The sequence below is a fragment of the Octopus sinensis genome, linkage group LG2 (assembly GCF_006345805.1).
Source record: "Octopus sinensis linkage group LG2, ASM634580v1, whole genome shotgun sequence".
NCBI classification, from domain to species: domain Eukaryota; kingdom Metazoa; phylum Mollusca; class Cephalopoda; order Octopoda; family Octopodidae; genus Octopus; species Octopus sinensis.
This window is the reverse complement of record NC_042998.1, coordinates 183,192,529-183,336,707: the sequence shown is the minus strand read 5'-3', so window position 1 is coordinate 183,336,707 and position 144,179 is coordinate 183,192,529. Positions and strand designations below refer to the sequence as shown.

The following is a 144,179-nucleotide window of genomic DNA, read 5'->3' as shown; positions in this document are numbered from 1 at the left end:
TCTCCATAATCACATGCTGAACTATATGTATATATATATATATATATATATATATATATATCATCATCATCATCATCATCGTTTAACGTCCGCTTTCCATGCTAGCATGGGTTGGACGGTTCAACTGGGGTCTGGGAAGCCCGAAGGCTGCACCAGGCCAGTCAGATCTGGCAGTGTTTCTACAGCTGGATGCCCTTCCTAACGCCAACCACTCCGAGAGTGTAGTGGGTGATTTTATGTGCCACCGACACAGGTGCCAGACGAGGCTGGCGAACGGCCACGCTCGGATGGTGTTTTTTATGTGCCACCGACACAGGTGCAAACTTCTCAATAGCTGGTCACTCTGTTAGGTCTATTTGGAGTAGACCCTCTTTCTTTCTCATTCAGCAACCTTATAGTTATTTCCAGGACCTTTTTTCTCAGTTTTAATGAAGGCAAGTTCGTTGCTATTAATCCACACGTATTTTCCTCCCAAAATGTCTTTACATTGATTTACTGCCTTACAATCTGAAACACCTCATACTTCTCATCCTTTCATTGTAAAATACTGGCAAACATCTTGCTACATGTTGTGGATCTTTTCGGTTTGAACGGCAGTTTTTTCTAGCGGCGTCATATGAAATTGTCACCCATAATTATGACCCTAGTCTCGATCTATTGCATTTCAATCTGTTTTAGGGTTAGGGTTAGGGGTGGGGGAAAGGGTATCTTTTTTTCTTCACAAATGTAAATAAACCCAACCTGTTTCTTAAACGAGGGACATATTCATACGGCACAGGATGTTTTCACCTCAATAGACGTCATTGATTGGTTGGAATTGCAGAAAAAAACAACAAATATCTTACAAACTATAGAATTTTCTCAATAAAGCCAAGAGAAAAAGATATTTTATAAACACATTCTACCAGTATACGAAGTTTAAAAGTGTTTAGTTACCTAGAAATTATTTTAAAAAATTGCCGGTGAAACCGAAAAGATCCCATGTTGCTTCTAAACCTTCTACCTGATATCGTACCTTGCTTCTCATTGCCTATCGATCTTCCCAAGCCTACCATTTAGCTTTTATGGTTCTATCTAGTGTACCAGCGATATGTCATTTTCTGCCTGGTTGGAGCAGTGTTCCCATCCACTGATTTTGTTTATGGTTTGCATCAGGTGTCACATAGAAACTCTTGGTTATCTTCTATCCTTCACCACCTCACCATACGCAGCTATTTTCGTTCACCATGCAACTATTTCGTCACCGAATATCTACGGAGATGGAAAAGGGGAAAAGTCTTTTAGGGACTTAAAGAAAGATTGTATTCAATGTAATTTTCAGAAATTCAGAGAAGTTCGTGGTTTTCGGGGATAAATAATAAAGTCAAGGAAAAGTCACTGGAGAATCTCAATGTATTGATTTAATTATTTTATAACCTTGTTTTATGCCAGAAACTAAAGAAAACGTAATTATTTTTCCCTGCAACGATGTAATGTTTTCAATGAGTACAAATCATATAGTGTCCGTTGATAAGCTATCTCAGATATTTACTTACTGTAACTATTATTTCTAGTGTTTAAATGAAATATGACACGTTTTCCAAAATTATGACTTCTGTGACTCTATTTCCGTCTACACATAGACACGTGTATGTCTCATATATATATATATATATATATATATATATTTACATACAAAATTAGTGTCATTAGTGGTCATTCCTCTAAATTATATGTATATATAAAATTTAGAGGAATGACCACTAATGACACTAATTTTGTATGTAAATTTTTTAATCTTCGGATTTAAAAAAAAATATGCTATATATATATATATATATATAATTAAATAAGGGTACAAATTGATATTAATCAATTAAAGCCAGTGGCCTAGAAAATAGTAAAGAGTGAAAAAACTACAGAATATATATATATAAATATATGAAATACACACAAATATATATATTTATATATATATTCATATACACACACACAGATATATATATATATATATATATATATATATATATATATATATATATATATATACAGAGAAAGAGAGAGATGTGTATATGTTTTGTTACTCTTCTATGACACAAAAAAAAAGAAAAAGAAAAAAGAAACAAAAAAAATATATTCCCTGGTACTCATTTAACCCATTTACATAGTGATTTGTTTGTTTGCTCGCTCGTTAAGCTTGTTTCGTTTCCAGTACAAGGGCACAGCTGATGAATTGTATACTACACAAGATTCACTGGGTCATCTGATACATAAAATGTTGCAGTTAGTTCGCCAAGTTATCTCACAACCCGTTCAGCATCAGCTTTGCATAGTCCTAACAGCTGACTAACTTGCTAGGGCGAGCTGAATATTTCGAAGTTGCGTTACGTCAAATAAAAGTGATCCGACAAGTTTCTTTTTCTTTTCTTTTCTCTTATTCACTTTTTATTCTTTTTTATCTTACACACAATTTATTTGTTTTACCTATTTTCACCATTCTTTTTACTTATTCTGTTATGTTGTTATTATACTCCTTTAGAACTCAAGGTGGTTCTTCTTTGCAAACTATAATGGCACTGTTAAACTGGATCTCATAGCAAAGGAATTCATATCCATTTCTGTCAGTCTAAAAGAAGGGGCGGAGATGAAACACATACACACGCACGCACACATATACACAAACATAGACACATGCTCTCTCTCTCTCTCTCTCTCTCTCTCTCTCTCTCTCTCTCACACATGCACACATACACACACGCACGCACGCAAGCACACACATACATACATATACACGCATACAAGCAGTCAGTGTTGAGTAAATTAACGAAAGTAGAAAAGAAAATATTACAAACCAAACAAATAGATACAGATTGAATATTGATTGGATCTTTTTTTTTTTTTTTACATAGGTGCAACATCTGAGATTTAAAAGAAAAAGGTATTGACTTTCATACTTTCCGAAAGATTCAATTACGTAACTCTGCTGTGACTGCCGTAATTTCAGGAAAGATATAAGAAGTAATTTATTTGAGATTCGACTTATGAAAAAAAAATTTTTTTAAATCGAATATATATATAAAATCGAGCACACACACACACACATAATACATACATACACACAATACATATATACATACATGCATACGTACGTACTTACGTGCATGCATGCATACATACATACATACATACACATACACACATGCATACATACATGCATACATACATACATACATACACATACACACATACATAATGCATACATACATACATACACACACACATACATACATACATACATGCATACATACATACATACGTACGTACGTGCGTGCGTGCGTGCGTGCGTGCGTGCGTGCGTGCATGCATGCATGCATGCATGCATACATACATACATACATACATACATACATACATACATACATACATACATACATACATACATACATACATACATACATACATACATACATACATACATACATACATACATACATACATACATACATACATACATACATACATGCATGCATACATACATATCATCATAAAAATAAAATATGACTAGGGCTAAGTCTTGAAGTAAAAATAGATAGTAAATAAGTAAATAAAAGTTGCACGAAAAGAAACTGTGAAGCTACGTTTCCGAGTTGGATTTTGAGTATTAACTTACAAAGGGCCTCGCTCGAAACGGTAGTTTATCTTTCCTCACAACTCACCAACTTTTTTTTTTCTTTTACCGACTTGTTGGCGTCATCTTATTTGTTGGTTTTATTTTTGCACCTGATAAAAATACTAAGTTGTGTCTGTCAGGATTTATCTTTAGAAACAAGTGATTATGCTAGTCTTAGTTCTTATTGTTGGAGAATTGCCTACAACGTGAAATACTTAAATACCTCTATCTCGGCCCTTCTTTATCTAAATTAGCAGCAGAAAAGTGACTTTCTAAACTTACCCATGTAATTCTTACATAAGTTTAAGGCATCAAGATTTATCAGTGACAAAAAAATAATATTTATAGTTATGTCTTTCCCTAGAGCGTTTTATGCGTGAATTAAAAATATCCTTAACTGGGGATCGAACTCAAAAGATTTTAATATTAAATAAACCGTATGACGGCTAATATTGGGAATATACTTTGTTACTTTTGTCTAATATCGGGTAATGTTACATAAATACAATATTTATGATTGAACCGTTTTCCAATAATGAAATGAATACATCAAAACTAATTTCTCTTTCGTTTATATGCTATCAATAACAATAATAGTATTTAACTATCAAGTAATTACAGATGTGTATTTTTCTAGTTCGTAATCAAGGAAAGTAAATCCAGTAAGAGCAGAGTTATTTCCCTTTAGAGGAAGGACATACAAAAAGATATAGAAATACACTGCCAATTAATAGACTCGCAAGTAAAATCGTGTAGCTTATGATCTTCATAGGTTTTTTTCTTTTACTTGTTTCAATCATTGGACTGCAGCCATGATGGAGACTGTCTTGAAGGATTTAGTTGTATAAATCAACCCCACAGTACTTATTCAATTGGCTTCTTTTGTTGAATTATTAATTTATGGGGACATAAACAAACCAATACCAGTTGTCAAGAGGTAGTGGAAGACACACACACACATACAGTCTCTGTCTACCAAATTTATTTATAAGGCTGTGGTTGGCCTGGAGTTATAGTAGAGGACACTTGCCCAAGGTACCATGCAAGTGGTTGGGAAGCAGGTTTCTCGACTGCATAACCACACCTACACACTGCCACAGCTGCATGTAGCCACACTTGCACTTATACAATTTCCTACAATACCTTTCCATGATACCTATTTATAGTTACATGGACTACACCATTAGAAGTTAAATATCTTTATTAGAATGCAGTGACACGATAGTCATGTTAAAACCAAATTTACACTCAATCACATAAGAATAGTTAACGTCACTTGGCTGCTTCACTCTTTCTACTTTGGTTTCTCACTATACACAGCTGAAATCTTAAAGATATAGTTTTTCTTGGATGACATTATCCAAAGTGCCCATTTTTGAGATGGTAGGGTGTGGTCTGATGGAGATTTGGTTGCTATTTCTTGCAGTTCAAGTGACAACATAGAGGCTCCCTCAATAGTAGGCGAAACTGATATCAGTGATATTCTGGCATTGGTTCAGTGAATTGTATGCCTCAACAACTGAATTAAGTCAAAAGTCTAGTGAAGGTCAATTAGTATTTACATTGTATTGCCATTGGTTTATATTTGAGAAAAAAATTAAAGGAGAAATTGAGTTCAAGAAGGATACTGTCCTGTAGAGAAAGAATTAGGAAAAATGTTTAGTTTAGGAGACATTGGGAAACAGATAAGTTTGATGTTTAAACAGAAGAATCACTGACAGAACAGGCTGAGAGAAATAATGTGTAGAAGCTAAAGGCAATTTTTCAAGAAATTTATCATCTTCCTTGGCAATAGAATCAGTATTGTTTATAGGTCAAGTGGTAGAAAATCCTTGACCTTTTTTCTCAGCCATTGGGTTGCAGTTGCTAGTTCAAATTCTCCATAAAACCTATTTCAGCATACATTATACACATATGGTTTCATTGGTTGGCTGCCATCCAAATTTCAGAAATTATTTTAACAATTAAAGACAAAGTTTCAGGATTGTCTTAACACTTAAAATATGTAGATTCATGTCAAGTATGTTGGTTTGTATAATGAATAAAAGTCTTCTTAGCTAGATCTTAAATATTTATTGCAGGTTGAGTTAGGAGTTGAAAGTACAACTTACAACATGTACTGTAAGCTACTGTAGACCTCTATAAAGTTACTCTAACCTACCTTTTCTTTATCTTTACATAAAATATCAAATTTAGTGATGTCTTCTTTAACAATTCTTTCATTTGCTTCTATGTTGTCCTTAAATTTAAGAACTGTAGTAGACTTTAAAAGACTGCAAAGCATGGGTAATTTGTTGACCATATCTGATGACATGTTCTCTGAAAAAATAAACAACAACACAAAATACAACAAATAAACATTGATATAATACAAGAATTAAAAATAAGCTTAATAAAATTTTAAATAGATAATTTTAAATTATTAAAAAAAATATTTCATTTTCTTGATATTTTTTTCTTTTAAACATTTATAATACTATTTACTTTAGAATTAACATTAGAAATAAAAGTACAAAAGAATAATGAAATGAGTGAATTACAGGATGTTAAGCGACAGGTATAACAGTAAAATTACCTAGTAGTAAGTTATTGTTTACTTTGTTGGTATTGCTGCAGTCATGAGTGCACACGTACTACTTTAGGAAGGTCAGTAGACAATAGAATGGTACGATAACACACTGCTTAGTTGCATGTAGGAAACTGGGAAGTAACTGCAGTATTATTAATTAAATGCTCCTTAGTTCGGATTAGCAGTTAAACAATAATTTTTTTTTACAAATAACAAAACAAAAACAAATAAACAAAAAAAAAACAAAGCAAAATACTTAATGTATAATTAACTGTGATAAGTTAAAGTCAGCAATATCTAAACAATTTAATTAATGGGATTCACAAAAAAAAATACACAGGTGTAACACAAACCAATGAGGAAGCCTCTATGTGGTCACTCAACCTAATAGAAAGAGCAGCTTAATCTCTCTCTTATCATATTTGAATATCTTTAAAAAAAGAGAAGGAAAGCACAATGGATACTCTAGTTCTAGCTATAGTATGCTTAAAATTAACAATAGATGGGATGGCTATGTTTGGAATGTCTTTGATCAGAGCTGACTTTGACCTAAACAGCAATAACTGGTGTAACATAGATTATATGCATGCTGTGTTCTTATCATTTCATTGCAAGTAATAGTTAAAGTTTATTAATTGTTTTTGATGTGGTATTAGATAACCCTTGGAACCTCTGTTTGTGCTGACTCATGGCAAAAGAGGTTGAGCCAACTGAGCAAAGTAGTGAGTAGGTGCTTTTAGCCATTGTTTTAATTTCATTGGGGAGTAAATTGTCCTGGGATTTCAAACTGAAATCATATATCTCATGTTTGAAGTGGGTAAGAAGTTTATTTAGAAGGGTTTAGCTGCTGTATGGAGCAGATCAAGTAACAAAGTAGAAGTGTTTTATTGCTGTCTCATGTTATCTAAGTGAATCAAGTTATATCATTATCTACAATGTGGAATATAAGAAAGAATTTTCAAGATCAATTGTTTCTATTGGCAACCAAATAATTTTCTTTATGAAGGATAATTTCATTCAAGGCAGATTGCCTGAAATTTGAGGACAGGGAACATTCAATTACATTGAGGTCACTTCTTGACTTTTATTTATTTGACAAACCATGGAAGAATGAAAGCAAAGTCGATCTTAGCAGGATATGAATTTGGAAGTAAATAGACATAACAAAATACTGCTTGGCATCTTGTCTGATGTTCCAGTGATTCTGCAATCCACTGTTCTAGGACAGATAGATAATATACGTACCAAAATGTATGACAGGCAAATCAAATGACTAAGTATTGTTTCAGTTAACTTTGATGATCTATTAACGATAAAGTGGGTGTTGTGGGCAAGGGAGAAAACTGTGCAAATGTAAATATTTAAATTAGATTGATTAATGCTATGGATGAAGGCATTGCATCTACTCTTTTACTTGTTTCAGTCATTTGACTACGGCCATGCTGGAGCACCACCTTTAATCGAGCAACTCAACCCCGGAACTTATTCTTTGTAAGCCCAGTACTTATTCTATCGGTCTCTTTTGCCGATCCGCTAAGTGACGGTTGACATAAACACACCAGCATCGATTGTCAAGCAATGCTAGGGGAACAAACACAGATACACAAACATACACGCACACACATACATATATATATATATACGACGGGATTCTTTCAGTTTCCGTCTACCAAATCCACTCACAAGGCTTTGGTCGGCCCGAGGCTATAGTAGAAGACACTTTGCCCAAGGTGCCACGCAGTAGGACTGAACCCGGAACCATATGGTTGATAAGCATGCTACTTTCCACACAGCCACTCCTGCGTCTGGTCATATTCAATGCCACTCCAAACCATCAATGTTATCAATCTACCTCTCTCCCAGTATGATGTCTATAATGAAAGATTGCATCAGATTGGCCTATATTCAATATCTGCTACACCCATCAGTGCAGTTATCTATCCCCTTCGTGTTACTCACTAGTGACATCCATCATGCTCTTTCTCTCTTAGCATTTACCATCCCTATTACAATCACCAACTCTCTTTTACTATCATCTTTGTTGCTTTCAATCACTCTCTGTTTCTCTCATTCACTTTACTCTCTCCTGCATCAGTCATTGTTGACACACAACACTCTCTTTCACTTTCAGTTCTCTTTCTTCCATTATCTTGTCTCCCTAACTCTCATTGTTCATACTCTACTTCTATTCAATCTCCTTACCAACAACCCCCATATAGCATATCACTGTCTCTCTTCCACGAATACCATCCATACTATTCTCTTACTACTCTGTTTCTCCTATCACGCTTTTTTGTTTTACCTTCTCTATTTTTAATCTATAAATTGCTCTGTCCTCTCTTCACCCTTTCAGTTATATCTGACTTAAGAGAACAAAGCCAACCAAGTAGTGAGGGTTGTTTAGTCTTGTGGTTGCAAGGCAACTACTCTAGTGTTAGCACCTTGATAAAATGTATCTGGAACATTCAGTAAAGTGGTTAGCAAATGAGTAGAAATAATGCAGAGTCAAGAGGAGTTTTTAGTTTTGTCAAGAACTTAACTTCTCTGGTGCTGGTGCCTTGATAAAAGATACTCCATAAAGTGGCTGGTAATAGGAAGGGCATCTTGCCATAAAAATCTCATTATAATTTAAATGTATGAGCAAGGTCTGGTTTACAGTCCATCTAAGACAGTGCTTCTCAAACTTTTTTTAACTATTGTCTGTTTTTTTCACTAACACTTTTTGGTGATCTTATGGTACAAGTACCATAACTGCCAATTATAAACCCACATGGGTTTGTTTACATTTCTAAAGAAAAAAGAAACCCTTTTCTCCCACCCCTAACTCTAACCCTAACCTAACCCTAACACAAATCCTAACCCTAACCCTAACCCCCCATATGTAAAACAAACACACCTGACAGTTATGGTACTTGTACTGTAAGATCGCCCACGTTTTCAGCATGCTCTTGCTGCAATTCAGTGACCTGCATCGTTAATGCACATACATGTAATATCTGGTTAAAGTAATTTAATTCAGAGAACTAATTTGAGGCAATGATTACTTGCCACAGCACCACTCTACTATAAATGAATATTTGAAGTACAACTGTTTGATTTAAGTTACTGATCCAACCTTTAATATGACTTTGGTTAAACTCAGGTAATGAATTCTTAGTGCTTCATATATACTCCAATAACTAGCAATTGGAATTTATCATTATATTCAATTTATAGTGTGTTTTATATATATTCACATACACATGTATATTGATTTTTCAGTCTGTGTGCAAGTTTACACATGCCAACTTATATCAGTAGGTAGATTATGAGATTAAGAGATGATACTTACAGCTAGAATTGAGAATGTCCAAGCATGTCATCATCATCATCATCGTTTAATGTCCGCTTTCCATGCTAGCATGGGTTGGACGATTTTGACTGAGGGCTGGCGAACCAGATGGCTGCACCAGGCTCCAATCTTGATCTGGCAGAATTTCTACAGCTGGATGCCATTCTTAACGCCAACCATTTCGAGAGTGTAGTGGGTGCGTTTTACGTGCCACCAGCACGGGGGCCAGTCTGGCGGTACTGGCAATGACCTCGCTCGAAACATTTTATACATGTCACCGGCACAGGTGCCAGTAAGGCGACATGTAGATGTGCATATATACATACACATACAAGTCAGAATTCTACCTAATGTTACAGATGTAGTGGTCATCTTCATCACATGTATGAACATATCCACAAATTTCGAAATTACCTTTTGAATTATACTTTAGTCAATTGTTTATAATTTACATTCACTGTGGTCATCATCATCATCTTTTTAGCATCTGTTTTCCATGCTGGCATGGGTTAGACGGTTTGACTGCAACTGGTAAGCTGGAAAGCTGTACCAAGTTCCAGACTGATTTGGCATGGTTTCTGCAGCTGGAGGCCCTTCATAATGCCAACCACTCCATGAGTGTAACGAGTGCCTTTTATGTACCACCAGCACAGGTGTGTTTATGTGCCACTGGCATGGGTGCCAGTAACTTGACACCAGCATCTGCCACATCTATGATTTCATTGGGCTTGATGAATCTTCTCAAGTACAGCATATCACCAAAGGTCTCAGTCACTTGTCATCGCCTCCATGAGGCCCAATGTGGTATATATATATATATATATATATATAAATATATATATATGTATATATATATATCATCATCATCATCATCATCGTTTAACGTCCGCTTTCCATGCTAGCATGGGTTGGACGATTTTGACTGAGGGCTGACAAACAAATGGCTGCACCAGGCTCCAATCTTGATCTGGCAGAGTTTCTACAGCTGGATGCCCTTCCTAATGCCAACCACTCCGAGAGTGTAGTGGGAGCTTTGTACGTGCCACCGGTTCGGGGGACAGTCAGGCAGCACTGGCAATGACCTCGCTTGAATCTTTTTACACATGCCACCAGCACAGGTGCCAGTGAAGCAACGTTGGTAACGATCACGCTCGAATGGTGCCCTTTTACGTGTCACGGGTACAGAAGCCAGTTGGCTGCTATATATAATTTTTTTCTTTATTTACTTATTCACATTTTTCAAGAAACAAACTCAAAAATAACTGTATAGATGCATCTGTTACACTGACCATCCTTTTTATTTGCAGTACCAATATAAAATCTGCTCCCCTGCCCTACTTTAAGAACCATTGACCTCAGATGGCAGTAACTCCAAATAAGATATGATTTGGACTATGGCGATTTGTCCAAAACATGCCAGCATGAAAAGTTCATTAAGTAATGTTGATGATGAGAAGGAGGATGAGGATGAGGAGGAGGAGGAGGAAGATGACGATGATGATGATGATGATGAGATGATGATGATGATGATGATGAGGAGGAGGAGGAGGAGGAGGAGGGTAGCGACTGTTATTTAAGAAGGTAAAACAAAAAAATGAATATATATTATTATTCACTTATTTGTTATTCAGAAATACTTGGCCTATAAGAAAATAGCATCTCATAATTTGGGAATGATTTCACTAAAAACGACTCAGAGCAATTATGTTACATTTGAACCCAGAAGTGTAGGACATGCCAATCCAAAACAGATATCTGGAGGTGAAATAAACAGCTGACTTGCAAAAATCTGCATGATATTCTATGTTAGTTTTGACAAGAAAAGGTAACAAATGGCCATGACACGTTTCAAAAGTTTATCTCCAGAACAAAATCTGACAACAACTACAAATATCTATGTGTGTGTGGGTGTGAGAGAGAAGGAGAGAGAGAGAGAAGGGTTTTGATGATGTATTAATAAATGCTGAATGCACCAAATGTGTCGAGTGAGTACAATGTAGAATGAGCAATTACCACTATATGTCAATGTATTATCTTCCAATAAATGATAATTTTCTTTCAAATCACAGGATCCATGGAGCTGGTGCATATCATCATCATCATCATTTAAAGCCTATGTTCTATGCAGATATAGATTCGACAGATTGACAGGATCTAATGGATGCAAGGTCTGCATCATGCTCCAGGGTCTGCTTTGGCATGGTTTCTTTGGCTACCCTTCTTAACGTCAACAACTTTACAGTGGTTACTGGTGCTTTTTTTTTTATGCCACCGGCACTAGTGAGGTCACCATGTAGCTTACAAGACTACAAATCTGCCTCACTGGTCCCTGTGGCTGTGGTACGTAAAAAGTACTATCTAAACGTGATCGATGCCCGCTTGACTGGCTTTTGTGCTGGTGGCATGTAAAAAGCACCCACTACACTCTCTGAGTGGTTGGCATTAGGAAGGGCATCCAGCTTTAGGAACATTGGCAGCTCAGATTGGAGCCTGGCTCTCCAGACCTCAGTCAAACCGTCCAACCGATGTCAGCATGGAAAACGGACGTTAAACGATGATGATAATATATGTATGTTTGTGTTTGTTCCCCATCCACTACTTTTGGTTCGTTTACATTCCTGTAATTTAGTCATCTGGCAAAAGGAAGCGATGGAATAAGTATAGGGGTCAATTTGTTCTACTAAAGCCTTCAAGACAATACTCCAGCATGGCTGCAGTCGAGTGACTGAAATAAGTAAAAGGTAAAGGATAAATTTTTATTTTATAGAACCTGAAAGTAAGTTTTCAACAGTATTCGACTTTAATTAAAAATTAACTAAAAATAACCTATTATAAGTTGCCTCCCTTGATTAGTTTAGGCGAGTGGGAAACTGCACGTCTTCAAAAATTTCATACACGGTGTATATATTTCTTGTTGATAAAGATTATTTATCCGTATTTATATATATTACGGAAGAACATTAAAGCAAAAAGATACAGCAAGCCAGCGAGAGAACCTTTCTGTAAGAGTTTAATTTTCGTGTCACGTACGAAACTTTTAAAATCAGTGTTGAGGTTATCAACAAGCTCAGTAAGGAAGTTGTAGGCGAATATCCATTAATACATAACCACTGCTTTCTTTCTTATATTTTATTCCTGAGATTATTCTAAAGGAATTTTGGACTAAATATCAATAAGAGCTACCATATAGCAACAATTCTCAACGCAGAATTAAAGATAATAATAATATAATAATGAAATTATTGTATACAGTGCTCAGGTGCACCACAAGAAATTTGAAACTGAGGATCAATATTGTTCAATACTAAAAGCATTGAATAGTTAGGTGTAAGAGAGAGTGTGTGTGTGAGGGACATCAAACAGTTTCAAGCAAGAGACTTTACAAGGTATAGACGGGGAAATTACCATCGTTATATATATATATAAAAAAAAGAAATCTGTATCTCTTTCCCTGAACCTCGAGGCAACATATGTCAAAACCATCAAAGTTACTATAAATACTGAGTCACACAATTAATACTAGGCCACATAACAATCAAAGATGCTTGTGTGACCTAGGATTTATGACATTGCAAAAACTACAACCACATTTATGACATAGCAAAAACTACAACCACATTTATGATATAGCAAAAACTACAAACCCAAAGACTAGCCTTTCTCTGCAGGGTCAGAATTTATTTCAGCTCTAAACAGTTGTAGACTCCCAATAAAACTCAAGAGAAATCCACTATGGGATACTGTTCTTGGGTGTGGGACAATGCTACTACTATACACACAAACATTCCTTATCACATCCAAAAGAAAGCCACCCTGCTGATTGATAAGGAGATACAGAGTCACTTACCAATACACTTTAATCTCTTATAGCACAGCTCTCTCACTCTACCTTTTCTGTCACTACCACAATGGCCTTTGGTCCTCTGAGGTAACTGTGTGCATTCCACCTCCATCCAAGCCCTGCCAAAACCCTCATCTCTCTTCCACTTATCACCCATACTGTATTTCATCAGACCCAGCACTAACTAATATATCCAGTCGTTTATCCTTGGAGTGTCTTCTCTCCAGAATTCCTCATTCACATGTTGTTTTTTTTTTTCCTGTAGTTGTCCATTTGCAATTATTCAAGATGAACATCACCCTCATCATTATCATCAGTCTTGAGCCTCTGAAGATTATAGGTGCAGCCCCTTTCTCCTGACTGAAGAACTAATACAAAATAATTTGATGTTATGTGAAACACAGTGAAATTTTTGACAAACTGACAGAAACTCTGACATCTGGCAGCTGACTTGGCAGACACCCATAAAATTATTAACCATCTTACTAACAATAACTCTGAGCACCTTTTCAAACTCCACCTGTCTAACACCCATGGACATGTTTACAAAGTCAGAAAACAGCACAATTCCCATGACTTTCGGAAACATTTTTTCACGCTAAGAGTTGCTGAAGCATGAAACAAACTGCCGGCAACAGCTGTTAGTTGTCGGAGCACTGCATCCTTCAAAACTTCCATGCTTCCTGAAATTCGTCAACACTACACCTGACTTTCTCCCCTCCATACACACGCAAGCATGTATCTGTTCACTTTCCAAACATTTGTACATTACTGCATATCTTTTATACGCACTTTTGACAAGTCGTGGTGCACCTGAGCACTGTATACAATAATTTCATTATTATTATTATTAAAGTATCCTTAGCATAGCTAAGACTGTACCTCAAGGACTGTCCTTTCTCTTCAAGGTTAGAAAATATTTTAGTTTCCAACAATTGCTAACAATCTAAAAATATTGAGTGAATCTCATCTTGGATGGCACTACAAATGTAGCTTGTCTATCTGTGCGGGATAAGACTAGATGTAGACCAGTGGTTCCCAACTTGTGGTCTGTGGACCACTGGTGGTCCACAAAGGTAGTACTGGGTGTCCATGAACATATTAAGCCGACAGACCTTTCAATATCCTGGGGTCCATGGAGAAAACTCATTTAAATAAAAGGAGTCCTTGGTAGAGAAAAGGCTGGGAACCACTTTGTAGACAGTTGACAATTGCAAAATATTCAGTTTCCTCACTTGTGACATTAGTATGAGTGTGAGAGCCAAAAGGAGTTGAGTACTGAAGTCACTGGGAATGGTGACTTCAGAAAAGGATGAAACTAGCTGCCATTAATGTAGGAAATAATATAGTCAAAACATTGTTACTGGTTGGAGGAGTCAGGAAGAGAGAGAAGTTCGAGTCAACTGGAATTCTTTGTTACTGATATCCAAGTGAGAGAGGTGCATGGTGGGGAGAGCAGACTCTACATATATGTAGATATCACTTTTCAAAGTGTAGTTTGAGTAAAGAGTGTAATAATAATAATAATAATAATAATAATAATAATAATAATAATAATAATGATAATAATAATAATAATGATAATAATAATAATAATAATAATAAAAATAATAATGATAATAATGAAATTATTGTATACAATGCTCAGGTGCACCACAACAATATGGACAACAAGGATGGCCTATGAATAGTTGAGAGATTTGTGTCTCAGTGAAGCATAGGCTTGGCATGTTAGTAAGAAGAGATGTATGGGGTCTAGGCTGGAACAAATTCTACGGTTGTTAAAGAAGAGGAAGAAACTTGACCAGTGGGTTTAGTTCTGATACTTGGTATTTTGGAGAAGTGTGAGACCATAAAATCATAAAACATTGAGAGACCATAAAACCTTTCTGCTGGGAACTGGATTTGAATTATTTCAACAGAGTGAACTCTGCTAAAGGTACCATTGGACAAGGAGGTGGTGCTGAAGTAGGCAGTGCCTTGTGCCTACCACCCAGAGGGAGAAAAAGGAATAAGGAGGGGACATTTATATAATTTACAACAGAACTACAAGAGAAGAATGATGACCTAAAAACTAAGCGGCAAATGTATGAATGGTTTGTCTCTCAGTTGCTTTACTTCATTTATCTAGATAGTAGTTCATTGGTAGAGTGTACTGAGGGCAGAGATAATAAAACACGAGGAGGAAGAGGAAGAGGAGAAGGAGGAATGATATGTAAGTGTAAAACTGCCATGAGTTTTCAATGAAATTAATCTAGATAGGCACATACAAAATAGTATCACAGGTCCAAGAATGTGTTTTGCAGGTAAGATGAAGCATGATTAAAGGATAGGAAATATTACTGTATTGTAGACTTACTCTCAATTTTGCATTGAGAAAATGACATTTAACCCTTTTGTTACTGTATTTATTTTGAGATGCTCTGTGTTGCTTTCAATTACTTTAAATATAACAAAGAATTTAGTGAAATAACTTAGTTATCATTCAGCTAGTGTTAGAAACATAAATTGTGACTAAGGTTTGGTGGAAGATTTTAATTCAAAACTCATGAAAACAAGACATTTGTACCCAGAGCCAGAGCCGGTTTCAACCAAGTTGGTAACAAAAGAGCTGAGACAACGTTGGTGTTGTTGCTGTTGAATACATAAATATACATAATTGTAAATTTGTAATTGCAAATTATAAATATGCAATATATAATTATAATTTTAAACCTATAATCTATACATGATTGTGTACAAATGTATATTTATACATAAGCTGTATATTACCAAGTGTACACTTACACATAAGCTGTATATCACTAATTGCATAAACTGTAAATTGACAATTGTAGAGATGTAATAATAATAATAATAATAATAATGAAATTATTGTATACAGTGCTCAGGTGCACCACAACTTGTCAAAAGTGCGTATAAAGCATATGCAGTAATATACAAATGTCTGGAAAGTGAACAGTGTATGAGTCAGATACATGCTTGCGTGTGTAGTTACTGGAGTCACCCATTTGTAGTAAGTGTTTGATGCTTATTTCAAAAAGAATAAAATTGCAAACATCTATCAAGTAAAGGTTAATTTTATTGGTAAGTAAAGTCATATATACGTTTCAAATATAATATTCCATGTGGACAAAATAATAAATTTTACCAGTCTTTATTTTTTCTCAAGATAGAGTTACCTTTTCATTATATAAAAAAGCAAGATCATTTGTCCTTAATTAATTAGAGTCCAAAATGTTGTGCATACAAGTAAAAGTATTTATTATTTCAGTCAATATATAGAAAGTGATTTCATCAATTTCTATAATACTAAGAGAACAATTTAGGCTTTTTAAGTTCAATTCTTTCTAGAAGCAGGTGAATGATGTAAATGAAGAATTTTTACATCTCTATAAGTGATATGAATTTTGTAGTGGGTGTAAAAATTAATCAAACATTTCCTACGAATGCAAAGATAGATGGGTAGATAGATAGATATTGATTTTATAATGGCTACACCATGTCCCTGTATATTGTTGAGAGAGCATTAAAAGAGGGTTGGCATTATGAAGGGCAATTTTTCTGAGGTTGTAATCCTCACCACACACACACATGCATAGATATCTGTCTATATATATTTGTATATTGATGTTTGATTTTGTATGGAGTTATATATAAAAACAACATGACATTAAATTGAAGGGTCACTTAATACTTTTTAATTGAGAACATATGTTTTCAGGAATTTTTTCGAGAAAAAATTTTAAAATGACTTTAGTCTTGGCTTAGTAGCTATCATTACATATTCAACTAATATTGTTATTAGTATTAGTTGGACAAAATGCTTAACAGTATTTCACCTGTCTTTACATTCTGAGTTCAAATTCTGCCAAGATTGACTTTGCTTTTCATCCTTTCAAGTTCAATGAAATAAGTACCAGCTGAGCACCGGAGTCAATGTAATTGACTAGTCCCCCACCACTGCCAAATTTTAGGCTTTGTGCCTATAGTAGAAAGTATAATGATAAGTAATAATAATAATAATAAAGAAATCATTAAAAAAAAAATTTTTTTAATTATTATTATTAAGGGGAATGTTCATAACTTTTGCAAACTACTTTTAATTAGTGAGGTTGATGTGGTTGGTATCCAGCTTAAACTTCTGTAAATTATATCAGATTGGAAAGAAAATGTGGGCAGGGAGTTCAAATAGGTAGTAGTTGTAGTATTAGTAGTGGTGGTGGTGGTGGTAGTAGAGTAGTAGTAGTAGTAGTAGTAGTATTAGTAGTAGTAGTAGTAGTATTAGTAGTAGTAGTAGTAGTAGTAGTAGTAGTAGTAGTAAGTGTAGTAGTACCTTAACCCCAAGTTAACCTAATTGAACACCTGTAATTATAGGTATCATTACAGGTGTTCCAGCCTTGTCCAATTTCATCTTTTTTTTTTCTGAAGTTGCATCTAAGATTACCTTATCCAAAGTGTCATTTTCTAACACACTGGAGGTGTGATATGAGAAAGAATTTGCTGCTATTTCTAGCATGCTAAGCAGCTACACAGAGGTTTTCTCTTTGGCTCAAGCGAACCAGTAGTTGCAGCATGTTAGCAAGTGTAACATTGCCAATCAGCTGACTGGCCTTTTATTTTGGTTACTAAGGTGATAGTGTGTAGCAGCAAAACCATATCAAGTATGTCAGCAGTACTCTGATATGGCCTTTAAGAGCCAAAGTATTTTCTATTTCTGAAAAAAAAGGAATTCATCTATGGGGATGCAGTTTTGGGCAATGCTGTATGTGTGAAGTATCTACTATTAGATATGGATATGAAGTCTAGCACGATAATAACATTGAGGGTTTTAGCTCTACAGTGCTTATGAAGTGTTGTGACAGCAAAATCTATATATATAAAGCTGAAGTTGTCTGTATATGGCAGGTTTGGTAGCCTTCAACTAACACTATCTCCTCCGAGACCCTGCGGTGCAAGTGTGCAAGTTGACCAAAATTGAAAGTATGATAGAAGGCTTGCTCTTCCTTCTGTAGAAGAAAAAATTAAAATCGGATCATGTTAACACCAAAAATTATTTAGATCAAAAAGGTGCTTTTTTTTCTATGAAAATCCCTATTTTTTAATGATTTTTTGACTGCTGTGTCACCATTTTTTTGGTGTATTTCAACCAGAAAAATGTTCACTTAAAGTGAATAACAAGCTACATAATGCAAAAATTTTTACTTTTCAAAAATTCCAATTCTAAAGAGTCGAAACAAACCCGAGCAATGCTGGGCGATACTGCTAGTATATGCTAAAATTTTAAATTGTAAATTCACCACCACCATAAAAACACATGTAATTTTAGTGGGTAACTGAAGAGTAAAACTAGCTAGAGAATTTGAAAAATTACCATCAGCTTGCCTTTGAAATGTTTAAGAAAAAATGAGAATTTGTGATTGGTTGTTTTCTCTTTTACTCACAATGTCTGGAGGAAGACTCATTAACTCCCAAGACTAGTAATATTAATGTCATTAATGTTTTGTATTAACTGTTGCAAGGTGACACCTACAGGAAACACATGAGAAGGAAGGGAATTCTAGAAGACTAACATTGTAGAGAGGAAGGATTGTGAGCAGAGGTTAATGAAGGACCAAGATGAGTGATGAAAAGAGGAGAGGCAAGTGAACTGGGAGTAACAAGAGTGGCGGTAACTAGAGTCACTAGCTTTGAAGAGCAGAGGCCATTGTAGTAGCTCTAGAGAAAAGAGAGGAAAGGCATATTTATCAATGTCTGTGAGTGACATAAAGTCACTCAGTCAAGTACCTTTCTGTAGATGTGGTCTTGGAGGTCTCTGTGCTACAACAGCACCAATGCCATTCCAGATATATGTACAATACTTTATTATGGGCCTCAATGACACTTCATAAAGTGTCAGTAATTTTGGGAGTCTGAAATATTTTCAGCCCCTGAAGAGAAGGGCCAGTCATTGAGATGTAGTCGTATGTTAAGTAGGTAAGTTAAAGAAAAGAAAGCAGCTGAGAAAGTTTGTATGCAGGAGAGTGAAATGAGCTACTGTTTGGGATACTCTAAACAGACTGAATTTCCCTAGAAATCTTTTGGTAGTTCTACATATTCTGATCCACTGACCTACAACAAATATAACAATGGTGATAATAATGATGATAATAATTTCTTTTTTCTTACCTGCTTTTAGAATCTGCTTCTGTGGGAAGTAAAAGCCATTGTATTGTTAGAACATACATTAATGACTGAGTTATATAAAAGGTTGAGGAAGATGTGAATCTATAGTGTGAAGTCTGTTTAAGTTATAAGCAAATTCCAGAAAATTCGGGTGTCAGAAGTTAGACTTTTTGTTGACGCAATATCAATATTTTCTAATGACTATTGACCGAGTGACTAAAATACAAAGGTTCCTATTGAATGCTTCATGATCAAACTGTAAATAATTAAGTGTTTCTGTATTTCTGATTTGTAACATGTAAACTATCTGAAAGTCTGGAATATTGATATAATAGTATCAGTTTCTGTACATTATTTGTATAACCAATAATCTAGGAAAAGAATTTTAACTCATGAATTTGTAACACTGAATGCTTGTGCCTTAATTTAAACTTAATGAAAAAATCACAAAAATACAATGTAAAAAAGATCCTCCTAAATTGTTATTGACATTTATTTGCAAAATATACAGGGTAAGTTTTCAAGTTATAGTTAAGTGCTGTAAAAGTCAATAAAAAATAATAACCTGCAAGAAATTTAAAAAAAAACCTACCATAACCATTGTTGGGCTAATAAGGGAACTTTTATATGGTTACCTGGCCTGCAAGGAAAACTATCCAACTCTTCTGCAAATCACATCCAATTGGCTTAAAGATGAAGACATTGCATATGATTCTGGTTGATTTGTGTCTGAATGGAATAATCGTAACTGAAACTCTGCCAGATCAGATTGGAGCCTGGTGCAGCCATCTGGTTCATCAGTCCTCAGTCAAACCGTCCAATCCATGCCAGCATGGAAAGCAGATGTTAAACGATGATGATGATGATGATGAAATGCTTTTGATCATAGATCTTCTAAGTCGAGGCTGACCTAAAGCTAAAAAACAACTGTTTTGCTGTTTTGTTATTTTTTTTTTACAATATTACCATGAGATAGATAAAGCATTTCACTCATTGCTTTAATCTTTTATACTCTCATCTGTGAGGCCGAGCATCTAGAGATCTGACCTCACCATGACATTCTTAGTATTCCATAATCACAAGTGCCTTTCACCTTTTCACCAAGCATTCATTGTCCATTTGCATATGCTCAGTGTAATTGACTCTTTAGCATACATTGGCCGATATTTTTAATAGCTGCTCACTTACTTCTCTTGTACTTTGCTATTCATAAAAGTTAACATTCAACATCCAGTGGGTGTATAATGTATCCTTGCTTCATTTCTCTCTTTCATATTCAAAGACCATTTTATTAACTTTTTTTTTTCTGCAATCCTTTGACAACCAGGCTATATGAACTGGACCATTAAGATATTAAGTTACCAACGACTGCATTATAGCCTTAATATAATGAATGGAAGGGGAAACAATAGTCTCTGAAAACATTTATCTGTACATGAAATTCATTACTGAAATTGCTTCTAATCCTTACTTACATCACATAGTACTATTGTTTTCCCAAGGTTAGTTTTCTTCATACTCACTAGACTACAAGACATGGGACTCTGTGAAGAATCCTATCCAAATTATCAAGTGTAGAGTTTTTGAAAACTTATATTTTCTCACTGAAATATGGCATCTGAAGTTGCATATCCATGCAAAAAACTAAACTGAATCATACGCAAGTTAACCATATCCTGTAAATCATTGCTAAAACTAAGATATTTTCAATGATCTGATTCTTCAAAGAAAAATTACCAAAAGATTGGAAATAATTTAGGTTAATTTTTGTAGCTATTCTATTTCCATTTAAACCTATTTCCCTTTACACTGTTAATGCTTTTGATAAAGGCATGAGCATCATACAATATCATTCCACCCCTCCATAAATTTGTAACTGTATATAAAGGAAAAAAGAATATTTTGTATTAATAAGGTTTATGATATAAAGTTGGTTCTTGGAGAGACATTGTACTTTTTTTTGTTTTTAATTACTGAGAAAGACATTTGCACTATACAATCTCATTTTTCCATTCTTGAAAATTCAAACCTTCATGCTTGTTTGTAAGAATTTGATACACACTCTCTCTCTCTGTAAGTTTTCAGTTCTCCCAAATGAAAGAAGCATGTATTGTAAAAACTGAATTCTCTTATTTACTAATAAATGAGTGTGAATACACTTAACAATGGTAGAATATTTCAATGATAGTAATCTAAGAAAACTAGTGCTTATGTTGTTGAACTTTCTCAATATAGCAAGCTTATATTCAGCAAACTCACTTGTGGTTTAAAAATAGAGACAATTTGTACGTTATATTTTTAAGACAAGGAACCCAGAAAAAAAAAAAAAAAATGAGAAGGCAAAAACTAGAATGTTAGATGATTTCAAAAGTGAGAGGGTGGGCAGTTATGAGGTAGTCAGTGAAACATTTGATAGTAGTTCACAAGCTCAATAGGCCAGCTATAATCTAATTTTGACTACTTGTTCCACTAATTTTATCATTTCCAGAGAGATGAAAGACTAAACTGATTTTGATAGATTTTGAACTTTGAACTATTGAATGAAAACTTCATAAGTCATTTAATTGCAGTCCCCCAAGAAGTCTAAAATGTCTATTATTAAACTGTTAAGCATTGGTATAAACCATTTATACACTCAGAGATAGAATAAATTGCATTATCTACCTCTTGTTATTTTTTTCTATCAACCACTATTACCAGAAAATCTCAAACCATGGTTTTGATAGATTTTGAACTTTGAACTATTAAGTTTATAAGCATTAAGCTATTGAGAAATACTTCTGTTGGTGTACTTTTAAATCTTTCAAGATTTTTTTACCTTAAAAAAAAAAAAAAAGAGAATGGGCTCAACTTTGCAAACTAATGAAAGCTTTCCTGTTCTGGTATTTCTGCTGTCTAAAGGGATAAAGTGGCATCGACTTTTGATACTCAATTGCAGCTGATAGGATTGAGTTATTGAAAGGACATGCACAACAGTATAAGTGACAGAAAATAACTATTGGCTTTTCTGCTAGTAATATTCTAATGTTTTAGTCAGCTGTGACTCAGATAATTATAAAAAACAGGGAAGAAAATCAACAAATGGTATAATTATATTACACAGGTATACCAAATAGATGTGTAATATTATCATATATGCTACACAGGAACATTTACAGTAACACAAACCCTTGCAAAAAATTGTGAACCTGAAGAAAACTTGTTTTTTGACATAAACTGGCAAATAAACAAAATATTTAATAGCTGAGCAAGAAGGAATATGATATGCTCATTTAACCCCACAGAGCTCTTGGAGACTGTTGAGACTGATATGGTTATGTTCAATTTGAATATCTGTGCATACCAGGGGGGAAGGAATGAGAGGCAGTTAGTTTGGGGGTCTGGGAAAGTAATACACAATAGGAATGAGAGGAAGGGACATGTATGTCGAGTGGGCCAGGCTAGAGATGGTATGTAACTAGCTCAGAATTGAATTATAATATAGTATAATGAAATTATTATATACAGTGCTCAGGTGCACCACAACTTGTCAGAAAGTGCATATAAAGTATATGCAGTAATGTACAAATGTCTGGAAAGTGAACAGTGTATGAGTCAGATACATGCTTGCGTGTGTATGGAGGGGAGAAAATCAGGTGTAGTGTTGGCGAATCTCAGGAAGCATGGAAGTTTTGAAGGATGCAGTGCTCCAACAACTAACAACTGTTGCCGGCAGTTTGTTTCATGCTTCAGCAACTCTTAGCATGAAAAAATTGTTTCCGAAAGTCATGGGAGCTGTGCTGTTTTCTGACTTTGTAAACATGTCCACGAGTGTTAGACAGGTGGAGTTTGAAAAGGTGCTCAGAGTTATTGTTAGTAAGATGGTTAATAATTTTATGGGTGTCTGCCAAGTCAGCTGCCAGATGTCGGAGTTTCAATGTGTCCATGCCCAGGGAAGTAAGGCGTTAAGAATAAGGCAAATGCCTGATGGAGGGTATTCTCTTGGTTGCACGTCGCTGAACGGCTTCCAGATGATTAATATCCTGGGCAAGATAGGGGTTCCTAAACTGTTACAGATAAATTCTTATGAATTATCCTCACTTTTTGTCTTAGATAAACAGTTCTTTTGTTTCTTTTCCATCTTAGCTTAGCTTAGGTCTGCTGTAGGCCCTAGGACTTATTAGCCTGGAATTTAACCTGGTTTTTAAGATTACAACACTCTCCACTGAACAGGATGTCAGTCTGCTGCAGGGCTAATTTCCCAGTTATTGCTGGATTGGAGCAACATGGAATGAAGTGTTTTGCTCAAGAACACAATGCCTTGCCCACACACATTCTTGTCTTTGTCATCCACTTGTCTCTATTTATTTCAGATTTTGGCACAAGGCCAGCAGTTTTTGGGGAGGGGCCAAGTTGATTAAATTGACCCGTGTTCAACTGGTACTCATTTTATTGACTCTGAAAGAATGAAAGTCAGAGTCAATTTTGGTGGAATTTGAACTCAGGACATAAAGATGGATGAAATGCCACTAAGCATCTTGCCTGGCATGCTAATGATTCTGCCAGCTCACTGCTTTACTTGTCCCTATTTACTGCCATCCTAAAAGGTTTCATGTGGTAAGTAAATTTTGAGGGTTATTACCTCAAGATGTGTCATTCTAAAAAAACAACATTATAGAGAAGCAGAGGGTCGGCGGGCGCTTTCTGTCTTCTCCCATCCGTATCATCCTGTACTATTATCATTCGCCTCATCAATATCTTGTCCAGCCCGCAAAGCTACCCGTCTTTGTACTACCTCTATGGCAAATTTGATAAATAAAGTAAATTTTGAGTTAGTATCAGACTTAAGTCTCTCTCAACCTCTATTTCCTAAACTGTAATACTTCCTCCATCTCAACCATCAACACTGTATTCCATGCAACACAGCGCAAAGAATATAACTCTTCTTATCTAAACTTAAACAACACTCTTATAAGTAAACCATTCTTTTTATTTCCTAAAAATCTTTACCATTAAATTCAAATTCCAATATAGTAGAGGTGTAAACAGTTCTTTTGTTTCTTTTCCATCTTAGCTTAGCTTAGGTCTGCTGTAGGCCCTAGGACTCATTAAGCTGGAATTTAACCTGGTTTTTAAGATTACAACACTCTCCACTGAACAGGATGTCCGTCTGCTGCAGGGCTAATTTCTCAGCTATTGCTGGATTGGAGCAACATGGAATGAAGTGTTTTGCTCAAGAACACAATGCACTGCCCACACACATTCTTTTCTTTGTCATCCACAATATAGTAGAGGTGTCAACAGACTTGCTTAATTTAAGAGCAATATATAAGTCATCAGGTGTTTGAGGGATGCAAAGTATGAAAATTTCATATGCTCATCATCTCTCTATATATAAACGGCAAAATGTGTGTGTGTGTGTGTCCTTTATACAAATCCACAATTTTTCAGTTAGAGGGATCGCACTTTCTATGGTCATTGAAAACCGTCCAAGGGTGGTCATGCACATCTTTACATTTCCCCAGTCACCCCACAAAGCCATTAAAAAATCGATAGAAGTGACTTTTTTGTGAATTTTCTATCCAAAACCCAAACAAAATGCCTGAAACTTGATATGCCAATTGAATGTCAGCTAGCTGTATGTGATTGGTAGGAGATTTGGACAGTACTCGCGTGTATGTGTGCACGCACACAGCTGTATATGCATGCGCTAGCACTATGACCCGGCGTTGCTGGGTCATAGTGCTAGTTGTTCCTAAAATATTTTGTAAAACGTGCAAATGCATTTCATAGAGCTGTATATAAATATTATTGTCCATTTAACCCTTTAGCATTCAAATCAATTTGTCACAATGTTTATTCATTCACATTGTTTTTAATTAATCATGCATTATCTTGTGGTGATTTCGATAATGTGATTGATTACATTTTTAATGTCATTGCAGGGCAGGTATGAAAGGTTAGATCTGGCCATCTTGAACAGGTAGAATATTTTGGCTGGACATGATTGGTTTAAATATACAAATGGAAGAAAAACTACTCAGTACATGTAGCAGAGTATATTTATTTGGTCAAATCTGATGAATTTCCATCATTGCAACCCATAGTTTCTCAGCATGTGTAAACTTTCATCATCATCATCATCATCATCGTTTAGCATCCGTTTTCCATGCTAGCATGGGTTGGACGGGTCAACTGGGGTCTGTGAAGCTGGAAGGCTTCGTCAGGCCCAGTCAGATCTGGCAGTGTTTCTACGGCTGGATGCCCTTCCTAACGCCAACCACTCCGCGAGTGTAGTGGGTGTTTTTTACGTGCCACCTGCACAGGTGCCAGACAGAGCTGGCGAACGGCCACGAACGGATGGTGCTTTTACGTGTCACCGGCACGGGGCCAGGCGATGCTGGCAACGGACACGAACGGATGGTGCTTTTACGTGCCACCGACACGGGGCCAAACAGAGCTGGCAACCAGCCACGAACGGACGGTGCTTTTACGTCATGTAACAAAAATGATGAATGTAAATAAAAACCAATTAATAATGCATTTGCATTAATATTTGTTTATGTGAGTCGATTATTTTCAATATCTTTCATTTGTTTCAGTCACTGGACAGCAGCCATGCCGGAGCACCACCTTGAAGCTTTTGTCCAATATATTTCTTACTTTTTTAATGCATAGAGGGGACAAACAAGGACAGACCAAGGGATTAAGTCGATTACATCAACCCCAGTGCATAACTGGTGCTTAATTTATTGACCCCAAAAGGATGAAAGGCAAAGTCGACCTCGGCGGAATTTGAACTCAAGAACGTAAAGAATTGAAATACTGCTAAGCATTTCGCCCTTCATGCTAACGATTCTGCCAGCTCGCTACCTCGTTCAATATATTTCTGTGGACTGTACATTAAGCATCAAAGATGCTGGAACAGAGAAAGATACATTGTTCTCCTAATATTAGTTTGCTTTAACATCAACAAGCCACAACTACCACTATCACCATCACTACCACTAATACCTTCACCAGTAACTGATATCAATTAGGCCTTAATTTTTTTTATGTATTCTGATTAAATAGGTGCAGGTGTTGCTGTGTGGCAATAGCCTAGCTTCCCAACCACATGGTTCTGGGTTTAGTCATACTGCGTATTCTACCATAGTCTCAGGCCAACCGAAGCCTTGTGAGTGGATTTTGTAGATAGAAACTGAAAGAAGTTCATTACACAACACACACACATGTATCTATGTGTGTGTGTCTTTGTTTGCCTTCCACGACCACTTGACAACCAGTATCAGTGTGTTTAAATCCCTGTAACTTAATAGTTACAAAAGAAACCTATAGAATAAATACTAGGCTTTAAAAAAATAAGTCCTGGGGTAGGGTGGGGGGTCGATTTGTCTGACTAAAACCCTTCAAGGCAGTGCCCCAGCATGGTCACAGTCAAATGACTGAAACAAGTAATAGGTAAAAGAAAAAAAAAGATAAACAGAAATGTTATACTAAGTTATATGGAGCAAAATTCTAATTAAGCATTTTTATGTTACAGCTTTTAATGAAGATCAACAGTATTCTTATCAGTAGTTGCATAGTGAAAGCATCAGTGATATGTAGTCAGCAATAAGGTGAATAGTCCAAATGTAATAGATGCAATTACAAAATCTAGGACAAAATTTGTTACAGTTGAACAGACCTCATTGTAATAAATTAGCATTATTTATGTTAGTCTTGTCTTTCATAAAAGTGCAGAAACCTATGTTATACATTGGACATTAGACTTTGTATTAATCTGCAGCTGTCATTATATTTGTTACACTTGATAAGCTGGGTTTTCTGGTTTTCTTGCCAATGTTTGGTACATTTTATTTACAAAATTTCAACATAGGAAATTAACAATTTTCTTCAGATACTTTTTTTTGTTAAATTTCTGTTCTATTCCTTACATTTGGAATAATGTTCATCATCATCATCATCATCGTTTAACGTCCGCTTTCCATGCTAGCATGGGTTGGACAATTTTGACTGAGGGCTGGCGAACCAGATGGCTGCACCAGGCTTCAGTCTTGATCTGGCAGAGTTTCTACAGCTAGATGCCCTTCCTAATGCCAACCACTCCGAGAGTGTAGTGGGTGCTTTTACGTACCACCAGCACGTAAATGTTATGATTTAGAATTTTCTGACAGCATATCTGTGTGTGACTATTTGTTGATAAGCAAAAAAATCTTTTATCCAATGCTGTTCTCATCATTCACAGTTTTTTCCATTCTGTTTTGGGTAACCAGCTTGATGGGCAAATGTAATAAACTGTTTATTGCCATTTTTCTGTTGTTTCTTGCCAGCATTGATCATTTCCATATGCTTCTAAGTGGTACTATAGAGAATTTTGAGGACCTCATTGTATCTCCATGTGCAGCCTCTCTGGGTGTACATTCTTGGGTCATCAGTCAGAGAATACTTTTTGAAGAGCTTCTTTCCAACTCTTGTTATACCCACTTTTTGCCTAAGGTATGCACTACATATATATGATAGGGTACTGAAAAGTTCTTAGCTTTAACAGTATCACAAAAGGCCTGGTTGAAGGTCAACCCTCCAAGTTCTTTCACTAAACTTAGAAAAGCTGAAAGACCCCTGCAATAAGCGTGCGAATCTAAGAGGGGAATATGTTTAATAAAATCATAATTAACTGATTTTCCTGTATTATCTTTTACCCAAAGTCAGGAACTTTTCAGCACCACTTGGTAAGTGAAGGCATGGCCAGGAGGTTAAAAAGTTCATTTTTGAATCACATGGCTTAGGGTTCATTCTGAATGTAGCACATGCAGTTGGAATGAACTGTTATACAGTTGTCGTACTATAGCTGTGGGATGACCAATGCCTTATGGAGGAAACTGGTAGACAAAAATCACCATCATCATTTAATGTTCATGTTGGCATGGGTTGGATAGTTTGACAAGATCATCATCATCATCGTTTAACGTCCGTTTCCATGCTAGCATGGGATGGACGGTTCAACTGGGGTCTGGGAAGCTAGAAGGCTGCGCCAGGCCCAGTCTGATCTGGCAGTGTTTCTACGGTTGGATGCCCTTCCTAACGCCAACCACTCTGTGAGTGTAGTGGGTGCTTTTTACGTGCCACCGGCACAGGTGCCAGATGAGGCTGGCAAACAGCCACGATCGGATGGTACATTTTACATGCCACCGGCACGGAGGCAAGTTGGGGCGGCACTGGTAACGGCCACGTTCGGATGGTTCTCTTACGTGCCATCGGCACTGGTATCACAGCTACAATTCCCATTGATGTTGATCGATGTGTGTGTGTTTGTCTTCCTCTTGTTTTGATATTTGCATATTGATAGATAACAAAGTTACCATTCATGCACATGGTATCATTTGTTTAGTCTTCCAGTAAAATGTGTCTGACCCTTTGAGCTGTTCATTGTTCAAAGGACTAGTGGAATTCCCCCCACTTTTTGCCCTTTCATGAACTCTCTACTCATGCACCTTGAGCAATCCTCTATCATTCCATTTATATTCACATCCTTCTACTTCGAGTGTATGCCCTGGCACATCGTCACCATCTCTCTCCCTCTAACTGAGACAACCATGTATTTCCTCTACAGCAAGACACATGTTTCTGTCCCTATATCTTAATTTAACCCTCATTACCTGGCACAAAGCCACCTCCTTCAACACCACTTCTCATCTTACTTTGCCGGCGCTGGTGGCACAAAAAAGATAGATTAGGCGTAACTTCGGTATAAGTACAGGCGTAAGTATCGGAAGTACCGGATACATTTCAAGAAAGTGTTTTTTTTAATTTTTATATATGAGGGGGTTAGGGTTAGGGGTGGGAGAAAAGGGTTTCTGTTTCTTTACATCTTCAGAAATGTAAACAAAGTCACGTGTGTACTTATACCGAAGGATCGCCTTTACTTAAACCAAAGCAAAGCAAACAGTTGAGAATTTTCTAACGATATTTAAAAAAAAAAAAAATCAACGGAAATTAGCTAATACAATTTTGTTACCGGGATGTTTGGTAAAATAATTTCAAAACCTAATGTTTCCAAATCAAAACAATAATCTTAGGTGGCGGGAATGTTCCTAAGCGGCTTCTGATAATGATATGTAAACTTTGTTAATCCATAGTTTCGTATACAACATGTTGAAATCAGGGATATGTTTACCTGGTGAGTAACCGATTATTTTTTAATTAGAAACCTGTTATATGAAGCTTTGTTGTATCTACAATATATTATTTTACCATCTATATTAAAATACTACTTGTATTTAAAGTACAATTTAAATTTCATTTTAATGCTTCTTAAACATTTTAAATATAAATAGCAATGCCTAGATTCCCTCATCATGTTTCAAACCCAAACCTTGTATTTCTTTATTAATATTTTCAGATCTTTACTATAACTTATTAATATATGATATTCTCTAATTTAAATTTAGGTACTTGTATCACAGAGAAGTACCATTTAGGTACTTGTATCGTTAAATTTACTTTTTTTTAATGTCAAAATTTCAACTTCATTTATTCTTATTGTATAAATAGAACGTGTTTTTCATGAAATTGAATAGTTCTGTACAGCATGTCTTGGTTATCTAAATTGAATGTAACTGCAGCACTCATATATCTGAACGTCAATGTCGAAACAACTTTTTGAAGACAGCATTATTTCTTAACTTAGAAAAAGGAGTGAAAAAGGGACTGAAGTCAAATGACTTTACACTTTTGCCGGTTTTAGTGTAATTTTATTCCAATTATGAAATTTTCTGAAAACGCGTTTTGAGAGAGGTAAATGTGAAATGAATAAGAGTCGTAAACAAAACATTTGTTGTGCAAGGAGAGGATAGAGAGAGAAGAGCAAGTGATAAACAGGAGTAGATATTGAAAGATTTATGGATAATGTGATCATTTTAATACTCTGTGGTCAATGATCAATTCTGTGGTTCAGGGCAAGTAACTGGACGAAGCGTTGTATTGGCGACGTAACATTAAAAATAAAAAAAAAGGGCATAATACTTCATATTTACGATATTACCTGGAAACGAAATAAAAAAGAATAGAGCAACGGGTGTAAAACAAAAATGTGTAGGAAACGAATATGAAAACAAAAACGCATGGAAAGCAACGCGAGTGGGGAAGAGGACTTCGGAAAATTCTCAAGATCCGAGTTTAACTTTTAGGAAAATAGGTTTTTTTTTTTTTTGATGAAATTTTATATAAACACCTTTCAGACTGCATAGATTACGATTATAAAGAAATTTGGGTTAATGTTTACATCTTGAACCGGAAATAAAAATCCAAAAATATACTGGAATGGGTGTAAAACAATGTGTAGGAAACGAATATGAAAAAACATGCGCGCAAAGCAACGGGAGGATGGGGAGAGGACTTCGGAAAATTCACAAGATCCGAGTTTTTCTCTCAACTTTTAGGAAAATGGGTTTTTCAATGAAATTTTATAGAAATACCTTTGAAACGACATACATTACGACTATAAAGAATTGAGACGTGCAGTCTTGATGAAGCTGGTTGCAGTGAGCTCCTGGAGTCTATCCACCTTTGACATGCCGACCTGCCAGGCGTTGCCCCCTGCTGGAGTCAATCCTTGGTGACTTGAGATAGCCCTCCTCTGCTTGCTCCGCCGTTGGGGTCTTGATGTTGGTGTTTGGTCGTGTTTAGTCTGGGACCTCATCCTCGACCATGTCACTATGGGTGGCCCTACCAGGAGTCTAAGACTCCAGACGGTATTGCTCTCAGAATCATTGGATCACACAAACTCTTCCACTACGACAAGGGACGACCACCGGAAGAGGTTCAACCTGAAGCCCACAGGTGTATGTTCTCTCTCTCTGCCTTTCTTCTGTTATTATAACGGCCTCAACTGGCTGGACACTTACCACCTCCATTCAGGTGCTTGTTTGCTCTTTTTGTTTTGATCTTCTCAAGGCCCTGCACTAATCATTATTCTCAGTTTGTCCTTCCTAGCAAGTTGGTCCTCTGAAATTCCCTCCCTGCAGGTATTGACTTGCAATGGTTCAAGAACATCAAACAAAATCCCAGGTATCCTGGAGATATGGTTCAACACAGATTTTTAAAAAATATATTATTTACTGTCTGATTCAGTTTCCAAGTCTGTGCCCTTACTCAAATTTCATATCATTGTATAACATCTGTTTTCCATGCTGGTATGGATGGTTTAACAGGATCTAACAAGCACAGAGCTGCATTGGGCTCCAATGCTTGCTTTGGCATGGTTTCTATGGTTTCTGATTGCCTTTCCTGGCTGATAGAATAGAATCCACCTGTTCTATAAATTATCCTGGGGCCTAGCTGTGTTGGGTAACATTCCTCTAGTAGTGTCAGCTCAATCTTGAACATGCAGCTAATTACGTGGTTGGGAACTCAGATAATACCCCACTGAGTCGAGTGCAATGAATCCTTCAATGAGAGATGTCCAATCTTAGGTTTCTAGTAGATTGATCTCTTCCATCAATAATGGGTCTTTTGGAACTGATGGGTATCACATGTTAACTTCCTAAATAAGTTCAAATTTCGTTGGTGCCTCTTGGCTCAGTGAGATATCGATGAAGTAGGTCCTTTCACTATATGGCACCTGGCTGCAGCATTGATCACAATAAAACAAGAAAACCTCTTGTACCCAAATGCAGATCTTTTACTATCAGCATACATGACTGTAGCAGCCCCTGGCCAGTTCTTGTCAAGTCATCCAACCCATGCCAGCATGGAAAATGGATGTAAAATGATGATGATTATGATTGTTATTCGTACACTTGCTAATAGTCTGTCTTTTGCATGGAATGAGAAATGATTTGTTGCCAAGAAGTAATAATTCCTTTCTTTAAAAATCTAGCTTAACCCTTTAGTATTCACATTATTCTGTCAAAAGTAATGCTTATTTATTCACATTATTTTAAATTAATCATGCATTATCTTGTAGCTATGAGATTTTGATGAGGTAGCTGTTAATTTTTAAAACGATATTGTAGGGCTGGTGTGAGAGGCCAGATCCGGCCAATTTGAACATAAAACAAGGGAGAATATTTTGGCCAGATATGGCCGGTTTAAATGCTAAAGGGTTAATCTTTCTCTCTCTCTCTTTTATTATAGCAAATATACTATTGTACTAAGTAAACAAAACTCTTTCTTGTGGTATTAAAATTTTCTTGTGTATTTGAAATATGTAAAGATCCAGATGTTTATTGATTTTTAGGGCAAAAGCTTTGTCAGCTCACTGATGATAAATGTAGTGGAAATGGGACCTACATCCGAAATGGTTATATTTATTCAAGCCTAGCAGGTTTCCTTCATACAGAAACCACTGAAGATAAAGTAAGTTATACTTTAGTGATTAATCATTTTCTTTTTCTATTGCCAGTTCTGTGTTTTTCATAAGTGTTGTATTGCCTTGTATGTTGAAGGATGCAGAAAATATTGCAACAAATGTTTTACAGCTAACAATAAAATACTTGTAGCAACAGGATGAAGCTTTAATACATGTGTGTGTATATATATATATGTATGTATATATATTTTATTAATAATAAAAATTCCGGCATCACAGGGGTTCAAATTATTCTCAATGAGGAAATATATGTTATTTAGAGATAGTAGTCCCCATCATCACACCATATAAAAGAATTTTAATTTTTTACTTACTACTCATTTCTCTGCTACACGTATTTCTTGGGGTTCTTTTACGGTTCCTTAAGCACGCAGTATTTTACAGGAACCTTTCTTAAAATGTAACCCCAATAATCAGGCCTCTAAAATAACTTTATCATAGTTCGATACCAAATACTATATTTTAAGGAACCGTAAAAGAACCTCAAGAAACACATGTAGCAGAGAAATGAGTAGTAAGTATTAAATTAAAATTCTTTTATTTGGTGTGATGATGGGGACTACTATCCCTAAATAACATATATGTGTGTGTGTGTATATATATATATATATATAATATATATATATATATATATAATATATATATATATGTGTGTCTTCAAATCTTTTCTACCAAACACCATGTTTCATTATTAAGTATTTATCTGCTGTGTTTTATTTGTGCCTGGTAGGCACAATATAGAATAGAAAAGAGCTGTCAGCTCATGGGTGTGACTCCAACCAAGTCTCTATTACTTGTAGGATAATTGCGTTACTAATTGTATTACAGTATTTGTAGGTTCTATTTTCATATTAAGAAGCATGTTTGTCTCAAATTGGTATACATAATATCTGTTTTAGTTACATCAAGATCTTTGTAGTCAATTCATAATTTTCATGCTGTACTTTCCTAAAATTGATTACATCAAGTTATGTCCAGTTTGAAATCTTAAAAGCTAATACAGTGATAGCTGGACATTGCTACCAGATTATCAGTGCATTTAATACAAATGTTCTTAGATACCTGTTTTTGTTTTGTCAGAAACCTTCAGAAGCTTTATCTCCTTCATTTAATTTTCAATCAAATTAAGACAAAAATATATTACTTTTCAGTTCAGCAGTAAGCTTTATGCTGATCTAAATTAGGTAGATAGTTAATTACTTAACTATATAGCAGTGTGTGTGTGTGGGGGTCATGTATACATGTACTTTAGAATAGTAGTAAGCCTTCTTGCATACCAAATCTATGAAGAAGAATCAAATTTTCAAGCTAGTTCACATTATTTGGTGTTTATAGCTGTCATATCTTATTGTGGTTAATACTCCTTAACATTTTATACAAAGACAAAGCTTTCAGATGTAAACTTTGAATATACACAATATATTATTTTTTAAAATGCTGATTTTCCAAAAAATTTTTATTGTAGACATTGGTGGAAGTATGCACAACTAAAACAGAAAATATTGTGCCATCAGTTGATGCACTAGTTACAGCAAAGGTAAAACTGTCCTTAAACATTCTATTATCACCATCATCATTTAATGTTCTTCCATGCTAGTATGGGTTAGATAGTTTGAGGGGATCCAACAGGGGTTATGAAAGAAGAGGCAAGGGCAGGTATCTTGCTTCAGAAGAGATACATGGCAGCTAGCATTATATCTTAAATTTGTTTTGTTATTCCTAATTAAAAGTAAATGAGACACGATGCAAATCCAAAATAAAATCTGCCTTCTGTTGTTCTTCCTAAGTTTAAACTGTTCCTTGGAAAGAAAATTTCAAAGTAGCAACAATGAAACTTTAAATTTTAATAAATATTGAATATCTTTTTCTTTCTTTTGTACACGTAGATGGACACATATTTATTTCTATAAGCATAGATATGATTATATGATTAAGGCAGCAAGCTGGCAGAAACGTTAGTGTGCCGGGCGAAATGCTTTGCGGTATTTCGTCTGTCATTACGTTCTGAGTTCAAATTCTGCTGAGGTCGACTTTGCTTTTCATCCTTTCGGGGTCGATAAATAAGGTGGCAGTTTTGCACTGGGGTCAGTGTAATTGACTTAATCCCTTTGTCTGTCCTTGTTTGTCCCCTCTATGTTTAGCCCCTTGTGGGCAGTAAAGAAATATATAACCGTATATATGATTATTTTTTTTTTTTAATTTTAGATAACTAATGTGAACCCTCGATTTTGTAAGTGTTCTATAATGAATGTTGGAAAAATTAGATTACGTGAATCATTTAGAGGAATGATAAGGTAAGTTGATGATTCTGAAAGAAAATATATTTCTTTTTTTTTTTTATTTATTTCACTTGATTTAATACCTTAAATAGCACCAGTTCATATTTGTTTAATCATTTAACATCCATCCTCCATGCTGCTTGGGTTGGATACGATCTGACAACTCAGAGGAGACATTTGGCATGACATATGACATGAAGGTATATAGACAAATACTTGGAAGCAACTTGCAATCTGATCAAATCAGTAGAAAGAATATATCCTGCATTATTTGCACATTCATCAGGAAGTGCTAGATGTATGTGTTAAGTCTTATGTAGCACCCTGAGAATGTTGCATCAAGTTTATGTTTGTATATTTAAGTAACAATTGCAGCGAAGTTAGGAAGATGGATTCAGTTTGTGTATGACAGTCTTAATTCCTAGAAATTTATGATAGAACATTGGTAACCTAACATAACTTGTTCTTAAGTAAATATCTCTTAATTAGGTATGAATTTACTTGTCATGAAAATATTGTCCAGTTTCTGTTATGTAGAAAACAGGATTCCTACCCTTAATATTTAAATATTTTTATAGTATGACATACAAGATACTTAACTGCTTAGCCTTGATTGACAAAACCTACAATAAAAAAAAAAGATACAGTCCATTACACTAGAGAGAGAGAGAGAGAAGACACCCTTCGGTCATGAATGACCATGGCATTGCACCTACAAAGTTACCCACCGAGGCACAAGTCCGGGCAAAGTTGTTTGTGGAAGGCCAGCACTTGCCCATGTATATCAGCCTCCCCTCCCCACGCCACTGATGTTACCCAAGGGAAAGGCAAAGGCGGATACAGCTTGGCACCAATGACGCCGTAACTCATTTCTACAGCTGAGTGAACTGAGGCAGTGTGAAATAAAGTGTCTTGCTCAAGAACACAACACACAGCCCAATCCGAGAATTGAACTCACAACCTCATGATGCTGTCAAATGGTTAGTTCAAGGAAGAAATGGAGAGAGAGAGAGAGAGAGAGAGAGAAAGTGTGTGTGTGTTAGTGCTGAGAGGTTAGAGAAGAATATTGTGGATAGATATATTCATTGACAGATAGGAGACAGAAAGATGAATGGCTAGATATATTGATACATAGTTAAATCAAAGTGAAATAACCTTAGCAAGTAACTGTGGATGTTACTTATACCTTTTCATGTGTAGCAGCCCAAAGGCTGAGGCAAATCTGGAGCACTGCAATTATTTAGGTTTTTTTTTTTTAGTTATTTGGTTTTAAATGTTTGTATTGTTAGAATAAACAGATACATACATTGACAGAATTATAAGTAGAATATGATACATAGATAGATAGATAGGTAGGTAGGTAGATTGATTAATTGCCCCTTTCAATACTGCCTGTGTGAATTTTCACACATTGTCAAGAATCAAATGTTTCAGAAAAATACAATTTCATCATACAATTTTCAAAATAATTATGGAATTTCTACTGGTACTGTTAGAGCATTATTGTTATTGGTTCTTAAGTATTGAATAGCTTAAAATGATTCATACCTGGGATGTTTCTATTTGATATTTCATTAGTTTTTTGTCTAATTTTGACAGGAAAGAAGATGTGAAAGCTACTGAGAAAGACAAAGTAAGTGACTGAATTTCTCTTTGTTTCTTTTTTTGTGATGGTTTAAATTGTGTTTTTAGTAAATCAACTTTCTGTTTTGAGTTTATATCTGGTTATTGAATATATTTTTATAAAACATGATTATTTAAAGATCTATCTGTCCATCTATTTTCACTGCTCACTATTGTTAGGAGGATCATCTTCAGGTACCTCCTCCATAGAATCCTCTCAGAAATTACTGTCATTAAATTTCCAGGGCACCATTTGAGTGTGATCGTTACCAGTGTCGCCTTACTGGCACTTGTGCCCATGCTAGTAGGGTGCCAAAAGCACCATCCGAGCGTGATCGTTGCCTGAGCAGCCAACTGGCTTCCGTGCCGGTGGCACGTAAAAGGGCACCATTCGAGCGTGATCGTTACCAATGTCGCCTTACTGGCACCTGTGCCGGTGGCATGTGTGAAAAGATTTGAGCAAGGTCATTGCCAGTACCACCTGACCGGCCCCCGTGCCGGTGGCATGTAAAAAGCACCCACTATACTCTCGGAGTGGTTGGCATTAGAAAGGGCGTCCAGCTGTAGAAACTCTGCCAGATCAGATTGGAGCCTGGTGCAGCCATCTGGTTCGTCAGCCCTCAGTCAAAATCGTCCAACCCATGCTAGCATGGAAAACAGACGTTAAACGATGATGATGATGATGATTCTCAAGCATGACCCACTGAGACTACAGATATTATCCAACCGTCTTGCTTGTGATCTTCTGTTGGTCAACTCAACTCGAAGAATGTCTTGTGATTCTTTCTTGCGGTATTCTGACCATATTCGTAATACTGAAACTGTAACCTCTCAATGTGGAAAAGTAGTGGGTTGACTTGGAGATACTACCTGATCTCCGAACTACATACCCTGTCGATTAAAGTTATAGTAGAGATCTTTCAGGGGAACCCCATTTCAGCCTCTTAAAAATGTAACCTCTAAGTTTTAGGTTTAGTTTTGAATGTCATATAATCATTAATTAAAATCATGATACTACCACTGATATTTTAAAACTTATTCAAGTGAATTATTCTGACATATCCAATTTTCATTAGGGAGGTCGTTGATTAAGCTCCAAAATTGAAGAAAAACTTTTTATATGTTCCATTTCTAACATTTATATTCCTTTCTAGGTTGAAATGTATCAATGTTTCCGCCCTGGTGATATCATTGTAGCTAAAGTTGTATCCTTTTCTTTATAATACATAATATTTTAAATAATTTAACATACTCTGTCATTGGTTATCTTCTTTTGTTGTTCCCTGCTTATTACAATTTATCGAAGCTTTGTTTTTATAGCTGAATGTGCTCTTTGTCACAAACACTTACCTGTTTTCAATTAAGGTTTTTCATTCTACTTGTCTTTAAAAGTGCAGAGCTGCTGAAGGATTTATTGACAAATAAATGTCAACTATCACTGTCTATACCTCAGCAGTTTTCATGCAAAGCATAAAATGCATCTGGTTATGTGATGTGGGTGGATGGCAACAGCTTCATAAAGAAGTGGTGATCTCTCGAAGTTGATGGAACACATGGAAGAGGGAGACCCAGGAAGACATGGGATGAAGTACTGAAGGATCACCTCAGAATGCTGAACCTTTCAGATGAGACGACAAAGGACTGAGATACCTGGTGTCTTATCGTACTCAAGAAGGCCTGTACTTAACAGCAGAAGTGTTAAGGCTGCATCCCCTGGTGAAGAGGATTGGCCTGCAAGAGTCCTGTGCCGATGCCACATAAAAAGCAGTGGTTGGTGTTAGGAAGGGCATCCAGCCTTAGAAACCATTCCAAATCAGACTGGAGCCTGGTGCAGCTCTCTGTTCAAACTATCCAACGCATGCCAGCATGAAAAACAGATGTGTACGTGCAGGTATGGCTAAGAAACTTGCTTCACAACCATGTGGCCTTGGTTTCAGTTTCTCTACCGAGCTCTTTGTCCTATTATATCCTCAGTTCAGCTAAAGTTTTGTGAGTGGATTTGGTAGAGAGTAACTGAAAGAAAGCCATCATATATGTGTCCCTGTCTTGATATCTTGTGATGATTGTAAGCAAGCATCACTATCATACAAGTGATGTTGTTTGTTTCCAGTCTTCCATGAAAAATATGTCTGGTCATGAGGAAATACTATCTGTTTCTTTACTACTCACAAGGGGCTAAACACAGAGAGGACAAACAAGGACAGACAAACGAATTAAGTCGATTACATCGACCTCAGTTCGTAACTGGTACTTAATTTATTGACCCCGAAAGGATGAAAGGCAAAGTCGACCTCGGTGGAATTTGAACTTGGAACGTAACGGCAGACGAAATACGGCTATGCATTTCGCCTGGCGTGCTAATGATTCTGCCAGCTCACCGCCTTCATGAGGAAATACTATCTTGCTAGGAAACAGGTGAAGGTTGGCAGTAAAGAAACTTAACTTTCTTCCAGGTCTAGTCCACTTAATAGTAAGGAAGTACAGGTCACCACTATAATCAGTGATGAACTTTGTATTTGACATCATGAAATTGCAATACTGAGTCCATAAAAACCTTTTATAAGTCCAGAGGGTTACAGGAAACCACTTCAAGAGTCCTCTTAGAATCACCTTCTTGAAATTGTAAGTCTTTAGTGATGTCTTGTAATCATAACTTGATTTTGTGAATGAATATCTGTTAATGTATCCTTGACTTGATTATCTCTCACTGGGAGATGCACATTCATATCTGTTGACCACAGCTGAAAATGAACTAGGAGTAGTAGTCGCAACCAGTGAAGCAGGTATAGTGTTTAAATTAAATTTTTTTTTTTTTGTGTAACCACCCCAGTATAGTTTATTCAGTATTTTCTTTAAGTTGAACACTCTTGGCAGACAGCAAAGTTATTGACTAGACACTTTACACTAGTTTAGCTTACTATTTCCTAATACTATTGAAGCCCACGTTGCTTTCCTTTTATATTGCTGAAAGGAGATTGAAAAGTAATATACTTCTCTTGGCTATTCCACCAGAAGAATAATTTATTTCCTGTGAGAGTGGATGTGTTTAGACTTTATTATAGAATAAGATTTTTTGAATAGAAATAAATCACCAAAGAAAAGCCATTTCAATGACTGGGTCATCAACTCCAACCTCTGGCTCATAGATGTGTTGTGCTTCTCTTTGTCTATTCTGTAGCTACTGCAGTAGCCTCTGCTCTATGTTTCTGGTTGATTATGAGCTGCCTCTACTCTGGTTTCTTTGATTTGTTTCATTCATATTGATCTCCCTCTCCTTAACATGAAATACTGCAGTGCTTCAGAACTTTAGAATCTTTAAATTTCTTCCTTTATAACTTTCCACTTCATCCCAACTTATTTAAGAATATATTAAATCAGAAATAGAAAAAATATGAATAGTGATGGATAAAAGAAAAAGAAAACCCTCCTGCATTATGGATTGTCAGAATCATTTATCCTCTAGTTGTAAATATATGAATCATCTTAGGCCATTGTTTTTTTTTATTTTAGGTTATCCTATGGTACCCATCAGCTGGAAGGAAATGCAGTGCCCACATACCTTAATAAAAGAAAAACGTAAAGTAGCCAAAGTTCAGCCCCAATATATACAAAATCCTGAATAAATCATTAAACTTTATAAAAAATGTTGCTTTCAAATTGTTTATCGTGTTGATGTTTAGCTCATCATTGCTCCAACATCCTTTTGTTTATGTTAGATGTCATTGATAACTTTGGAAGAAGAAAAAAAAAAGAAAAGAAAGTTCACACATACAGAAAGCAGAAAAAATATTTTAATCAGCACAAAATATAAAATAATGGAAGTAATTAAAATCAATAACAAGTGGTCCCTTTTGGTGAAACTAAACAATGGATAATCACAGAATTTTTATGGCAAGATCTCATGCCTTCACTCTCCAAAACTAAGAAAAATTTCAAATTTCTCCACTAGATGTTAGCCAGTATTACTCACTTTTATGCTAACTAAATCACAAACATGAAATTTAACAAATAAGTCTTTTCAACAATCTGTTATCAAATGAAGGCACTTTCATTTTCTTACAAAACTTTTCACATCTTTCCTTTCTTGATCATTTGTCGTCTTCATACTTTTCATTTAACCTCAGCATCAGAACCAGGAACTGGGCATCTGGTTTTTGATTGTCTACGAGTTATTCGATGAGTTTCTTTATTTTTGTATTTATGTTCAAACTTTTGTTTTAGTTTTCTGTATTTTTCCTGACAACTCTTCAGGTGCATTGTAAAAAGACTATCATCGCCATAGGTAGCATCACAAATGTAACAGCGTTTCTGTTTCATGGTGAGGCTGCAAAGTAAAAAAAGATATTACAATAACCAAAATAGTCTACAACTATAAATCAGAGCAATACCAATATAAAAACAAAGCAAAGAAAATCAGAAATTAAATCTTACTTTGTGTCTATCAGTTCCGAGTTAGTTTTCCAATGTTCAACAGAAACTATAATTAAGAAAAAAAAAAATATATATACAATATACACACAGAAAAAGCATGCAGTTCCCCCTGAGGGTGTAGCTATTACAAGGGAGACAACCATTTCTTCATAACATTTGGCAGGATTAGAAATTTTAATTTAAAACTTGGGAATAAAGAAAAGATATATAGAATTCACATATCTAATTTTAATGTTTTTTATTATGGAGATCTTGAAATTTCTATTTAAAAAAATGGAACTAAGTGGATAACGTGTTTGCATCTTGAATGAAAAAATGTAATTTTAGCATTATAATATGCATAGTCTCTGAACACTTGAATTAATTTTTCCATTAGAAGAACGGGTTATAAAGAATTTGATGTGCAATTTGATTTATAATGATGATGAAATCCTTTCTCCATAAAAGAATCATGGAAGAAAGTTTAATATCAGTTTATATGAAATCTCATAAAATGTACAGTCAAATCAGTCAAAGGATTATAGAGGTGTGACAACTGAGGGGTTGTAAGGCAGAGATGTAGGTGAAGTGGAGGAGTGCTGATAAACCAAATACACGTCCTAGGCCACTCTGTGGCACCATTGTTAACTCTTTTGTTACTAACCTGGCTGAAACCGGCTCTGCCTCTGAGTGCAAATGTCTTGTTTTCATAAGTTATGAATTAAGATCTTCCACCATACCTTAGTCACAATTTATGTTCCTAACACTAGCTGAATGATGACTAAGTTATTTTACTAAATTCTTTGTTATATTTAAAGTAATTGAAAGAAACAAAGAGCATCTCAAAATAAATATAGTAACGAAAGGCTTAAGGAAGTGTTTCTTTACAGATAAGTGCAAACCATCACATTCGATGTCATGAGCAAAAAAGAAATTTTAATTGTTCTAAATTATTCCCATAATGAGAAAAAATAATGTCATTAGCGTTAATGACTACCATTCAAAAAAAGCATGGGAGAAAACTCTGATGTATGGTAGCTATGGTGACAAATCTGGAGTCAACAATCAGCAGTGAAGTGTTGGACTATTAAACAAATTGGTCAGAAGTTCAAATTTTCTGACAGGTATTGTGTTGTACACTTCGGTTGGTTCACCTATGCTTACTTGTGAAATATACTTAAAAAGAAAAGACATTCTAGTTACCTTTTGTACTGTAAGGGTTATTTGGAGATATTTCAGTAAAATCCTCTGCCAGTAATTCAGGAGTAACACTTTAAAATATAAACAAATTCATTTATTGAGTTACATTTACAAAACAGAAAGTCTGTCCCAATGAACTTATACTCTTTACTCCCTCTCTTTCACTCGTTTCAGTCATTTGACTGTGGTCATGCTGGAGCAGTCTTTTAGTCGAGCAAATCAACCTCAGGACTTATTCTTTGTAAGCCCAGTACTTATTCTATCGGTCTCTTTAGCCGAACTGCTAAGTTACGGGGATGTAAACACACCAGCTTCGGTTGTCAAGCGATGTTGGGGGGATAAACACACACACATATATATATATATATATATAAATGACAGGCTTCTTTCAGTTTCCATCTACCACATCCACTCACAAGGCTTTGGTTGGCCCAAGGTGCCACACAGTGGGACTGAACCTGGAACCATGAGGTTCATAAGCAAGCTACTTACCACACAGCCACTCCTGCGCAGTAGTTAGTGTTAACTTATAGAAAGCAAAAATAACGTATTTACTGACAGTAGAACTCTATACTTTTAATGAAGTCAAATTTATGTCGTTAAGGTGAAACTTGAAATCTCAGTCAATTTAAATATGTGTGTGTGTGTGTATTTATAAATTTTGGCCTAGCCTACATATTTGAAGAAGAAAAAAAACACTGTTACTTACCTGTCAGGTGTATCAGGCTGATTAGTTTTGTGAGTGTTTTCAGAATTGAAAGGAAGATCCAAAACAGGTTGGACTATCTTCAAGCTATTACCATTTCCCTGACTTAGTTGATCTCTATCTAAAGCTGACACTGGAAATGTATTTATTTCACTTCTACTTTCATTCAATATTTTGCTAGCAAATGGCAGATTTTCTGATTGCTTAATATCCGAGACTAATGTATTTGAAGTTAAATTATCTACAACCCTTTCATAATTTGTGGCATGATTTGATATGATAGCAGCAGAATTTTCATTAATTTCAAATAATTTGCTATTTGCATCACAGCCTAACATGTCAGTACTTGGTTTGTTTTCTGAGAGAAGTTGAGGAACTGAAGCTGAAAAAGAAATGAAAAGAAAATAGTTTTGTCACATTTTAGCAATTAGTGACATTTCTAATAACAGAACAAAAAAAAAAAAAAACAAATAATATAAATCAAAATCATTTCGATAACTGGCATCTGTGCTAGCGGGGTACAAAGAGCACCATACGAGTGTGATTGTTGACAGAGTGGCTATTCAAGTATGATTGTTACCAGCGTCGCCTTACTGGCACTTATGCCTGTGCTAGTAGGGTGCCAAGAACACCATCCGAACGTGATCGTTGCCAGAGCAGCCAACTGGCTTCCGTACGCGTGGCACGTAAAAGGGCACCATTCGAGCGTGATTGATACCAACGTCGCTTTACTGGCATGTGTAAAAAGATTTGAGCGAAGTCATTGCCAGTACCGCCTGACTGGCCCCCGTGCAGGTGGCACGTAAAAAGCACCCACTACACTCTCGTAGTGGTTGGCATTAGGAAGGGCATCCAGCTGTAGAAACTCTGCCAGATCAAGACTAGAGCCTGGTGCAGCCATCTGGTTGCCAGCCCTCAGTCAAAATCGTCCAACCCATGCTAGCATGGAAAGCGGACGTTAAATGATGATGATGCTGAAAACATTTTCATAAATATAAATTATGAAAAACATCATACTGGTATTTGAAGAAAGGTCTTGAAAACTTTGTTTGCTTTAAAAGTGTTGCTATACAGGTGTTACTGATAAAGAGTTGAATTTATAGAATACACCTTGAAGCTGTGTCTTTTAGGTGTAATAAAAGCAGCAAAGATTAATAGCTTTTAAATTTTAAGGTAAGTGTGCACAGGATCAGCAAATTTTCACTGTAGCTTATTAACAATTAAAACAACTAAGGTTGTGTGTATGTTTTTTCTTCAAATTATTATTAATAATATTTATAAAGAAATTTTTGTAAAGTCAATTCAATGAAAGAATTTCTGTTATAAGGTGAATACAAAAATGATATTTTAATGATGAAATTATCTTTACTTGTACGAAGTTCTCGCCTTGTAAACATTCCACAATTTGCAGCATGATTCTCAATCACTTTTGGTCTGAACCAATCACAACACAGAGGACACTGGACGGTAGGTTTCTAACAGAAGAAAAAATACCAACATCATTTTTCTAAAAGTTTAGACATCTGACACAAAGTAAAGTGTATAGACTACTTGTATGTTTAGGTCAGTTTTCCTGGTGCAAATGATTCTAATAATTCTAAAGTTTGGGGACAATTATCATGCTACTCCAACAAAAACAGAAACCAATTTATTTCCTAAAAAAAAAAAAAGACATCTCTTCAGTAGAAAATTAGATTTCAAGATGATGTATTGCTAATGCACAGTTTGCAGCCTTAAGTCAGTGATTAACATCTATTTCTTAATATTCCAGTTGCAAACTATTATAAAATAGATAAGTAGCCTAAACAACAAACATGTAAATAAAAATAATCACCAAGGCAACAGTTTTTGTTATTGACTAGCTCTTGTTCAAGTACTTACATAATAAAAGGTGTCCTAATGAAAGTATTAGAAAAATGCACAAATCTTGCACATGTTAGTCACTATCAACAATAGCTTATAATGCGAAAATGCTCCTTTAATAACATAACTGATTACTCTCCTCTTAAAGATCAGTTATAAAGGAAAACTATCATGCTTAAAATGAAATGAAATAATAACTTCTAATTTAGGCACAAGACCAACAATTTTGAAGGGAAAGGAGTTGCTCAATATCATCGATTCTAGTACTTCACTGGTACTTTATTTTTATCAACCTCAGAAAGACAAAGGCAAAGTTGCCTCAGCAGAATTTAAACAACACAATTTTCAAAGAATGTCAGTGTATTAAGCCATGTGGAAAAGGAGAATTTTAACATTTTCAAGATAGATAAGAGAGAAAGTGTGAAAAAATTGTGTTGCATCAACATGACTTATCATGCCACTTAAAATCAAGGATTGATTTAAAAAAAAAAATTTCACATGGCTTAAAGGGAAAGTTAGCACCAGTGACTTTAGAGCTTCCAAGATTGGTGAAGGAAGGAGGATATCATTCTTAGACCAGAGACCTGGACCAAATGCTTCAACAGGGCAAAGACCCCACTTGGTCATGAATGACAATGGGATTGCACCTAGAAAGTTCCCCTCCGAGGCACAAGGTTGTTTATGGAAGACCAGCAGTCGCCCATGCGTACCAGCCTCCCCTTTCCATGCCACCGATGTTATCCAAAGGAAAGGCAAAGGCTGATACAGCTTGGCACCAGTGACGTCGCAACTCATGCCTTAAAAACTTCAAATAGCAAACACCTTATATCTTTTACTTGTTTCAGTCATTGGAGGGTGGTCATGCTGGGGCCCCATCATGACAAGTTTATTTGAACAAATTGACCCCAGTACTTATATTGTTTTAAAGCTGACACTTATTCCAACAGTTTCTTTTGCTGAATTGCTAAGGAACAGGGATGTAAACAAACCAACACCAGTTGTCGAGCAGTATGGGAACAAATACAATAACATACACATATGTGACAGGCCTCCACATAGTTTCTGTCAACCAAATTCATTCACAAAGCATTGTTTGGCCTGAAGCTATAATAGAAGGCGCCATACAGTAGGATTGAACCCAAAACTATGTAGTTGCAAAGTGAGATTCTTAACCACATAACTATGCCTGTTCATATAAAAAAGATGTTTTGCCCAAGATTTTTAAAATTCAAGAAATGCCAAAGACAAAATATTTACAACAATTTGAACAAGTTCTAAAATAAGATAATTTTTCAGATTATTAAATTTATCTTTAAAGATAAAAAGATTTTCAGTTTTTACATTAGTAATTTTTGTTTGTTTTTATGTGTGTCTTTCATCACTAGCATGGGTCAGACATATTTATAAAGCATTTTTTTTTTACAGTTGAACATCCTTCCTCACCTCTCTTTTGAGTGAAAGACCTCCTATTTCATACTTTTCAAAAGGCACAGGGAAAATGACAGTAACTTTACCACCTGAAGCCCAAATGTAAATAAACATACAAACACACATGTGCATGCATATATAGAGCTTCTTTCAGTTCCTGTTTACTGAATCCACACACAAGGATTTGGTCAACGAAGGGCTATAATAAAGGACAGCTGTTCAAGGTTCTGCACAGTGGAACTGAACCCAAAAACAAGAGGTTAGGAAACAAATTTCTTACCCACACAACAATGCCTGTCCTGAAATGCAGATGCATATATTAAAATATTTTTAGGCACAAGCATGGCTGTGTGGGTAAGAAGCTTGTTTCCAAACCACGTGTTTTCAGGTTCAGCCCCAACTTAGGCAACGTCTTCAACTATATGTACCCTAAGGCTAACCAAAGCCTTGTGAGTGGATTTAGTAGACAGAAAGAAGCCTGTGTTGTGTGTGTATATTGTACCCCACAGCAAAAGTGTTAAGACTGATCCTGCTGGTGGTGTCATGTAAATGCAGCATCAAGTAAAAGTGCCCATATGTAAAAAGCCCTTGTGCAGTACCACATAAAAGCCCTAGTGCAGTACCACATAAAAGCCCTTGTGCAGTACCACATAAAGTTCCCATGTAAAAGCACCCAGCACACTCTGTAAAGTGGTTGACATTAGGAAGGGCATCTAGCTGTAGAAACCAAGCCAAATCAGACTGGAGCCTGGTGCAGCTCCCCAGCTTGCCAGCTCTGGTCACACTGTCCATCCCATTCCAGCATGGGCAAATGGACTTTAAATGATGATACGCATGAACATGTGCATACCTTTGCCTAGATATCATGTGATAATGTTAAATGAGCAGCATTGCTGAAGCATGGAACAAACTGCCTGTGTCAGTTGTCGACTGCCATGGCACTGCATCCTTTAAGGCCCTCATGCTTTCTGAAATCCGCCGACACTACACCTGATTGTCCCCCTTTCATACTCATACACATATGTGTATGTCATGACTCATGCACTGTTCTTTTCCTGACGCTTGTACATTACCCTATGTACTATACATACACTTTAGATGAATTGTAGTGCACCTGAGCACTGTACACAATGTTTTATTATTATTATTTTAAGTGAGATTGTTCAATTCCAGTCTTTTGTGGAAAAGAAATGTCTAATTATGGGAAAATACTACCTTGGAAACAGGTAAGGGTTGGTAATGGGAAGGACATCTGGCCATAGAAATGCACCTCAATAAATTCTGTCTGACTCATGCAAGCATGGGAAAGTGGACATTAAAACAATGATGATGATGATGATTTTAACTCTAACGATGAAGTTAATTGTCTGAAAATTTATATGATCAAGAACAGCTCATTTCAGATATTTAGAAATTTAATTTTACTTTTGTTTACCTTTTGGGGAAGTTTCAGCTTTTTGTTGATTTTTAAGCTTCTATCTTGCATATTTCGTTTTCTCTTTTGAAGGTTCGTTAAAACTTCGTTATCTTTGTTGTTTTCATCAGTCACATGAGGGAGAACTTCATTATTGTTTTTTGTATCACATTTATCTGTTATTTCAGGTTCCTCAGAAGAATTTTTAAATTCTGTCTTTGACCTTTTCCTCGTTTTCTTAGAACCCAAATCTATATCACTGGTTTGTTCTTTAGCAGTTTGAGCCATGCTTGAATTATCTTTGTAACTAGGAAGAGTTTTTGATGGAAATGTTGGCGAGGCTGAAGGAATTACGTCATCTGAAACATCCTTTTCTACAGGTTTGCTTAATTTCTGACTTTCTTGCAATTCATGCTTAGAAGATTCTACTAATTCCACAGGTGATAATGTTGATGGCTCATCAGCAGAACTTTTCTTAACTGGTGACTTCTGTATTCCAGGAATAGGAAGTGATGTCTTAAACTCCATCTTCTCCATTGAAGGATTAATATCACTAATATTTTCAGAAAAATGGGGCAACGTCTCTTGACCTAACTTTGAATGCATGGGTTCAGTTTTCGGTGTATCTTTTAATAAGGGACATTTAACACCAGTCCAACAAGTTGGTGACGCTTCAGATACACCCTCATTGTTTTTAAATAATTTCCTGCGCTGTAGTAAATTAGGACGTACACCACTGTTGACATTCTCTTTGTTAACCTGTTTCTTATTACACAATCTTTTCACGGACAGCCTCGTACTTCTTTTAATTTCAATAGATTCTGATTTGTCATCAGCGATATTCTTATGCAGCTCCTTATTATGTGTTTCTGATAACTTTATTTTCAATTTGGGAAGTCTTAATACAGATTTATTTAAATCAGGACTTGAACATCTACTATGTTCCTCTGAAATATTTATATTTATTGGATTGGCTGCAACAGAAACATCATCTTTTTTCGATGGTACTTGTTCTTCAGACTTAATTTCTTCATCTCCAGATAGAGTATTTTCCTCAGAATCTAAAATATTCTTCCCAATACGCTGTTTACGATCAAGAGTAGAAAGACCATGCTTTCCAGTTAAGACGGGTTCACCCCATTTTATCTTATTTAAACATTTGGACTGTTTCTCCCTCAAGTTTGAATGAAATTTATTCCAAAAGGTAAGCAAGACCATAACATATTCAGAATTTGACATTGATTCAGAGGAAAAAATGTTAGCATACACATTCTGAAAAGAAAGGAGTCTTATTTTATCATTATTTGAAGAAGATTCAGCCATTAAGATCAAATTCTTACAGTTCTATCAAGATTAGTATAGATACAGTCACAGCTACAATGATATGAGAGAAGCTGTAAAAGCCACCACAGTACTACAAATATTGTTGCAATAATATTATAGGTCTTAACTGTAAAAGTACTAGATTCACACCTGTAACAAAATAATAGTTATATTTCTAATAACCCTGTAGATATAGCTGTAACAGAACCTCAGCACAGCTGTAACAGTATCACGGTAACAGGACCTAATATGCATGTTTAATGGCATTCACAACTGTAATAGTCACTCTGCTATAGCCTGTCATATTGAAAGAACACCTTTCAATGAAATAGTTTATGTTGCTCTAGCTCTTCATCATACATCTTTCTATCATAATGGGGAACAGTTCCATTAGATTACTGCTCACACATCTAAGTTGGTGCAATCAATGTACACATGTACATTACTCTTTACTCTTTTACTTGTTTCAGTCATTTGACTGCAGCCATGCTGGAGCACCACCTTTAGTCGAGCAAATCGACCCAGGGACTTATTCTTTGTAAGCCCAGTACTTATTCTATCGGTCTCTTTTTGCTGAACCACTAAGTGACGGGGACGTAAACACACCAGCATCGGTTGTCAAGCAATGCTAGGGGGACAAACACATACACATATATACGACAGGCTTCTTTCAGTTTCCATCTACCAAATCCACTCACAAGGCATTGGTCGGCCCGGGGCTATAGCAGAAGACACTTGCCCAAGATGCCACGCAGTGGGACTGAACCTCAAACCATGTGGTTGGTTAGCAAGCTACTTACCACACAGCCACTCCTGCGCCTATTATGGACAATTCTTTACTGCAGAAAAAGTAAAACGCACGAGAAACATTTCCATCTTCCAACCTTTTTGTGCACAGTCAAACTCTGACTTCCCTGTCTTTTCTATTTTCAGTACAATGGTCTGATTACACATAAACACACCACCATAATTGCTTTCCTTTCTCCTGTCACTCAACTGTGTCCTCCTTACTATTGCATCCACTGTAAGCCTCTGCCTTATATCTTTTCAAATTTATAAAATGAAACAATAATCATATTAACCTTACTTAGCTGTCGATCACACATTTAAAGAGGATCTGAAAAAAAAACCCTAGGACTAATAAGAGAGAAAAATGCTTTCTCAATTTAATGTTTCTCCATCGATCAACATCAATGGAAATTGTAGCTGTGATACCAATGCCAGTGGCATATAAGAGAACCATCCGAACGTAGCCGTTGCCAGCGCCGCCTCGACTGGCCTCTGTGCCAGAGGTACGTAAAAAGCACCATCTGATCGTGGCCGTTGCCAGCCTTGTCTGGCCTCCGTGCCGGTGGCACGTAAAAGGCACCATCTGATCGTGGCCGTTTGCCAGCCTCGTCTGGCACCTGTTCCGGTGGCACGTAAAAAGCACCCACTACACTTACGGAGTGGTTGGCGTTAGGAAGGGCATCCAGCTGTAGAAACACTGCCGGATCAGACTGGGCCTGGTGCAGCCTTCTAGCCGCCCAGACCCCCAGTTGAACCGTCCAACCCATGCCAGCATGGAAGGTGGATGATAAACGATGATGATGAAGATGATGTTGCACAAGTTTCAATATAATTTACAGCAAAGTCAAATGCACATGCTATAAGGGAAGTCAATTCCCAATAATACTCCATTCATATCTAGGAGACAAGTTTCATTACTGTCAACTTATTCTTAAAGACAATTCTTACAATTTGATTACATTCACTTCCATATTCCTTAAGTACAACAGTATACAGCTATTAATGTCAGTCTTTATCTCATTTACTATGTATCATTTGCATAGCATCATTATCATTTAACAACACCCACTACACGCTCGGAGTGGTTGGCATTAGGAAGGGCATCCAGCTGTAGAAACACTGCCAAATCAGACTAGAGCCTGGTGCAGCCTCCATGGCTTACCAGACCCTGGTTGAACCGCCCAACGCATGCTAGCATGAAAAACGGATGTTAAATGATGATGATGAACCTAACATGGGATTAATATATTTGTAAAGTACTTTATCTCTTTTCCTTGAAGACCAATGTTCTCAATTAGAGTATCATCACCTTCAACTTTTTATTTGGTCTTCCTTCTCCAAGTCAACACACAACACCTATTTTTAAACATCATTAATTTGTATTAAATGTCCATTCAAGTGCATCTGTGATTGTTCGTACATCAGCTAATATTCCTGATATTCAATTGCTTTAACAATCCATTATCCATACAATTTACTTAACACGTGTGAGTTGCTTACATGCCAGAAGCTGTGGTTTTTCATCTGGGGAAAAAACTGCTTTAAAGATATATAGTGTTAAAAAATACCCAACAAAATCAGCTTTAGAGCTAGATGAAAGAAATCGCCTCTGAAGTATATATATATATATATATATTTAACATGATACTGGCCGTAGGTGGTTGATGCCAGCACCACCATGACTGGCTTCCGTGCCTGTGGCACATAAAAACCACCAACCGATTGTGGCCATTGCCAGCCTCCCCTGGCACGTAAAAAGCACCCACTACACTCACGGAGTGGTTGGCATTAGGAAGGGCATCTAGCTGTAGAAACACTGCCAGATCAGACTGGGGCCTGGTGCAGCCTTCTGGCTTACCAGACCTTGGTCGAACCGTCCAACCCATGCTAGCATGGAAAACGGACGTTAAACGATGATGATGATACATCTTGAAAGTAATTTTTTCCCCAATAAAAAACTGCAGTTTCTGGCATTTAAACAACATACATACATAATGTTTTCGTCACAGAGCTGCTTCTGTTGCATAATCTGAATTTAACTCTTTCTTTCTGACACTGTACATCTAAGAGTTATACTTAGCCTGTTACTTAATTGCCATCAACTCATAAAAATCTTCCCCAATGCTATTCTTACTTTAGCTAATATCTTTTCAGTAGAACCATTATGAAATTAATTATGTTCCACAGAGAGCAGAACTTAGGCATTACTTCCAATGAGCTATTTGGGTAATCCATCCGTGCTTTGAATTCCTGCCAGTCACACAGATCCCACTGTAATCTTCATGTTTCACTTCTTTTACTGAGCAGAGTATTGAGTTTGAATCTGCACCATTTCTATAAACTGAACCATGTGACATCCAGTTGCCTTAAGTCAATCAACTTAAAATCCACAAAAACCATGGACATTTTTTTTGCAATTTATTGTTCTATATCCTGAGTCATTCCTTGTTCAGGTTTTAGATAACTCTACATAGAGTAATACTGAATCAAGTACGAGTTCTAATTCAATGTGTTCATTGGAGGTAGGACTCAAAATTGACACTGGGATCTCCAACTGAGAGTGACCCCAAACAATCATAGATTGTTCAGATGGATCACTGGAAGTAGTACTTATGTTCTGCTACTTAGAAAACATAGTTAGACCCAGAATAGTTTAAGAAAAAAGAAACTAGAAAGCAATTTGACAAAGAATAATTAGCTTGAATCAAGAGTTAAAATGCTAAAATGTCTGTACATGTTACACTTCTATGCAACATTTGACCATTTATTAATGGTATGCAAGGGTCCCTGAATGTTACCGATAATGATAACATAATTCATTAGCAGGTAAAACTAGGCAACAAAGAAAATGGATTTCTGAGTGAGCTGATACTAATAAAATGGAGCAGATGAAGAAAATGATAAACAATCACAATTCTCTATCTATCTATCTATCTATATATATACCGGAGTAAGCACATAAATGTGAAACAAGGTGGAAAAAAGAGTACTCAAATACCAGAGGTAGAGTAATATTCTTTATTTAAAAGCAGCAGAAATATAACAAAAGCTGTTACTTTGAGTAACAGCTTTTGTTACATTTCTGCTGCTTTTAAATAAAGTATATATATATATATATATATATACACATACATACATACATACATATATATATATATATATATATATATATATATATATATATATATATATAGTGAGAGAGAGAGAGAGAGAGAGAGAGAGAGAGAGAGAGAGGGCAATGAACAACAAATGGAAGAACAAAGAAACTAGCATTTCTAAAATGTCACATATGTAAAACAAATTATAAAATGACAACATTAAATAAGAGTTTTTTTCCTTTTTTCATGTTAGTAGAAAGAAAAAAAAACCCCATCAATATGAGTAATGGATATGAAAGAATAACTTTTAATAAAGAGTGTTATGAAAAGAGAAGAGATTTAGAAGAAACTAGCAGTATCGCCCGGCGTTGCTCGGGTTTGTAAGGGAAATAACTATATAAGCATTTTTAGAGATGTAAAGTATAATAGCCATCTCAATATGGCTAACCACAAAAGGGAGGGGGGTGTTACTGTAGCTTTTTACGTTCTGAGATTTAATAATAAATTTTTAGAGAGTTACTTCCCTTATATATGCCAAAAATGCATTAAAAATGGGGAAAATTGATGGTAAATTTTTTTTTAAATCGTAGACTCACGCTAATACCCAGAAGGGCGCGATATGAATCACGACTATAAGATACCCGGTTTTGGTTAAACTGCACCGCAAAATGTGGGGGTAGTTAGGAATCTAAATCGTAGGAGACAGACAGCACACAACCTCTCTTTTATATATAAAGATGACAGAGCAACAGACTAAATGTCTAATGCTATTTTTGCTTAATAACTATTACGATAAATGGTTGACATTACTTTTTATACCAGCCATATTCTAAGGTTCAGTCAATTAACACTAAACTGTGCAAATTGGCCTTCCCAAGATGCATAATTAATGAAGAGCAGTCATAGACTCTCACTGACTCAACATGATGCCTGCTTGTAATTATTTCAGAATGCTTAAGTCATTAATGTTTTATTAAAAGATGTCACAAACAGTGCTCTTGTAAGAAATCTTGTAAATATTAGTTTTAGTAAACATAAACAAGCAGAAATTAAAAAGAAGAAAGAAAACTAGGATGAAGAAAATTATTAAAAGTGACAAGTATGAAAGATAAAAGAGAGAAAACTCTTCATAAATACCATATGTAGTATTTTCTTTAGTAAATTATCCTTTAAAAATCACCACCAAAAGATGTTCAACATCTACAACCTGGTCACTGACACACTATTCAACTGCAGTGTAAACATATACAGTATATTATTTAATAATAAACTATGGTGGCAGAGTTGTTAGAGAGCATAAGATAGAATGCCTTGTAATATTTGCACCAGTTCAAATCCTTCCAAGACAAACTTTACCTTCCCTCTTTTCAGGATCAATAAATTAAAGACCAGACCAGTCCAGAACAAGTAGATTCGAAGAATTTTTAGAGTATCAAACAAGATGCCTTGTGATATCAGTTCCAGATCTTTGTATCCTGAATTCAATTTCCACCAATGGCCAGTGTTTATCACCTGACCATGGGACCTCAACTAATTATGATATCCATAATGGGTGGAAGAGGATAGTAGTTGCCTGTTGCTGTAGTTACTACAGCCAAACATTGATTCTGAAAGTGTATAGTATACAATAATATTTATTGTAAAAATAAAAGTATGTGATTATCATTATTATTATGCAAGCATGGCTGTTTGGTTAAGTTCATTTTGCAACCACATGGTTCCAGGTTCAATCACCTTCTGTGGTTCCTTCAGTGTTTTTTTGATCATAAAATCAAGTTGGTCAATATGTTGTGAGTGAAATTTGTTAACAATAGGTTATATATGCGGATGGCATGTAAAAAGCACCATTTGGGCATTGCCATTGCCAGTACCACCAAGCTGGCCCTCGTGCCAGTGGCACGTAAAAGCACTCACTACACTCTCGAAGTGGTTGGCGTTAGGAAGGGTATCCAGCTGTAGAAACTCTGCCAGATCAGATTGGAGTCTGGTTCGCCAGAACTCAGTCAAATCGTCCAACCCATGCTAGCATGGAAAACGGACGTTAAATGATGATGATGATTTCTTTTGTGGTTGTATATAAGTGAAAGAAATTTTTAAATTTTTAATTTAATTTAACTTTTATTGGCTCAAAATGCAAAAGCAAGGCCATGTAGGGGAAAGGGAGTTATGTACAGGGAGGATGGTCATACAAAGAGCTCAGGCCATTTCTGGTCAAGAGAGACTTTGAACCGACCGGTCATTGGCATCTTCACTATCTCGTCCGGCAGCTTATAAACATTGGTAAGATAAGAAAGAAGCAGTGTTTTATGAAGTCCTGAGATATTTAATCTGCACTAGGTTAGATACTACCTCATCACACTTGCGTTCAGAATTGTAATGAACTGGTGATTGTCCTACTGGAAACCTGCAGCCTATAATGTTCACAGATTGTAATAAAATATGAAATAAAATAGCTGAAGTATGTTATAAGGCAATTTGTTTAGGGAAGTAATGTAAGTGTTCAGTTTTTTTGGCATAACTACAATTCAGATAATTGTAGGAAAAAAACAAAATTATAAAACTCTGAAACATTATAATACATTTTGAACAAAATTAAATGAAATTTTCTCTTACCATTTGACAAATGATGTTCTATTCATTTCAGGATAAGAGATGAAAAAGAAATAATGATAGTGATGATAATAATGATAATAATAATCACAGCAATAATGAAATTAATATCAACAATAAATTTCTTAATTAAGCATGAAGACTAATGCAAATAGAGATAAATGTTTGGTTTAGACACATACTACGAGGAGATGAGATAATTTTTTATTACCATTTGCTAACACATTTTTAAATTTATCATATGTTAAATAGACATGAAGCATGAATCTTTTTAGAGAATGTAATGTACATACTTTTATCAAAGGCATTAAGTGACAGGAGGGAAGAAAAAATGTGTTTAGCCAAGAATTGAAATCTGGCGTATTGGTCAAAACAATGTATTTTCTTTTATATGTAGACCTGGTTTTAGACTTGTAGTGAAAGAAAAATAGTGAGGTGTGATGATTATGTTCCTTTCAAGAACAGGAGATTTTTGAAATATTCATCATTGCCATAATATTTCACTATAATGTTGATATAGTGGCCCGCATGTAATTATATGATTTTAGTCATTAACCATTCATTTTCCATTAGTTTTTCTGAACTAATCAGTGACCAGCATTCTAGTAGCCATATAAACACAAACTGCTTTATTCTCTTTTCCTTGGCAAACAATTGTACTACAGGAACCAGAAGAATCTCTTTTTGTATGGAAATGTTATTTTAACTAGTCTTAAACAACAAAACATTTAAACTAAACAAGAAATCAATTTGCCATAACTCATTTTCCATCACTTCTCATGTTATTTTCTTTTCTGGTTAACTTTAGCAACATTATTGGCTCATCACCCACAAAGTAGAGCACTCAAAAGAAACTTTAATTCAAGAACACATGTATAATTAATGCTATTTTCACAACATTTTATATATATATATAGTAAGTGATCTGATCTGAGATCGTGTGCTGGAACACAAACAATTGCAGCGTGGAAGGTGTTTATAAGCTATTTAAGAAACACACAAAACCATTAGATTCACTTTAACATTTAAATTTAATTTGTCAAAATATTTTCGTCATTTTGAGACAGCGACCTGATCACTGACAAAATTCCATGCTGCACAGAATTTTGTCAGTGAACAGGTCACTATCTCAAAGCGACGAAAATATTTTGACAAATTAAATTTAAATGTTGAAGTGAATCTAACGGTTTTTTTGTGTTTCTTAAATGGCTTATAAACACCTTTCATGCTGCAATTGTTTTATATATATAGCCAAATTAAAGGAATGGAGTAGGTAAAATCCAGGCTACGTATGATTCCTAGCTAGCAGATCTTCAGAAGTAATAATTACTCGATGTAGGGTACTCCACTAACTACTCATCAGGCTAAAGACACCTTAGTTAAATTTAGGATACATTGTTGCTAAGGAATCCCAAGTTAACTCAATAAAGATTTAATTTAAATTTTAAATTATATCTTCAGTGAGTTAACTTGGGATTGTTGAGTAATTATTACTGCTGAAGATCTGCTATCCAGGAAACATATGTAGCCTGGATTTTACCTACTCTTTTACTTGTTTCAGTCATTTGACTGTGGCCATGCTGGAGCACCGTCTTTAGTCAAGCAAATCGACACCAGGACTTATTCTCTGTCAGCCTAGTACTTATTCTATTGGTCTCTTTTGCCGAACAGCTAAGTTACAGGGATGTAAACACACCAGCATCAGTTGTCAAGTGATGTTGGGGGGACAAACACAAACATATATATACATATATATGACGGGCTTCTTTCAGTTTCCGTCTACCAAATCCACTCACAAGGCTTTGGTCGGCCTGAGGCAATAGTAGAAGACACTTGCCCAAGGTGCTACGCAGCGGGACTGAGCCCGGAACCATGTGGTTGGTAAGCAAGCTACTTACCACACAGCCACTCCTACCTGTTCCATTCCTTCAATTTGGATGTTTATTCACATTCATAACATCACTAGTTGCTAACAATAAACTATAAAACCTTATTCAGTTTATCAAACTTCGATATGGGAACAGCCTACAAACTTCTATACCAATAAACTATTATTGTTCCTGAAAGTTGTTTTTTTATACCAATCATGAACTGCTCAAGGCTTACTAACTTCCATCACATAGATCCTTGGATCTTACAATTACATATTTTATACATAATGGATAGGGTTAAAGTATCCAGGTGGGTACTGTGCAAGCACTCAGTTATAATCCAGGTTATGGTTAACTGCATTGAGCTGTAAGGAGCAACTAGGATTACTTCAAGTAAGCAATCATAATGCATTTTATCTGATGGGTAAATCCTGGGTTTGCTTCACTGGATTATAAATATTTTACTGAGTGTATTTACAAGACATTCTCCATATTCATTGTAATTACCTTAGACAACATATGTAAACCTTGCTTTTATCCATGTTGCAATGTATAATTCATGCATTGCTGTTTATCTACTTTGAAATTATAGCACCACTAGGTCTGGATTTGTTGTAGTACATATAAAATAAGAGGACTATTAAAATTAATATATTGTTGTTAGTGCCGCCATGACTGGCCTCTGTGCCGGTGGCATGTAAAAAGCACCAGCCGATCGTGGCTGTTGCCAGCCTCGCCTGGTACCGTGCTGGTGGCACGTAAAAAGCACCCACTACACTCACGGAGTGGTTGGCATTAGGAAGGGCATCCAGCTGTAGAAACACTGCCAGATCAGACTGGGCCTGGTGCAGCCTCCTGGCTTCCCAGACCCCAGTTGAACTGTCCAACCCATGCTAGCATGGAAAGCTGGCGTTAAATGATGATGATGATGATTTCCTACACCAACATATTTCGATGGATCTGTTCCAGCATGGGAAAAGAAACTGAGTATGTGTGTATGCATATATCTCTCAAACACAGTACCACAATAAAATGTACCCAATATTCTTCTTGTTTCAGTCATTGGACAGTAGCCTTGAAATGTTTAATTGAACAAATCAACCCTAGTACTTATTTTTAAAGTCTGGCACTTGTTCTATTGATCTTTTTGCCAAACTGATAGGTTCTGGGGATGTAAACAAACCAACACCATTTGTCAAGTGGTGGAAGAGGGATAAACACAAACATACATATATGACAGGCTTCCACACAGGTTCTGTTTATCAAATTCACTCTCAAGGCACTAGTTGGGCTGAAGTTATAAAAGGAAAGACTTTCCTAAGGTGTCACACAGTGGGACCAAATTCCAAACCATATGAGCCATCCATCTTCCATTCTCAAACCAATAGATAGCATTAAAAAATTTTGCTATCTTTGTTCCTATAAAATGAAATAGTGTGTTACAGCAGATATTTAAGACAAATAAGTCTTTGGTAAAAACCATCATTATCATGATCACCATCTGAAGTCTGTTTTCCATGCTGGAATGGGCTGGACAGTTTGATAGGAACCAGCAAGCTAAAGGAGTGTAACAAGCTATACTGTCAGTTCTGGCATGGTCTCTATGGCTGGATGCCCTTCTAACACAAATCATTTACAGGGTGTACTAAGTGATTTTCATGCAGCACCAGCATTATGGCTGTAAAAATCAGACATTAAAAAAAAAAAAAAATTTTTTTTCTTTGGGTGTTTTGGTTGGTACAATCAGCAATCAACTTCAGGTGATATTGTTTAATTAGGCCGAAGATTGAAATTAGAAGCTTTATTTTAACAACTGGGCCTCTGATGTTCTAAAATGTCAAAATTTGTTGCAAAGGACAAATGTTGACATTTTAAGGAACTTAAGCATTTTGTTGCCATATTCTTCAGGCATGCTGGATCTATGCTAATGCTAATATTTTGAGATGATTTCCATGGTGATGTCTAAGGCACAGAATAGACATAATAAAAAAAAAATATTTAGACAATCTTCAGACAAAATTCTGAAGTATCTTAAAATGGCAACACTTGTATTTTGAGGCCAGACCCAGGATCATAAATAATACTTCCTGAATCGACCCTTGGTTTCATTCAGAATTGACATTTGAAGACAATTGGAGATTATTATGACTGAATCGTTGTGTCAATAACATATCCAAGTTTAGAGGAAAATCAGTGTGAAAAACAGATGTCTGTGTGAACACACACAAACACATATTTATTATAGTTCTACAAGTAGAGCAGTGATAGTGACTTCAAAGTTTTGGCTTGCTAGCTTTCATTGAACTGTGGTGTATTTGAGTTCATTTAGGGATCTGGTAAGTTTGCCTCTTTTTTCTTCCTTTTTTTGCATAGGTGGGGCTATGTTGAATGGTAATTAGGTTGTAGGTTCTGATGGAAATATGTAGAAGATTTTTATTATTTAAAGTTAGAGTTGTGCTATTGTTCAGGATTCAGTCATGGATGTAAAACTTTGTAATCAGGTGTGTCTCTTTAGGTGTGTCACTTTCAGACAGTTGGGTTGCTCTAGTTCTCAAAAGAATGTAAGTGAAAAGGTTAATTTGTCAGTAGATGTGTAACTAGAGAGAAATTCGGATAGCTTGTTTTTGAAGGGTTCACAAAAGAGTGTAAGTGGATGGAAAGGTTAGTTGGTCAGCATATTTTTAACTAGGGTTTAATTCCTCTTGATATTATTTGATTACTATTTAGAACATTCAACCTTTGTATTTTGGGGAGATAAGTTTGTAGACTATGTTGATATAAGTATTTCTTATATTCTAATGTTATATATAAAGACATTTACAAACAACATTGATGGCTTTGTGCAATTTAAATAATTACCTGAGACAGTGATAGGATATGCTTGAGAAGACCTGTTGAGTCAAGTAAAACCAAAATTGCAGCTGTGGCCAGTGTCCCATGACTGGCTCCTGTTCTGGTGGCACGTAAAATGCATCATCCGAACATGGTCGATACCAGTGTTCCGTGACTGGCTCCTCTACCGGTGGCATGTAAAAAGCTCCATCTAAATGTGACTGATGCTAGTACCTGCTGACTGGCTCCTGTGCCGGTGGCATGTAAAAGGCATTACCTGAACATGATCGATGCCAGGACTGCCTGACTGGTTCCTGTGCTGGTGGCACGTAAAAAGCACCCACTACACTCTTGGAGTGGTTGGCATTAGGAAGGGCATCCAGCTACAGAAACATTGCCAGATCAGATTGGAGCCTGGTGCAGCCACTGGCTCTCCAGACCTCAGTCAAACCATCCAACCTATGCCAGCATGGAAAATGGATGTTAAATGATGATGATGACGACATAACTTTAAATAAAGATTAAAGAATAATTTGGACAAAAAGGAAAATAGAGGATGAAATGAACAATATAAGATATTTATTTTATTTGTTTCTTTATACACTTTCAATGCTCATGAATAGCCCTTCTTTCAAAAAGTTTAGTGATTGAAATTGTATGTAAAAGTACCCCCAACAATTTGCTGTTTGTTTCCCTTCTTGTCCAATATGGATTCAGTAATTAAGTACTTTCGTCAATTTCCATACTATTAAATGGTTAATGAATATATATATCCTATCACCCAAATACTTGGTAGTTATTCTCCAGATAGAACTGCTACTCCGCTGGTTATGATGATGAGGATTCCAGTTGATCCGATCAATGGAATAGCATTAAACTCAATACTACAAACAAACAAAATCAATTGTGAAGCAAACGGTGCTGCTACTGCTTACAGCAAGTTGTTCTTATCCTTTGATGTTTATTTATAGCTAAGTGAACCGAGTTACTTGAAAAGCAGGACAGTACTAAGGAAAGGTATTTAGATTTTGGTGAACCCTGACAGAGGACTTAAGATCAAAGGCATTCCAGCCATGACTATTCTGTTGATTTAGGGTCATGTTGGACTGCATTATCCAATGTAGTCCTTTTCTTATTTAAGATAATAGGGTCTGATTTGAAGGAAATTTAGCTGATATTTTCAGCAAATGGAGTAACCATGTAGAGGTTCCTTCATCAGCTGTCATTGATAATATTGATGAAATCTGTGTTCAGTTTCAACACCTGTTATGTTGACAGGTAGGAATTTGCAGGTGAGAATTTCCAGCTCTGTTTGTGTGTGCCACATAAAAAGCATCCACTGAACCCTGTAAAGTGGTTGGCATTAGGAAGGGCATCCAGCTGTAGAAACCAAGCCAAATCAGACTGGAACCTGCCAGCATGGAAAACGGATGTTAAACGATGATGATAATGATTATATACATATATGTATAGGTGAGAGAGAGAGTTATGTTTTATAAGGATTCTGGTCAACATTAATAATTAGTCTGTATATGTCAAGCATTTTATTAGTAAACGAAGTTAATCTTTGTAGCAGAAAAGAATTGTTGGCTATGGAAACTGGAATAGAGAGAAGAGAGTAGAAGATGTATTAAGTAAGCCTGGAAAAAGGGTTGTAGCAAACAAATATATTTAGCAAGATCAGAAGAGACAAAGAGTAGAAACAATGTGTATGTGCCAGTGAACTTGTTGGTAATTGAATCTTTAGCAATTACAATTAAATGGCCTTCATTTAGATGTAGAATATGATGTTCTGGTGTGGAACAGAAGCACTCCTCCACCTATGCAAGCAGTACTAATAATTCTAATTTTGGCACAAAGCCATCAATTACATTAATTACAGTACTCAACTGTTATTTATTTTATCGACCCTGAATAGATGAAAGGCAAAGTTGATCTCAGTGAAATTTGAACCAGGTGAGAATATAAAGAGGCAGAAGAAATGCCACTAAACATTTGTCTGGTGTGCTAACAGCTTTGCCATGTCACCACCTTAAGCAAGTACTCTAGTAATAAGGGTGTGTGTCTTATTTGAGTACTGTAGGTCAGCAACTAATTAAGATAGAAATATCTATGAAAAGGAAACCTATTATTTGGGGTGCAGTTTTGGCAAAGTTACATCTATAAATATATTATAATAAAAAATTTTTAAAATCTACACAAGATAAAATAAAATCAGGGACAAAAGACCGAAACTGTTTGACTAAGTTCGAACTGTACTGTAGCTTTCATTTTTGCTTGTTATGAAGGGGACATAACTTCATTTGCTTCACTTACTAGAAAGCAGGTGACCTTCATTCGTATGGCTGAATGAGGAAGTGATAGGAAGGACATTCATTTATAAAAGATATTTGCTCCAGATGTCTCGGAAAAAAAAAAAAAATCTAAAAATAAATATTCTACAGCATATTCAAAGAGAGAAAAATACATAAGTAAAAATTAAATTATAATACATTAAACATATCAATTGTAATAAATTATCATTATTAATTAGTGATGACAGAATTGTTTGAGTTGTTTACAGCATTTACTCACATCCTAAGTTCAAAACCAGCCTTGGTCATTTGAGCAGAGAAATTGACTGGTTATCAAAGATATTAGTGGATGGGTACCAAAAAAGCAATTGCATGAATATTTTTTTTATTTCTTTATTGGTGTCAGCCATCTTACTACGGCTCTGCTTCCAGGGTTTTAGCTGATCATATTAACCCCAGTATTTCATCATCATCACAATTTAATGTCTGTTTTCCATACTGGCAGGGGTCGGATGGTTTGACTGAAAACTGGTAAGCTACAACAGGTTTCAATCTGATTTGGCATGGTTTCTATGGCTGGATGCCCTTTCCGACACCAACCACTTTACAGAGTGTAGTGGGTACTTTTTATATTTCACTCATACATACATATGGCAGGTTCTGGGGATATGACATATGGGTAGGTAAAATATGTTGTTATTTAGCCCTAGGAGACATGTTAGAGCACACATATGATGAAAGACATTCCAACCATGATCATATCCCAGTTCCTATGTCAAAGATAGCATTATCTAATCGGTCCTTTTATAAGACATTGAAGTTGGTGTGAAAGGAAGATTTCTAGCAGGTTGAGTGATCAGGTAGAAACTTGCTTATTTGGAGAGAGTGTGAGGTCATTCAGTTGGGGATCACATATAAAATGCAGCAGAATTAGTGCATATGGAAAAATGTTATATTTATGCCTGTTCAGCTGACACATGTAAAGGAAAATAAACTTTTATGTAATGCTGAGAGCCTGAATTATGAATCAAGTAATAAAAATAGACAAATCAAATTAAACTCCTCATCTTTTCATCAATCGGAATTTGAAAGTGTTCAGTTTAAATTAAAGTGATAAGCAGGGGAAACGCAAAATTTTAAAAAGATTTCCTAGAAGGAACTATCAACATAGTCTGAAGCAAGAGGCACATCTTTACAAGTCATCAATTCATCCTTGTATGGAATATTGTTATCATATTTGGGCAGGTGCACCATCTTGACACTTGGATCTCCTTGAATGGGTTCGATTCTGCAACCCTTGTCACATCAATATGACATCACCAGTCTTAGTTTTGTTCTATCATTATTGCTACAGGAAGACCTCTGATGAACTTCCTCTCTTAGTTCCAGATCACTTTGTGCCATCTTGCCTGACCCAAAACTCACAGAGTCTTCATCAAAATGCAGTTGTGTTTCCACCAATAAAGAATTCTTTCTATTGTCATAGCTTTTCCCCCCCTCATACTGCCAGACTTTAGAACTCTCTTCCATCTCAATGTTTCCCTCCTTATGGCATGAACTACTTCAAGTCTAAAGTAAACTCATTTCTTTCATCTTAGTTTCTCTTCATAGTCTCTTACACTAAGTGGCTTCTTTCTTGGTTGGGACTCTCTTATGAGAAAAAAAAAAAAAAATCTCGCAGAGGTGTGTAACAAATAAATGCTTGTGGCAGATCAGGAAGTAACAACATAAGCAATGGCAGTCCTGTAGCTTAACCACAAGTACAAATAATAAAGAAAGGGAGATTTAAGAGAAATGAAAAATTGAGAAGGAAGGAAGAAAGTTTAAAAAAAAACAAAAATCTTCATAAATGAATTAGATGCTAAGTTTTCATATTTCAGTAATTAACAAAGTATCAGATGCTGATGTATTAAATTCATACTTGTAAAGGGCAAGCACATACCTCAACATATAACCAACAAATTACATACGGACATGCACATACAGATTCTTATGTTGGACTCTTCCAGTTTAAGACAAATAAGTAACTTTTCTCTCTTTCCTATAAACCTTAACAGACTTATTCTGATTTGTCCTTTTGTTTTCTTATTGGTGTAGGATATCATCAAAGTATTTTGAGAAAAGAAAAGAGACAACTATTTAGGATTTGAAAGACAGAAAAAAAAAGAAGCTAATGAAAATTTGTGTGTGTATGTGTGCTCATGCACATGTGTGTGTGTGTGTATGTATGTATATGTGTGTGTGTGTATATATATATATATATATATATATATATACTTGAAACAATTTTTCATTGAAGTACTATTTGCAAAAAACGTTTTAATCAAAGAGAAAGAATATGAACTTAGTTTAAGTACAAAAAAATTTTGAAGAGAATAGACAATCATAACGTGTATGTATGTGTATATATATAGAATTCAATTTTATTCACAATAGGTTTCAAATAAACCAATAAAATCTAGAGTTGGAATGGTTGGCCTAAATCTGCTGATAAAATGACAAACAAAAATGATGTAGCTGTTTTGCAGCAAATATTGTTTATTACATTTATCAGTTTCAAAAAATATTCTGTTAATTATTTCTGTTCTTGATATGAATGCAAACAAAATATATAATTAATTCTAAGATGCTAGGAAAACATACAAGCGCTTCAATTATCTCCAGGTAATAAATTAAATGGATTGTTTTCATTGCCAAACTTTAAGTCTATATACTTATTTGACTTTCCCTTATCCAAAATTTGTATTTTTATTGTTTTTTCAGTTGAAGCTTTCTCTTTTCCATCTTCTGTTTTAAGTAAATCATCAACATTAGTAACACACAGTCTAATTGTACAACCTTTATTGATGAGCTCCCGTTCATGTGCTAGGGCTAGCTGAGATACAACAAGTCTTTCAACTTCATGCTTGATAGATCTAGCTCCATAGTTAACGTTGTAGCCACTAGTCAGTATATCAACCACTAAATGATCCCAAGTAAGCTCAATACAATGCTTTGATTTTGCACGATCAGCCCAAAATTTCAGTTCTTTAACAACTAGTTTGCTGAGTTCTGCAGGAGAAAATGGCAAAAAGTAAACAATTTCATTTATCCTACCTAAAAATTCATCTCTTCTAAAATGATGTTTGAGAATTGGCTGTACAACGTGATCTTTGAATTTTTTTGAAATAACAACATCTGATACTTTTATATCTTCTAAAGAGTCAGAATGCTTCAGTTTTGACACTTCTGCAGCTTCTTCGCGTAACTGAATGGCATGGTTTGCTATTTCATCATTAGCTAAATTAGATGTCATGATAAACAGAGCATCTTTGCATTCAATTGTTTTGCCTTTGCCGTCAGTCAATCGACCTTCGTCAAATAATTGTAACATAATGGTAAGTATATCTGGATGAGCTTTGTCCACTTCATCAAACAAAACCACAGCATTCGGATAATCTGTCAATTTCTTAGTCAACTGACCACCTTCTTCATGACCAACATAACCAGGAGGTGAACCTATAAATTTTGCGACTTCATGTTTTTCTTGATACTCGGACATATCAATGCGGACAAAACCTTTTTTAACATCCTTATGGAGGTATTTCGCCACTTGTTTAGCAAGTTCCGTCTTACCTATACCAGATGAACCAAGAAAAAGAAATACCAGTGGATGGTCTTCGTCATACCACCCATTCTCTTTTCTCCGAATAGCAGCAGCAACATTATTGATAGCGCCTTCTTGTCCAATGATATGTTCTTTAAGTCTTTGTTCAAGAGGATATTTGCGTCTACCTTCCAGCTCTTTCTTTGCTTGCATTTCTTTGAATTTTTTCTCACTGTCAATTAAAGTTTTTTTCATATTCTGTGTTCGAGCGTAATCATATGGTTTGTGACCCAGTTCGTTTTCAGCTGAAGGATTAGCCCCAGCATTTAACAACTGTGCCACAATATTTAAATCATCAATAAGCACAGCATAATGAAGGGCTGTACAACCTTTGAAATTCGCACGGTTGCTAAGTCGATCAAAGAATTCTTCTTCTCTCGTTAAAAGAACTTGGAGTGAATTCATTCTTTTTTCTCGGGCAATCTTCAAAGAGTTACTATATTCATCTCCCAGCTGTACATCGGCACCAGCCTTCAGAAGCATCGAAATTGCAGCTGAATTTCGGTTAATAACAGCTAACTGAAGTGGTGTCCACCCAAGAACGTGTCTTTGGTTAACATCCACACCAGATTTTATTGCTGCTTCAATTCCTGAGGTGTCAAATATCTTTATGGAATTTAATAGTCCCTCGTTGCCATTCGAAAGATTACCCGCGCAAAATGCAACGCATCCAATTGCAAGAGAAGAATAACCGACAAAACGGCACGGGTGAAGATAAACGGATTTCACTTTTGTAAAGCAAGGTACAACAGAATGCCATAAGGTATATTTCCTAGAATAATAGCGATTTACTGTCCTGAAAACTTGCAATGGCGTTCGGTTCAAATTAACCATGAGAAACCTGAATAATGCCATATTCAATGCGATATCGTGAGTTTTTAAGTAAAAAAAAGATGTAAAATATTCTCAAAGGAAAACAAAACAAAACAGTGAAATGTATTAAATTCACAGAAATGGTAAATAGTTCATTGAAGGATTGATATTCTTAACATATTGATAAAGAAAGTCAATTAACCTACCACAAAAAGTTGTTAATTCCGGATACACAAACGGTACGTAGTATGTCTGTTCCCCGTGGAAATAAATTCCAGTGCTCACTCGACAACATCGAGAAGTGGTGGCAAATTGCGATTGGTAAAGTTGCATGCGCCAAATGAAGCAAACATGCACACTCTCTCCTGATGTCTTTTTGAGCCTTTCTTTTCCCATCCAATTGTTTATGCCTTCTCTCTCAGAAATGAGGCACAGGCCAAATACTTCAATCGAAATAGGAAAATTATAATTTCTGCTTTATACCTTAGTATACAATTGTGTAATCAATTGGATTCAGAACTCTTCATGCTTGTCATTGGATATGAAAGAAATACAAATTATCAGTGTTCGAGGAAACTGGCAGGTTGTCTCTGTTGGCAAAAATATACTGCGAGGCTGATTTGTTTTAATAAGTTCCTATGTTTTAGAGAGACCTGCAGTTTCAAGGAACTTTTCGTCTGAAGGCAAATTTGTTTTTGGACAAAGAGTCTATCATTGAAACATCAGATTCATTTTCTCTCTACGGCGTACGAACTTATTCGAAACTTATTACTTTGAAACACAAATACTAAAAAAAGTTTTTGTTACTTCTGATGTATTGGATAGAGCAGTGGTTTTCAACCAGGGTTCCGCAAGAAGTTACAAAACTGCTAAAATCGGCAGTAATTTTTAATTCTCCTGTGCAGATATGTGTGAATAAGACTATTAAATTATTGCACAGGGGTTCCTCGAGCCAGTGGAATGTTTCCTTGGGGTTCCGCTCCAGCAAAAAGGTTGAAAAGCACTGGGATAGAGTCATACCTACATTGGGAATGTGAAAATACAACCTTCAATCCATATCTCAATTGGGGTTTTGAAAGTATATTGCATCATAAGATTGAAGGAAGGTATCATTCAATCCTTTTCTCTTCCAGAAATCTGGTTGCATATTATCAAGTTCAGTCTATTTAATGGGAAATTACTTACTTTTTATGTAAAAAATAATATTTAATAGTTGTTTCTACAGATCTATCCGAAACTGCAGAAGGATTTAGAGATGGAGGATCTGGAGGTGTTCCTTCTACTTGTTTAATCGCTTCAACTGACCTGTGGCTTTTAGCTTCGACTTATTCGTACTTTTCGTGTCTTACCCAGCCCCGGAAAATTGTTAGGGATGATTGTTTTCCACACAATTGTACAAAAGTAGCAATATTTTTCAAGCCTATGTAACACTTACGTCTCTTACATAGAACTCCCAACTCCCATAAGATTTTTCTTCGATTGTTTCAAAGAGTAAAGGGGGTAAGGGTAAAGACCCCCTTCGGTCATGAATGACCATGGGATTGCACCTAGAAAGTTACCCTCCTAGACACAAGTCCGGGCAAGGTTGTTTATGGAAGACTAGCAGTCACCCATGCATACCAGCCTCCCCTCTCCACACCACCAGTGTTATCCAAGGGAAAGACAAAGGTCGATACAGCTTGGTACCAGTGACGTCGCAACTCATTTCTACAGGTGAGTGAACTGGAACAACGTGAAATAAAGTGTCTTGCTCAAGAACACAACACGCAGCCCGGTCCGGGATTCGAGCTCACAACCTCACGATGGTAAGCTCGACGCTCTAACCACTGAGCCATGCGCCAATAGAAGAGATATCACTATACAGAGCTTAAATTTTTTGTTTAATTTGGTGGAGCTCTGATCGAAGCATACCAATTAACCCGTCGTAACGTTTTAATTTCTTTTGTATTTCGAGAAAAAGTTTGCGCAGTTAACCTGGAAGTGACAAACGAAAACCGATATCAAAAGATTTGAGGTCAATTAATAGGTATACAACAGACTGATATGTCCGTAAGTTCAACGAGGGGGGGAGGAAATGCTATTAACTAAGTTTCAAATAGTTACAGCAGAACTGTGTCAATGACCAGGTCACAGTGGGGCAACGAAAATTTTGTAATTTCAAGAATAAATGAGAATTTAAGAAATTTTTAGTTTTTTAAATGGCTAAGATGGCTCTTCCATGAAGTAATTGTTTTCTTTCCAACAAAAATGAATTAATCTCAATAACATATGGAAATAAACAATACAGACCAAATAATTTCAGATCGAGTCATGTTTGACAAGTATAACGTTAAAAGGAATAATAATGTAGGAAGAACTCTTTACATGTACACCGTTTACTTTAAGACATTGGCGATAACTGCTTTGAGGAAGCACGTGTTGATACTAGATTATGGTTAAAGCAAGCACGTGTTATTTACAAGATTAGGGTATGTAAAAAGGGTAAATTTTGGCGTATTTATTGACAAGTTTTAAAACTACTTTAGTTATGTCCTATTAATGCGAGAAATATATACAATGATGAAAGTATTAGTATCGTACTGCTCCACTTGTTTCATTTTTCTTTTCTAAAGAATGAAAATTTAATTACCAATGTAAATAAAATATATTTCTACTCATCAAATGCAAACTAAATACGTTTATACACTTTGGAGTTCTTTCATATTACAACCGTAAACTCAAAAAGAAGACACAAAAATACCTCGTCATCACAAAATAAAATATTAAAATCGTAAAGTTTACTTGTTTTTTTAGAAGGTTGAATGATAGAGTTTCCAGTAAATAATAGAAGTTAAAATTTATTACTATATTTTATCATTTGCTTTAATTAATTGTGACCGGCCTTATTCGATGTTTATTTACATTCTGGATTTTACACCTTTGAACTTTTTTGGTTTTAAATCACCGTCAATAGTGCATTTCTTATTTCCCTCTCTTATAAGTGTTTTTTGAAAATCGGTTCGTCGATGTTTAATAAAAACAAGGTGTTTTGAGTCACAGAACTCTTTTAACAGATGAATCTCTAATAACTACCCCCAAAACGGTATATCTTAATATCTTTTTCATAAATAAAGAGAAAGTGATTATGAAGAAAAATAGGTAAAATATGTAATGACACACAAGATCCCTATTTCTCTTGAAATCTTGGTATTATATTGAATTCCGATGTTTTATACAACACAAAACCTCAGCTGAAAGAGAATGATATTTTCCATGTCTTTTCCAAAGGTATTAGTTTTATCCTTTTGGGATTGATAAATTAAGTACAGGTGAAACACTGGGGTCGATGTAATCGGCTAGTCCCCTCCCCACCGAATTTCAGTCGCTGTGCCTACAGTAGAAAGAATTATTAGTATCAACCAAGACGTTGATGAGGCTCGCATGAGCTTCGTCTCTACGTTGGTCCATATTATTACATCTCAGTATGTCAACAAGATGCTCAACTAAGCGATGCCTAACCTCGAGAAACGTGCAAATTTATAGCATAAAGGAAAATGAATGTAAAATAATGATTATGATGATAATGTTATTCTGTTTTCAGGTCATATGAAATGGGTCTTACAAAGCAGTATCTTCGATACATTCACCAGCAAACATTTGGTATAATTGGAAGTCACCAATCAAATATTCAATTTCTGAACTACCACAACACATTTGGGAGATATGTGGCTGTTGCTGCCTGTGAAGATGTTATTATTTGGGATTTGCGTAGTAGAAAAAAGGTAAAAAAAAAAACCCTTTTATTTCAGTATTTGAAATTTCTCTAGAAAATCTTAGTGAAAGTTTTTCCATGTTTGCATGGCTCAGACAAAATACATAGCTGTAGATTTTCATTGACTGGATGCCCCTCCTGTTACCAACCTTCACCTGTTTTAAGTGAGGTAATATTACCCTTTGTCATTTGAATTCAAACAGCACAAATTGCTGGACATATTTTCATAAAAGACTGCAAACAAACAACACCACTTATATGATGGTAATGTTTGTTTACAACTGTCATGTGATGTTAAGATTGGAACACACATAGCAAGTATCTTTCAGTTCCCTTCTTCCAAATCCACTCACAAGACTTTGATCAGCCTGCCGCTGTAGTAGAAGACACTTGCCCAAAGTGCTATGAGATAGAACACAAAACCACATGGTAACTTCTGTTCGTGTGTGTGTGTATTTATATATATGTATATATATGAACTTCAGTTGAAATATGTTTGCGACATTTTTTAATTTCTAATGGCAAATTCACTGGAGTTACCATGGAGAAAAAGTTCTCTCTTATAGTAAAAGATGTAAAAACACCATATCTACCCAGTGCTTACCCCTAATGGATGGCCAGATGGCTATATATCTGAAATTAAGTTATTCAATACTGCAAAATTTTCTGTGCATGCTTCTCATATTATTTTGTGTTTGTTTCAGGTTTCAGTTCTAAAAGGTGAAAAATTTCCTGTCACAGCTTTGAAGGTGTCTCTGAATCACAAACAGCTGTCAGTTGGTTATGTCAATGGTATGATTAATGTGTTTGATCTGGAGAATCAAGAGACCCTGTTCAAGTTTAACGGACACAGATCTGCTGTTACAGTTCTCAACCACAACAAAGATGGTTTCATTCTGGTCTCTGGAGGAAATGTGAGTACTTTTTGGTTAGAAATTATTTGATATAAGTTTCAGGCGTTAGTGAGTTGTAGGTTAGAGGTTCAAATATTACCACTGTAAATTGAACCTGGGCTGTAAACTTGGTTTGTCAGTATTACCTATACCACAAAAATTGATATAACATGGTGAGGATAAGTATGAAGTCTCATTTTAGGAAGCAGTCCAACTACCGAATGTGCCTACATTTATTCCACTGTTTGAATTTGGTGAAGTAACCTATTTCTTTACTACCCACAAGGGGCTAAACACAGAGAGGACAAACAAGGACAGACAAACAGATTAAGTCGATCATATCGACCCCAGTGCGTAACTGGTACTTATTTAATCGACCCCAAAAGGATGAAAGGCAAAGTCGACCTCGATGGAATTTGAACTCAGAACCTAGCGGCAGACGAAATACTGCTAAGCATTTCGCCTGGCGTGCTAACATTTCTGCCAGCTCGCTGCCTATAAGTAACCTGTGAATGTAACCTGTCCTCATTCACATTGAAAAAAATATATGTAACTTGTTCAGTTATATTTCTTTTTATTATTTTTATTTAAAAATAAGTTTTAGTTTTATATAGTCACTTCTCGTATATTTTTGTTACCACTAGTTTTCCTTCTAAGCTGTGCATATGCAGGCAAGTTTTATGTAAAAAAATGTGCCCACAAGGTTTTCAAGTTGAAGTTAAAATTTTTTAGTTGAAGCAATTTGAGTGATGATTACTCTCATGGATGTGCAAAGAAAGACAAAATTTGCATACAAAGCCAAAATTCATGTTCACATCCACAGTGAAAACTTAGAAGGAACATTACTTACTGCTAGGCTTTTTACCCACCTTCACCAACCTGATTATCACTATTATAACAGTAATAACTACTGTGTCACACCCTAGCGGTTGAGGGAACCTGTGGAAGAGGTAGACCCAGGAAAACCTGGGATGTGGTGGTGAAGCAGGACCTTCGAACATTAGGTCTCACTTAGGCAATGACTAGTGACCAAGACCTTTGGAAGTATGCTGTACATGAGAAGACCCGGCAAGACAAGTGAGACCATAACCCGTGGCCTCTACCTGGGATGTAGCCAGCTCACTTATGCATATCTTTCCTTCTTGGGACACAAAACTCTGCTTGTGAAGACCTGTTGAGGCAAGTGAAATCGGAATTGAAATCGCTCAAAAATCAATGGAAATTGTAGTTGTGATGCCAGTGGCATGTAAAAATGTAAAAGAACCATCAGAACATGGCTGTTGTCAGCGCCACCCCAACTGGCCTCCATGCTGGTGGCACGTAAAGAGCACCTACTACACATGGAGTGGTTGGCGTTAGGAAGGGCATCCAACTGTAGAAACACTGCCAGATCAGACTGGGCCTGGTGCAGCCTCCTGGCTTCCCAGACCCCAGTCGAACCATCCAACCCATGCTAGCCTGGAAAGTGGACGTTAAACGATGATGATGAACTACTGTGATTTCTTTACCTATGTTGCTGTGTTTGTAGGTGTCTGATTTGGTACCTTTAGGCCATAGGTCTGCTTAAGCATAGCTCATATTTACTGGAGTTACTCAACATGAAGCAGCACACGTGTCAATACATCAATGAGAACAAATTAAGAATTATGTTCTGATTATTTAATACAGATCTAGTAATGTTCTATGTAACTTTAAATCTGAAACTGTGTAGGAACAGTGTTTGTAGAATCACATTGGCTGTTCAGTTACTGATCATATGGTTGTAGATTCATTCTGTCAGTTTGATCATGTAACTCATAAAACAGGTAATTTGCTTACTTGATGGTTGGTGGGTTAAGGTTATGTGGGGTGGTAATGTTAGCTAAATTTGCTGTGGTTCAGTATAAATTCTCAGCATTCTGAACCTGCAATCGAGGTTCCATTTCTTGTTGGAATCACCTCATTTATCTTGTTAATACCTTAGAAATTGGGAGCATCCCATCTGGTATCCTTCTATTGAAAAGCTGAAATGTTCTATTTTAAAATTTTTTCATCAATTCTTATCTTTATATTTGGACAGTGGTTAGTAAAGTCTTTGATCTACCTTCTTTACTTCTATTATTTTCTAATCCATTATCCAATGTAATCTCCTTTTGTCTAGTTTATATGATTTTTAACATGATAACTATTTCAGGACACTGATGTTATTTTGTGGGATCTGCTACAAGGAACTGGTATGTACCGATTAAAAGGTCACAAAGGAAGCATAACACAAGCAGTATTTCTTTCTGAAGATAATGTATTAATTACCAGGTAATTCTTGGAAATTGTTTGGTAAAAATTTTATTTATTTAAAAAATTTAATATAACAAGAAGCTGTGTTGTTGGTTATCATCTTTATTGTGTGGTTCATAGTTTATATCATAAGATTTTTTATTGTTGTCTGTATTAATATCTGTAGCTATGGGCTATATCTTAAGATCCATTGCCTTGTTATCATCTACATTATATGTTCCACAGTTGTAAATTAAAATTATCTTCTATCATCACATGACTCATAATAGATTCTGTGAACATTATAAAACCTAGAAATTGTATGTAAGTTATCCATAAACAGAGTTGTGAAAAATTCTAAGTATTATTTCTCAAGAAAAAAATATATATGTACCTTCTGATGTCATATTGTGTCTTTCTAAAAAAGACCTGCCCATAACAACAGAATTGAGATCCTAAAACCAAGTTGTCATGTAAAAAACATTGGTGTGGATGGTGGATGCTGGTACCACATAAAAAGCACAGGTGATGGTGCCACGTAAAAATCACTCAGTATACTCTGTAAAGTGATTGGCATTTGGAAGGGCATCCAGCTGTGGAACCAAGCCAAAATAGACTATGGAACCTGGTGTGGCCAGTTCCTCTCAAGCTATCCAACCCATGCCAGCATGAAAAATGGATGTTAAATGTTGATGATGATGATGATTTTAAACTTTGATATTTTGCATTTAACATTAAAATTTTGTTTCTAGCTCAAAGGACTCCTTAATAAAACTATGGGACTTGGACACCCAGCATTGCTTTGATACCATTATTGAACACCGCAGTGAGGTAAGATTCCTTTTTGAAATATTGATAATCTTATATCCTCCTCTTTGTGACGGTAATCTTTATCATCATTTTTTGGTTTGTGGTACTACATCCCATCATATATTTTAATGTTTTGTCATTGAATTTTTCTGCATCAGCTTGTAGCACTTTTTGCATTTGTGTCAATCATCTCTTCTGTACGCACAATATTTTTTATTGAGAAGCCGCATTAAAATTTTTTGTTCAACGTCTTTAAGCAATTCGACAGACCATTCTTAATCCTTCTGTGGCTATAAATTGTATTTTTATGTGTTATGCACACAAGTGCATATATATGTGAGTGAGTGTGTGTGTCTTAATTACATATTCAGATCTATATACCTCTTGTCAGGCATACATTTGTATAAAACTTTTGTCTAATTACTTTTTTGTGTTAGAAATTAAAGTTAGATGAGTGAGCTTCTACTTTGGGTTAGTTTTTTTCAACTTCTGTACATGAAAGTAATATTGGTTTAAAATTTTGGCACAAGTTTGGAAGTTGAGGTAAATTGATTTCGTTGATCATAGTCCTCAGTTGGTGTTTATTTTATCTACCCCTAAGGCGGCGAGCTGGCAGGAACATTAGCATGCCAGGCGAAATGCTCAGTGTTATTTCGTCTGCTGCTACGTTGTGAGTTAAAATTCTGCCAAGGTCGACTTTACTTTCATCCTTTCGGGGTTGATTAAATAAGTACCAGTACGTACTGGGGTCGATATAATCGACTTAATTCGTTCATCTGTTCTTGTTTGTCCTCTCTGTGTTTAGCCCCTTGTGGGTAGTAAAGAAATAGGTATTTATTTTATCTACCCCAAATGGATTAAAGGCAAAGTCATCCTCAGAAGAATTTGAATTCAGAATGTAAAGACAAATGGAATGCTGTTAAGCATTTTGCCCAACATGCTAACGATTCTGCCAGCTTGCTGCCTTGTAAATGAAAATAATATTGTTACAGGATATACAATGCATGTGAAGTTAAGCTAATCTTATAAACATGAGGTTAAACCTTATTGTGACAGTCAAATGTTAATTGTAAAAGCAAATATAAACTGAAAGAAATTGTTATGCATAGCTATTTTTTCTTTTACCAACAGTTTTAATGGTTAATTATCCATCATGATATGGATTAGAGAAAAATGGTTCCATCTTCAATGGAAAAGCACCAGGAGCCTTCATCTCCAAAGATTTAATAAAAGATACTAAGTAGGCACAGGCATAAATGTGTGGTTAAAAAGCACATTTAGCTACCGTCTGGTTTCAGGTTCAATCCCGCTCCACAGCACTTTGGGCAAGTGTCTTCTACTATAGCCCCAGGCTGACCAATTTTTTGTGAGTGAATATGGTTGGCAGAAATTGTGAAAGCCCATCACAAGCGCATGCACACTGATATATAAATAAATATATCATCATCATCATCATTTAGCGTCCGCTTTCCATGCTAGCATGGGTTGGATGGTTCAACTGGGGTCTGGGAAGCCAGAAGGCTGCATCAGGCCCAGTCTGATCTGGCAGTGTTTCTACGGCTGGATGCCCTTCCTAACGCCATGTATATATATTTGCACACACACGTGTGTGTCTGTGTTTGTTCTCCAACTGCTTGTCAGTAAGTGTTGCTTTGTTTACATCCCTATAATTTATTGGTTTGGCAAATGAGACCACTAGAATAAGTGCCAGACTTAAAAATAAGTACAGGGGTTGATCTGTTGACAAAAAACCTTCAAGGCAGTTCCTCAACATGAATGCAGTCCAATAACTGAAATGAGTGAAAAAGATAAAAAGGATAACATATTGAGAACAGTATATAAATCAAGGTGAATTCATCATTTAACTGGTATTCTATAATTCTGCATTTTCATTTTTATTGTTAAGTGTACTAACATAACATGAAGCAAATGTGAACAGAAAGAATTGCAACATGGAAATAACATATTCTGGTTGCCACAGAATACCCAAATAAAAAAACTGCTGTTATAGAATGTACAATGTAATTCTAGATATGTATGTTATTAGCTCTTTTGAGTGTCAAAATAATTTATTTTTCATGATTTGAGTTCATTTTCTGTTTATGCCAACTTCACCTTTCAACATTCTGGGGTCAATTAAATAGTATCAACTCACACAAAAATGGAATTCTGGTTTTGTACTAAAGTTAAAAATCATTATTTGAGAATCATCATCATCATCATCGTTTAACGTCTGCTTTCCATGCTGGCATGGGTTGGACGGTTCAACTGGGGTCTGGGAAGCCCGAAGGCTGCACCAGGCCCAGTCTGATCTGGCAGAAATTTCTACAGCTGGATGCCCTTCCTAACGCCAACCACTCCGTGAGTGTAGTGGGTGCTTTTTATGTGCCACTGACACAGGTGCCAGACGAGGCTGGCGAACGGCCACGCTCGGATGGTGCTTTTTACGTGCCACCGTCACGGTGGCCTGTCGATGTGGTGCTCTGCTCAAATATTAATTTATTACTTATTTATTTTATCATAGTCTTTCTTGTTGCTTCTTGTACCCCTTAATTCATGTTATTTCCTAATATTTTTGTTTTGCAGGTGACAGATATTCTTGTTACAGAAAATAAAGAATTAATTACTGGCTGTGCTGATAATGAACTTCGTTTCTGGGGACTTCAATCAAATTCTGTAAATATTCTTTTACATATTAATGTAGATCAGTTTTCTCAAACTTTTTTTTACTTGCAGCATACTTTAACCCTTTAGTGTTTGCATTATCCTGCCAAAACTAATGCTTTTTTGTCCTCATTGTTTTGAACTAATCATGCATTATCTTGAGGCTATGAGATTTTGATGAGGTAGCTGTTAATCTTTAAAATGATATTGTAGGGTTGGTGTGAGAGACCAGATCTGGCCAGTTTGAACATAGAACAGGCAGAATACTTTTGGCCGGATATGGCCGGTTTAAATGCTAAAGGGTTAAACAACAAAATGCATAAAAAATTATTTTGGTGCAATTTGTACAAAAATTAAAAACATTTAAACTGCAGAAAATTAGTGAGTACTTACAGAGTGTTTGGGATAAATTTGATAATGATTCTGCAAAGAGGCTTGGAAGTACTACTATGAAAGACTACTAAATGTAGAGTCTACTTAATATGGACTCAACAGAAGGGCCAGCTATCCAAATAGACAGTAGCCTGATGAATAATGCAATTAAGGATATGAAGACAGAAAGCTTCTGGCCCATCAGAAATCACTGCTGAGATGCTTAAAATATCTGGCAGTGTATTCTTTCTATTTTAGCATGATAGTGATTTGAGGATATTTGGCTGTTATTTCCAATTGCTCAAGTGAGCCCTTTTTGGCCCCTATGGTTTATGTTTTTAAGTTGAGGCAAGCAGCACAATGTCCCTTCTCTTGCGACTTGGTAAAGGAGTTAGTCCAATATCTTAGCTTGGTGGTCACTTTTATTGCTATACATATATTAATTGTGTATTTATGTAAATATCTAAATTTGTGGACTCATCTAACCCATATTAAAATGCAAATCTTTATATATAAAAGAGAGGTTGTGTGCTGTCTGTCTCCTACGATTTAGATTCCTAACTACTCCCACATTTTGCAGTGCAGTTTAACCAAAACCGGGTATTTTATAGTCGTGATTCATATCGAGCCCTTCTGGGTATTAGCGCGCGTCTACGATGAATCTATGATTTAAAAAAAAATTTACCATCAATTTTCCCCATTTTTAATGCATTTTTGGCATATATAAGGGAAGTAACTCTCTAAAAATTTATTATTAAATTTCAGAACGTAAAAAGCTACAGTAACACCCCCCCTTTGTGGTTAGCCATATTGAGATGGCTATTATACTTTACATCTCTAAAAATGCTTATATAGTTATTTCCCTTACAAACCCGAGTAACGCCGGGCGATACTGCTAGTGTGACATATAAAATTGTTGCACAGAAGACAGAAAAGTAAAAAGCTATCTTGATTAATAATAACTCTACTAGAGTGATAGTTTGACGATTTTCTTTCCATCCTAGGACAAACAAGATGACTCAGAAGCCCCATTGAAAAAAGCTCGAATTGAAGAAGTGAAAACGGACCAAACAGATTCAACTGAGAGTCAGCAAGAAGAGGAATTTGTAAATTATTATTATTATTATTATTATGATCATCATTATTATTGTTAAATTAGCAGCTGAAGAATCGTTAGCAAGATGGACAATATGCTTAGTGACATTTTTTCTGGCTCTTTATGTTCTGAGTTCAAATGGTGGTGAGGCTGTTGTTGTTGTTGTTGTTAAGCAACAAGACGGGTAAGGGTGATTAGGTGATGGTGTAGGGCTTAGGGGCGGGAGATCCCAGACCTTGGAAAAAAAAAAAAACTTTGGTCGTCTTGTAGTCGAGGGCTCTTTGTTGACGTCTGACACCACTGGGAGGTGGCCCTCAAAGTCGTTGGAAATGGAGATCTCCAGGTCCAAATTCTTGGACGGCTGCTGCTGAGGCTGACTTTGCCTTTCATCCTTTTGAGGTTGATGAAATAAGTACTAGTTGAGCAAGGGGTCAATGTGATTGACCCACCGAAAAGCCTCGTCCCACCGAAATTTCAAGCCTTGTGCTTATACTCTTACTTGTTTCAGTCATTTGACTGTGGCCATGCTGGAGCACCGCCTTTAGTTGAGCAAATCGACCCCAGGGCTTATTCTTTGTAAACCTAGTACTTATTCTATCGGTCTCTTTTGCCGAACCGCTAAGTTACAGAGGACGTAAACACACTTTATTTTATCAACCCCCAAAAAATGCAAAGTGGCAAGTTGGCAGAATCATTAGCATGCCAAGCAAAATGCTCAGTGGATTCTGTTCATCTTTTTGTTTTCAGTTCAAATTCTACTGAGGTCAGTTTTGTCTTTCATCCTTTCATTGGGGTCAATAAAATAAGTATCAGTTGAGCACTAGTGTCGATGTAATCAACTAGCCCCCTCTCCTCGAACTTGTTGGCCTTGTGCTAAAATTTGAAACTAATTTTTATTAAGGTGCCTGTGACATTTCATCTGGCTTTATGTTCTGAGTTCAAATTCTGCCAAAGTCAGCTTTGCCTTTCGTCCTTTCTGGGTCAATAAAATTAGTAGCAGTCAAGTACTGGATCTATGTAACTGACTTCTTCCTCCCCTCAAAAACTGTTGGCTCTGTGCCAAAATTTGAAATATTACTAGGATAGTTGATTGTTTGGATCAATTGAGTATTGGGCAAAATGCTTTGTAGTAGTTGTTCTGACAATTTACATTCTGAATTTAAATCCTTCGAGGGCCAGCTTTGCCGCTCATTCTTTTGGGATTGATAAAATAAAGTACCGGTCAAATATTGGGGTTTTAAATTCTTTGAGGGCCAGCTTAGCTGTTCATTCTTTTGGGATTGATAAAATAAAGTGCCAGTCAAATATTGGGGTTTTAAATACTTTGAGGGCCGGCTTAGCTGTTCATTCTTTTGGGATTGATAAAATAAAGTACCGGTCAAATATTGGGGTTTTAAATTCTTCGAGGGCCAGCTTTGCTGTTCATTTTTTTGGGATTGATAAAATAAAGTGCCAGTCAAATATTGGGGTTTTAAATTCTTTGAGGGCCAGCTTAGCTGTTCATTCTTTTGGGATTGATAAAATAAAGTGCCAGTCAAATATTGGGGTTTTAAATTCTTCGAGGGTCAGCTTTGCTGTTCATTCTTTTGGGATTGATAAAATAAAGTGCCAGTCAAATATTGGGGTTTTAAATTCTTCGAGGGTCAGCTTTGCTGCTCATTCTTTTGGGATTGATAAAATAAGGTACCAGTCAAATATTGGGATAAGCATGGTGAAGTGATGATGATGGTTACTTGCAATGACTATGACCATAGTAATTGTAATTAGTTTGTTCATTCATTTAGTGCTTGTTTTTTAAGCTTGCATTATTTGGATGGGGAGTTTTTTTTTTTTTTGTGATAAGATTTTTACAGCTGAATGCTCTTCCTGTCACTAACCCTACATGTTTGTTTAAAAGTATATGATACTTAGTACATCATCGTTTAACGTCCGCTTTCCATGCTAGCATGGGTTGGGCGATTTTGACTGAGGGCTGGCAAATCAGATTGCTGCACCATGCTCCAATCTTGATCTGGTAAAATTTCTACAGCTGGATGCCCTTCCTCCGAGAGTGTAGTGGCTGCTTTTACGTGCCACCGGCATGGGGGCCAGTCAGGTGGTATTGGCAATGACCTCACTCAAATCTTTTTACACATGCCACTGGCACAGGTGCCAGTAAGGTGACGCTGGTAACGATCACGCTTGAATGGTGCCTTTTATGTGTCACCGGCACGGAAGCCAGTTAGCCAGTCTGGCAACGATCATGCTCGGATGGTACTCTTAGCACCCCACTAGCACGGGGCACAAGTGCCAGTAAGGCGACGCTGGTAACGATCACACTCAAATGGTGCCTTTTATGTGCCACTGGCATGGAAGCTGGTTAGTCGCTCTGTCAACGATCACACTCATATGGTGCTCTATGTACCCCGCTAGCGCTGATGCCAGTCATCGAATTTGATTTTGATGTTTGTTTAAAAGTATAGGATACCTAGTACGATTGTACTAATTAGTACACTTTATAATTTTATCTTTTATTACCATAGTAACTGTTGTAGATGTTGCCAGATTTCACTGATGAGATTAAATAAGCTGAAACGTGTATATAACTATCACTTTGCCTGCTAACAATGATCAGATTTCATAAAAATTCAATTTTCTCTGAAATAATTCTTAATTTCTTGAATTTATTCGGTCATTTCTTTGAGAGTTGTTAGCAATCAGAATTCAGTTTTTGTTTTCTCTCCTCAGTGAAGAAATAAATTTTGATTCATTTGAAATTTTTTTTGCATATATCATTCAGTACTGCAACATGTAACTGAATTATATGCTATCATTCTCTCTTCCAGTTTCTTTTGCACATATATTGTATTGTCTTCTCAAATAAGAAAAATAACTATACTTGCTGCAACATGGATATTGTTTATCACTTTGATTGAGCAGAGACCATTCCATCTTTCTTAGAATAGCTAGAACTACATTCCCTGTGTGCTTTTGCTTTCTCTTAAAACAGTAATATGGTATTTGAGGGAGATTTCGCTGTTATTTCTAGCAGGTTTTTAGAGAACGTATTGCTGAGATTAAATCTCAACAGCCCACTATGCATTTCTTTAGAGTTTAACCATGTTCTTTTTTTAATTTCAGATTTATCAAATCAAACGTGTCAAAATTGGTTCATTGATGCGTCAAACAAAAGAAAGATTAGTTGCCATGAAAACCAATCCTTCAAATAGAGTTCTTGTATGTCTGGTAAGGATTTCTCATTATTGGATGTAAAATTATTATGAAGTGTTAAGTTATGGTGGACAAGAGATATTTAGCCAGGAATGTGCTGCAGTCTTTTGTCTTTTACTTGTGTTAGTTATTCGACTGTGGCAATGCTGGGGCACTGCTTTGAAGGATTTAGTCAAATGACTTGACCTCAGTACTTATTTTTAAGCCTTGGGGGCTTATTTCATTGGTCTCTTTTGCTGAATCACTAAGTTATGAGGATGTAAACAAACCCATATTGGTTGTTAGGTGGTGGTGGAAGGGTAACAAATGCACACACACACACACACACACACGACAGGCTTCCACACAGTTTCAGTCTACCACATTTACTCACAAGGCATTGATCAGTGTAGGGCTATAGTAAAAGAAACTTGTCTCAAGTTGCCGTGTAACGGGACTGGATCATGTGGTTACAAAGCGAGTTTCTTAACCACAGATTATTCAGATATGTTCTTAAAATATATTCTAGGACCCTAATAATACTACTATGAATAGAATAGAGTATCTTCATTGTCATATGCAATAGTGTTGCGTATTGAAATATATCATGTCTTTATAAAGCTCAAAATGTCACAAATGAAATTAATTAATAGAAAATGTAATAGGTTATAAAATATTAAAATGCACTGTTGTTCTCAGCAGCTTTTTGATTCTTGTGAGTTATTTGTTATAGAATTTTATATCATGATTTGTTAACATTAGTGTCATTGATTACTAACAGTTCAATCATTAGTTCACAATATTTCTGGTTGAGAGAGTGATAACGGATTGGCTAACCTAATGTGTTAGTAAAGTACTGTTTTTTTCTTTGGTTTTCTCAGTGATGTTTTTTATGCTACACCAATATAAATTGACTAGCACTATGACTGGGTCATAGTGCTAGTGCATGCATATACAGCTGCGTGCGTGCGCACATACATGCGAGTACTGTCCAAATCTCCAACCAATCACATACAGCTAGCTGGCATTCAATTGGCATATCAAGTTTCGGGCATTTTGATTGGGTTTTGGATAGAAAATTCAGAAAAAAGTCACTTCTATTGATTTTTTAATGGCTTTGTGGAGTGACTGGGGAAATGTAAAGATGTGCACGACCACTCTTGGACGGTTTTGAATGACCATAGAAAGTGCTAGCCCTCTAACTGAAAAATTGTGGATTTGTATTAAGGACACACACACACAGACATTTTGCCGTTTATATATATACTAGCAGTATCGCCCGGCGTTGCTCGGGTTTGTTTCGACCCGCTGGAATTGTAATTTTGAAAAGTAAAAATTTTGTGGACATTTTTCTGGTCGAAATACACCGAAAAGTGGCGACACAGCAGTGAAAAAATCATAAAAAATAGGGATTTTCATAGAAAAAAGCATCTTTTTGATGTAAATAATTTTTGGTGTTAACATGGTCCGATTTGAATTTTATGTTCTACGGAAGGAAGAGCAACCCTTCTTCTACCATACTCTCAATTTTGGTCAACTTGCGCCGCAGGGTCTCGGAGGAGATAGTGTTAGTTGAAGGTTACCATTCTAGGTGCCTGAGCAACAACCTCGCGGATTTACAGATAAATGAATTAATTACTATTTTACAGAATAAAATTAAATAATTCTTGAAAATTAATTAATATTAATATTTTTTGAACAAAGTAAATAATTTTTAAAACTTAAATAATAATTTTTTTTACACAAACACAAACGGGGAAAAGGGGGTGGCGAATTCGATTTACATACCTAAATTTTTTCTTTTTCATGACATTGTAGCAAAATAGTAGTGAATTATATAAATACCAGCAGTACATTTTTTTTTCTGGGGTATTTTTTTTCAACCTCGTCACATATTTGCCCCTTTCAATTTAAACAAAGTCTTAATTAAGCAATTACGGCAGCTTAGCAATGGTTTCAATACAGGCGTGACATCTGTATCTCAATTGTTCAAAACCCTTCGAATTTTTTTGCACGTGATGATATCATAGTGAAAGCTTTCAATTACGCGCGCTTAGAAGTACGCTCGCAAATTAATACTACCAAAATTTTGAAGTTTGCGCTCCGCTTGTGTGTGTGTGTGTGCGTGCTTTAGGTGTACGTAGGTATGTGTTTTTGTGTGTGTGTGTCACTGAAGCCATACATACATATATACATACATAACCTCTCTCTCTCTTTTCTCTCTCAGTCACTCACTACAAAAAGTGAATAAAAAAAGTTCAGTTATTTCTGTCTTTCACTCTGTCTGTCTCTTTACACACACTAACAAAAGCACTTCACTTATACTTTCTGTGTCGCACAACCCATCAAACACACACACACTCACGCACGCACACATGTACATCAATGCTTTCGGAGTGAAATGTTAAAATATTGAGTTTTCTCGAATTTTGTTTTAATTGGGGGTGAAATTGAAAGAAATATATTATGGCATGACCGAATGGAATACTTTGAAAAATCTTAGGTAAACTCTAATTAAAGAAATTGTGTGAGGAGTAAATCGTTATGTATTTATTTGTTTCTGTTTGCTGTGTTTTTTTATTTTTTGAGTAGTGGTTTAAATACTTTCAGTTTAGTCTTCCTCAAATCACTCTGTCGCTATTTACTTTCATTTTATTCGTTGCACACTGTGTGTGTGCGTGTGCGTGTGGTGTAAACCACATTAAGAAAAGCATTTGACATACACACCAGAATGTGAGTTTTCTGTAAATTTTGCTTAATTGGAGTTTAAATTTTAAAAACTGGACCTGGCATGACCCGATGCATTCTACTCTTAAAAATGCTAGGTAAATTGTAATTGAAGAAATCCTATATTGTAGATTTCTATAAGTTACAAAGGGAGGCAGATAAAATCTGCCTTTTATAATAAGAGATATAGAGAGAGATAAAGGTACCCTTGCATATAAATATGTATGTAAATGTATATAACTAGCTTCCATACTGTTTCCAAATTCCACTTATACAGTATTAGTTAACCTAAGGCTCTGATAGAAGATGCTAAACAAAAGTAGGTGCCCTACTGTGAGTTGCATGCATCGCTAAAGTTATTGTTGAATTAGTCCTTGTTTTTAGGAACCAAAATCTCAATTCTGAACACTGAATTAAACTGGCTAATAGTAGAATAGTAAGAGTTACCAGTAAGACATAAAAAAAAGAAGTTTAAATTTGTGTGGAGATGTCTTGCAGTTTAGAAAGAATTTCAAAATAGCAAAAAAGTGTTTTAAAGTAGCTAAATTTGAAAACATTCATGACTAATCAAATGTGTGTCTTTAGTGACCTCATCAATAATGAGTTTGTCACTTAAAACCACATTGTCTCTTGGTGGTGCTTAAATATAAACAAAGGATGGTCTGGATGGAATTAAGAGATGTTGCTACAAATAGATGAAATTCATTGTAATTAATAAAATTCGTTTCTTCAGTGAGGTTTTGAAAGGTGACATTTAACCCTCTAGCATGCAAACCGGCCATACTGGCCCAAATATTCTACTTCTTTTTTGTTCAGACTGACCAGATGCAGCCTCTCGCATTTACTCTACAATGCCATTCTGAGACTAAAACATTTACATTATCAAAATTGTGAAGCTTTGAGATCATACATGATTAATTCAAAACAATGTGAATAAATATGGATTACATTTGACAGAGTAATCTGAATGCTAATGGGTTAATGAAGCATATTTAACATGTAATTTCTAAAGACTTACTCTCCTGTTTTCTTTTGGGTGTTTTGTCTACTAATCCAAGAGATCCAACTTCATCTGTCAGGTGAACTATTTTTATACGTATCCATAGACGTGTACAAAGCCTTGCATAATGTGTGATGATATTTAACCCTTTCGGTACCAAACCGCCCAAAGCTGCCCGAAAAAAATTTTGGTTAATGCGACCAAACCGCCCAAACCCGCCCGTATTTACCTATTCATATTTAAATGAGAATATCAGAGCAAATCTCTTTAGTACATTCGTGAAAACACTGATTATACTTCATAAACAGTTTATCTACAGTTTTGTACAACGATCGAAGTGTAATTTTAATTCCGTGAATTTTGGGAGATTTTTTTCCCAAATTTGTTCCTATTGTGTTTTCAAAATTTGTAATTCTGTCAAAAAATAGATACGAATTTCATTATATCAAGCAGCGAGTCAGAATTCGAAGGATTTTCTACTGAAGACCTTCATAAATCTAACTCTATGACTGAAAAAAAAAAGCACGTGGTATTTGATAATGAATCTGATGTTCATTTTCCAAAAATGAAAACAGTAGGCGCAGGAGTGGCTGTGTGGTAAGTAGCTTGCTAACCAACCACATGGTTCCGGGTTCAGTCCCACTGCGTGGCATCTTGGGCAAGTGTCTTCTGCTATAGCCCCGGGCCGACCAATGCCTTGTGAGTGGATTTGGTAGACGGAAACTGAAAGAAGCCTGTCGTATATATGTATATATATATGTATGTGTGTGTGTGTGTTTGTGTGTCTGTGTTTGTCCCCCTAGCATTGTTTGACAACCGATGCTGGTGTGTTTACGTCCCCATCACTTACCGATAGAATAAGTACTGGGCTTACAAAGAATAAGTCCCGGGGTCGATTTGCTCGACTAAAGGCGGTGCTCCAGCATGGCCGCAGTCAAATGACTGAAACAAGTAAAAGAGAAAGAGAAAGAGTGAATACGAGAGCTCCGTTAGAAATTAATTGAAACACATAAGGGGTGTATTTTGGTCAGAAATATAGTAACGAAAGGGTTAATGTTGTAATCTGCTGGAGGTGAAATTACTTTGTGTAGGCGTTGTCTTCAGTTTTATCTAGATTTTTTCATTATCTAATTATTTTTATTATGCCATACATTCTATGGTACATGTGTAAGTCCTTAACCAACCACGTTTATAATTTGGTTTGAATTTTCAGCTTGATCTGTTTCTCTTGATATAAATTGTTAATGCTCTTAGGATAGGTTTCAGCATTACAACTTTCTATTTTAATTCTCCTGACATGTTTTGACAATATGAAAAACCATTACTTTATTATACTCTTTTACTTGCTTCAGTCATTTGACTGTGGCCATGCTGGAGCACCACCTTTAGTCGAGCAAATCGACCCCAGGACTTATCATTTGTAAGCCTAGTACTTGTTCTATCGGTCTCCTTTGCCAAACCGCTAAGTTACGGGGACGAAAACATACCAGCATCGATTGTCAAGCGCTGTTGTGGGGGAGCGGGGGGGGGGACAACACACACACACACACACACACATATATATATATATACATATATACGGCGGGCTTCTTTCAGTTTCCGTTTACCAAATCCACTCACAAGGCTTTGGTTGGCCCGAGGCTATAGTAGAAGACACTTGCCCAAGGTGCCACGCAGTGAGACTGAACCCGGAATCATGTGGTTGGTAAGCAAGCTACTTACCACACAGCCACTCCTGTGCCTATATGTTATTATGTTAATTTTTAATTTGATTTTGATTTTTCCTTCTATGAACGTTCTAGAATAATGATAGCAGTCTAGAGATTTATTTAATGGCTACTAATGAAGAGTTGAAGAAATTAGAGAAGCGAAGGCTAAAAAAACGTAAAAAGAAGTAAGTACATCCTCTTATTCAATCCACTCTTCTGTCTACATTATAACTCTTTCTCTTTCACTTACTACAGATACTACTATTTCTCTGTCCCTTCTCTTCCTTCCCTAACTCTGTTTCTAGTTGCCTCTCCACAAATGCTCTTTCACAACAATAAACCTGTTCCTCACATCATACTTTAACTTCTCAACACTTTGTCTAAATTCACCACCCTTTCTTCTGTTCTCCCTTTCAAATGTTGGGGAGTTTTGTTAATTACTCTAGTTTCATTAGAATGTTAAATTCCACTCAGTAAATTTTATGGTAAATTTTAAACTTGTTTTTTTGTTTTTTTTTATTTCAGAGAAGAAACAGAACCTTTAATAGCATTAAAAGATATCTTCAAGAAAATTAGCAGCTTTAAAATAACCCAAAAAGGACATAGTTTTGACTGTTTCTTGGACAAAAATATCCTAAAGGTATAATTATTACTTCCTTTGTCATTTTAGTTTATTAGAAGTGTGATTAAAATGAATAGCTTATGATGATATGGAAGATGTTGCAGATGATTAGGAAGATATAACTTAACTAGGCCATTGTCATCATCATTTCTACCTCCTCATCTTCCTTATTCTAAAATATTTGTTTTATATTGTAGAATAGAGGAAGTGTCCTGGTAGAGCAAATCATGATTAGTTTTGATTTCTAGTTGCAGCTGTTCAAAGTCTGTTTCTAAGAATGTCTTTGAAAAAAAGGCGCCAGTAACTCACAACCTCATTTCCTCAAATAGATAAATAAATAAATCTCTTACATGAGACCAAGTTATTGTTTTTTTTTTTTGTTTTATGTCAACATATTTAACCCTTTCAATACCAACCTGCCTGAAACTGCTCCTGGCTCTGTAGTACAAATGTCTTGTTCTCATAAGTTTTGAATTAAAATCTTCCACCAAATCCTAGTCATAATTTATGTTCCTAACATTAGCTTAATGATAACTAAGTTATTTTACTGAATTCTTTATTATATTTAAAATTAATTGAAAGAAACACAGGGCGTCTCAAAATAAATATGGTAACGAAAAGGTTAAGTAGAGATTGCTGGGTGGACAGCATACTGGATAACCCATATTCCATATCCTTTCTTCACCATACAAGATTTTAAGACACTATGTCCCAAAAGGCTCAGTTCACCTGTAATAGGCATTTGTTTGCTTGCAATGTTGAGTTCTGAGGCATCCAAGATGTGAATGGAATTATAATAGAAAAGACAGTGACATAACAAAAGAAAAAATGTTTTTCATATGTTTATTTCTGATATTAGTGCCTTTTACTTTGTTTAAAATTTATATATAAATGAAACTATGTTGAGTAGGATTAGAAATATAAATGTGTTATTTTGGGAGTTGTGATAAATATTAAGGATTAGCAAAGGGATTTATAAAATTTACATAATAAAAAAAAATTGTATGTTTTTCAGATTGTGTGTTTATCATCCAACAATACCTTGTCATGGTATAACATTGATATCAATAGTAGTGAACAGGGAATACCAGAAAGAGAGGTCTTAGAAACACAAGGTCACCATACTGAGATCCGGGCGCTATCTTTCAGCTCAGATAATACTGCTATCCTTTCTGCCAGTGCTGATTCAGTCAAAGTCTGGGATCGGTAATAAGTTTTTTTTAATTATTATAATGCAGGTGTAAAACTTGTAGATTCAAACTGTGTCAAAAGCATTGACTTGTATTTATAGATAAAATCCCTTAATCTATCAGAATAACCCTCAGTCTGTTAAACCATGGTTGGAGTAAAATACATGACTTTGATTCAGAATTCATGATTGCATAATATAAAATGTATTGGGTGTTCAATGGCATCAATTTAGAAACAAGAGTATACTCATGAGTTAACATTAATCATTTATGATTCAGATAATATGTGAATAAAAAGAGAATTTAAAATCTTTTCAATGAAGTAAGTTTAAAAACAAAAAAAATTAATTTGCATAATCATCATCATCATAATTATCGTTTAACATCCGCTTTCCATGCTAGCATGGGCTGGACGATTTGACTGACGGCTGGCGAACCAGATGGCTGCACCAGGCTCCAATCTTGATCTGGCAGAGTTTCTACAGCTGGATGCCCTTCCTAACACCAACCACTCCGATAATAAACTATAAAAATGAGTGTCACTTAATTTGAGAATATTTCTGATAAAACCATTTTTTATTCTGTATTATGAAAACCATCCGAACGGGACCTTAGCCAGTACCGCATCGACTGGCCTCCGTGCTGTGGGCACGTAACAAACACCATCCGATCGTAGCCGTTCGCCAGCCTCGTCTGGCACCTGTGTCGGTGGCACATAAAAAACACCATCCGAGCGTGGCCGTCTGCCAGCCTCGTCTGGCACCTGTGTCGGTGGCACATAAAATCACCCACTACACTCTCGGAGTGGTTGGCGTTAGGAAGGGCATCCAGCTGTAGAAACACTGCCAGATCTGACTGGCCTGGTGCAGCCTTCGGGCTTGCCAGACCCCAGTTGAACCGTCCAACCCATGCTAGCATGGAAAGCGGACGTTAAACGATGATGATGATGATACACTGAATATGTTCAGCCATTACTATTGTTTCTAATATCCACTTTTTGATGCTTGCACAAGACAGATTTTCCACAGCTTGATGCCCTTCCTGTCAATATTATATAAATATACCTCCTGTTATATTTATTTTAGTGATAATAATATTTTGTGTTGGATGTCATGTGAAAAACATAATTATGCATAATTCATGCATACATAATTATTGCTAATTCTTTTATTGTTTTAGATCTTATTTACAATGTATAGCAACAATGGACTGTGAATATGCTCTCTGCTGCCTTTTCCTCCCAGGAGACCGTTTATGTGTTGTTGGAACAAAGGTAAAGATCTCTATTGTTTAATTCTATTAGATTTCAATTTGATTTATCCTTTTATATCCTTTGTTCACTTTTACCTTTTTATTCTTCTGCAGCCAAAAATACCAATCATAAAAAGAGTAATTTAAATATGTGGCTTTGTATTATAAATTTACTACAAATGAATGATGCTCTGACTAAGCTATGTAAAAAGAATGGTTGAGTGATTAAGAGCCAGCTCTTTTGGCTTCTTTCATGAATAGTGTATTTAATAGACATACATGCACACTCACTTTCTTTTACATCCATAAAAAAAAACAGAACTAATTTTAAAATACATGGTGATTTTGAACAGAAAGATGCTAGGACAGGCTTGTCTCTCTTATCTGCCCTTCTTGGTCATATATCTGTCTCTGTTACACCAGTTGCTTGACCTTCTAGAAATAACAGCCAAATATCCACAATTTACCATCTTAAAAAAAGATGGGCGCATGGGATAATGTCATCTTAGATACTCCCTAAAAAGACTGGATGGTCATAGTTAGAATGCCTTTGATCATAATTCTGCTCAATCAGAGACAATCTAGGATTGAACAACAGCATCTGTTTTTACTTGCTTGATCTGATTGTGTGTGTTTTGTTTATTTGTACAACTTTATATTTTACTTCCTTCATTTCTAGTCAGGAACACTGCAGCTATTTGAAATTGCAACAGCTTCATTACTAAACACCTTTGATGCCCATAGCGGACCAGTTTGGAGTATAAGCTTATCTCCAGACAAGGTAATGTTGGAATTATTTTATCATTTTTTAAAAAATCCACCCCTATACTTACGAGGAAATTTAAAATGATGTGGCCATTGATATTTTATAGACACATATATACACTGTTTCACACACAGTTCCATGGATATATATTCCTTTATTCCTTTACTTGTTTCATTGTTTCAGTCATTTGACTGGCCATACTGGAGCATGCCTTAATGGTTTTAGTCGAAGAAATTGACCCCAGGACTTATTCTTTGTAAGCCTAGTACTTATTCTATCAGTCTCTTTTGTTGAACTAATTTATAATACATACTCCAGCATCTGTCTCACAGGTTGCTGTCTCCTCTCTCTGTGCCTCTTCTGCTGTTATTGTAATGGCCTTTACTTCTTAGAGCTGGCTGGCATTATGCCACATTCAGTTGAGCACTCCCATCTAACTCATCCCTTCTCTCATCACCATAATTGTGTCTCATCTTCTCTGATCCCACACTAATCACTACACCCACTCCTTCCTTCTCAGAACATTTCTCTGGAATTCTTTTCCTGCAGTTGTTGATTTGGAAAGTTTTAAGTGGAACATTTATGGCATCAGCCTCACTGGTTGAGGAAGGATTGTGTAGGCCACAGGCACTGCTCCTTCCTCTAGAGCCAGCAAGCAAAAAAGGAAATGTGTAGGCGTAAGTATAGCTGTGTAGTTAAGAATTTTGTTTTAGAAACCAGGCATGGTTTTGGGTTCGGTCCTACTGCATGGCACCTTGGGCAAGTGTTTTGTCAGATAGTCCTGGGCTATAGCATGCCAGACCAAATGCTTAGCAACATTTGGTCTGGTATGTTAATGATTCTGCCAACTCACTTTAGTTGTCTGAAATATCAATAAAATCAGATTGGGCTTTGTATGTCATTGACAATTCATCTTCACTGTTTTTAAGTTTTAACTGGCATTAATGAGGTCACCAACTTGTAACACAAGACCCTTTGATTGAGGGATGGGTTATGGAAGGTGTCGGGAGGCAAGAGTGTGGTGAAGGGATAGGAACAGGCCTCTTGCTGTGGAGGAGATACATGCTATTCAGCTGGAAAAGGAGAGAAGATGGTGGGGATAAATTGTCAGGATGTGCCCTCAAGGTACAAGAGGGTAAATGCGTGGGAGGTAGGTACATAGTTGTGAGAATATGAGGCATGTGACTGATCTTTTGGGTGGGAGTGTAGGTGATGCAAAATGGCAAACAGGGAAAGAATCATGATCATTGGTGAATATCAGTTTGGGTAGAAGGTGAAGGAAAAAGGAATGGGTCAGCAAGGAGGAGATGATAAGTGACAATCATCATCATCGTTTAATGTCCGCTTTCCCTGCTAGCATGGGTTGGACGATTTTGATTGAGGGCTGGCAAACCAGATGGCTGCACCAGGCTCCCATCTTGATCTGGCAGAGTTTCTACAGCTGGATGCCCTTCCTAATGCCAACCACTCCGAGAGTGTAGTGGGTGCTTTTTACGTGCCACCGGCATGGGGGCCAGGCAGGCGGTACTGGCAACGACCTCGCTCGAATCTTTTCACATATGCCACCAGCACAGGTGCCAGTGAAGCGATGTTGATAATGATCACGCTCGGATGGTGTTCTTAATATATTGTTATGTATATTTTTATTTAGTATTTAAACAACACTCCTCATATTCTTCAATTGTATTGAAATATTATTTTCAGAATGGCATTTGTTCTGGAGGTGCAGATAAGAATATCAAATTTTGGACATTTGAATGGTTAGTTCTCAGTTCTGAGAATGAACAGCCAAGGTAAGTCATAAGACTGTAATTTATTCTTAATCATCATCCTACCTCCACGACATCACCATCAGACTATCTTCCCTTAGAACATCAGGTTTTTCTAGTATTAGGATTTGAATTCTATACTGCCGTTAATAAATTATATATCATTTATGCCATAACTTTTCTGTTTTTAGACATTCACTTGAAGAATAAAACTTGGACACAGACTTGGTTTATTAGGACATTAATTTTAAGAATTACTTTTGTTTCAAGGCCACCCATTCGATGGGAAAAGGCATAGTTGATTGAATTTAACTCCATTACATGACTGGTACTTACTTCATTGACCCCAGACTAATGAAATGTAAAGTCAACTCTGAGGTTTCAATTTATGTAAAAAAATGTGAATATTGTAGAAAACACCCAAGGTGCTTTGTATTTGGATCAAACCTGGAACAACATGGTTGTAAAGTGAGCTTCTCAACCATGCTGCTATGCCAGTGCCCATTTACTGGTGTACACTTTTGGAAAAAGTTTTGTGCAACATCATTGCAGAGCACCGCCTCGACTAGCTTCCGTGCCATTAGCACCTAAAAAGCACCAACCGATCTTAGTCGTTGCCAGCATCGTCTGTGCTGGTGGCACGTAAAAAGCACCCACTACACTCATGGAGTGGTTGGCATTAGGAAGGGCATCCAGCTGTAGAAACACTGCCAGATCAAATTGGAGCCTGGTGCAGCCACCTGGCTTCCCAGACCCTGGTCGAACCGTCCAACCCATGCTAGCATGGAAAACAGACGTTAAGCAATGATGATGAGTTCAACACAACTTTCTGGTTTGGCAGGATCATTGAACTTCAGCATGGAATACAAACATTAACTGATGATGGTGATGATAATGGCTTGCTCACAATATTTTTTTGACACATAAATAACAGATAGACTTTTCTTTTTTGATTTCTTTGTTTTTTTCTTTGTTATTGATTGTTTTTGTCATCTTGAATAACCTTTTTCTTTTCAGAAAACAACTGACCTTGGAACATCAGAGAACTTTGCAGATGGATGAAGTTGTTCTGGCTGTCAAGTACAGGTTCGTATAATTTCTATATATATCAGCATTTTATGTCTTTTTTTTTTACACTTGGATGGGTTGATATATGTCTGAGTGTGTGTGTGTACATTTTTGATTATATTTGAATCATATAAAATTTAGTGATGTGTTTTTCCATATTTTTCCTATTTTTTCTTTATTGATTTCCATCCATTTTTTTATACACATATAGGATATTTTTGCTGTTGTTGCTGCTAATTAAATTGAGACATTTGCACTCAGTTGTTTATTCACCATTGACAGAGCGGCTAACCGGCTTCTGTGGCAGTGGCACTTAAAAGGCACCATTTGAGTGTGATCGTTACCAGCATCGCCTTAAAGAGCACCATCCAAGCATGATCGTTGCCAGAGTGGCTATCTGGCCCCCGTGCCGGTGGCACGTAAAAGACACCATTCGAGCGTGATCATTACCAGCATCACCTTACTAGCACCTGTGCTGGTGGCATGTGCAAAAGATTCGAGCGAGGTTGTTGCCAGAACCACCTGACTGGCCCTGTGCCGGTGGCATGTAAAAACATCCACTACACTCTTGGAGTGGCTGGCATTAGGAAGGACATCCAGCTGTAGAAACTCTGCCAGATCAAGATTGAAGCCTGGTGCAGCCATCTGGTTTGCCAGCCCTCAGTCAAATCGTCCAACCCATGCTAGCATGGAAAGCGGACGTTAAATGATGATGATGATGACACGTATGACTGTAAGGAGAAAGATCTCAATATGCATAGCATGAGAATTTCTATGAAATTACCTGCTTAGTGCTACAGATTAAACGTGCTACCTGGGCAAAGAAGTCCTAGCGATTCCAAAGATAGCATGATGGTTGAATGACACAGTTGATCTAGTAGCAAGGGCTAAGAGACAGGGTTGGAAAACTTGGAAAGAAGGTGGTAGTAGGGAGTATTATCAAATTGCTAGAACAGCTGGGTAACAATTGTATTTGGCTAAGGCCTTTCTTAATGAAATAATAATAGCAAATGTTGTCTACAGTTGTCTTAAAACTAAAAAAAATGTATTGCAAATTGTCATCTAATTTTCATTTTTTCTGAATTTTACTTGTCTAGTCCTGATAACCGGTTGGTGTGTGTTGCTCTCATGGACAATACAGCTAAATTATTTTATACTGACTCATTAAAGGTAAGGCTATATTTTTGCTTTTAATTAACAATGAGAATTTTCAGAGTTGAATTGAATCAGTGGAACTCCACTGTTGACTTGCTAAATCATAATTAACTCTCAATGAAAGACCTCCTCCTCCCCTCCATCCTTCTATCTATCTAGTTGCAAATATAAATGTCATGAAAAGGTCGGTCTTACTGCTATAGCGAGAGGGAGCATTGTATAAGTGTGTTCTGTTACTTTTGTTAATTTTTGTAAATAAATTATGTTGTAGTTAGTGGATACATTATCATTGACAAATATTTTGATAGCTTGTGGTGCGAGTACAACCCCTAACCATTGTCTTTTATTACTCACTGCAACCCCTGTTTTATATCAATATCTTTACTTAGTTTAACATTCTGCAGTGTTAAATAGATGTGGGACAAAACTTTTTATGTATTGGACATCGAATTAATGTAGGTAGCATTCTCTCATCTGGTATCTAATCACCTGCAAGGTTAATGGCAAAAAGTAGAATTAATTGAAATAGTTTCCGTATAGCCTGAAATCACAGTTTAAAATAAGGTCTAAAGAAGATAAAATTACATTTTAAAAACTACTATTTTTGTAATATAACTATGGTTCTATCTTTAAAAATTTTTTAGCTTTTCATTCACCATAACCATATTTTTTACATTGAATTTATAGTTTACAATATTTCTTTTCAAGAATTCTGAATTAGCAATTTTTACTCTTTATGAAATGTCAAACTTTTCATGTTTATTCATTTGGTATTTTCTTTCTTTTTTTCTTTTAGTTCTTTGTTTCACTCTATGGACACAGTATGCCTGTGCTGTGTCTGGATGTTTCATCTGATAGTGAGTTGATTGTTACTGGTTCAGCAGATAGAGATGTCAAATTATGGGGCTCAGACTTTGGTGACTGCCACAAGTCACTTTTTGCACATGATGGCAGGTAAGAAATGGCAACTATTTTGCTGATTTTTCCTTCAGGTTAAATTTTTTTCCTGAATAATACTTTTATTTTTGGCTGGAGAGTACATCAGCCAGAACATTGTGATAACAAAGAAGGTGAGGACACTTATCCGTCCATTGTAAGTAAGAATAAAGTATATATACAGCGAGAAGTTCAGGTTATAAGAGATGATGGTGTCATTGAGACCCAAAGGTGTCAGGTAATGCTGAATAAATGCTATAGACAGACCATAGTTAAGTTCCAGATTTGGTAATATTGCGAATAAAGGGTTCAACGTCGGTTCTATGTCAACGTGTGTGTATATATGAATTTTTTGCATAATGAGATAAAAAAAAACCAAGGCTGTATAAATATTAGAGCATTTAGCTTTGGTTTTTATCTCACTACGCAAAAAATTCTTAGTATATATATATTTATTCATATTATGTATTTGTGTTCCAGTCTATTTATATTCCCCTTTACTCCCAAAGATATTATCATCATTTAACATTCATGTTCTGTGCTAGCATCAGTTGGACACTTTACAGTATCTGATGGGTCCAAGGACTGCATCGTGTGCCAGTGTCTATTTTGGCAGGGTTTCTACAGTTGAATTCCCTTCCTAATGCCAACCATGTACTGAATGCATTTTTCATGCCATTGACACTAATGAGGTCACCATGCAGCTTGCAAGACTACAAAACCTGATGAGGGGATAAAGCATGAGAGAAGGTAGGGGAACAGGTTCTTGTTGTAGAGGAGCTACATGATAATAGTATATATGTTAAGAAACCTTGCTTACCAACCACATGGTTCCAGGTTCAGTCCCACTGCGTGGCACCTTGGGCAAGTGTCTTCTACTATAGCCTCGGGCTGACCAAAACCTTGTAAGTGGATTTGGTAGATGGAAACTGAAAGAAGCCCGTCATATATTTGCGTCTGTGTTTGTCCCCCCCCCCCCCAAATCGCTTGACAACCGATGCTGGTATGTTTACATCCCCGTAACTTAGCAGTTCGGCAAAAGAGACCGATAGAATAAGTACTAGGCTTACAAACAATAAGTCCTGGGGTCGATTTGCTCGACTAAAGGCGGTGCTCCAGCATGGCCGCAGTCAAATGACTGAAACAATTAAAAGAAAAAAAAACCGAATATATCTGTAATAAACCGTGCCGGTGGCACGTAAAAAGCACCATCCGAGTGTGGCCGTTCGCCAGCCTCGTCTGGCACCTGTGTCAGTGGCATGTAAAAAGCACCCACTACACTCATGGAGTGGTTGGCATTAGGAAGGGCATCCAGCTGTAGAAACATTGCCAGATCTGACTGGGCCTGGTGCAGACTTCGGGCTTCCCAGACCCCAGTCGGACTATCCAACCCATGCTAGCATGGAAAGCGGATGTTAAACGATGATGATGACGAAACAATTTTACCAGTTTTTATATTGCATAGATATTTTACACTTTGTTCAGTAGCTTATGGTTCTTATCTTTCAGTGTCACTTGTGTTAAATTCATTCCAAACACGCATATGTTTTTCTCCTGTGGGAAAGATAAAAAAATCCGGCAATGGGATGGAGATCACTTCCTGCCAATTTTAACATTACAGGTAATCATTCTTTGAATTAATCTTACTTTCAACTTATTTTTTTGTGGAATAAAACCATTTAAATGTTTCCATTTATTTCCACTGCAATTTATTCCATTTAGTGTTATTGTGCCCCAAAACCGAAAAGAACATTTTCTGTAACATTTACTCTCTTGTAACCATTTTACTAAGTGTCTCGTTGAAATCAATACTCACTCTCTACAAATATATTGCATTTAAGACTTTTACAATGTTACAAATATTTTAATATCTGTGTTTATCTTGTTTTTAGGGTCACCAAGATCAAATACGTTGTTTAGCTATCAGCCCTAGTAGTAATTTTCTTGTGTCAGCATCACACGACAAATCAATACGTCTGTGGGAAAAGACAGAAGAAATAGTTATACCAGATGAAGAAAAGGAAATGGTAAGCATTTTTTCTTTAAAAGATATATATCATCGGAGATGTACTTGCATAGCGAGTGACTTGATCTGAGATCATGTGCTGGAACGAAATCAATTGCAGTGTGGAAGGTGTTTGTAAGCCATTTAAGAAACACAGCAGCACGAAGTTTTGTCAATGAACAGGTCGCGGTCTCAAAGCGACGAAAATATTTTGACAAATTAAAATTTAAATGTTGAAGTGAATCTAACGGTTTTTGTGTGTTTCTTAAATGGCTTATAAACACCTTCTTTCTTTCTTTCTTTCTTTCTTTCTTTTTTTAAAATTTTTTTAGCGTCCGCTTTCCATGCTAGCATGGGTTGGACAGTTCAACTGGGGTCTGTGAAGCCAGAAGGCTGCATCAGGCCCAGTCTGATCTGGCAGTGTTTCTACAGCTTGATGCCCTTCCTAATGCCAACCACTCCGTGAGTGTAGTGGGTGCTTTTTACGTGCCACCCGCACAGGTGCCAGACGGAGCTGGCAAACGGCCACGGACGGATGGTGCTTTTTATGTGCCACCAGCACGGGGGCCAGGCGAGGCTAGCAACGGCCACGAATGGATGGTGCTTTTTACGTGCCACCGGCATGAGGCCAGTTGGGGCGGCGCTGGCAACGGCCACGAACGGATGGTGCTTTTTACGTGCCACCGGCATGAGGCCAGTCGGGGCGGCGCTGGCAACGGCCACGAACGGATGGTAGTGCCAGACGAGTCTGGCAAACAGCCACGAACGGATGGTGCTTTTTTTACGTGTCACCGGCATGAGACCAGTCTGCAATATATATCGTCATTATCATTTAATGTTCATCTGCCTTGCTGGCAAAGGCTGAATGATTTGACAGGATCTGATGAGTTGGAATACTATCAAATTCTGATGCCTTCTTGGCATGATTTCTATATTTAAATGCTTTTCTTAATGCCAGCCAGTTTATAGATTGTACTAGGTGATTTTTTTTGTGTGGCACAAGTACTAGTGAAGTTGTGAGGTTGTCATGTAACTCACTGACTGAGTGGAAGTATAGTAGAGGGAGATGGTTTTATGCTAAAGAATGATAGATGGATGGGAACAGGTTTCTTGCTGAAGGGAAATACATGGCTACTTGACATTATATAAGGGTGGGAGTAATTTGTATGGAGCTGGGAAAAGAGGTAAAGCTGATGGTGATGATGTGTCTAGGTGTACCTTCAGGAGGGTATGTAGAAGAGTGGGGACAAGATCAGGAAGGGTGGGTGGGTAAAGTTTGCAAGAATGTGGAGGGAGAGTGAGAGATGGATGGGGGTGAGTGTTATGAATGGTAAACAAAGGTGGGGATGTGACTGATGGTAGATATGAGTTGGATTGGGAGGTGATCAGAAACAAAAGTAGCTCAGTACAGAGGAGGAGATAGGAGATAGTACAAAAAGGGTGAAGAGCTGCAGAATAAACTGTAGGTAGATAAGAGATAGGGAGATAATGACTTGGAATAGGTGGGTAAAAGTTGCTAGTGAGTGGCAAAGGTGGAGTGGTAATTGTTGATAGCAGATATGAAAGGGTGTTAAGGATGAGATGAGTGTTGGTAGAACAGAAAAGGGTTAAAACTTGGTAGGCGTAGGAGTGGCAGTGTGGTAAGTAGCTTGCTTACTAACCACATGGTTCCAGGTTCAGTCCCACTGCGTGGCACCTTGGGCAAGTGTCTATTACTATAGCCTTGGGCCGACCAGACGGAAACTGAAAGAAGTCCATCGTATATATATGTGTATATATATATATATATATGTGTGTGTGTGTGTGTGTGTGTGTGTGTGAATGTGCCCCCCAACATCGCTTGACAACCGATGCCAGTATGTTTACGTCCCCGTAACTTAGTGGTGCTCCAGCATGGCCGCAGTCAAATGACTGAAACAAGTAAAAAAGTTCTGCGTTCATTTAATTACAGCAGCAGAAAAATGCAGTATTTAGAAGAATGATGAAGGGATGAATAATAGGAAGGTGAGAGGATGGGAAGGATTAATAGGGATAAATTTTATTTGTATACATAGAAATATGCACATAATTTTATCCACTTACCTTAAATAATTCAATTATTTTCTTACACTACCCATCTTCTAAACTCTGATCTTTAACTTTTCAGGAAAGGGAAGAAGAACTTGATAAAGAATATGAAGAAACAGAATTACAGGTAAATTGGTTTTATGCAAAGTTGGAATTTGTTAAACTTATTTATTAGAAATGGTAAGAAGAATTTTGGAAAAAAAATGTGTAAAGTTTAGTGGCCAAAGTATGCTGAAGGCTTGTTTGTGTTGGTAAGAGTATATGATGTTACATTCTGGATAGAAAGAAAGAGTTTTCTCATTCTTTTTTCCTTACTTTCTCTCAGATGCAGAAGATAGGTAGGAACAGACTATTGTATCAATATATAGATTAAGAAGATAAAAGAATAAATGTTATTGAATATATCAGTTTTTTTTTTTATTGAACTGCATGTGACCTAATTTTGATTCACAGGTGTAGCAATTTCATTAAAGATGCAAATGCTCTTAGGAAATGAATGAATATATAAATGTTCTTATGTAGTTCTTCAGAAATCTCTAGAAACATTATAGATAATCAATATTACTTGTATTGATAGAATGACAAGAATGTCTTCACATTTTCTTTATGAAATTCATATAACATCTAAAAGTTGTGACTACTAAATAACAGTTAAAACTCCAATATTCCAGTCATGTTTTAATTTTCATTTTGAAAGAACTTATAGGGAGGAAATTATACTGGTATATGTTTGTTTTAAACTAAAATGTAAAATAATTATTCTGTTGTGTCTGGGGAGAGTAATTTTTTTTTGTGCCTTGAAGACTATTGAAAAGGTTTCAAGACACTACAAAAATTTTAGGAAAATAAAAATAAGAAAAAAGTGGAAATTTTACCGGGGAGTGTGTTACATTATAAGGCACAAAAAGAAAATGACTCTCCCCAGACACAACAGAATATGCTTCAACACACGAACTCATATAAAGAATCTTGCAAACCAAATCCAAAAACGAAGTAAAATAATTATTTATATTTTTATTAGAAACTAATGCTTCAATATTGTTGCTTCCCTAATAAATGTTTGTCTTTTTTCTTCTTACTTTAGATTCCAGGAGAAGTTTCTAAAGAAGTTAGCCATGCCTCACGTATGTCTCTTGAAACAGTAAAATCTGTAAGTCTTTGCATATGATTTTCTGTATTTATTCCTCACTTCATTAGAAGGATATCCTCTATATATTCTGAAGTCTGCAATGCTTAAATTAGCCTAACATTGTTTAAGTATAATTCCATTGATTTTTATTCTCTGTATCTTAATGATGTCAGTCTATAAATACTAAGAAGACATGTCTTTTGAATGTCATCATCATCATCGTTTAACGTCCGTTTTCCATGCTAGCATGGGTTGGGCGGTTCGACCGGGATCTGGGAAGCCAGGAGGCTGCACCAGGCTCCAGTCTGATCTGGCAGTGTTTCTACAGCTGGATGTCCTTCCTAACACCAACCACTCCGTGAGTGTAGTGGGTGCTTTTTACATGCCACCGGCACAGTGTGCTACCGTTATTGTCCATGTTTTGTGCTAGTATGAGTTGGAGGATTTGACAGGGTCCAATAAGTCCAAGGCTTACACCATGCTGCAGTGTCTGCTTTGGCAGGATTTCTATGGTTGGATGTTCTCAACACCAGCTACTTCACAGCATATGCAGGGTGCTTTTTTTTGACACTGGTACTAGGTTGTCATGCAGGGGAGAAAGAGCGGCTTTATGCTAAGAGATGAGGGATTAACCCTTTTGTTACCATATTTCTGCTGAGATGCTCTGTGTTTCTTTCAATTACTTTAAATATAACAAAGAATTTAGTAAAAGAAACTTTGTTATCATTAAGCTAGTGTTAGGAACATAAATTGTGACTTAGGTTTGGTGGAAGGTTTTAATTAAAGAACTTTTGAAAACAAGACATTTGCACTACAGAACCAGAGATGGTTTCAGCCGGGTTGGTATCGAAAGGGTTAAAGTATGAGAGAAGGGGACATAGCAGGTTTATGTTGTTAAGGAGCTACATGGCAACTCACATTTAAAAGAAGATGGAGCTGCAAAGAGATGATGAGTGGTGATGAAGTGTCCAGGTGACCCCCTCAAGGTATGAGATGAGTAGAAGTGAGAGGGGACCGAGGAACTAGAATGTTTGCAAGAATGTATTGGAGAACAAGAAAGAGGGAGGTAGGAAACAAGATTGGATGAAGAAAATATGTTTATATCTTGGAGAAATTAAATTTTTTAATGCAGTCTCAGTTCAGAGGTCTTGTATGTCAAAGAAAGTGAGATTTACAGTAATATCTGATTTTTCTGCAAAAATTTCTAAAAATGAGTTTTTCCCACTGTGTGGCATCTTTGGTAGATGCATTAACCATAGCCTCTGGGTGAATTTGGATAAATGCAAATTGTATAGAAGCCTGTCAGATGGAGTATACCTGTAAGCCAAACATCTAGCCATGATGCACTTGTATCATAATGATTCTGCCCGAGAATTAGATTAAAGATAAATGTATCTGTGGAATACTTACGCACTTTGCATGTTAATTCAATGTGCAGGTTGTCCAGTTGACTGAACAACTGGATGTGTAAATGCTGAAATTGATTTGAGATTCTATTTAGTATGTGTGTGTGTGTATATATATATATATATATGTATGTTTGTAAGTATGTGAAGGTGCATGGCTCAGTGGTTAGAGCGTCGAGCTTACGATCGTGAGGTTGTGAGCTCGAATCCCGGACTGGGCTGCGTGTTGTGTTCTTGAGCAAGACACTTTATTTCACGTTGCTCCAATTCACTCAGCTGTAGAAATGAGTTGCGACATCACTGGTGTCAAGCTGTATCAGCCTTTGCCTTTCCCTTGGATAACATCGGTGGCATGGAGAGGGGAGGCATGGGCGACTGCTGGTCTTCCATCAACAACCTTGCCCGGACTTGCGCCTGGGAGGGTAACTTTCTAGGTGCAATCCCATGGTCAGTGTCGTGACTGAAGGAGGTCCCGATGACGAAGTATGTGTATATAAAAAAAAGCTTTATTGCAGGATATTGATAAAAGATATTCTATTCTTAACATCTGATATGATCTCTTGAACTGATAATGGAATTTGCTGTAAAAAAAAAAAGAACCTATTTAATAAATTAAAGTTATGTCTTAAAGTTTGATGTTATCAAATTTTTGTTAACACAATGATTTATATATATTTTGCTTCATATACAAATAACATGTTATTTGAGCAAATGTTTTATAATTCTTCTATTTCATATTATTTTCTTAGATTGATAAATTAATGGAAGCGATAAGTCTTCATCAAGAAGAGTCTAGAAAACCAGAAAAAGAAAGAGTAAGCCATTCAATTTTTTTATTTTGTTTACCTAATTTTTTTCACATGCATGTAAAAATATGTACAATTCATGCACACATGTGCATAGACACACTCACCGTGTAGATTTAGTAGACAGAAGCTGAAAGAAGCCTGCCATATATATATCTCTTTGCAGCATCATTAAACGCAAGTGAGCCACCATCCATGCCGACACATTTCTCTCCTATGACATCATGCTCTTTCTCACATACTGTCTTGCAATATGAAACACTGCAAGTCTCTGGTCCTCATGACGCAGAACATTGGCAAATTCTTTTTTATCTGCTTCCCCTCTGGCTAAGTAAACCTGTCTCCTAGCTTCCCTTCTGGAATCTGATACAGTTCCCTGCTACCACCACACTTTCAGTCCTTCCATGTCTGTTTCTTTTTTCTAAGGGCCCTGTCAACTACATTGTTCCACCACCATGTTACTTTAGATGGAAAGGGGACTTTGCACCAGACACAGATCTGGTCAGTAGCCCTCAACAAGTTGTCCCGTAGGAACCTCCAGTTGTCCTCCACATTATGTGATGCTATATCCTCTTTCTTGTCAAAAGTTTCAAGTAAAACGTCCCTAAATCTCTGCCCTTAAGCTTCCAGACCCTTCTCCATACTGGTCATCCATTTAGCCCTGATCCTGAAGTCGCTAACTACTAATCTATGTTGTAGGGTGCATTCTCCACATGAGAAAGTTTTGGCATTTATAAGAAGCCATCTTTCCCATTTCCTGGTGAGAATGTTGTTAATCTGACTAGTGTGCCCACCAGACTGGTAGGTGAACAGGTGACTGGCAGGTTTCCTGAAGTTAGTATTACAGATCTTAAGGTCGTTTGCATCACAGAACTCCAGCAGCTTGGTTCCCTCCACATTGCAGGAACCAAATTTGTTGCCACCATGGGAGCTTCCTGGATTTTGTCCAACATGCCCAGAATAATATAACATGATGATGGGGGATATCAGGCCTTAATAATAGAATTTTTCTCAGCATCACACACCAGCTTTAAGTTGTTGAGTTTATATTCATATATCATTATACAAGATTATTTTTTATAATTACTATATAGTTCAGTATTTTCAGCATCAGGTGTGTGTGGCACTTCAGGTACACACATACAATATTATGTATATGCATACATGTGTGTGTGTGTGTGTGTATATATATATATATGTGTGTGTGTGTGTGTGTGTGTGTGTGTATATATATTATTAATTTTATATATATATGTATTTGTATCCCTATCTATCTATCTATCTTTCTATCTACCCACCTATACACAACTTTCTCCTTTCCATTTATAATTAAGCTTGTAACAACTTTTCTTTTCAATTTTAGATTGCAGATGCTGCCACCAATCCATTTCTGATAGCCTATGGGGTTGATGATACTGTGAAGTATGTCCGAGAAATCTTTAAACGAATCAATGCCAGGTAAGCAGCTGATGTGACACATTTGGTTACTCCCAGGAGAAGTTATCGTCATTTTATTCAGGAAGTTTAGAAGCCCCTCCTCCTCTTTCTTGAAAACATATTACCTTTATTGACAATAAAATAACTTCAGCATTTCTTTTCCTTCATATTTCTGACCTCTTTGGAATTAATTATTTTTATGTCATCAACTATAATATATAAACAAAATAAAATGTATGATGTTACCTGTCAGCTTGTAAACAGCTGCAGTGATGAGTGCCAGACTCTGACAATAACACCTGTGTTATTTGTGACATATGTAAAGGCAGTTCATATTATCATGTGCAGGCCTGGTTGTGTGTAAGTGCAGTCCTGGTTGTATATAGTCACAAGTATGACTGCATATAGGTGCAAATGTTATTGTATGGTTAAGAAGCTTGCTGCCAAACCATGTGGTTTTGGTTCAGTCCCACTGTACAGCACCTTGGGCAAGTGTTTTCTATTATAGCCCTGAGTCAACCAAAGCCTTGTGAATGGATTTGGTAGACAGAAAGCTTGTCATGTGGATGTATGTGTTTGCATGTACCTTTGTCTGGGACATCCTGTGGTGGTTGTAAATGGACATCATCATCATAGAATCAAGGTTGTTCATTTCTAGTCTTTCATGAAAAACATATCTAGCTATGGGACAATGTTCCTTTGCTTGGGAACAGGCAGGGGTTGGCAAGAGGAAAGGTATCCAGCCATAGAAAAATGCCTCAACAAATTCCATAGGATTCATGCAAGCTTGGAAAAGTGGACATTAAATGCTGATGATGATGACTGCCAAATATGGTTGACCTTTGTGAGTGTCAGTGACAAATGGTAGCAGCAGATACTCCGGTTGTTGTAAGTCTTTTGTCGTGTCAGATTGTCGTTCCTAACTAAATCTAGTTTCTTATCTGTTGTCATATTTGCTACTCTATTCTAGTGAGTTGAATGGTACATTGCTGGGTCTCCCTTATCACTGTGCTGTTATCCTTCTGAAGTTGCTGCAAAAATTTGTGACATCAAAATGGTGTACTATGAAGTCTATAAATGCTATATTATTTCTTCTTAGGTAAGTGAATTACAAACAGTTCAAAATGGGGTAATTGATACCACCACTGTAATGAGAAGTTTGGTGAGGAGGTGTTTATTATAAAATTGACTTACTGGTTGTAAGATCAAGTCCTACAATATGTATTGCCTAGTTCTTTCTAGTAAATCACACTATTCTTGATTTAGTCTCAGCTAATGGAAAATTATGTACATATTAGTCACATACTAGTTCATTTCTGGTCTTCAGATAGTGTGTCTTGCTTTAATGAACCTGCTCTAGCAATTCATGCAAATGTATAACTTTGCAAATGCATGCACCTACATTATTGCTGTAAAAAAAAAAAATTATGAATTTACATTAATGAAAAAGTAGAATGTTTCAAGATGATTTAAAATTTAAATGACTTAGAATATTATGGAGAAGATTGTAGTTGATGATGGGAATAAATCTTACTGCAGTAAGAGAAAAACATCTATTTATAATAATCTTATATGTTGGGGCAAGTGAAATCGGAATCGAAATTGAACCAATCCTATGACTGGTACCTGGCAGTTGCCAGTGCCGCTGGACTGACCTCTGTGCAGGTGGCAAGTAAAGAAACACTGTTTCGACCCTGTGCTTGAGGAGACTTATTGAGTTAAGTACATCAACATCAGAGATCAATGGAAATTGTAGTTGTGATCCCTATGCCAGTGGCACGTAAAAAGCACCATCTGAACGTGGCCGATGCCAGCACTGCCTTGACTGGCTTCCTTGCCGGTGGCACGTAAAAAGCACCAATCTGATCGTAGCCATTGCCAGCCTTGCCTGGCATCTTTGCCGGTAGCACGTAAAAAGCACCCACTGTACTCACGGAGTGGTTGGTGTTAGGAAGGGCATCCAGCTGCAGAAACACTGCTATATCAGACTGGAGCCTGGTGCAGCCTTCTGGCTTCTCAGATCCCGGTCGAACTGTCCAACCCATGCTAGCATGGAAAACGGATGTTAAACGATGGTGATGATGATGTTTAGAGGTTACATTTAACCTGCAGCCTGTCGAAAGAAGGATTATATTTATCTCGGGTGTGGTATTTGGAACCTATAAAATATTTGTAGGTTCCAATAATAGGAATCATAAAAAATATTTATTATAAATTGACCTTTGTTTAAATTTCACCAGAATTGATTATATTTTTTATTCTTTTGGTGTCAATAAAATATGTCAAAGATACTGGAAGTCATTTTGTTAACTATAAGAAAAAAATCTCAATATAGGAAATTGTGACAAAAATGATAAGCCTTTGTTACCATAATTTTTTTTATTTAGAATTATTTCCACTTCACTTCAGCATTCTTTGATTTAGTCCAAGGAGTAACAGTAGTTGTATGTTTCACCTCCCCTCCTAACCTGGGATACACTAATACTGTGTAGTTAATATATTGATAATGCTCATGGTTGTGTATGGCAGAATTTGTACAGTATTAGTAAGAGGTTGAGCTGCATGTAGTTACTCTACTTTCTGAGTTTAACTCTTGCTAGAGTCAACTTTGTAGTGGATCTGTTTAATCAACCCTACTCACCTCTCTCTTATTGTGTCAGTGGTTTATGAGAAACATGAACCTGGAAATAATAAAAATGAGAAAAAAGTGATGTTTATATGATAGTCTTTCCTGTTTCTGTTTCAAGAGTTCATCATAACCAGTTGCTGGTTGATAAGAGCATTCTTCCATTTCTATTGAAATTAAATGAAGACATTCAAGAACATGTATCTGAACTTGTGGTAAGGTTTCTTTTATTTCTAATTTCTTCTACAGTTTAAAAATATTGCTTAATCTGTAACTTAGGTTTCTTTTTTTATATCACCATTTTAAACTCAACTCCATGATTTCCAAACTTTGAATGAAGTAAAGTAATCTTTATATCCAACTTAACATGGATATCTTGTTAGAACACTGATTACTGCATTATTAGTCTTGAGAAATCCTCTCCTGTAAGCCCATGAGAAATCCTCATAAAAGCACAATCATGTCATGGGTTCTGGAACTCCCATATATGATTTCATTCTACTGGAAATCATCAGTGGTAGGCATCCAGTCACTGCATGCTGTCAAAGCTTGCTGTTTCAATATTTAGAATATCAGTATCTTTTCCGACATTGATATCGCAAATGACCAGCGGTTTTATTAAAAAGTATTTATTAATGACAATAGCTTTTTTTTTTTATATATATTACTACCTGTCATCTCTTTCATGACTGACTCATTTTTTCATTACATTCCCTCTGAGACTCACCATTGTCAACCCTTCCATCCATGTTTACCATTTAGTGCCTTCACTTCAGTCCCCTACTGCCTGTTGCTTTCTATTCACACTCTTGTGAATATGAGCATACTCTTCCACTTAGCCTTCCTCAATTCTCTGCCCTTATTTTCTTTTTATTTACCTTCTTGTACCTTGAGCATACACCTTGATACCTCATCTCCACCGTCCTTTCTCCTTTTCCTGTTGGGGTTGCCCAAATGGATTACCTGACCTGCTGGAAATAGCAGCCAAAATCATCTTCAAATTACATCTTGCTATTTCAAGACAAAGACATATTAGATAATGTCATTTTAAATACACAGATGGTAGTCATGGTTGGAATGCTTTTGATCAGGACTGACCTTGGGATAAGCAATGACAATAAAATGTACCAAACATAATAACTAGCAATGGTTGTAGAATCAATTTTAATGGCAGCTATTGTTATCAAATATATTTTTTCAAACAATTTTCCTTTGCAATCTTCTGAAGTTTAGGAAACTGTTATACAAATAATCTATTTTTTATTTTATTTTATTTTATCTAGTTTCAGCTCATGAGCTGTGACCATGCTGGGGCACCGCCATGTCAGTTTGTTACTCAAACTGGCTTTCAAAAATAGCCTAGGTTTCCCCTGTCATTTAATATGCACAATATTTCCAAAATGCATTCATATACATACAGGGATGCTGTCAGTAAGGTGAGGGTTGGCAATGAGAACAGTGAAGAATTCTGGCTAGGGGTAGTGGTCCACCAAGGATCAGTCTTCAGCCCCCTCTTATTCATCATAGTCCTCCAGGTAATAACAGAGGAATTCAAGACAGGCTGTCCCCGGGAGCTCCTTTATGCTGATGATCTTGCTCTAATAGCTGAGTCACTATCAGAACTAGAGGAGTGAAAGCAGTGAACCGTGAATAAGGATGAAGTCATAATGGAGAAATATAATGAAAATAAAAGTGGGTCATTGAGGAAGAGGTGTTAGGTGATAATACATAGAGGAGGTGGGGATCATATCAAAATCTTTTTATTGATTGAATGTCATTCACTTACACTGGGTGCATTTTATAGCATCACCAGCCTTAAAAAAGTTGGCAGCCAGGACAAAGTATCCTTTCTATTCTATCATTTTTTTTATTGGGAGTTACTGCCCTCTTTTGGTGTGTTCTTCATGGTTGGATGCCCATCATATTGCCAAACACTCTACAGCATAGGTTGATAGCATTTATCATACCAGTGACATTAGAAAGGTTCTCTAAAGAGTTCCTTCTATTCTGTACTTTAGATGGTGAATAAAATGATACTAATTATAATTTTTGTGATGTCATAGTGTCTCTCGGAAAGATACATCGACATTGGTTTCTGGTGCCTTGGTAAGTGTGTAGCCAAGATGTTTACATGAAGTAGCAGTCTTACTTTCTTCTAAAATATTAGTGGTTTGTTATCATTTTAATGTTCACTTTTCTATACTTGCATGGGTTTGATGAAATTTACCGAGGTAGATTTTCTTACAGCTGGATGCCCTTCCTGTCACCAACCCTCATCTGATTCTAAGTGAGAGTATATTTTTCCTATAACCAGACATATTTTCATGTAAGATTGGAAGCAAAAGACATCACTTGTATGATGTTGACACTCTTTTACACCTCTCATGATGGGCTTCTTTCAGTTTCCATCTGCCAAATTCACTTACAAGGCTTTGTCAGTCTGAAGCCATAGTAGAAAAAACACTTGCTCAAAGTACTAAGCAGTGGGACTGAACCTGAAACCATGTGGTTGGGAAGCAAACTTCTAAACCACACAGCCATGCCTGTGTGAGTTTAAGTGAAAGAAAATAGTTTCAGCTGAGTCCATTGGCTGAAATCATCATGAACTTATTATCACAGCATGGCATATTCCACCAAATGAAGATTAAATTACAAACTTTGAATCTGATAATTCAAAGTGTTAGTGTTTTTGATACAATTATTATTTCCATCTTCTGGAATAATTTCTTATTCTGTCTGTAGGTCTGTTTTATACTATCTTTGTGTAAAATGACCAGACTAAGGAAGAATATCTTCTTTGGAAAGAGGTGAGAGCTTAGCAAGAAGAAGGGGCATCTAACTGTTGAAAATCTGTGGCCATTCAAGTGATGATAATGCTATGTATATTAGGGACTGTTATTTTTATGATGTCTTGCTATTTATTTTCAGTAATATTTATTTATTCCTCTTCCTTTCTAGGATACAAGTGGTTATAATCTTTATGCCCTCAAAATGCTGCAAAGACAATATAATAATGGTGATATATCAGACAATTTTGAAGTTACTGATGTTAAATAAAAAAAAAATTTTATTAAATTTTGATCTGTTTTGATTTGAATTTTTTTTATTTTCTCATATGAAAGTTGGATAGCAAAATGTTTTGAAATCAGATGTTACCATGCATAGAGTAAGCCCGAAGTTGGAAGCATGCTAAGCATGCTGGTGCAACCATACACTGAGTGAACAACAGAAGCCTAATCATCACAGACAGGCCTTCTCATTTGCCATTTCTATTCTCAAGGGTTGACATACCTTGAGTTATGTGTTTGGATCTAAAGCTGATTCATCTCTTCTTCTAACAATGGAATTGTGGGGCATCAAACTGGATGTGTGAAATTGTAAGTTATGCAAAAGTAATTTTAATCTTGTTGTTACCATATTTCTCTTAAAAAATAATACTGCCATTGTTTCAATTAATTTCAACGATAAAGAAAAAATTATTATAATAACCTTGTTGTTATTGAGATGATGTTTAGAATATAAGTTGTGAAAACTGATATATAAGGTTTTAATTTAGATTCCTTTAAAGTATGCAGAATCAGGAACAGCTTAGGTATATTTCCAGCATGGAAAACGGACGTTAAATGATGATGATGATTCTCTCTCTGTTTTTGAATTGTATCTTTAGCATCATCACCATCATCATCACCATTTAGTGTCCGCTTTCCATGCTAGCATGGGTTGGACGGTTCAACTGGGGTCTGTGAAGCCAGAAGGCTGCATCAGGCCCGGTCTGATCTGGCAGTGTTTCTACGGCTGGATGCCCTTCCTAATGCCAACCACTCCGTGAGTGTAGTGGGTGCTTTTTACATGCCACCCGCACAGGTGCCAGACGGAGCTGGCAAACGGCCACGAACAGATGGTGCTTTTACGTGCCACAGGCACGGGGGCCAGGCGAGGCTGGCAACGGACACGAACGGATGGTGCTTTTACGTGCCACCGGCACGAGGGCCAGGCGAGGCTGGCAACGGACTTATAAAACAATTATTTTGTTAGAAGAACAGAAAAAAATGCCAAGCTATTTATGTATGTATTTTTGTATATCAGTATGTGTGCGTATGCTTGAGATTTTTCAAATGTGTGTCAAGTAAACATCCTAATAGATTATTTGTATCTTGAGTTATCTTTTAGAAACAGCTTTAATTATAAATATTATGTATGAGAAAGATGTGCTGCAATTTACGTTTTGAATACCTTTAGAATTGAAAACGGCAGGTACCTTCCAACTAGAGGAGAATTGCATAGCTGCAAAAGTGCTGTCTGTAATTAGGACTAGATATTGCAATAGCTTAGGATTCAAAGGAACCCTGGTTCTTCAATAACCTTCTTCAGAACACAGAGCAACTGTTAACAAATTCAAAAAACAATTGGATATTCAACTGGACAACTGACCACACAGTAATATATTTAATCTTAATATAACCATTGCATTGTGTGCATTTATCTCTGCTTCAGTTTCCTTGATTGTTAAAAAAGAAATTGTCTACTGCAGTATGAAGAATATCTAGCTGTAGAAATAATTAGACCAACAAAATACCACCCTCTGTGTAAATATGGAAAAGTAGATGTAAAAAAAATTATAATATAAAGTGGTGTCGGTATGTCACAGATGGTGGATTAAGACTTTTTTTTTAACTGATGAGATGGGACAAAGGGAACATAGAAACAAAATAGCCAAGAGTGACTTACAGAACATGCAACTAAAAACTGGTTGTATCAGTATTAAATGTACTTTTTTCACAAATGGAGATAAATGAAAATACATTAATAATACATTTTCATCTAACAAAACATATCGGAGATGAATAAATTATTTTTATTTTATAACATAAATGTTTCCAAATGATTTGTGAATCATATTGAAGACCCTTGTCCAATAAACAGCAGAAACAGTAAATAAAAGCTGTTACATTTTGTTAAGATTTTAAAACTATCTTCAAAAGTTTCTGCATCTACAAGTTTTACATTCAATATAAATTTTGATGAAAAATACTGTTATAAAAAGTTTGTTTGTGTCCTTTTTTTGCTTCGAATAGTTATATGGAGGGATTTTTAAAGAATTGGAGGGTCTGACAAGTAAAAAAAATAGATCTTAATCTCATAGTAAAAAGTATTCAAAACTCTTTGCAATCTCATTAAAAAAAGTGGTGAGCCATAAGTAAAATAAATAACTAATTCATTCATGCTAAGACAAACAGTTGCTTTCCTAAGATACTTCAGGTATCAACTAACATTAGCATCCGTCTTCTCATCAATTAGCTGTAAGTTTTCAACAGTTGGTAATTCTTCAACCAAATTCCACTTCTGAGAAAAAGTGTCTGTGAAGAGAGAAAAAAAGAAAAGATTACTTGTAAACAAAAATTTCACAAAATTTATAAATGCTAGGCTTCACACTCTTTGATGACTTTTTATGAGAAATCAATATGGTTGCTACAACACCTCAGTAACATAGCCAAAGCTGTATCTTTAGTGGCAGAAAATAGCCACAATTTTGCTTACATATCCGAGTCAGATTTAGAATGATGAGGCTATGGAGGATGTTCTGAAGATATGTATCAATGTTGGTGAATATCTTGTGTGAGGTGCACACATTGTAGGTATTGTGAGTATGAAAAGTTATTAAGTGTTATCAGCCTGTGAGTGTGTGGGTAGCATTAGAAGTAAGACTTGAGAAACTTGGGGATACATTCATTGTAGGAACACTTTCAGAATCCTTCACCTTGTTAGGCTGAAGGGAGTGGAGTTGGTTCTTTACTTGCTGGTTATGGCCATGAGGTCAGTATATTTAGAGGTGGGGCTTTTGTTATGTGTGTAGAATGGGGAACTGGAAGCAAAATGGAGAGAAAATGTGACTGCCTGATCTACAAATGTGTTTGATTAATGTAGCAGAAACAATAATAATAATAATAAAAATAATACACCAAACTCAGACTTTTTAAAAGGGTGTAAGAAAACTTATAACAGGTTTTGATGTTATTAAAAATTTTGGTAAGAGATAGGTCTTCGATTTGTGTTGTATTGTTGTTGAGTTTTCCATGTCATTTTTTTTTTCTTTTTTTAACCCCTTCAAGAATTCCTAGAGGAAAGAGCAATATAGCCACAGATTTTTCTGTTTGTAACAAAGTACGATTCAGTTTATAAAATTTGCTTGGTCAGCCAGCCAGGTTGTTGGTCAGCTGCGTCAGTCATCTGTTCAGATTTCTTTCATTTTTGTACCATTTACTTTGTTTTCTGTCAGTGTTGAAGCAGAGGAATTTAATGTCTTTGATTTAGTTGTTCTTAGTATTAAGTAGATTACCGAAAGAGGCGGGCAAATTTTGCTTATTTAAACAACTCCCTGTTGCCTTTAACATCATCTAGGTCTAAACTTTAAGAAAACATTTTTAAAATAAAGATTTTCTAGTTAAGGTTATAAACTAAGTGTAAAGTAGGTATATCGAAACTGGTAATGAAATAACTTGTCTTATTACAGCTAGCAATTACCAATAAAACAAGAGTCTTGAACACTAAACTACATGCTACAAAATATGGCATGCTATTCTTCATTTCCTTAAAAATCAAAAATTATGTTAAATATAAATACAGAATTTTTCATTCAGTTAAACCTAAAGATAACAGCAAAATGATTCCTGAATTCTACTTACTTTCTTCGCCAGAATCTGTGGTCAAGTTAGTAATTGGAGAAGTTATGAATGTCAGTGAGGTACTGGTGGTGGCAGATAATTCCTTGTCATCTGGTGTGTCAATAGGGACAACATTGTTTTTCTTCTTCTTTCGTTTAACTTTTTCAGTCTTTGCTAGAGAGAAAGATAATTATAGAATAGAAATACAAAATGGCTGACGGTTAGTAAGGAGAGACACAAATAAGAAAGAAGAAAACAAAGGACCACTGATACGGTCACAGGAGTGTGACGAAAGAACTCTGGCCGAAATAAGATTAAGATTAATGTAAAAAATAAATAACACTGAAGCAAAGTAACACCAAATATATAGTGCGTGTGTTTTTATTGACTAAACTGGCAAAATGACCATTCCGAAATATAACAATAAGATAATTATAATAGTATTTCTATTAAAATATCCTTGGATGTTACTTTCTATTAAAATATGTTTTTCAAACAAACATAATAAAATATGCATAATAAAATACAAACATCAAGGAAGAGCTAAAATTGAGTTCTTAGTTATTATTAACACCATCATCATCGTTTTAACATTCTCTTTTCCATGCTGGTATGGATCAGACAGAGTTTGTTGAGGCCAGCTCTCAGCTGTTTCTAAGTAAGGTAATACTTCCCCATGGCTGGATATGTATGTCTTCATGGAAACATACAATACAGACAAGTCTAACTTCGAATGCTTCACATACAACAAGCTGTAGAAGGAGACAAGACTGGCATGACCCCATTGAAGGATGCTTTTCAGGTCTCTTCATAGACTCAATGTAGGTTTGGTCTGAGTTGTCTAGGTTGCAAAGATTATGAATGTATGAATGGTGGTACTGTCTTCATAGGAGTGGGCACTGTTGGAAGCAATGGCAACTACACTTTTGATGTGGTATGATGCCTGCTTTCAAACCACATAGTTCTTGGTTCAGTCCCACTGTGTGGCACCTTAGGCAAGTGTCTTCTACTATAGCCTTGGGCCAACCAAAGCCTTGTGAGTGGATTTGGTAGACAGAAACTGAAAGATGCTTGTATGTGTATATATATATATATGTGCTGGTGGCACGTGAAAAAACATTCGAGTGAGGTTGTTGCCAGTGCCACTGGACTGGCTCCTGTGCAGGTGGCACATAAAAAGCACCATTTGAGCGTGGCCATTGCCAGTACCACCTAACTGGCCCTCGTGCCGGTGGCACGTAAAAGCACTAACTACACTCTCGGAGTGGTTGGTGTTAGGAAGGGCATCCAGCTGTAGAAACTCTGCCAGATCAGATTGGAATCTGGTTCGCCAGCCCTCAGTCAAATCGTCCAACCCATGCTAGCATGGAAAGTGGACGTTAAACGATGATGATGATGATGACATATATATCTGTGTGTGTCTTTGTTTCTGTGTTTGTTCCCCACCACTGCTTGACAACCGGTGATGGTGTGTTTACATCTCCATAACTTAGCAGTTTCACAAAAAGAGACCGATCTAATAAGTATCAGAGTTTTAAAAAAAAAGTCCTGAAACTGATTTGTTCGACTAAAACCCTTCAAGGTAGTACGCCAGTGTGGCAGCAGTCAAATGACTGAAACAAGTAAAAGGAAAGATAAGATCTATTTACTGATGAGAGTTATTATTTTATAAAAGGAGTAATTTTAAATCAGAAACTCACTAAGCTCACTTAAAGGCTGCAGAATGGTACTTTTTGAGTGTGGTTTTACGTCACTGTCTGGCACTGATCTATTGGTGGTTGTATCGCTCTTGCTTAATATACAATAGCTGACAGCATCCTGCTTTTTATCTGGTTGAATTTGAGTACTGTGAGGTTGTGGTAACAATTGTTCACTGTCTGAATTTACTGTTAGCAACTGAATTTTCTCACTTTCGGAATTGTCCACTTTGGGATGGTTCAGTAGATGTGGTGCTTCTACTAGGTTACTGTCATTGGTTGTCTGAAATAAGGAGAGCAGAGAATATTTGTTTTTAATATTTAATATTGCAATTCTGTCGAGGTCGACTTTGCCTTTTATCCTGTTGGGTCGGTAAAATAAATACCAGTTAAGTAATGGGGGTCAATGTAAACTTACCCACTCCCCATGAATTTGCTGATCTTGTGCCAAAATTTAAAATCAATAGTAATATTGCAACTAAAAATAACAGACACAGCAGCCAACATTCCAGCACTCAGCTGTATCTCTTTCTATTTCTTTGGAAATACCAATTCTGTGTCACCTCCACCCTGAACTCATTTGATGCACTTCCCTTTCTCTCTTTTATTGCTTTTACTGTGTCTTATTATGTCAGACACTCATGATAAATGTTTTATCTATGCCCCTTTCCTTAAGTCTGCAACCTTACTTGTTTTCTCCCCCGAGCATTAATCTGTAACATTTAAATAATAATAATGAAATTATTGTATACAGTGCTCAGGTGCACCAATTTCAAAATGAATGTTAATTACAGTAACTTCACCCAATTATCCTGACTTCAATATCTCTTCTAAATGAGCATAAAATATACATGGATACTGTCTCATTAGACATACAATCTTTTGGTTTCATTAAGAAATGAAATTACAATATCTTAAACTACCACAATCAAACTAAGATTGTTTGACTTTTATGAGTATGTTTCAACTAATACAGACAATTATTTAGGGAAAGTAGTAATGCATGATAAGAGGCACACAACAGCAATAAGAAACAAATAAACAATCACAACATAACACATATAATATGTGTATCAGATAATATAAAATGCTATATGTCTCATAGATTTCTCCATTTCTTTGTGTATAATAACATACATGGGCCTAAAGTACATAATTATGTATCTAGTTTTAAAAAGTCTGTAAATAACGATTTTTGTATCATAAAACTTCTTTCAGTCACTTGACATGTAATCAATTCAAGAAAGGCATACTAGAATTTTCTAAACTGAAACAAGTGGAGAAAGTAAAGTAATAAGTGGAAAGAGACAGAGGCCGTTAATCTTGTTTTAAGCAGACCTAGACCACAATCTATGAGTACAATAAAGTAAAACATATTGTACCTGAGACATTATGATTGTGAAGTGAACTTCTTAACTATTCACCCATACCTGTGCTTGGCCATGTCTATGTAGCATATATGTTCAAGCTGAAATTGAACACATGGAGCTTTATTTTTAATATGAAAATAGAAGTTTGTGAGTTTAATGCCCTATAAAAAATTAGTTTCATTGTTCATAAAATGTCCTTCTCAATTTTAAATGATGTCGTAACCAGTGGTGGCTTGTAGATAAAATTATTTGGGGTGCTGCTTCAGAGAATTGTTAGCTGTTGTTTTAATATTGTGTAAAAGGAAACAAACATATAAAAAGAATAGGTGTAGGAGTGGCTGTGTGGTAGTAGCTTGCTTACAAACCACATAGTTCCAGGTTCAGTCCCACTGTGTGGCACCTTGGGCAAGTGTCTTTTACTATAGTCTTGGGCCGACCAAAGCCTTGTGAGTGGATTTGGTTGACGGAAACTGAAAGAAGCCCATCGTATATATGTATATATTCAAAATGTGACCGCATGTGTACCGTTGGTGATTTTTTTCCCTCTGTGTCCCTTCTCCGGATCTTTCCTTCTCCTATGTTTCCGACAAAGAGCTCCGCTCGAAACGTTAAACCCTCCTTCTTTCTTGAGCGTCCAATAATACTATATTTGTTCCACGTCCTCGTGTTGTTGTGTTTTTTTGTGCTTTCATGTTTGGATTAACTGTATATATATATATATATATATATATATATGTGTGTGTGTGTGTGTGTGTATATGTTTGTGTGTCTGTTCATCCCCCAAAATTGCTTGACAACCGATGCTGGTGTGTTTATGTCCCCGTAACTTAGCGGTTTGGCAAAAGTGACTGATAGAATAAGTACTAGGCTTACAAAGAATAAGTCCTGGAGTCGATTTGCTCGACTAAAGGCAGTGCTTCAGCATGGTCACAGTCAAATGACTGAAACAAGTAAAAGAGAAAAGCGTACATAAACTTGATCAGTTCACGTTTTAGCCACTGCTGGGTAGTGTGTTTAATTTGTTCACTGAACACAGCTGTGAATTCCTCTTTGTTTTTCAAAAATCCCTGTGATATCACAAAATAAGAGGGGGAAAATCAGCCCTATTTTTCAAATCCTGGCAACAACACTGAAGCTAGAAGCAGGATAATTAATTCTACACTTTATCACATTCAGGAACATAAATACGTTTTTAAGCACAACATATGTGGAGTCAAAAAGAAGTACTACCTTTCACCGATACTGCGTGAATGACAGTGCTCTCTCTCCCTAGCATGAAGCTTCCTCTCTTGGATATGTGAGCATGTGCACAATAGCCAAACACTGCATCACTGGAACTGACATTTGTACATTACTGCATATACTTTATGCACACTTTTTGACAAGTTGTGGTGCACCTGAGCACTGTATACAATAAGTTCATTATTATTATAACTGTGAAGCACACAGTTTTATACAAGGATTTTTGCATTTTTTTCATAAACTAGGGGATGGCTACTGACATTAAGCTTAAGGATTATATAATGTATAAGTATAAAGAAAGAATTAAAGAAAAAAAGGACTCATTGTACTGAATGTTATGGATAATATCGAGTGGAAATAGGGGGTGCTGCAGTTCTGCAGTGCCTATACATGAGCCACCACTGGTCATAACTGTATTGTGAATTATAAGGCTCAAGAAACTATAAAGATTTAGAGATGTAAAAGGTGCTAAAGAGAGAACTGTGAAAAAAGGAGAAAAGAGGACTAAAAAGAGGAAGGAAGATGAAGAAGAGGAAAAGTGTAAAGAGAAATGTGTAAGATTGTAGATGGAAAGAAAGGGAGTATAAATGAAAGACAAGAAAGCTACAGAATACAAGCTGTCAAGAATAAATTATACAGTACCTTGGCAAAATATGTACCATCAAGTCTCTTAAATGGGTCCCCAGTTTCTTGGTCAGGAGTAGGGTAGCGTGGAGAAAGTTCTATTGGCTTTTCCTGCTCTTTCTCCCTTAAAAGCAACAGAATATTTATTGGCTTCTGCAAAGTTTTTATAATGTTTTACTAAGACAGTTTCTAGGTATTATGAAGTATGGTTTCAAAAATGGAGAAGTTTGTATCACAAGAGTGATTAGCAATTAACAAATTACTTGACATTTGAAATTTTATATGTGGAGAATATATTATAAATAGTGTATTTCCCATGGAACATATATCATTGAATGTATATAACTTGAGAGCATATAATCTATAGGGCACATAGATTACATATAATGTTTATCACAGAGCATGCAGTGAGTCAATGAGGATGCCTTTATGAGGTTGATTGACCTGCTACAAATAGCAACCAAATTTCCCACTAACCAGAAGACAGTAAATGTACCTAAAAAAATGGAATGTTAGTGCTAAAATACCTTTAATTAGAGCCAACTTGAAGCAAAACAACAACTGCAATCACCACAGAGCAGACATCTGACACAGAACATGTCCTACAGAGTAAATATCTCACAGAGCAAGTATCTTACTACGTACATCTCATATGTGTCTGATGAACTCTTTTTTACATATTTAAAATGAAAAAAGAATCCAAAGATATTTTTGATGTGTATAACCCGTGAAATACTTCTCAATATAGCTTTCTATGTACCATGCACTGCATGAGGCAGGCAGGTTAATAAAGTAAAAACCTGAGAAATATCATCATCATCATCATTGTCGTTTAACGTCCGCTTTCCATGCTAGCATGGGTTGGATGGTTTAACTGTGGGCTGGCAAACCAGATGGCTGCACCAGGCTCCAGTCTTGATCTGGCAGAGTTTCTACAGCTGGATGCTCTTCCTAATGCCAACCACTCCGAGAGTGTAGTGGGTGCTTTTACGTGCCATGGCAACGACCTCACTCAAATTTTTTTTTTTTTCACACATGCCAATGGCACAGGTGCCAGTAAGGCAATGCTGGTATGATATTTATGTCCCTCTTAAGGGTAGTGAGTGAAGCAATATAAAACGGGGATTAAAACCATGCTGATTTAATTTATTGAAAAATTGCCATTAAAGCACATAGCTGCTCATCTTCTGGTTAACATAAAACAAGGTTGCAATAAATTATGTCCTAGTATTATGAAGTAAGAAAAATTAATTTCCAGGACTGCATTCTTAGTTTCAATATAGAACTTAAAAGCACTATAGTAGTCTTTGGGTACATGCCATGAGTAAACACTTAGAGTAGGTAGTAAGTGACTTTTTCTTCTTTTTCTTCAACATTACCATTCAAAAACCGTTTTCCATGTTGGCAGGGGTTGGATCGTTTGACAGGATCTAATAAGCTGCAGAGCTATGCCAAGATACACTGACAGCTTTGGCATGTTTTCTGCAATTGGATGCCCTTCTTAATGCCAACCATCTTACAGTGTGTATTGGGTGTTGTCAACAAAAATCTTTATCATTATGACACAACATGTAAAACTATTCTGACAAGAAAAAATATTTACTTAAAAGCATACATACACACACAAACACATAAATAGGAATAAATGATAAATAAAAGTTAAGTGATTTACATGTATGTACACACATAAACAAACATAAATGCTATTATATGTTCAACATGGTGCGTACACTTATATCTATATATATAAAAGTGAAGTTGTGTGAGTGTCTGTCTCCTACGATTTAGATTCTTAACTACTCCCACATTTTGCGGTGCAGTTTAACCAAAATTTCGGGTATCTTATAGTCGTGATTCATATCGAGCCCTTCTGGGTATTAGCGCGCGTCTACGATGAGTCTACGATTTAGAAAATAATTTAACATAATTTTTTTCCATTTCTTCCAATTTTTTCGTGTTGATGGCGGCGGAATTGGCGTCCATGCTCACACCTGCACCTGTGTTGCTTCTCCCCCTTCTTCCCTCCCTCGTAAAGTGTGACTGCGCATGCGTGAACGTGTGACTGCGCATGCGCGAACGTGTGACTGTGCATGCGCAGTCACACGTTTGTGCATGTGCAGTCACACTGTTGCGCCTTCACAGTCACACGTTCGCGCATGCGCAGTCACGAGTTCGTGCATGCGCAGTCACACTTTCGTCCACGTGCAGTCACACGGTCCCGCATGTGCGGTCTTACATTCGCGCAGCGCAGTCACACGTCCGCACATGCGCACTTTCGCGCACACGCAGTGACACTCGCGCATGCGCAGTCACGTTCGCGCATGCGCATTCACACTTTCGCGCATGCGCATTCACAATTTCGCGCATGCGCAGTCACACTTTCGCGCATGAGCAGTCACACGTTCGCGCATGCGCAGTCACACGTTCGCGCATGCGCATTCACACGTTCGCGCATGCGCATTCACACGTTCGCGCATGCGCATTCACACTTTCACGCATGCGCAATCACACGTTCGCACATGCGCATTCACAATTTCGCGCATGCGCAGTCACACGTTCGCGCATGTGCAGTCACATGTTCGCGCAGGCGCACGCACATATATGTGCGCATATAGCATAAGACCATATATATATCTATATATATAAAACTGTAGTTGTGTGAGTGTCTGTCCCCTTCGATTTAGATTCCTAACTACTCCCACATTTTGCGGTGCAGTTTAACCAAATTCGGGTATCTTATAGTCGTGATTCATTTTTTATTCCATTTTAATGCATATTTTTTCGTGTGTCGATGGCGGCGGAATTGTCGTCCACGCTCACACCTGCACCTGTGTTGCTTCTCCCCCTTCTTCCCTCCCTCGTGAAGCTGTGGGGAAGGGAGTGTAAGGAAATCAACGTCGTAATGCATTGTCAAGGAGACCAGCGTTCTTTTAGAATGACTTCATGGCTTGAAGTCGCCAAAACAGAAATCGCTAAAAAAGCTGAAACAGATTCACAAAAACGGCAATTACCGCCACACAGGGCAGGTTTCCTGTGCAAACAATTTGTACAACCGAATGTTTTAGTTGTTGCACAAATCTTTATATATAAAAGTAAGGTTGTGTGTCTGTCTCCTACGATTTAGATTCCTTACTCACACATTTTGCGGTGCAGTGTAACCAAAACTTATAGTCGTGATTCATATCGCGCCCTTCTGGGTATTAGCGCGCGTCTACGATGAGTCTATGATTAAAAAAAAATTTACCATAATTTTTTATTCCATTTTAATGCATTTTTCGCTATTATATAAGGGAAGTAACTCTCTAAAAATGTCTACGATGAGTCAACGATTTAAAAAAAAATCACCATCATTTTTTATTCCATTTTTAATGCATTTTTTGCTATAACTCACTAAAAATGCTTATATAGATATTTCCCTTACAAACCCGAGCAACGCCGGGCAATACTGCTAGTTTTCTATAAAGTTACACAGACATATATGAATATTCATTGTTACTATTACATACACAAAGGAAATAAAATAGCTTTAAAAATTAGCTAAATTGTGAGAGGCAAACATTCCCACATGAACTTCTCACTCAATAATAACACTGAGGGGAAAAAAAAAGGCAGAGTTCATTCTACCTTTCAGAACAAATTATGTATTTGGATGCCCAGAGAGTGTCACCACTAGAATAAGAATAACCTGGGCAAAGTTCAGAAAGCTTCTACCCCTACTTGTAACTAAGGGCCTCTAGCCCAGAGTGAAAGGTAGATTGTATGATGCATGTGTGCGAACAGCCATGCTTCACGGCAGTGAAACACAGGCTGCGGCTGCTGAAGACATGCGTAGACTTGAAAAAAAATGAAGCTAGCATGATCCACTGGATGTGTAATGTCAGTGTGCACACATGACAGAGTGTAAGTGCCCTGAGAGAAATGTTAGACATAAGAAGCATTGGATGTGGCATGCAAGAGAGATGTTTGCGTTGGTAAAGTCATGTACTGCAGATGGATGAGGAGAGCTGTGTGAAGAAATGCCACTCCCAAACAGTGGAAGGAATCCAGGGCAGAGGGAGACCAGGAAGACATGGGATGAGGTGGTGAAGCATGACCTTTGAATGTTGGGCCTCAGAGAGGCAATGACAAAAGACCAAGACCTCTGGAGGTATGCTGTGACTGAGAAGACCTGGCAAATAAAGTGAGTCCACAGCTGTAACCTACACCAGTGTCGCATAACCAGCCCACTCAAAAGTACCTTGGATCGTAGGGCGACATGCCATGCTTGAGGAGACCTATTGAGTCAAGTACATCAACATCAGCAATATCAAAATCAAATCAAATGGAAACTGTAGTTGTGAGTCTTATGCCAGTAGAACGTAAAAAGCACCATCCGAATGTGGCTGATGCCAGTGCCTCTGTAACTGGCTTCTGTGCCAGTGGTATGTAAAAAGCACCATCCAAGCGTGGTCAATGCCAACTCCTCTGGCCCCTGTGCCAGTGGCACATAAAAAGCACCCACTACACTCTTGGAGTGGTTGGCGTTAAGAAGAGCATCCAGCTGCCAGATCAGATTAGAGCCTGGTGCAGCCTCTTGGCTTCCCAGACCCCAATCGAACCGTCCAACCCATGCCAGCATGGAAAACAGATGTTAAACAATGATGATGATGATGATATTTCTCATTAGTATATACAGTATTGTTGAAACTGTGCATCATAATATTAATCAGTAAATGAAGCTTGCACTCAATTCTATGCATTAGATAAGCATTTAAAAAATAAACTGGACATTATTTACTTTTTATATTTAATAATTATTTGTAGTTTTAATCTATGTAAGCACTGCTAACTTTGACAACAAGACAGCATCTTTCTGATAATCTCTTTGACTCTTGATAACATTCTTACAGACATTAGCATTTTTCATTTCCAGTGGACATCTTAGAGAAACTTTTCCACTCTTTGCCACACATCTTTCGTGCATGAAACTACACACACACACACACACATAAATGATCTTGATTAAGTTTAGCGTGACATCTTTCATCTTTTTTCAGTTAGAATGCAGCCATGCTCAAGCACTACCTTGAAGGATTTTTTTAAAGCCTTGTATTTAGGGATGTAAACAAACAAACACAGGTTGTCAAGCGGTGGTGAGGGTGGCAAACACAGATACAGAGACACACACATGGATAGACAATCATCATCATCATCATCATCATCATCAGTTAATATCCAAGTTCCATGGTGGAATGAGTTGGTTGGGTCAGGGTTATAAAAGAAAACATTTGTCCAACTGCCATGCAGTGGGATTGAACTCAAAACTGCATGGTTGCAAAGCAAGCTTCTTAATCACACAACCATATCTGTACCTATACATACATACATATATATATATATATATATATATATATATATATATATAAAGTTAATCCAAACATGAAAACACAAAGAGAAAACACGTGAGGATGTGGAACAAGTATAGTGTTATTGGATGCTCAGGAAAGGAAAGAAAGGAGGAGGAATATATATAAGGGTAAAATTAATTAATTATTAATTAATAATTTTACCAAGTAGTGTTCAGTATGTAAAAAGACCATTTACGGTATATTTAAAACATTATGTTATATAATTAGGTTCAGTAAAATAATTTACTTTACCACACACCGAACATTTAGAAATAGCAGCCAAAATTTTTTAGCTATTTCCTCTACTATAAGAAAAGTCCCAGACACTGTATACTCAAAAATAATTCACGCAGGTACAGAGGGAATAATAACGAAAGATCACACATACATCGATTACTTGAGAATGCCATTTCTGAATTAGTTGGATATAGAGATCAACATTTTATATATATATATATATATAAAAAATTTTTATATATATATATATCAAATTTTATATATATATATATATCAAATTTTATATATATATATATATATATATATATATATATAACAACAAGAATTCAATAAAAATACCTTTCTTCTCGAATCTTCTTTACTCTAATTTTCCTCTCTTCGTCTTTGATTTTTTTTTCTTCACACATGGCTTTCATTTCTTTCACGACACGTTCATTGTAGAAATCATACTGTTGATCGACTATGTTACACAACCACATTATTCCTTTGGTTATATTCTTATCTAGTTTACGTCCACTTCCAAGGGAAGCTGAACAGGATTCCTGTAAACATCGAAACCATCAGTATTACTACATTGAAATATAGTGAATTCCATATAAAACCACTTTGTAATTATTGTTGTTTTGCTTCAGGTTACCCCTAACTGACTAGAGTCAGGAAAAAAGCCACAACCATTTTATCTTTCTCTGTATATCATGGACCAAAAGTGCATAGCTTAGTGGTTAGGGTATTTGGCTCACAATCGCAAGGTTGTGAGTTCAATTCCCAGCGACATGCTGTGTCCTTGGGTAAGACACTTTATTTCATGTTGCTCTACTTCACTCAGCAGGCAAAAGTGAGTAGTACCTGTATCTCAAAGGGAGAGATTTGGTTGGTATTTCTGGCAGATAAATTGACCTGATACAGGTTCCCTCACTGTTTGAGCCACCAAGTATTGCATGTGTTGACAGTAAAGTGAGGTTGTTAGAGTGATGGTGGTGGTGGTGTTGTATGTGATGATTTTTTTTGGGGGGGGATTTCGCCCCAGGACCCATAAGGCCAGATACCCAGGTTCCAAGCTGTGTGATCAAGATCACCACATCACCTCCAAATGGGATGCTGATTTGTTGCAGGGTACAAGGCCAGCAATTTTGAAAGGAAGAGGTAAATCAATTACATCAATCTCAGTACCTGACTAGTACTTTATTTTATTGACCCTGAAGTGACGAAAGACAAGGTCAACTTGAGCCAGAAGAAATGCCCATAGCATTTTGTCTGACATGCTAATGATTCTTATTTCTTTACTGCCCACAAGGGGCTACATACAGAGGGGACAAACAGATTAAGTCGATTATATTGACCCCAGTGCGTAACTGGTACTTATTTAATTGACCCCGAAAGGATGAAAGGCAAAGTCGACCTCGGCGGAATTTGAACTCAGAACGCGGCAGTTGACAAAATACCTATTTCTTTACTGCCCAAAAGGGGCTACACACAGAGGGGACAAACAAGGACAGACAAACAGATTAAGTCGATTATATCGACCCCAGTGCATAACTGGTACTTATTTAAGCAACCCCGAAAGGATGAAAGGCAAAGTCGACCATGGCGGAATTTGAACTCAGAACATAGTGGCAGACGAAATACCGCTAAGCATTTCGCCAGCCGTGCTAACGTTTCTGCCAGCTCGCTGCCTTGACATGCTAATGATTCTGTTAGCTTGCTGCCTAATGTGCTGAAATGAACTCCCAAATTCGTAACCCAATAGGTTCTCTTCTACTGAAAATTACTGGAAAAAAAAATATGTAAATGTTATAAAAAAGGAAGAAATAGTTCTGTACCACTCGGCAGGGACATTTGCTTTGATTGACTAAAGATTCAAGGGAAAGTATGTCACAGACATCCAGCTCATCTAATGCTCCAGCTTGGTCCTGCTTGTTAGCCAACCTACAAGACATAAAATTAACATTTTCTTTTTATTTCATGGCATTATGAAAGGATAAATATTTTTGAAATTATAAGTTTATAATTACTTGATCAATAATTTCAAATGCATTAAACATTTATGTTTAGTAAGATAAATTCATCATCATCATCATCATCGTTTAAAGTCTGCTTTCCATGCTAGCATGGGTTGGACAGTTCAGCTGGGGTCTGGGAAGCCAGAAGGCTGCACCAGGCTCAGTCTGATATGGCAGTGTTTCTACGGCTGGATGCCCTTCCTAATGCCAACCACTCTGTGAGTGTAGTGGGTGCTTTTTACGTGCCACTGGCACAGGTGCCAGACGAGGCTGGCAAACGCCAGTCGGGGTGGCACTGGCAATGGCCATGTTCGGATGGTTCTCTTACGTGCCACCGGCACTGGTATCACAGCTGTAATTTCCATTGATGTTGATCGATTTTGATTTTGATTTTCACAAGTAGAGTTTTGTGTCCCAAGAAGGATGTCATCATTTAACGTCCATTTTCCATGCTAGCATGGATTGGATGGTTCCACAGGATCTGATAGGCCCAAGGACTGCACTGTGCTCTAAGTCTGCTTATGGATGCTTTCTACTGCTGAATGCCCTTCCTAACACCAACCAATTTACAGGATGTGTTGGGTGCTTTTTTCATGCCGCAAGCATTAGTGAGGTTGCCATAACAACAAAGTTGCCAGGATGAACTTCAAGTCATTTTACTACAACTGTTAAAATGTTTGGTAAAACTCTAATTACCTAAAACTTCCCAGAAAAAATACATCAGTTTGTGACTTTCTAGTTGTCACTAAGATTCTTATAGGACTACAGTGATTCATAATCATTATCATTTTAACGTCCACTTTTCCATGCTTGCATGGGTTAGACAGAATTTGTTGAGACAGATTGTCTGTGGCTGCATGCTCTTCCTGTCATCAACCCTCACCTGTTTCCAAGCAAGGTCACCCTCATTCACAAGTCTCATCTATTTCAAGCATTTGACATGCTTTTATACAACTTATATCATCTATAAGCATCATATACCCATATCAATACTTCCAATTTTTCTTTCAGCGCATTTTTGCTCTCATGCACACTGGCATTACAGAGCCAGTAAAACAAGCTTACTTCATTTCTCTTTGGATTTTGAAAATCTGTTACCATGCAGCATTGCACCTCATACAACAGCATCATGCAATCTGTCCTGCTTTCAGAAAGAAAATCTTTTTGTTGCCAACAAAAATAATAATCCCTGAATATATATTTTCCACCCTGTTCTCACTCAAGCAACTATGCTTTTGGGACACTCATTTCTACTCTTAATTAGGCAACCTAAGTAACAAAAGCTTTCGACTAATTCTAGGGAGATTGCTAAGCATTTGAAGGAATTAATTTCACTTGTGCTTTATTTGCTAGCTATTCTTATGTATCAACCACATATGAAGCCTACTTTCCAAGTGTGACGACTACACCTCTTGTATATCCAAAATTTATATTGGGCACACTGTATGGAATTCCTACCTATTTTTTTCTATTGGGAGTTAATCTTTTCTATAGATTCACAAAAGACTTAGAAATAAAAATTATACAAAAAAAGAAAAAAAAGTTAATCTTACACTAATAGTGGCTTTCCAATTACAAAGGGACTTTCCAGAACATGGGTGAGAACCTCTTTAGTTTCTTCCATTCTTGACTGATTACTAGAATCGATCACGAAGATAATGCCAAAGACTTCTGTGAGGTAATTATGCCATATGTCACGGATTTTTTTACCGCCTCCAAGATCAAACAAAGTAATTTCATATTTATCTAGTTTAATCTCCTCTTTATCAAAACCAATGGTAACAGTTGTATCTGTATGATTGGTCTCTAAAAGAAAAGGAAACAAAAAATAAAAAAAAAAATAAACAAGACAATCATAAAGAAATACAATATGCAACCAAAATAACTAGTAAAACATAACCTTATCATTTTCTGTACTATGATTAGTTCTTTGATTTACTAATATATATGCAGCATCTTGAATTACTTCTTCTGTTGTTTGTTTTAAGTGACTCTGGTTTTCTAAAGCTCACTCAGGACTACTTTGTATGCTTTCCATTGAACTTATTACCATCCATAGTATTTACAACATTGTTTACATTGGCTAAAATTACTCTGAAATACACTACATACTGAAAAAACAACAACAAAAAAACAAAAAAAAACCAACAAAAAACTGCAGTGACAGACATGGATGGAATGCCTTTGATCGTAGGCCTGCTATACCAAAAACAACAAAACTGGTCACAACAGTAAAAAATATATACACACTTTTCTCTTGTGAACTCATATCACTATAAAATTTAATTTTTTGTTATCTTCAATCTCCAGTTATTAGGCTTTCTAATCCTGAGTATTAAGTACCAATGGATATCTATCTACACATTAATAAAGGAAAAAGGGCAAAGATCCCCTTTGGTCATGAATGACCATGGGATTACACCTAGAAAGTTACCCTCTGAGGCACAAGACTGGGCAAGGTTGTTTATGGAAGAATAGCAGTTGCCCATGCATACCAGCCTCCAATCTCTGTGCCACTAATATTATTCAAGGGAAAGGCAAAGCCGATACAGCTTGGAACCAGTGATGTCACAACAGCTGAGTGTACTGGAGCAATGTGAAGTAAAGTGTCTTGTTCAAGGACATAATACATAGTCTAGTCCAGGAATCAAACTCACTACCTCATGATTGTGAGTCTGACACTTTAATCACTGAGCTGTATACAATATTATCATTCTAATAACGTACTCGTTCACCTAATCTAGACAAACATAAAATGCATTACTGAAATGATTTCAACTCCCAAATGACTTCTGATAATATGTCTATGGCACCAATTCTGTTTCATTTGGTGGTGGTCATGGTGGCTGTGTATGTTTGATGTTATGGATGAATCTTTGCATGTGTTTTTCCAGACATGGTCCATCACTAATTTTGAATTTACCACACTTTCCCAAAAGCTGTCCCAAGTATTCACTGCTCTTGCAAAATGAATGTTTCCTTATGTTCAGTCCCACTTGTTACTAGTAAATTTTCTAATCATGCCTTCTGGTCATTTATTCCTTGTTCACAAATATATCTTTATAAACTTCTTTGTTTACAACAAAGATTCCACTCATGATCTCAAAATCTTTATCATACCACACCCATCCACCAATGCTATCTGTTGGCTTGAATGAAGTGTCAAAAAAAGCATCTTCTATATAATTGCTCCTTAGTCCTTAATCATTATCATTATGTCTTCATCCTTTTCGTCCCTGTCTGCAATTTCGGAAATTACAAGATCAAGTATGTTTCTCTTTTAATTGCTCCAGAATCTTGTTATGCCATGTACATGATGTATAAAATAACAATCTCTGAAAGCACAGAAATGAATTCCCAATCACCAAGTTTTCCACTAAATTTCTGTCCTTGGCTGTAACACTTAAAAACAGACCAAACAGTAACATTCATAGCTGTCACAATACACTTCATGTAAGTCAATACAACATGAGAGCATTTGTAGTGTGGCCCCAGATTAGATTTGAAAAGGGCCTTCTAACTCATTTTAGTGATGTAAAGCATATACAAAAAACTCACATAATAAACAAACTTACCTCCTGAAAGACCCTTTGCTGTAGTGGTTTTACCAGCATCATCAAGACCTAGAATAGCAAATGTCAATTTTCTGAAAGAGATATAAAAGAAAAGGTAAAACATCCTGCTAATAGTTTACAAAATATCACTGATAATATTGGTTTCAAATTTTAGCACAGGGCCAGTAATTTCAGGGGAGGGGTCAAGTCAATTATATCGACCCTGATGTTCAACTGACTCCGAAAGGATGAAAGAAAAGATTAGACAATAAAATAATTAATAGACATAACTGTTTCCAACATAAATACATAGCCAGGAATTTGGCAGGAGAGGTTTAACCCTTTAGCAAATAAACAGGCCATATCTGGCCAAAAGTATTCTGCCTGTTTTATGTTCAAACTGGTCAGATCTGGTCTCTCACACCAACCCTACAATATTGTTTAAAAAATTAACAGTTACCTCGTCAAAATCTCATAGCTACAAGATAATGCATGATTAGTTCAAAACAAAGTGGATGAAAAAAGCATTAATTTTGGTAGAATAATGTTAACACTAAAGGGTTAAATGATTCAATCAAGTCTTGACTAGTACTTGACTTTATCCACCCTAGGGGTACTCCAGAGTCTGAACTCAGAACATAAAGGGCCAGAACAAATGCAGCAAGTTTTTCTTAATGTCTGTTGTTAAACATTCTGCCAATTCACTGCTGTCATCAATAGAAATAACGAGAAACTTCAAGGAAACTATAGGTACAAAACTGTGGTTTAATTTCTGAAAATAGTGATTTTGACAAATTCAAGAGTAATTTTGTATAGTGATGGGTGTTTCTTTTTTTCATTACTTGTTTCAGTCATTTGACTGTGGCCATGCTGGAGCACCACCTTTAGTCGAGCAAGTTGACTCCAGGACTTATTCTTTGTAAGCCTAGTACTTATTTTATCATTCTCTTTTGCTGAACCGCTAAGTTACGGGGACGTAAACACTCCGCCATCGGTTGTCAAGCGATGTCGGGGGGACAAAAACACACGCATATATATATATATATATATATATATATATATATATATATATATACACACATATATACGACGGGATTCTTTCAGTTTCTGTCCACCAAATCCACTCACAAGGCTTTGGTTGGCCCGAGGCTATAGTAGAAGACACTTGCCCAAGGTGCCACGCAGTGGGACTGAACCTGGAACCATGTGGTTCATAAGCAAGCTACTTACCACACAGCCACTCCTGCGCCTATTACTAACATAGGGTTGATGTACAATAGGGATTGCAAGATGTGGGTGCATGTGAGGACTTGTGCATGAGGCAGAAACAGCAGTGGTAGTAGAAGAGAAAAAAAAGGAGGAAAAGTGTTTGTAAACGAGTGGTGCTTGTGGTGTGTTGGTGAATGAGTCTTTGTCAATAAGTTTGGACATTCACATGAGTAGTGAGGCCAAGAAGAATGGTGGGTTCTGAGTATTGATGGCAGTAATTACCTAGAGTAACATGCTTGGAGCTCATATGCTGGCATCCAGTCAAAGAGATAAACAAAAAATTTCCTTTTCAGACACCAGTTGTTAACTAACCCTAAACAATAGAGGTACTCAGTCCATAGGGAACAAGTTTCCTGGTTATAGAAATATTGAATACCTATGTTTGGAACATATGGATCTTTATGTGGAATTTGTTCTCTTCTCAACATGCCAGTATCTGTTGGATGAAGCTAGAATGAGCTACGTTAGCTCATACTGCCTTCATCAAACCACAGAGGCTACCATGTCCTTGGTAAGACTATAGAGTCCTTTCATCCCTATATTATTCATTCACTAACCACGTTACAGAATGTACTGGGTGCATTTTATCATGGCACCAGCATGAGAAAGGTTAACTTGTCCAGAGAAAGGTTAAAGATCTTCTCTACTCTGTTATCTGTTCAAGAGAACATGGTGGCCAAGAAGTGAATAAGAGAAAAATGAAGATGACAGAACTAAGATAAAAAGGTGACAGAAGGGAAATTATGATGAGGTAAATAGAATGACAAGAGTGAGAGGGTGATGGAGGAGAAGTAGTACTGAGAGAGAGAGAGAGAGAGAGAGCTACATGTTACTTGGAGGTAAGGAGAGTGGATAGGAAAGCTATACTGAATGGCGTGAAGGTAAAAGAAAGAATGAGAAAGGAAGGAGACAAATGATGGAAGTGAGAGATATTGATGAGGAAGAGATAAATGAATTGATCCCAGTAGATGACTGGTACTTAATTTATCAACCCTGGTGGGATTTGAACTTAAAATTTAGAAGGCAAGAACAAAATTCTCTCAGGCAACACATTGACATTTTCTGTCACTCATCCACTTTCAGAACAAAGTAAATTGTACAATCAATAATACATACCTTTTGGTTTTACACTTACTAATTAGTAGATTTGCACAATTTCTAAACACTGTAAGCATTGTTCTTCCAATTGGATGGGTACAGGTGAGTTGTAATAAGTTATCAAATTAACTCTCTGGAAAATAGTTAAAAAAGGAAAATGATAGATTATTGATTTTCTTGACAGTACTGACAAAGAGCTAAATAATTATGAACACAAACACATCATCATTTAACGTTCGTTTTCCATGCTAGCATGGGTTGGACGGTTCAACCGGGGTCTGGGAAGCCATGAAGGCTGCACCAGGCTCCAGTCTGGTTTGGCAGTGTTTCTACAGCTGGATGCCCTTCCTAACGCCAACACTCCGTGAGTGTAGTGGGTGTTTTTCACGTGCCACCGGCACAGGGGCCAGAGCAAAGTGGCCATGAAAATATATATATACACATACACTCACACATATATACAGGGGTTGGACAAAATAATGTAAACACCTTAAAATTTCAAACAAATGTATTTCAATATGGGGTAGAAACACCTTCAGCAGTAATTACAGCTTGAATTCTACAAGGTATGGACTCAAACAAAGTTTGAATTGTTTCCAAAGGAATTTTTGTCCATTCTTCAGCTAAAACAGTCTCCAGTTCTTGTAGTGATGATGTTGGAGGATATCGGCTCCTTACTTGTTTTTCTAAAGGGCACCATAAATGTTCAATAACATTGAGATCTGGGGATTGTGGTGGCCAGATAAGATGTTCAACTTCACTAGAATGTTCCTCGTGGCATTCAGTAACAACTTTAGCAGTATGAATTGTTGCATTACCATCCTGAAAGTTTGTGTTTCCCTCCGGAATCAGTCCTGCAACCATAGGATGAATTTGATCAGTTAAAATGTTTAAATAGTCTTGACTATTAATTCTGCCATGAAGGGAAACCATTGGGCTGGCAGATTTCCAAGATATTGTCCCCCAGATCATCACAGATCCTCCTCCAAGTTTAACAGTTGGAAGAAGGCAGTCTGGATCAAATATTTCTTTTGGCTGTCTCCACACATATACTCGGCCAGTGGTTGGAAATAAGGTAAAGAATAACTTGTCTGAGAAAATAACATTCTTCCACTGCTCTAGGGACCAATTCTGTAGGTTTTTACTCCACTCTAAACGCTTTGCAATGTTTGTTTTTGAAAGTAGTGCTTTTCTGATTGCATTCCTCCCAGCTTTGTGCAGCTCCCAGTGAACAGTTTTTGTAGAAACTAGGTTCTTGAGCTGGTCATTAAGCTCCGCAGTAAGAGTCCGATGGTCCCTATCTGGAAATTTTGGTTTTCTTCCGGAGTTTTGTTTCGATGAGGAGGTTTTCCCACTTTCTCAAAGGCTATCATTACTTTCAAGACAGTACTTCTTGATACACCAAACATTTTGGCTGTTTTCGTTATGTTAGCACCAGTCATATGAGCACCAACAATTTGACCTCTTTGAAAGTTCGATAGATCTATCGTTTTAATAACCTTTTTCTGATGGTATCTGAAAAGAAACAGCAATTTTAGCAAAACATATTAACCAATACTAATAATAAATAAAAAAAACATAAAAATAACAAACTTGTGACGGTTTTATAGATCTTTCAAAATTATGATGCTATAATGCTAGGTGTTTCCATTATTTTGTCCAACCCCTGTATGTATATGTGTGTGTATATATATATATATATATATATATACAATATGCTTCTTTCAGTTTTCGTCTCCAAATCCACTCACAAGGCTTTGGTCAGCCCAAGGCTATAATAGAAGACACTTGCCCAAGGTGCCACATAGTCGGACTGAACCTGGTACTATGTGGTTGGTAAGCAAACTACTTACCACACAGCCACTCCTGCGCCTGTTGAAGGTTTTTAATATTTATACTAAAATCTCCTTTGTCCTTATACATACATTACACACACACACACACATATATATATTATATATATTATATATATACACACATATATATACATATACACACACACATATATATACATATATGTGACATATATATATGTGTGTGTATATATATATATATATATATATATATATATATATAATATATATATATATATATATATATATATATATACACATATATATTATATATATATGCATACACACACATACATACATATAGCATGTTATTATAGACATAAAAGTTTTTGTCTTTGGCTAAAGTTTTTCATAATGACAACAATCGTCAGTTTAAAAATTCCTGAACAAATACTGTACTGTAATAACAAATATGTTAAAATAATTTATTATACAATTTTGCTAATTTTCTGAGTCTAAGATATGGTTTGTAATATAATACTAAATTTTCTGCTTTTACGATACAATTCTGTTTCTAGTATTTTGGCTAGAATTTTAAACTTTCAATTCATTTTGGGTGTTTTAATATACAAAGCTCAGAGTTTTGCCCGGTTACTTTTCAGACCAAATTTTGCTTATCTTTTGTCCATCTTATATTAACTCTTATGGCATACCTACAAAATGTGACCCCACCACCGATTTTGTTGCCTTATAACTTCCAGAAAAATGGATATTTTCAAATAAATTTTTTTTACAAATACGCTTCAAAGGGTGTACAATCTAATTATATCGGAATTTGTTGTGAAAAAAACATTTTTTCTGCGGATGGAGGGAGGTGTTTTGGAAATTCACAGATGCTAGCTTTGTTTCCCTGTAGAGAAAAAATGGGTACTTTACAAATACCTTTCAGAATGTGTGGATTAAGATTATATCAGAATTTATCATGATAGAAAAAAAAAAAAAAAAGGTGAACACGCACACACATACTGGCAACTAATACGTTTTAGATATATAAGAGAATTAGTATTAGATCAGGTACATAACAATATCAATTTATAAGGTATAATTTCAGTGAGGAAAAAGACCTTTATTTTCTGCGTTCACATCTGTTATTCATTCATTCACTCACACACACACATATACATACACACACACGTGTGCGTATATATATTTATATGTACACACACTCACAGACACAAATAGACAAGCTACAAAATGATCTACCTTGTTCAAATAAGTTCTGTAAACATCATTTCAATGATGTTTACATAGTGATAGTCAGACATGTAAACAAAGTACCTCTGCGGAGTCGACAGTTAATCTATACACGTCTTAGTAACAGAAACTACACAAAACAGTTGTTGTAAACAAACAAAACGCTAATGACATATAAAACGAAGTGGGAGGAGAGAATAAACTACAAAGTTAGGAGAAATAGTTTTAGGATAGCGCGCTCTTAAAGAAAGTGAGACAATGATAATTTGAAATGACAATTTAGAGAATATTTTTACAAAATTCGCCAGGTCAGGTAAATTTTTTTAGAAATTTAAAAATATCAGAAAACAAATCGTCACGTGGAAGAACAGCGCAAATCAAAACAATGACGTACATATTTTTAATTTTAGAAGAAACGATATATATATATATATTTATTTTATAGGAGCTTCTACAGGACTAGAACTGTTTCATTCAAATGAAATCGAAACAGTTCTAGTCCTGTAGAAGCTCCTTCTATAAAATAAATTAATTTACTCTGCTATGTATTGAGTACCTTATTTACTGTGGTTAACCCCGACTCAACCCGGGACCTACATATATTTATATATATATACATATGTACATATGAAATATTATATATGAATGCACAATGATGACTTTAATGAGGAAAGATAGAAGGAAAAAAACATGATTTAAAAGTGTGAAAAAGATAAACAGGTAAAAGTGTGCCAAAAAAAAAGCTCAACAAACATAACGAGTGGGGGTGGATAATGTTTTAAAATATGACAGACCTCGTCGATTGATTGACATAGTTTCACGAGGACAGTAGTTAAGGTAAACGACGGAAGTGTAAACTATCACTATGATGGCGTCACCTATCAACAATAACATGCGCAGTTAGGATAAGGGTAGATAACTCTCAACTTAACGTGAAGCAACAAAATGCTGATTGATATGTCAAGATTTTCCTCATCTTTATATATAAAAGAGAGGTTGTGTGTCTGTCTCCTACGATTTAGATTCCTAACTACTCCCACATTAGTCTTTTTCATTTGGCTAAGAATACAATAAAATTAAAAATGATAAAAGTACTGAAGATCTTACTAGTTAATACCATTTAAAAATTATACCCTAATTCTGAAACTGCTTTTATACTCTTGTTCTTCGTGTAAAATGATGATTTAATTATAAATGAAGCAATTATATATTTTATTGGATTTAAATATGTATGTATATTATACATATACAATACAAAACCACATTAAAATGCAAATCCAAAACTGAAGAAAGCACAAACATGAGCAAAGAAAGAAAGAAAGAAGAGAAAAAAGAAAAAGAGGGAAGAAAGAAAGAAAAAGGGAAGAAGGAAAACATCAGTTCAATACCAAGTGCCTCAATTGGTTGCATACCTTGAACATTTATCTGTTTTTTTCTGGCCTTACATATGGATGAGATGGGCTTGTACACGTAGTAATAGCAATTGCAAATATTCAGAGTTTGATTATTTCAAATATTGACAGTGCCCTATTCAAGAACATTATTATTATTGATTTGATTCAGGCTCATTCTTATTTCTGGTAGAATTTATGTGGGTAATGGGTTACTACCTTTAACCTTAGGTATCCACAGGCTTTCAATAATCTTTTAAGTGCTTAAGACCCTCCTGACAATCTTTCCTGTTCCTAAGAGGTAAACTTTCTGTAAAAGCTCTACAGGATACCCTATTCCAGTCTCTTTCAACCATCTGTCTATATCCGTATTTACAGATTTCAATGCACCGATTGTTACAGACACAATCTGTACAGTTTTCATACACCAGATTATTGCAATTTCAAATTTTAAGGGATTATAATATATGGCTGCACCAGGCTCCAATTTTGATTTGGCAGAGTTTCTACAGCTGGATGCCCTTCCTAACACCTTTCCTCACACTTATATTAAATTCTCTGAAGAGGCCGTGAGACATCCTTGTTAATGTCTCATTTATACCTGCTTTATATGGCTAATAGGTTAAATGAGACATACTTGTCTTCACGGCCGAAACAGCTGTCAGATATGATGTAATTGTATTTTATATTTCTATTTCCATGTCTAGTTATATTTGCAATATATTATGTATAATGTCATTGCTGTTATGTAATGGTGTAATAAAGTATTGATTGGGTATTATCTGATGGTTGATGATTGATTGATTTAAGTATGTTTCTCCATTTTCTCATTTTGTATATATATATATATATATATAGGAAAGGTGTTAGGAAGGGCATCCAGCTGTAGAAACTCTGCCAAATCAAAATTGGAGCCCGGAGCAGCCATCTGGTTTGCCAGCCCTCAGTCAAAATCGTCAAACCCATTCTAGCATGGAAAGCGGACATTAAACTATGATCATGATGATATATATATATATATGAATTTTATGCATAATGAGATAAAAAACCAAGGCTGTATAGATATTAGAGCATTTTTTTATCTCATTATGCATAAAATTCATATATACACACACTAACATAGAACCAACGTTGAACCCTTTATTCGCAATATTACCAAATCTGGAAATTAACTATGGTCTGTCTATAGCACATATTCAGCATTACCTGACCTTTGGGTCTCAATGACACCACTATCTCTTATAACCTCAACTTCTCGCTATATATATATATATTCATTCTTTTTCTTTACAATCTTAGAATCAAATGGGCATGATATATCAATTAGTAAGCAGCTTCATGTTTCCTTGTCTTTTATTGTTATGTCTGGTCTGTTATATTTTAGCTTCTTATCTGTTTGGATAGGAAAAACCCACAAAATTTTGCATTATGTTTATTATTATTATTATTATTATTATTATTATTATTATTATTATAATAAACTTTAGGCAGTGAGCTGGCAGAATCATTAGCATGTTGGACAAAATGCTTAGTGGTATTTTGCCTGTCGCTCCTTTCTGAGTTCAAATTCTGCCGTGGTCGACTTTGCCTTTTATCCTTTCAGGGTTGATAAAATAAGTACCAGTTGAACACTGGGGTTGATTTAATCGACTCATTCCTCCCCCAAAATTGCTACCTTTGTGGAATAATTTGAAACCATTATTATAAATTTAAATTTTATCTTCCCTTAGTAAGTCATTTGAGTATCTTTGAAGAGAAAGTTGGTTCAGTTTCTAATGTAAGGTACTCTTTCAATAACATTTTTAGAATGTTTACTTTTAATACTGGGTTGGAGGAGCAATGACATGTCTCATCCTTTTTAGGGCCTCTGACATTTCAAAGAATGAATGACCTCGCTGTTAGATCAGGGCTTTGCTAAATGCACCCAAAGACTAGTGTTAAACAGGGTGACAATTTAAGACTACCATCTAAGAACAGAAAAAGTTTCTCCAACAGACTTTCACAAAGTTTACAGCTGCCAAATTTTTCTTAAAAGGCTATGATTGATCCAAAGCTTTGGTTGACCTGAAAATCTGGTTGACTTGAGGTTATGGTTGACCCAAAGCAATGGTTGACTTGAGTCTATTGTTGGCTCAAAGCTATGGTAGAAAACATTTGTCTAAGATGCTGTACTGTGGGACCAAAACCTCTTAGTCAAAAACCGTTTTTTAATAACACAATTGTTATTAATAACATACTTGTTACTGATTGGTGATTATCAATAAAACACATGCAGTCTTGAGATTCTTTATTGTTGACTAAAGGACTATAATATGCAAGAATAGGCTGAAAACTAAGTGGTGAAGAACAATTATTGGTATGTTGAATTCCTCACTGAACTTGTTGGTAACCCATACCTTGCCGACCGTACATCTGTATATAGTTTGCATGGCTCTTATAAGCCATTTGTTTGCATCCAATTTTCTTAGTGACCCCCCCGCATATTACAGAGATATGTAGACATCATAAAAAATGTTATATAGGACAAAAAATTTGGGCTTTCACTTGGTGAAAATATATGAGTGGTGGGAAAATAACAATGGTTATTTTATCTTCAAGTATTGGAACAACTTTACTGCCTTGAGGCAAAACAACTTATAGTGCCTTCAAGCTACTATCAAACTTCACGTGGAGGTGCAATGGCCCAGTGGTTAGGGCAGTGGACTTGTGGTCGGAGGATCACGGTTTTGATTACCAGACCAGACACTGTGTCTGTTTATTGAGCAAAAACACCTAAAGCTCCACAAAGCTCTGGCAGGGGGTGGTAGCGACCCCTGTTGTACTCTTTCGCCTCAACTTTCTCTCACTCTTTCTTCCTGTTTCTTGAGTAATGCTGCAATGGACTGGCGTCCCATCCAGCTGGGGGGAACACATATGTCATAGAAACCAGAGAAACCGGGCCTATGAGCCTGGCTAGGCTTGAAAAGGGTGCATAAATAAAAATAATAAAATCAAACCTCACCATTGATGTAACATTAGCAAAATAACAGAAATGGCAGAAGTGTTAAAACAGTGTTGTGTGAGAATTTGGAACAAGAGCACTATGTCTCAAAATGTCTTCAAGGCATTGTATTGGGCTCAAAGATTTATTTGAGGAACAAATGTTCTTTTGGTAGAGTAGCAGTTAGTCACATTAGAAGACATGTATTAGACACTTCCATTTATTTCAAAAGGGAAAAAAGAGTTGATTAAACCAGAAGTTGCTTGATGTCATCACATTTATGGAGGCATATTAATAAACTGAAACAAGAGATCTTACGTTAATAACCCACCTCCCTGTTAAAAACAAAACAAAACAAAACAAAACAAAAACTCTCAGCTGGTTTTGCTACAAGACATTTGAAACTTGGAGAAAGGGTTGTTCTACTTGATCAAAAATCAAGCTATACATCATCAGTTGATAAGCTGAAAGCCAAAGTCTTTCCTAACTTTCAACACAACTATCACAATTGTGACTATGAAAGAGCAATAATTACTCCAACCATCCAGGCTATAAATATGACCAAAAAACAAGTTATTTAACAGAGTCTCAGTGATGAAATTGGGTGTAAATTTGTAGTGTTTTTTGGCAAAAAAATTGTTGACCGATCCAATGATTTTCTTAAAAGGTTGAATCCACCTGGTGTATAATATGACAGAATCATACTGAAAAAAATTTCAATTCTTCTTTTTAAGAACTTGAATTTCCCCATGTTTGTGAAATAACATAAAGTTAGTAGTCAAATATTTGACCTCATATGTGATTCAAGCAACAATATTGACAGGCAGTTCCAATTATTTCCATTTTAAAAGTCTGCATTTCTCCATTAGTATAAGTTTTGTCATATCCATCAATGAATTCCAAAAGCAAACATAAAAGGTGTTGGATTACAACTGGAAAATTCTTCTTGTCCTAGTGTCTATTATATATTGATGCCTCATGAATCAGAGCAAATAAATGACCTCTAAATGTGTGTTCCACAAGGGAAAACAAACAACATTGTTTACAAAGAAGCTTTACTGATGTTTTTTTGATAACATTAATTCACTGCAACAATAGCCCTAGAGCTTTTGCTTTGACAACTGCTTTTCAACTAGTACATACATACATATATATATATATATATATATATATATATATATATATATATATATATATATATATATATTATTATATTAAATTAGAGATAAAACCACTATTAGGCAAATCATACAATGAAAAACTTAAGCCAATACATAAGCTTAATTAATTTATATTATTTTAAATATATATCAAAATTATTAAAAAAAGATAATTAGTATAACACTACGATCGTTTCATGGCTGTCCAATTCGTAAAAATTCAAGTTACAGTCATTCTTCAGGTGATTGAAATATTTAACTTGGGGAGGTTTAATCATAGTGTTATACTAATTATCTTTTTTTAATAATTTTGATATATATTTAAAATAATATAAATTAATTAATCTTATGTATTGGCTTAAGTTTTTCATTGTATGATTTGCTTAATAGTGGTTTTATCTCTAATTTAATATAATATAATATTTTACTATAAAATTGGATTCAATCCTAAATCTGATTTTTCCCTGTAAGTTTGGATTTATTCCCTAATATTTTATTATTTTATTATATATATATATATATATATATATTATGTGAAATAGAAAGATGAATAATCTTGTTGTAGATTAATCAAAAGTTAACCGATACCTTAGTAGCAAAAATCACAGCAGTTTCGCCATGGGCTCTTAGGAGATAGTTCGATTGGTTTTTGCTCCGCCTCTGTTCTGTTTTTGTTCTCTAACGGATTTCCTTTTTTTTCCTGAAGAGAAAGACACGATATGGTCCCATTATTCAATCGGATTTTGGTAATTTGTGCCTTTCGAAACACGTGTAGAATGAAATAAACGTTTCTGTTCAATCTGCGTTCAGCTCCATTTCTTCATTCACCAATAATGTTATATATATATATATATATATATATATATATATATATATATATATATAGCAAATAAGAAAATGGAGGAGAACAATAGGTGGTTCATCAACTTTTAGACATTAAATTATGTTAACTTATTTATTTATGTACTAAACTGATACTCCAACGAATTCTATGGATAAATTCATTTATCCTAAATATTAATTCTTTAATATAAGTGTCCTTAGGTGGGATAAGTATGTCCTTCAGTGACGAGTCCATCTTTATTAACTCCATTTTTCCAGCAGTATTCATTTTGAGGGTCTACTATATATCTATATATATATATATACTTACTGGGAAGTGGATGCGTGGTGTTCGATCATATAATAACAAAATAATATATAAAACATACACCTATATACATACATATATGTACATACCTAGATGTAGATATGTACATATATGTATGTATATATGCATATGTTTTATATATTATTTCGTTATATATATATATATATATATATGTTTACCAGTTGAAGTGATGAGGGCCGTCTAGTCACCCTTAGCGGTGACAGAATGCCTGGAAAGGTGAAGAAGAGTTGCACATCACCAGCCTCACTCTCTCATCTGTGACTATCTTGTCAGGTGGTGGAGACAGAGACAGATGCAGTGGATGAGCAAGATATCTTACTTGCTTCGTCTTGTGCTCTACACTCCACAATGCATTGCTGCAGCTGTCTTCCCCTCTGTTGAATCATAAAGGTTTCTTTTGTCGAACCCACCAGGTCCAGTCTTTATATGCACACATAGGCAAGCCAAAATATGCTAATTAACCAATAGCTGGAACCCTGACATATGCTACAACTCTAGGTCAGGCTAGACATGGGAAAAATAGGGACCAAGAGGTAGTTCAACAATTTTTAATACTCAGAGCTCTACTATTGAATGAAATTATTGATATACATATATGTGTGTGTATATATATGTATATATATATATATATATAAAGCTGAAGTTGTCTGTGTATGGCAGGTTTAGTAGCCTTCAACTAACACTATCTCCTCTTAGACCCTGCGGTGCAAGTTGACCAAAATTGAGAGTATGATAGAAGAAGGCTTGCTCTTCCTTTCGTAGAAGAAAAAATTCAAATCGGACCATGTTAACATCAAAAAATATTTACATCAAAAAGGTGCTTTTTTTCTAGGAAAATTCTTATTTTTTGACTGCTGTGTCACCATTTTTCGATGTATTTCAACCAGAAAAATGTTCACTTAAAGAGAATAACAAGCTATATAATGCAAAACTTTTACTTTTCAAAAATTCCAATTCTAAAGGGTTGAAACAAACCCGAGCAACGTTGGGCAATATGCTAGTATAATATCTATATATATATATCTATATATATATATATATATATATATATATATATATATATGTAGGTCCCGGGTTGATTCGGGGTTAACCACAGTAAATAAGGTACTCAATACATAGCAGAGTAAAATTAATTTATTATATAGAAGGAGCTTCTACAGGACTAGAACTGTTTCATTCAAGAGAAATCTTCAGGAAGCTAGTTAACAAGAATTGTATTGGCATTTATACATTTAGGCAGGTTTAAAGGGGTGGTGGTGGGGGACTTTTTGGGGGTAGGCATAGTGCAAAAAAATCATACTTGGGGGAGTGGTCAAGGAGTCAGTGGTACATTAGATAGAAGAATAAAGAATAAAAAAATATATTAAGAATAGAGTTTTAGGTAAATAAGGAAATTCTCACTTATACCTATCACAATGTATACATATTACACCACACACACACATATACATACACACATACATACACACACACCCATATATATATATA

General features: G+C 36.1%; 5 protein-coding genes across 12 annotated transcripts; 2 read left to right on the top strand and 3 right to left on the bottom strand.

The window, feature by feature from the left end:
* Window positions 1–29,514: 29,514 nt before the first annotated feature.
* On the top strand, window positions 29,515–40,445 carry LOC115232339 (exosome complex component CSL4). The gene is made up of 8 exons (XM_029802175.2): window positions 29,515–29,714; window positions 32,775–32,893; window positions 34,372–34,443; window positions 35,112–35,200; window positions 36,785–36,818; window positions 37,963–38,013; window positions 39,510–39,591; window positions 40,319–40,445. Exons 1-8 carry the CDS (start codon window positions 29,687–29,689, stop codon window positions 40,429–40,431), a joined length of 588 nt encoding a protein of 195 aa, XP_029658035.1. The 5' UTR covers window positions 29,515–29,686; the 3' UTR covers window positions 40,432–40,445.
* A 132-nt stretch (window positions 40,446–40,577) lies between these two features.
* LOC115223539 lies at window positions 40,578–67,926 on the bottom strand. 3 transcript variants are annotated; one of them, XM_036500516.1, is made up of 9 exons: window positions 67,312–67,926; window positions 55,653–55,670; window positions 47,851–49,101; window positions 44,494–44,599; window positions 43,128–43,506; window positions 42,422–42,489; window positions 41,240–41,285; window positions 40,969–41,132; window positions 40,578–40,928 (listed from the first exon to the last, which is right to left on the bottom strand). In XM_036500516.1, exons 2-9 carry the CDS (start codon window positions 55,653–55,655, stop codon window positions 40,897–40,899), a joined length of 2,049 nt encoding a protein of 682 aa, XP_036356409.1. In that variant the 5' UTR covers window positions 55,656–55,670; window positions 67,312–67,926; the 3' UTR covers window positions 40,578–40,896. The 3 variants fall into 3 exon arrangements, with proteins under 3 accessions (XP_036356409.1, XP_029650036.1, XP_029650044.2); XM_029794176.2 differs by having other exon boundaries at window positions 40,578–41,132; XM_029794184.2 differs by lacking the exons at window positions 55,653–55,670; window positions 67,312–67,926 and having other exon boundaries at window positions 40,578–41,132; window positions 47,851–49,117.
* LOC115223555 (caseinolytic peptidase B protein homolog) lies at window positions 63,981–67,183 on the bottom strand. The gene has a single exon (XM_036500522.1). It carries the CDS (start codon window positions 67,145–67,147, stop codon window positions 65,297–65,299), a length of 1,851 nt encoding a protein of 616 aa, XP_036356415.1. The 5' UTR covers window positions 67,148–67,183; the 3' UTR covers window positions 63,981–65,296.
* Window positions 67,216–110,883, top strand: LOC115223523 (WD repeat-containing protein 3). 3 transcript variants are annotated; one of them, XM_029794165.2, is made up of 26 exons: window positions 67,216–67,344; window positions 70,686–70,866; window positions 71,561–71,770; window positions 73,923–74,041; window positions 74,755–74,833; window positions 77,399–77,488; window positions 78,853–78,954; window positions 82,065–82,169; window positions 87,663–87,754; window positions 88,095–88,209; window positions 89,207–89,397; window positions 90,561–90,654; window positions 91,312–91,413; window positions 93,103–93,191; window positions 94,185–94,253; window positions 95,333–95,405; window positions 96,187–96,344; window positions 97,836–97,947; window positions 98,219–98,353; window positions 100,478–100,525; window positions 101,483–101,548; window positions 103,683–103,748; window positions 105,103–105,197; window positions 106,147–106,275; window positions 107,924–108,017; window positions 110,761–110,883. In XM_029794165.2, exons 2-26 carry the CDS (start codon window positions 70,696–70,698, stop codon window positions 110,857–110,859), a joined length of 2,703 nt encoding a protein of 900 aa, XP_029650025.1. In that variant the 5' UTR covers window positions 67,216–67,344; window positions 70,686–70,695; the 3' UTR covers window positions 110,860–110,883. The 3 variants fall into 3 exon arrangements, with proteins under 3 accessions (XP_029650025.1, XP_029650017.1, XP_036356408.1); XM_029794157.2 differs by lacking the exon at window positions 67,216–67,344 and adding an exon at window positions 69,439–69,573; XM_036500515.1 differs by lacking the exon at window positions 67,216–67,344 and having other exon boundaries at window positions 70,731–70,865; window positions 71,559–71,770.
* A 1,751-nt stretch (window positions 110,884–112,634) lies between these two features.
* Window positions 112,635–136,892, bottom strand: LOC115232180 (ADP-ribosylation factor-like protein 13B). Of its 4 annotated transcripts, none has more exons than XM_029802033.2 (10): window positions 136,784–136,892; window positions 132,961–133,075; window positions 130,597–130,667; window positions 128,575–128,827; window positions 126,842–126,947; window positions 125,361–125,563; window positions 119,416–119,521; window positions 116,165–116,444; window positions 114,486–114,638; window positions 112,635–113,159 (listed from the first exon to the last, which is right to left on the bottom strand). In XM_029802033.2, the coding sequence occupies exons 2-10, from the start codon at window positions 133,017–133,019 to the stop codon at window positions 113,065–113,067; spliced, it is 1,326 nt and encodes a 441-aa protein (XP_029657893.1). In that variant the 5' UTR covers window positions 133,020–133,075; window positions 136,784–136,892; the 3' UTR covers window positions 112,635–113,064. The 4 variants fall into 4 exon arrangements, with proteins under 4 accessions (XP_029657893.1, XP_029657888.1, XP_036356416.1 ...); XM_029802028.2 differs by having other exon boundaries at window positions 136,747–136,872; XM_036500523.1 differs by lacking the exon at window positions 136,784–136,892 and adding an exon at window positions 135,999–136,145.
* Window positions 136,893–144,179: the final 7,287 nt, after the last annotated feature.

Bases quoted from the DNA above. Each gene is read 5' to 3' on its own strand.
- LOC115223555 (XM_036500522.1), bottom strand. From the start codon at position 67,147: ATGGCATTATTCAGGTTTCTCATGGTTAATTTGAACCGAACGCCATTG.
- LOC115223539 (XM_029794176.2), bottom strand. The intron at 44,600-47,850 runs GTAAACAAAAGT...TTCTTCTGTTAG, and splicing joins AGCTGAAACTTCCCCAAAAG to AAACCTACCGTCCAGTGTCC. The intron at 42,490-43,127 runs GTAAGTAACAGT...TATATTTTAAAG, and splicing joins CAGCCTGATACACCTGACAG to TGTTACTCCTGAATTACTGG.
- LOC115232180 (XM_029802033.2), bottom strand. From the start codon at position 133,019: ATGCTTACAGTGTTTAGAAATTGTGCAAATCTACTAATTAGTAAGTGT. The intron at 119,522-125,360 runs GTATTTTTATTG...GTTGCTTTTAAG, and splicing joins AAGAAGATTCGAGAAGAAAG to GGAGAAAGAGCAGGAAAAGC. The intron at 116,445-119,415 runs GTACTGTATAAT...TCCTTATTTCAG, and splicing joins ATGGTACATATTTTGCCAAG to ACAACCAATGACAGTAACCT.
- LOC115232339 (XM_029802175.2), top strand. From the start codon at position 29,687: ATGTTGAAATCAGGGATATGTTTACCTG. The intron at 29,715-32,774 runs GTGAGTAACCGA...ATTGATTTTTAG, and splicing joins ATCAGGGATATGTTTACCTG to GGCAAAAGCTTTGTCAGCTC. The intron at 36,819-37,962 runs GTAAGTGACTGA...ATTCCTTTCTAG, and splicing joins AAGCTACTGAGAAAGACAAA to GTTGAAATGTATCAATGTTT.
- LOC115223523 (XM_029794165.2), top strand. From the start codon at position 70,696: ATGGGTCTTACAAAGCAGTATCTTCGATACATTCACCAGCAAACATTT. The intron at 97,948-98,218 runs GTAATCATTCTT...TCTTGTTTTTAG, and splicing joins TGCCAATTTTAACATTACAG to GGTCACCAAGATCAAATACG. The intron at 98,354-100,477 runs GTAAGCATTTTT...TTAACTTTTCAG, and splicing joins CAGATGAAGAAAAGGAAATG to GAAAGGGAAGAAGAACTTGA.